The sequence below is a fragment of the Chelonoidis abingdonii genome, chromosome 8 (assembly GCF_003597395.2).
Source record: "Chelonoidis abingdonii isolate Lonesome George chromosome 8, CheloAbing_2.0, whole genome shotgun sequence".
In the NCBI taxonomy this organism is placed as follows: Eukaryota; Metazoa; Chordata; order Testudines; family Testudinidae; genus Chelonoidis; species Chelonoidis abingdonii.
The window spans coordinates 40,647,064-40,790,703 of record NC_133776.1 but is presented as its reverse complement, the minus strand read 5'-3'; the positions used below and the strand labels follow the sequence as shown (position 1 = coordinate 40,790,703).

General features: G+C 41.5%; 1 protein-coding gene across 4 annotated transcripts; it reads left to right on the top strand.

The window, feature by feature from the left end:
* Positions 1–22,793: 22,793 nt before the first annotated feature.
* PXYLP1 (2-phosphoxylose phosphatase 1) lies at positions 22,794–107,982 on the top strand. Of its 4 annotated transcripts, XM_075068548.1 has the most exons (8): positions 22,794–22,965; positions 30,774–30,951; positions 32,575–32,779; positions 45,557–45,688; positions 76,879–77,040; positions 78,129–78,255; positions 101,716–101,855; positions 105,570–107,982. In XM_075068548.1, exons 4-8 carry the CDS (start codon positions 45,610–45,612, stop codon positions 106,499–106,501), a joined length of 1,440 nt encoding a protein of 479 aa, XP_074924649.1. In that variant the 5' UTR covers positions 22,794–22,965; positions 30,774–30,951; positions 32,575–32,779; positions 45,557–45,609; the 3' UTR covers positions 106,502–107,982. The 4 variants fall into 4 exon arrangements, with proteins under 4 accessions (XP_074924649.1, XP_032627616.1, XP_032627614.1 ...); XM_032771725.2 differs by lacking the exons at positions 30,774–30,951; positions 32,575–32,779 and adding an exon at positions 44,033–44,138; XM_032771723.2 differs by lacking the exons at positions 30,774–30,951; positions 32,575–32,779.
* The last annotated feature ends 35,658 nt before the right edge of the window (positions 107,983–143,640 follow it).

Below are 143,640 nucleotides of genomic sequence, written 5' to 3'. Positions count from 1 at the left end.
TCGGACCATGGACGCACAACGCCGAATTACTGTGCCTAGTGTGGCCGCATGAAATCGAATTTATAATATCAGTTTTATAAAACCGATTTTAGCTAATTCGATATTATCCCGTAGTGTAGACGTGGCCTCAGTTTCCCCTTACCTATAACCCTCATTCCAGGGCTTTCAAGACATTTCCTAGCAGACGCTTCTCTCTAGCAAGCTCTTGCACCTTGTAGATCTCTCACCCAGGCCTTTCCTAGGGAATGCTGGACCCCCATCCACACACATCAGCCTTCTTATAACTACTTCCTACACAGGAGCTTTGGAAAGCCTCTGCTTTACAATAGCTCTTTAACACCATTAACTCTTTTCCCCAGAGTACTCAGGATGCCTTTTATAACTTCCAGAAGTCTGGTTCTGAGTCACCTGTCCCATCACGTGACCCCTCCCTCACACCAACTCATTCCTTTCACCTGGAGAAGTGGGCTAAGCCTTGGATAAGTACAGCTGAACCCCAGCACCCTTAAAGATCCAGCTTAATCTGTGACAGCTCTAATTCACGAAAGCATCTCTATTCAGGAAGGACACATAAGCTTAACTTTAAGCACATGCTCAGTGGGTCCCAAGCACATGCTTAAAGTTAAGTGTGCATACAAGTACTTTCCTCAATCAAGGTCTTAGCAGGCAAATTGAATGTCTAGGACCTACTACCAAGCCAGTGGGGAAGATCAGTGCTATCATACAGGAACTAATTCTCCTCTCATTCACACCGGTGCAGATCTTAAGTAACAAGGGCTGTGTCAGATTTATACCAGTGCAAGTGAAATCAGAACCTGGCCCACAGTGTTTTGTGCTCTGCTGAGGTTACAGAATAAACATACACATGGACCTGGATCTGCAAAGGAATGTAGACATTGCCCATGCTCCATGGCATGGTGCCTAGAAAAATCACAGGCACAATACTTCAATCCCCAAAACCTGACTTAGGTGCTTAGTCTCCCTATACAGTAAATGGAGAGAAATAGGCACCTCAGAACGCAATCCACAAATAGCAACATACTTGGTATGGAGCTACCTAAGCTAGCTAGTGGGAGAGACTGACTAGAGTGGTATGTACTAAGCCCCACCCCTCTCTGGTACCTATGTCTGCTTAACAATCCACAAATGGAAACCCCTCTTAGGCTTCACTTGCGGAAAGGAAGGCCACTGGAGAACAAACTGTCCGCAAGCAGGGAAAATCTATTGTAAATATTGTAAGCAGGTAGGACACCTGCTTAAGGATTGCCCCACTCGCCCGCCCAGGCAGTTTCCCGGACCAGGAGGGCTGACTGGCGGGCAGTTGGGCTAAACGGAGATGACGGGTTCGGGTTACTTTGCTTCCCTGCTAGCACTGGAGCACGCCTAGGTCTCTTTTTACTCTCATCCTGCATAGTTCTAATCTGTAGGGCCATCAGTTTCGATTCTGTTTCGTCTCTTTTTCTTTCTAATTGCCGGTAGAAATGTTGTGCTGCGGCTATAATTTCCTCAACATTTTTTCCTTCCCAATCTACTACATTTATCTTTAACTGCTCTCCCACTCTAGGCAAGAGCCCTTGCACAAAGGCAGACACTAATGCCTGTCTTGCCGTTCTTTCTGCATTTTCAATCCCCGAATACCTTTCAAACACTTGCTTAATACGTTCCATATAATCGGCTGGGTTTTCACCCTTATTCTGCTTACAAGAGTTTATTTTTGTCCAATCTGTTTTCTTTGGACAAACATTAAGGATCTCATTAATTAAGGCGTCTCTTCCTAGCTACTAATGCATCGAAATTGCGATCCAAATGTCACCAAAGAGGTGGCCAGTGTGCTCGTTCGCATAAGCGAGTAAGGGTTTCTCGGGGTATTATGGCAGTGTTAAGAGCTGGTTCATGTCAGTCCCATGAGGGATTATAACATCGGACCAACATGCGCAATTGTTCTTGGAATTTGACAGGGTCTTCTCGTATCTTAGGAAATTTCTCTATGAGCTGGTATAAATCGCTTGTGACCAAGGGGCATGCTACAGTGACTAAACCTTCATCATCCCCAGTGCCCGCAGCGGCCGGGCAACTTACGTAGGGCATAAGTTTTGGCAGGTCTGGTGCGTGTCTCGCTGTCTTTGACCGGGTATTTTGGTATATGGCACTTAGGTCGTCTTTCATTTCTGGGATTTTAAGAGCTCTTTTATTCCTGCGAACCTATTTGATAAACGACGCAGGAGGTCGTCTATTGACGGATCGGGTCTTTCACTAGGATCCCCAGGGAGTTTCGCTAAGACAGCCTCGCAGTCCTCTCTAAAGGCCTGCACCTCCTGTAATTGTTGTTCAGGGGTCAACTCAGGGGACGTTCGGGGACTGCTGTTGGGCTCCAGAGGAAACATATGAGGTTCCCGGAGGGGTTTGGCAGTGGGAAGAATCAGTCGGGGCAGTGGAGGCTGTAGGAGCTTCCTGTGAACTGCTTCCCGAATCCAAACTGCCAGATAGCTGAACGATAAGAAGGGGGGCCGGGCGAGGCCATTGCCTGCATTCTAGAAACAAATCAATTAGATCTTCCGGGGGGGCTGATGGGCTGGCTTTTCCCCTGGAAAGGGGGCAGGATGTCGAGGGGCACAAAGGGACTATAGCTGAGACGGGATTTAACATGTCATTGGCGCTTTTAACTTTTCCTGTGTGTCCTTTAACTGAGTTTTTAGTTTTTCCTGGGTATCTTTTAGGCTTCTAACCTTCGATTCCTGGCGTCTTTTCTCTGTTTCATCATGCCATTCCAGGTATGTGTCAAATTGTCCCTGGTGTACGGCATGGGCAAGAAGGGCACCTCGAAGGTGTCCGATTTTAATAGGGTCAAAACTACCTCTCTAAAGGAAATTGTAGCTTCGGATCATTTTTGGTATATTGGTTCCATTTTTGCATATATTTACACGTCGACGGACCGCGGTGCACATACATCATGTAAGCGGCGGGGGTACCTTTTGGTGGGGCAGGAATCCTTTAGATTGTTCTGCCCCCATCATCCAACTTTTCCTTCCGCTATTTTACCAAACACAAGTAGCCACACAGAACACACTGCCCCAGTTTCAGAGCCACTCACCAAGGCTCATCGACAGGGGAAGCATCACAGGTACAGCACAGTTCTGCAACCTCAGCTGTGGGGCTTGCTTTCGAAACACTCCCGGTCACGAGCTTTCGCTTCGCAGGAGGTTCGGGGCGTCTTCCCACAGCTGTCACACTCTCCGGCCGCCCGGCCTTATACATTCACACAGGCGCCACCAAACTTTAACCACTAATCCTGGGTTTTTACACCCATTCCAAACCGGAAGGGTCGTTTCCCAGGGAGCCGGCTATCGGGACGGGATCGGGATCGGGTTCGGGCAGCGGGACACCTTTGCACTCCAGAGATTTCGGATTCTTAGAAGGGCGTCTGGCTTGTCTGATTACACAAACGTGTTCGATCTCAGCTTGTGACTTACCCAGACCAGAGCCTACGGACCTCACCTCCACCAAAACCCCATAGAGATTTCAAAAGGTCTCTTACCTCTTAGTGGGCCGGGGTTGGGGAGGGGTCGTCCGCGGTCCTCCGGTCCAGGTAGCCCCACCTGTGAGATCCGAGTCACGGCACCAAATTGTTGGGGAAAAGAAGACCACCTCTGTACTTTGATCAGACAGCCTGAGGCACCTTTATTGAGTATACACCTGTGCACAAGTGGAGGTCAGCGTTCTCCCATGCAAGGGATGGGCTGGCCTCCTGAACAGCATGCTTCTGCTCCAGCTTATATAGCTACAAACCGCAAATTAGCATATTTCATTAAATCATTTGTTATACCTTTTTATGGTTCTATATTTCATAAACAATTAGGTAATTGCCTTATTTGATACATAAACTCCTATAACTCTTAAAATGCAAGCGTACTGTGTTTCATTTCCGTATAGACAGTCCCTGACAGTCAGGCGGCCTTGACTGTTCAGATACCCTACTTGCGGTTTTTGTTTGGCAGCTACGCAGGCCTATTTGGGGTCCTTGTGACCTGTGTCTAGTTCCCCAATTCCGGCCAGATGGCTTATATGCTGATAAATCGTCTTCTCTATCTTTATTAATATGTCGTTAGTACATGCATCTATTTTTATCAAATAATGATTGAAGCAGGCTGTCTGGATTTTAGTTGGGTTGTTAGGAAACTTCCATTAGGCCTCCTGTTAATTCTAGTAGTTGTTAGTAGTAATAAGAGACTAGGGGCCTTTTTCCCTGACACACCTAAGCTTTTTTTGAGACGAGGGGTTGGGGGGGGAATGAATTAGGCACCTACGTTACTCCACGCAAAAACAGTTGGAGGAGAAGGAGCTGAAGTTGACCTTATACAACTTTTAGCCCACTGTTTAGAGGACTCACCTGGGAAGTAAGAGACCCCTCTTCAAATCCTTTCTCCCCAACAGACAGAGACGGGAATTGAACTATTTAAGTATTTGTCCATAGTAGAACAGTAATTGGACAAGAAAGAAAGCAAGTGAGTGGGGATGATTCTCCAGTCATTAGGGCACCCACATGGGATGTGAGAGGCCCAGGGTCTAGTTCTCCTCCTTCCATTTTTCCATTATTTATCCACAGCTTCACCATGAGGATAGCTCAGTGGTTAAATCTCCATATGTGGCCAAGGGGGGAATTGAACTTTAGTTTACCTGTATGTTAGGTGAGTGCTGAAACCACTTAGCTAACAGTTATAAACTGAGCTAGGATACTACCTGCTGCCACATTTTGCATGAGACCTGACTTGGTAGACAGCCTCAGAGGCCATCTTCCAGATCAGGCCCTACATATCTTGGAAGTAGATGAACGCCTATCTTCCTGTGGTTCATGAATTGCTCAGAGGCTTAAGTGGGTGTCCAGACACCTAGGGTGAGGCACAGTGCACATGCCTAAAGGCAGAAACATAGGTGCCAAGGGAACTGTTACCCTGAAAACTTAGGTGCTACCCAAGTTTAGGTGCCTACAGGGTTACACAGGCATGGATTGAATTCAGCCAAAAACTGGTTCTTAGACATCTAAATCTGAGGTGTTGGCCCCACAGTACCTTTGTGTTACCCACCGTTGCTGCTTCCAAAGCTCTGCTGACTTCAGTGGAAATGGCATTGCAAACATAAATGCTATTTTAATTTCAAATCTCATTTTAAGCCAGGGGGAGGATCAAGGCATAGTAAAATTGAGACAAAAGATTCTGAATGGGATATCAAAAACAGTGGAAGTGGGGGAAGGGAGTAAGGCTCAAAGTATTTAGCTGTGTCCTCCTGGAGGCTGAGAGATAAATAGCTGCGTGGTTGCCTAGAGTGATTATTGTGATGACTGCTTGCTTTAATTAATGTCAAGGAAAATAGTTCCATTTTCTGCACATTGGGGCAGCTGCACACAACATGCAGTGCTTGGTGCTAGGATACAGATTCAAATTTAATTCTTCCACAGTACAGATATGTGGAAGAGATTCCAAATTAACTAGGGAGTGTTTGTAGTCTATGTGAATGACACTTACTATGTGAAGAGCAAACATGCTTTGTGCATTAGAATGTAATGATATATATGTACGTTTGTGGGTTGTTTGCAGAGCTGCACAAACCTGAGCAGTTCCATGGATTTTACTTGGAACTATTCTGTGGTCCCTTCTGCACTGGCCAGATTAGCCTCAGGCTAATATACCCTTTATTCTCATATACCTGGGCCTGAGGCTTTGGTCCTATGGCAGGAAAGAAATTCTCCTTTTCCCCCACTTCCACACATGAGAACACACATCAAAAGGTCCTACAGCTAGATCACTCTTCTTTGGGGGATAGAGTGGGATTAATGAATTTCATATTGACAGGTTCATCCATTTCAATGTGTTTGCTTTCAGATGTGGCATTTGGAGATCAGTTTGGATTTAAGTGCTTGAGCGTTGCTTGAGGACTCCTTTTCATAATGAATACTATGGTATGTCTGTTATGTATCCTGTGACAGATGGGAGACCTTGGAAGCCTAGAAACTTCAAAAGAGATGTGCCAGAGGCTATAGACACATGGGATATTCATAAACTATTGTATCAATAAGTGGTGTATGTACCATGTTCCTGGCTTGCTGGATTGGTTTCGTGGGGAATCTGGAATCACTGGGGAGATAGGGTGGGAGAGAAATAATTGCAAGTTTTCAGTTCTGGCTATGAAGATACCCAGCCCTTTGAAATTCACCCCCTGGGGGCAGTAGCCTTGACTGGCATTACCTGGGTCAGGAGGCCTGGGAGACAAAGTTCCCATACTGTAAAAAAGTCAGACTGATCTGGCTCAGCAGACTCACTCTAGAATAAAGAACTGAGATGTTGTGTATGGACCTACCAGGGTCTCAGGGAGAGGATGAGTGACATCTAGTAAGCTTAGCGTGCATGTAGACTATTGTTTTATGATGCTTTCTCTGTATTGCTTTTGCCCTAAATACATCTATGATGCTTTGATTAACGCTGACTGGTCATTGATTAACACTGTCATTGTCCCGGAGACAGCAGAACTGCAGGCGTTGAACTAAAATCAGATATACTGGGGTAGGTATAGTGAATGACAAGGGGAGGGCAGTCCTAAGACTCTGATCTGGAAGGAGAGGAACACAGGTTCCAATCTGGTCACAGAGTGCACAATCCAACCCTTTCCATTCTAGACTCGAGCCCCTCCGTCCTACCTCTATCCTGAATTTCCCTGCCCTTGAGACATGATAATAAGCTGTATGCAAAAAAATGAGCATCATCATTATATTTGAAGGAACAGTTGGAAATGGATATGTACAGGGAATATTGCCTGGTGTCTGTGTCAAGAAAAAAATATACAGTGGAAATGTAGAAGCAAACTCATTTTCTTTATAAAATGAAAATCTAAGGGAAAGTATGCATTAAACAAATGATGTAATCCCAAATACTAAAGGATTCGTGACTCCTGGACTTCAAAAGGTTATGGCTTCTGGGCCTTATTCTGATTTAAATCAGGAATAACTACTGTAGACAATAGAGCGATGTCCTTGTAAAATTAGCATGCCAAACCCTGGTTTTTGTTTTGTTTTTGTCAGAAAAGAGTCCATGTAGGAGTTCTGTGACATCACAATGGAGACATCAAACTGGTGGAAAAGCAGCAACTTTAGGCTGCATGACAAGATAAATTTTTGCCACATATGGACCCAGGTAACATATTGCCAGAACCTTGGATCTCTCTGATCTGTGAATGGTGCAGGACTTCAGGCAAAGGTGGCTTCAAGCCACCTTTCCAACAACAGATCTTAGGACCACCCAGCGCCTCAGGGCTACTTTCTGTTATGCAGTCAGTAAGTTTCTTAGGGACTGTTCTGCTGGCCAGGGTACGTTCCCTGTGCCAGGAAAGGGGAGTTGGGAGTGGGCTTTACAGCGCTGAGGGATTCTCTTATGCCAGGAGACTCCTCAGCTGCCCCACCAGTTTTCCAGTTTTGTTTTGGTGCCCGAACAGTGCAAATCAGCTAGATGAACAGTTCAGGCTCTGGCCCAGATCCTCTAGTTTGTAACTAAGCTCAATGCCAATCTAGAAATGCTTTCTCTATGGTGTTTATTTTTAGCTCTTTTATATATATATATTTTTTTATTCTACACAACTAAAATTAAAGATTTATTCTGATGAAGACCAGGCCTGGATAGCCGAAGTGTTAATGAAAGACACACTTGGAGAAATTAAGTATTCTGGCCTCTCCAGGGCAATGAGGAAAGAAGTAGGTAACTGATGGTACAAAGTCACAGCTGTAAAGGAGACTGAAGATCTTTCCCCAAAAGTGCCACACATGTACTTGTAAGAGCCATCATGAATACAGGGAGACTTGTCTGATCTGAAAGTAGTAAGACATTGTTATAATCGCCTTTTCCCAATTTGGACCTTTCCAGTGTATTAACCCACTCCTGCTGGTTGCAGCTGTTCACAGTAAACTCAGCTAGATTTGATGGGATGATTGTTTATTTTTATACTGTCTCATTTGAAATTAAGTTTGGATAGGTCTGGAACGAATGCTCAGTTTTGACTGTATTTGTATGGAATCTGGTCACTGGGCAAATATTCACTCATACAAAAGCGACAAAGAATCCTGTGGCACTTTGTAGACTAACAGAAGTATTGGAGCATAAGCTTTTGTGAGTGAATAAATACCCACTTTGTCAGACATTAGTGGCGTCTGATGAAGTGGGTATTCACCCATGAAAGCTTATGCTCCAATACTTCTGTTAGTCTATAAGGTGCCACAGGACTCTTTGTTGCTTTTTCCAGATCCAGACTAACACGGCTACCCCTCTGATACCTGTCACTAATACAAGTTTCACTCAAAAATAAAGATCAGGCAATGAATAATTAAAAGTGGTGGTGGAAGCCACTGCAAAGGTAGCCCAGCCCCATTGTCAGCTCTTCCTGTCTTCCCTTTGCAGCCTCAGAAAGCTGTGTCTATTCCCTGCCTGTTCTCTGCCAACAAACACCCCCTCACCAGCCCACTCTCTATGACATCCCTCACCAACCCACCATCTACTACATTGACTACCTTAAAGGGTTCTGTGATTCTTTTTGCTTCCTGGTACCTAATGGCTCTGTTGTGTTACCCTTCCTCTGGGGCACTATTTGTGATAATGAGCACTATTCACTATGAGCAGGTTGCAGAAAGAAAGATACATTCCCAAGCCTGTCCCTGAGCACAATTAAAGCAGTAAGATAAAGTCAGAGTGTTTGAGTTAAGATGCTGTTTAGATGCACAGTACTTTAATGTTCTATATAGAGAGAACTGGGATGAGTGTATATTGCAGATTCTGCAGAACCAGACAATGTGTATTGGGCAGAGACCCTGACTGATTTACAGTATCCCTCAGCGGGTGTTAATTTTAAGCAGGGATAAGACATTGGAGGTGAGTGTCCCAATGATATGCATCTTCACTTAGGTATGACACAGCTCCAGCTTTTATACATCTTACATTCTAGTCACAGAAACGGGGAACAAAGTGGCTCTGGTGTCACAACTAATAAGTCATATTAGTGTTTCCCCAAGTAAGCAAACCATACTAGTTTATACACATTTCCACCACCACAAATCATAATGTGTTTATTTCCTTCATTAAATGGAACAGCAGGTTGGGATGCTAAAGGATCTCCATTGCAAAGGTAATTGTACTTGCCTGCTCTAATATATACCAGTATTACCAAGTTAGGAAGAAAGATTTTAGTAACTTGTATTGTCTTTGGGTTTATTTTCTTTTTACAGTACCAGATCTTATTAGAGAGTGAATTATGCCTGTGTTAACCTGAGCTCATCTGTGTCTCCAACTAATGTTTTTAAGGTGCTTATTACCTTTTTAAGTGGTAATAGGTGCAATGATATATGAAATGTAAATACACTTATTAAATGTTGGTAGCAATTTTAATGGTGAGGGGAGGCCAAGGATTTTAAAGGTATTTTCATACTCTCTTACATGCAGAGGTGGTCCTGCCTGGACAGGATTGAGGCATAGTAACTGAAGGGGCAGTAAGAAAGATGGCAATGCCACTGCCCAAATTGTATCTCTTCTGTAAAATAGGGGATTTCCATGTTCACTATTATCAAGCTAGCACTTCTCATGAACACTAAATGCTTTAGAAAAATGTAAACACAAAATATATTTAAAATTCAGAAGTTTCTTAGGTAGATCCTCAGCTTATCCAACTACTGAGCAGTAAAAGAAGCTTCCCTGACATGCCATCTGCATATGGTGACCAGACAGCAAGTGTGAAAAATCAGGATGGGGTTGGGGGTAATAGAAGCCTATATAAGAAAAGACCCTAAAATCAGGACATCTGATTACCCAACATCTACAGATTCCTCTGGCATAAGAGAATCCACAGATTGTTTAAAGCTAGCACTATGGGCTCCTTATCCTATCCCACTCTCTGTGGAGGGGCACATCAGGGGCAGGAGTAGCTGCCACTTTTCACAAAACCACTGCCCAGGCAACATGGCTCCTGTATGGGTCTGAATTTACCTAAATCCCCACAAAAAATAATACACACTATTTATGACAGAAACATCATGATCTGAAAACCCTTCCTCCCTCTCAACTGTCCTACTGAAACAACCCCTCAATTACCATGTAAATACTGCAGTAATGCGTTCAGGCCACCAGCGGTTGCCTAGGAAGCCAATTGCTGTTCCTAGGGGATCTGTTTGAAATTCCAATCCAGATTCTAGTCAGGCTCAAGACTATGGGAGTAGAAAGCCTGAAGAGTAGGTAGGAGTTTCTCCCTCCCCAGCTTGTCTGAGCTAACAGAAAGCAGCTGTGCCAGACAGAACAGGTGGACCCTGTTACCCTTATAAGCAATTAAGGTTACATAAGTAGCCTTTCTCAGCAGTATGACAGGAGGAGCTGCTGAGAGAATATAGGATTTAGGAGGGTAGCTTTGTACAGATGGGATAGAGGCAGCCCACGCTGACTGTTTTATGCTGTTGCTTGTTTTGTGTCTGCTGACCTGGGATAGTGATACTTAATCTGAATCACTCAAAATGCAAGCCATAGCAAAGAGCATTTCACTTGTACAAGAAAAAAAATCCAAGATCTGGATCATTCAGTGGGGCTAATCCTAGCCCTGTTCCAAGTTAATGATCACTGTCTGAAAAAATATTGACTATGAGAGCAAGGATGGGTAAATAGACAAATTTGCCAACTAGTATAAATATTAGCAGCTACTGTAAAATGGAGATATATTCACTGGTAGGTTGGAGAGTAGTTATACTTTGCTGGCCACCGTTGAGGAGTCTGAATGGGTGTGGCAGAACATCTAGTTATTCCCCTTCAGAGACTGCCTTACAAGGTCATTGGTGATTTAATTGAGCGGCAGGGGGCATGAGGAAGGAACAATGGGTGCTGTTCAAAATGGAGGATGGTGGTCTAACAGCATTAGGATACCTGAATATGAATTAGCCATAACTAATTATCAGCCTATTCACCCATCATGACAGCAGATTTTAGAACAAAAGCTAAGCAAGAATGAGTCATTTGCTTATGCTGTTAAATTGAGTGTATAAAATTATCCAAAGCTACCTTTAGTTACAAGATATTAACAGCAGGACTGTATTAGGAATTGCAAGTGAGATCTGAGAAAAGCACAAGTCACCATTCCTGACAACAAATGGTAAACATTGCTTCTTAGCACTTCAAAAAATTCAAAAGCACTTCAAAAAATTACATCACAAAGTGCCATTCAAGCTCCTCTTCCAGTGGCATTGAGCAATGTGATATCTGTTGATAAAATACTGTACTAGACCTGATGTAAACATGTTTATGCTGAATGTAGTTTGGCTACAAAGAATACCGTTTAACCTCTGCAAAGCAGTAGCAGATGTCAGGGCCATGAAAGTTGGTTTTCCCATTGAAAAAATAGTCAGTAGTATGCAGTGTGGGTATTTTCTTAGTTTAATTTGGTATTATATTCACCAGTCCTTAAACAGACAGTCACAAATGGAAGTGCACAGGAAAACCCCTCTTCTGGAATTCTAAGCCCAAAATCCAATGCCTGGTTCTCGGGGAGTAAGGATGCCAACAGCCTTGTATTATAAGGGAATCCATTATTTAACTAAACAAAATTGCTTGTCCTGACTAGATAAGTACTTTTACTCAGTTTTGCTGTAAGGGCAGAATCTGACCCACTCCGGCAACACTACATCCTAGTTGAATTTCAGGATAAGAGGTGTCCCTGTACAGATTTAGAATTCTAGGGGAGGTGGCCAGGTCAAATTTGCATGATGTTGCAACCCCATGTACCAGGTTACAAAACCCCTAAAAGCTGGCCCCACTGGCCCTCCATCATGCTGACAGAGGGATGGCCAGGCCCACGCCATTCAAATTTGGCCTTACTGTTCTTCCATCATACACATCCTTTACTTTTGAAAAATGTTCATAGTCCTACTAGGGAGCAAGTGCACCCCAGCAATTTAAAGCTATTACAGGACAGAGCAACTCCCATAAAGAAACTACATCATAAAACTAACAATACATTTTTTAAAAAACTGTATCTCATTTGCACACTAAGAAAAAGCACTTATAAGACTGTTGTAGCACCACGTGGTGAGTCCCACCATTACATTAAACGTAAGTTGCCCTGCTGTGTAGCTGGAGTAATGTCTACACTGATGTTAAACAAGGGAGGTGCTACACTGACAGCACAGAGGGAAGCTTGCAGTCTCTAAAGAACATTTGCTACCCAAGAGGATGTAATTAGAGTATGTTGATGTGTTTGAATTTTGTGGTGATGAGCACATTTGTATTGCCAGAAATGTTACCCCATTTTCATGAGTGTAAAAAGATACTTTTCGCTTCTCTTGGGAGAAAAACCATTGTTATTTTTGAAGATGCTGGAAATTAAGAGATCTGATGTTTCAGCTGAACAGGTTAGTAGTTTGCTAGCAGGCACATTATTTATACCCCAGAAAGCTAAAACTTAACAATTAGCGCTGTTCTGCACTCACACTAGAGAATACACAAAGGCTGATTTTTACATGAGAGAGAAAGATATTTGCATGTACAGCTGGATGAGCATTTTTTGCTTGTTTAATACCCTGTGGTAACAATACAGATTTTGTAGATTATCATTAGGGATTAAATCAAATAGTGAAATAGTCCAGAAAAAGAATGAAAGTGTTAGTATATTCCTGGACTGTATGTACTGTAATTGCAGATTATTGCTTCAACTGATGAATCTGAGCATGATAACATTATCAGGAAGTTAATGCCAAGAGCAAGAGATGAATATACCACATTTAACACAAACAAGATACAATACAAAATAAAGTTTTTTGAGGATAAATGTGGCGATTCCCAAAGAAAGTAAGCAAAGATCATCATTTAAATATCATAAGTTCATACGTGTTAAAATGGCAGACATCTGAGACTGAGGTAACAAACTCTAAAAGGAAACCGAAAGAGATGCTGAAATGCAGTGGTACACTTATACAGAGGTGGGAAACTGGCCTTGCTGACTAAAACATGGCATAGTCATCAACTGAATGTAATGAAAGATTTTGCAAAGACTCCAGATGGACTAATATTGATAGGTAGTAATATACATATCCCAGGAGGAAGTAGGAATATAAGGTTAGAACAGTTACATGTGCATAAGTCATCAGGGTATCAAAGGGAATAAAACCGGTGCTACTTCAGTCAGGCATTGATCATATATGTAATATAACATTCCAAATGCTCTAGAAACATGCCAAATTTGTACAACATGAACAAAGCAACCCAAAAGAACCTGGGATACCACATTAATTTCCAAGTATGCTGTGGCAAAAAGCAGGCACAAAATTGTGATTTCAAAGTAAATTCTTTTTAGCTGATTATTGCCTGTTTATTTAAATGCTTATACATACTGAGAATGAGTGCTTAAAGCAGTATTTGCTAGGTAGGGGATACTATCAGAAATGGTTAGTGACCTTTGTCTAGATGAGAGATTAAAGATTTAGCAAAGCATTGGGGAACATGTTAGAGAAATACAAGCCCAGGGTATCCATAATCAAAAGGTATAATTGAAAGAATGATTAGGTAGTTAAAATTATGATTTTAAAAAGGAGAAATAGACCCTCAGGTTCTGTTAGATTTAAGAAATAGCCCTGGGACTGGTGTGTTATATTCTTCTGCTCAATTGCTAATTGGTATTTCACACAGAAATAGATTGGCATGTACTTTAGATGTGCCCAGCTTCAGATAAAAGTGGTTGAATCCTTCTTTTAAGTGCAAAACTCAGCTTAATCTTAATTATGGAACAGCAAGTTCTGGCTCTCTGCCTTAGAGAAAACAGGCTGCTTCTTGTTTTTGGATTCTTGTGTGTTATGCTGAATTTTAAGAAATAAAATAATGTTATATTACAACCTTCTAGCAAGAGAAGGTATGTTTTTATTTGACTTCTGTTTGTTTTCAGTGAAACATGAGAGAAATGTTAACCAGGGTGGCTACATACTGTCTGTCAGGATCATAATAAGGTCAGCCAGATCCAAGGATTAGAGCAGCATGAAACCTCAGGCTGGGAGTAACAGAAAAGTTAATAGTCAGGTTTCAGGGTCGGAAGGCAAATTCCAAATCAAGCCTAGGGCACCCATGGCCATAGCAACTACAGGAAATCCACACTGTTACCTGAACTGCCCCTTGTGTTTATATAGAGTGGGGACCCAATCAAGCGCCACGAGCCTGCTGCCTGTCAAACCCCTTCAGGCAGGACTTCCCATAGTCTGTCTCCACAGTGAGTCATGGGCATTGGAGCAAAAGCAGATTACAGCTGTTGCTGGGTAGCAACAGGAGCAATCAGCTACGTAGTAGCTCTGTAGGCCTCCTAGACGCATTACTTCTGGGAGAATTCAGCACCACTGTGCATGTGCAGAATTCATGTCCCTTACAGATTCCATCCCCGCTACCCCCGCAGAAAATACATTCTGCCGGGAAGGGACTGCAGTGTCACCAACCAGGGGCTGCTGTCTTGCCAGAAGAAAGGGCTGCTGGCTCAGCCTGCTGTGGAGAGGGAAGGGGATAGGTTGGCTTCCTCACAGCGACTTGCCTGCACGGTGAGATGAAGAGGCATAGGATATGGGGGCAGGAGGATGGAAAGAGCAGGGCACATGGGGCTGCTGGGGGGTTCACATAGACTGGAGTTCAGAAGGACCAGTGGGGGGACAGACTGGGGCAGGGGCACAGGAGATAGTGGAGTGACAGCACTGAGCCAAGCGCTGAATGAGCGTGGGGGGTGCAGTACCACATGGGGGTAGGAGATGGGGAGTGCAGGGGCACATGTGGACAGGGGCGGAGGGAGTGGCTCTGTGGGGGTACAGGGACACTTGGGGATGGCAGAGGAGGACTGACTGAGTGAATGCAGGAACACATGGGGGCTGGGGTGGCTGAGTGGGAGTATAAGGCCATGGTGGGTGCAGGGACACATGGGGACAGGGAGATTGGGGTGGTTGAATGGGGTGCAAGTTCACCTGGGGATGGGTGGCTGAGTAGGGGTGCAGGGACACATAGGGATGGGGAAAGTGAGGGTGCAGGGACAATGGGAACAGGGGATAGATGTACCTGATTGAATGGGAGAAACTAGGAGTCAGCCAGGGTCTGTCCGGGGAAGGCTCCCCAACTCCCTAACAATCTCCCCACCCCTCAAAAAAAAACCCTCTGTTCATAATTCTCCCACCCACATCCAACAACTCTCTAAGTTCATTCCCAGGTTCCTTTCCAGCAATTATTTCCCTCTCCCTCAGCTCATCCATTACTCCTAAATCTTCCAAGCCTTTGCATTGCTTCTGAGGGGTGTAGGAAATCCATTTCTGTATTGTAGTTTAAATGAATTATTACTCAAAGTTCTGTATTAATATGCCTAGTAAGAAATCTATTTGTCAAAAAACATTTCCTGAATCTTTTTTGTTGTCTGTATTGTTACAGATATATTTGCTGACAGGTATTTTGAAATAAATTATCAAAATAATTGAAATTGGCATGATTATATGGTGTTATTTTGACAAAATATGCAAAATTTTAAAATATTGTGTGCAGGATTTTTAATTTTTTGGCACAGAACTCCCCTAGGAGCACCTGAGGGGTCTTATAGTATTTCATCAAGAATAGGAGCAGAATTCAAATCTTATCACACTGATACCTCAGAATATGGCATCTATTAGAACAGGAATAGGCAACCTATGGTATGTGTGCCGAAAGCGGCACACGAGCTGATTTTCAGTGGCACTCTCACTGTCTGGGTCCTGGCCACCAGTCCAGGGGGCTCTGCATTTTAATTTAATTTTAAATGAAGTTTCTTGAACATTTTTAAAAACTTATTTACTTTACATACAACAATAATTTAGTTATATATTATAGACTTATAGACAGAGATCTTCTAAAAACATTAAAATGTATTACTGGCATGTGAAACCTTAAATTAGAGTTAATAAATGAAGACTCAGTACACCACTTCTGAAAGATTGCCGAACCCTGTATCAGGGCTGGTCTACACTAGGGGAGGAGATCGATCTTAGATATGCAACTTCAGCTACGTGAATAACGTAGCTGAAGTCAAAGTATCTTAGATCGAATTACCTACCGTCCTCACGGCGCAGGATTGAGGTCCGCGGCTCCCCCTGTCAACTCCGCTACCGCCACTCGCTTTGGTGGAGTTCCAGAGTTGACAGGAGTGCGTTCGGGGATTGATATATCACGTCTAGATGAGAAGCGGTATATCAATCTCCAAGAAATCGATTGCTACCCGCCAATACGGCGGGTAGTGAAGACGTAGCCTTAGAGAAACAAGAGCTACCTAAAAAGAAACCTGGCATAGACCTCACACATATATCACTTCTGTAGGGGAGAAAAGACAACCACAGGACACTGCAGATCCTAATAGGATGAATGAAGATAGTGATGGGCTGAAATGCAAGCTAATGATGAACCAGCTACTATATATCTGGATTGGAATCAACATTAAAAGGGTGGAATGTCTGTTTTCCAGGAACAATCAAAGAGTCTGTCATGTTAAAATTGGTAAAGACCAGACTTCAATAGTTAAGTGCCAGTAACTGCTGACCCTATGATGTGATTTCAAGGTAGAACAGCAAGGCCACACACAAGCTAAAACAAGTTGAAGACTGTTAAGGGTATGAACAATGGGACTGAGTTTAAAGTTTGCATCACATGTATTTTAAAAATGTTGGACGGAACAGAAATCTTCAGGAGGAAATGTAATAGATTGTGGTATAAAAGGGAAAGAAAACTTCCTGTTTGTGGGTTTGAGTCAGGGTAGTAGCATGCTTCAAAGTTCTAGTTACTTCTCAGTAAAGTTCCAGTTTGTTTATCTGCTGTTTTCTTTCCAGCATTCAGAAGTGCCTAGATCCCTTGATGCATTTTTAACTCTTGGACATGAGAGGTTCACGAACACATTCTTATCTTATCCAGGAAGGTCAGGCAGTCTACAGGAAGGCAACACAATCTTAATGGATAACATTTAAATGTATGAGGATTCTTACAATTTCCAGTGTAAACAAATGGTCAGAAATTGTATATTGTACCATATATGGCAAGTGACCTTACCTCTGACTTTATGCTAAGGAATCAATTATTACTGAAATTCAGAGACACAGTTGGACCCAGATCCTCAAAGGTATGTAGGCACTTAACTCCCATTTGCTTCAATAACCACTGGACTACTGCATCATTCTCATTCTCTCCCTGCAGTCCAGTTACTGTCCCACTGTGGATAAATACTGAAACAATCTTTAGGCCAGAGACAGAGAGAGAGAGAGACTCTATAATCCAGTGGTTAGGGCACTGGCTGGGAGGTGGGAGACCCAGGGCCCAGTTCCCTGCTCCAATCACTCTTTCATCTATCCATAGTGGAACAGTTTCATCAGAAGAGCTTGAGGGAGTCCATGTCAGAAAATCCCATAGATCAGTTCTGTGCTAAAAGTTATATGGTGAGCATCACCTCCTCCAGCTAGAGTTTGAGTTGACCCAGTTTAGTAGGTGTCCTCTGAGCACACCTACCCGATTGGGTCCTTCAAGTGACTTAGGCGGCCAATCATCTTTCTTCCTTTGGTTCCTGAATTGCTCAGGAGCTTAGGCAGGAGACAGGCATCCAGATGCTTAGAAGGAGGCAGAAGTGTGCATGCCTAGAGGCACCAAGGGAGCTTTTATTTTGAAAATGTAGGTGCCTACAAAGAGTTTGGGTCCATCACAGTGGCCCCCAAAACTGGGATTAGGTACCTAAATCTGATATTTATGTGCCCAAATCTGGGGTTTAGGTGCCTATGTATCTTTGAGGATCTGGACCAAGTTACCCTGCTTCACTGAGGTGGTAATATGAGACCAGTGAAAAGCTAGTCATTCTAAATAGTTTAAGACTGAATGCTTAAAGAATTCTTTTCTTCCTGGGAGACAAAGGGGAAATTTTCCAAATGCCTGAAGTGTTACCCAGAGGCTGTCTTGAGTGAATCATATGGAGTCTCACACTAAGGCAGGTGAGACTTCTTATAGTAATTTGAGTAGATAAAGACTAATGATAGTCTTGATTAAATAAAATGTATTTATTAAGTTTGTTCTTTGTATGTACAAAGTACATTTTCCTTCTGGTTTGTGGGTGTATAATTTAATTCTTTATAATCCCAAATTGCTTTTTTGTAATGAGATCAGAGTATATATGTCACATCTAAGAATACATTTCTCTTGCTATTTTTCCCCTTACCTTGTATCTGCTCTTTAGCTCCCCGGGGAATGATAATAATATAAAGAGAATCTCTGAAAAATCAGAAAGGAGGCAGCCAGATACAAACACAACAAGGGCTACTTGGTGATAATGTACTTTACTCTTTTCTTTTTAAAATAAAATAATATATTCTCTTAATTTGGCCAGCTTTTAGGTTGGCAGAAGCCAGATCTGAGAGTCTCAATTTTGTACCAAGCAGTACCTTGAAATCTAGTTAAACCATGAAACTAGTTTCAACCTTCATCCAGAGAGAGGAGGCTGTGTTAATACCTGATAGGGCTGGGTCTTTCATACACCTATAATTTCTGATTTGCAGGTCTGCCTGTCTAACCTTGAACAGAAGTCAGTTAGGGAAATATCAGACTATTTTAGACTCACAGACTTTAAAACCTGAAGGGACCATTGTGATCAAGTCTCACTCCTGCACATTGCAAGTCACAGAACCAAGTGATCCATGCCCCATGCTGCAGATAAAAGTGACCCCGCCCGAGGGTTTCTGCCAATCTGACATAGGGGAAAATTCCTTCCCACCCCAAATATGGCAACCAGGGCTGGCTCCAGGCACTAGTGCAGCAAGCAGGTGCTTGGGGCGGCCAACGGCAAGGGGCGGCACGTCCAACTCTTCAGTAGCAGGTCCCACAGTCCCTCTTGGAGGGAGGGAGGGACCTGCTGCCGAATTGCCGCAAAAAATGAAGTGGCTTTTTTTTTTCTATCTGCTGCCTGGGGTGGCAAAAATGCTGGAGTCGGCCCCGATGGCAACGAGTTAGACCCCAAGCATGTCAGCAAGAATCACCAGCCAGATACTTGGGAAAGAATTCACTGTAGTAACACAGAGACCTCCCCATCTAGTGTTCCGATACTTGCTACTAGCAGTTGCAGATGGGCCACATGACATTGTAGGCAATTTAATAGTATCCTCTCCATTTTGACCTAATGCATAATGCCTTGCCTCTGCAAGGATTTGGATGCAGTTAATGGGCCTATTGACAGGTTTTGTTTCCAAACACACACTAGTAAGAGACTGCTAAAGTTTTAAGTTACTGCACAAAAACTTTTACAATGATTGAAATTCACACTGATTCACGGATACCTGGTGGTGTTGCTAGCAGACTGGTTTCTGTGTAATGAAAAGAATATTTCTGCTACTCCTACAAAGACCTTTAAGGCCATAGGAGATAGACTGGGAAAAGAGCTGTAGGATCTGCAGGTCTGTAGATCCAGTTGAATAAAAATTCTTTAGATGTGATAAAGTGGGACTGTGGCCACTATTTCAGACTATATGCTGGAGTAGAGTGCTGAGCTGTAGTTCACATGCCATGGATGCAGAATGAGAATGGAGTTTGCCTCCCCACATACTATGGTATAGTGTAAAAAACCTAATGACTTTAACTCCAAGAAAATTACAAATTCTTTTGTGTGTACAGACAAATGTGTTATTCTTCAGAGCAAAAGGATTCTGTGAAGGAAATGAAATCCTTTTAATTAGCTAGAGAACAGATGGGGAGTTTGTGACTGCCAAATCTTTTGTGAATTATATTTAATTCTAGGACCAGATGGGGATGTAAGGGTATGTCTACACTACGAAATTAGGTAGAATTTATAGAAGTCAATTTTTTAGAAATCGATTTTATACAGTCGATTGTGTGTGTCCCCACCTAAGACCATTAACTCAGTGGAGTGGGTCCGCAGTACCAAGGCTAGCGTCGACTTCCGGAGCGCTGCACTGTCAGTAGCTATCCCACAGTTCCAGCAGTCTCCCCCGCTCATTGGAATTCTGGGCTGAGCTCTCAATGCCTGATGGGGCAAAAACATTATCGCTGGTGGTTCTGGGTGCATATCGTCAGGCCCCTCCCCCCCATGAAAGCAATGGCAATAAATCGTTTCTCACCTTTTTTCCTGGGTTACCCGTGCAGATGACATACCACGACAAGCATGGAGCCTGCTCAGCTCACTGTCACCATATGTCTTCTGGGTGCTGTCAGATGTGGTACAGCATTGCTACACAGCAGCAGCTCGTTGCCTTTTGGCAGCAGACGGTGCATTACAATTGGTAACCATCATCGTCGTCTCCTGGGTGCTCTTTTAGCTGACCTCGATGAGGTCAGTTGGGGGCGCCTGGGCAGATATATGTGCTCCTGGCTGGCCTCGGTGAGGTTGGCCAGGGGCACCTGGACATAAATGGGAGATGACGATGGCCAGCAGTCATACTGCACCATCTTCCAGCAAGCAGCCAGGCAATGACAATGGCTAGCAGTTGTACTGCACCATCTGCTGCCAGCCTAAGATGTATAAGAAAGATGGAGTGGATCAAAACAATAAAGAGAGCAGGTTTGTTTTGTATTCATTTGGTTTGAGCATTGGCCTGCTAAACCCAGGGTTGTGAGTTCAATCCTTGAGGGGGCCATTCTGTGTGACAACCCTGTAAGCCAAACCTGTAAGCCATGTTGTCAGTCGCCCCTTCCTCTGTCAGAGCAACAGCAGACAATCGTTTCATGCCTTTTTTCAGCACAAACGCCATAGCATGACAAGCATGGAGCCCATTCAGATCACTGTCGCAATTATGAGCACTGTAAACACCATGTGCATTATCCTGCAGTATATGCAGAACCAGAACCTGCAAAAGCAAAAGCAGGCAAGTAGGTGATGGCAGCATGATGATGAGGACACGGACACAGACACAGACTTCTCTCAAAGTACGGACCCCAGCAATGTGGACATCATGGTGTTAATGGGGCAGGTTCATGCCATGGAACGCTGATTCTCGGCCCTGGAAACAAACACAGACTGGTGGAACAGCATAGTGTTGCATGTCTGGGACGATTCCCAGTGACTGTGAAACTTTCGCATGAGTAAGGGCACTTTCATTGCACTTTGTGACTTGCTTTTCCCTGCCCTAAAGCACAAGAATACCAAGATGAGAGCAGCCCTCACAGTTCACAAGTGAGTGGTGATAGCCCTGTGGAAGCTTGCAACGCCACACAGCTACTGGCCAGTCGGGAATCAATTTGAATGGGCAAATCTACTATGGGGGCTGCTGTGATCCAAGTAGCCAACACAATCAAAGAGCTGCGGATTTCAAGGGTAGTGACTCTGGGAAATGTGCAGGTCATACTAGATGGCTTTGCTACAATGGGATTCCCTAACTGTGGTAGGGCGATAGATGGAACCCATATCCCTATCTTGGCACCAGAGCACCAAGCCAGCAAGTACATAAACCGAAAGCAGTACTTTTCAATGGTGCTGCAAACATTGGTGGATCACAAGGGATGTTTCACCAACATCAATGTGGGATGGCCGGGAATGTATTGTGTTTGCTTTTTCTTTTGATAGTCAACAGTTGGTGTCCAGTCTCTGTTATACAACATGTAACTGTTTAATAGTTCTGCTTAGTGACACCAATTAAATGTAACTTTTGAAATGTAGGTTATATACCTAAACATGAGTCAAAAAAGAGAGTAGGTTTTACACTGATAAACTAAATTATACAGATTTGTGTAAATAGCTTCAGAGATTTAAAACAGGTTTATTCAAAAGAACTGACTTCAGGAGAAAATATGAGACTATGATGGTGTAGAACAATCTTCATGGAAAAAGACTGATTTAATAGCTTTGATAATACATTATCAGTGTTTCCAAGTAGTTCATAGAGATATGAAATAAGGAGTCCAACTCAATTTTATCTTTTATTGGAAATTCCAACAGTGTTCCTCTGTAACTGAAAAGGAGCAATCCTGAAAAGACATGCCAGATCTCAACAGATCTCAGGAAGGCAACTGTGATCTCATTATTTCTGTTAAGTCCTTGTGGAACTTTAGAGACTAACAAATTTATTTGGGCATAAGCTTTCAGGGGCTAAAACCCATTTCATCAGATGCATGCAGTGAAAAATACAGTAAGCAGTATATACACACAGTACATGAAAAGATGGGAGTTGCCTTACCAAGTGTGTGTGTTGGGGGGTCAGTGCTAATGAGGCCAATTCAATTAAGGTTGAAGTGGCCTATTCTCAACTATTGTCAAGAAGGGGTGACTATCAAGAAAGGGAAAATTACTTGTGTAGTGCTAAGGAAGCCAGTGCAATCAAGGTGGACCTTGGCCATTTCAACAGAGAAGTTTCAGATTCTGTATGTTATGCATCATGACACTGATAAAGTCAAAAGCACCCCTGAGCTCATCCTGGGGGTGCCTCACTGCCTGGGGCTCAATCCTGAGCGGGGCCTATGGGTGAGGCTAGAATACAAACCACATCACTTCCTTTGTCTAGACGGGAAACTGAGGCACGGGCAGGGGTTCATTTGCCCAGGGTCACTCACTTGGGGAGGCAGTGGGCGCGCTGGGAGGAGTGCCTAGCCCCGCACCTTTTGAGCGTCTGGGTCCCAGGCGGCGGGCAGGCTCAGCGCGGAACACCGGTTGTGGGCAGCGCGGCTGAGCCGGAGAAGTCACCGCGCCGCTCCCCATTCGGGGGAGGAGGGAGCCCAAGATGCAGCCTCCCGGTTGTGGCTGCAGGTGGCGCTGGCTGCTGTCGCGCTGGGTCCCAGGGAGCCCCGCGTGCGCTAGCGGGGCAGGAGGCGGCGCTCGGCAGAACTTGGTCCGCTCCGCAGAGTCCGAGCTGGAGCTGTCGCTTGGCGGCGGCGGCAGCAGCAGGAGGCGGCGCGTTTCGGCTCTAGCCCAGGGCGGAGGCGCTGAGCGGAGCAGACGGCAGCCGCGGAGGAGGTAGGAACCGCTCGCCACACCTTCCCCCGCGCCGTGCCGCCCCCTTCCCCCGCGCCGGGCACCCCGGGCAGCGCCGCCACGGGGCGTCCTGCTCTGGGTAGCCTCTTCCCCCGCGGGCACTCGCAGCTCCGCGCTCCTCCGGGCACCTGGGCAGCACTGCTGCTGCTGGGCACCCCCGGCTCCCTGCTGCGGGCGGCGCTGTCACCGGGCAGACCCTTCCCCGCACCCGCTCCAGGCGCCGCCGCCGCAGAGCTCCCCTGGCTCCCTTCCTGGCGCGGGGGTTTCTGTGTCTGGGGGGAACCACTGCGGGGTGTGACCCGCTGGGCTCCTGCGCTCCCGTCTCCCGGGGGTCCCGGCCAGAGCAGCCGAGCTTGAGTGCGGGGCGGTCCCTGCTCCTCCTTTCCCGGTTGGCTCGGGCTGCGTCCGGCGCTCCCTCTAGGGGAGTGTCACTTCCCCCAGTGCTGGGCAGCTCGCCCGGCGCCAGCGTGGGGCATCCACGTAGCCCGGTCTCGTTAGGGGCAGTCGAGAGCCGCGTGCCGGCTCCGGCTCGGCTGAGTCTCCACTAGCTGGATTGCGAGCTCCTAGGGCAGGGGCTCGGTTCCATGCGGGCTGGTGCCCTACCTAGAGCAGCGGGGTCTGGTTCCCAGAGGGTCTCTTTGGTGCTGCTGTGTTACCACTAATTAGTAATATCCTGCTGTAACCCCCTCCCCCAAACGACCCTCCAACAAACTCCTCCCTTTTGGCATTGAAGATTAAGCTGTGACAGCCCTTTGAGGTTTGTTGGCCTTGTCTTTACTAGGGAAAATGTGCGTTCTTACCCTGACATAAGGAAGACAAAGCAGTTTGTAGCTTTAACTCATGCCAGCTGATGCAGAGTTTATCTCAACCTGCCAACACATCTAAAAACTACAAACTGCTTTCTCCTTGCTAGAATTTCCCTTTCTGTTACCATGTGTTAACTAACAAAAGGTGAGAAAGCATCTTTTTCTTGTGGACTAGCCAATGAGATTTAGGGCCCGAAGGACATGTCTATACAGCCACCAGCCTTAAAGGCGCTTTTGAAAATTTTACCCTAAATTTTGCTGATTAGATGTTAAGCTTCTAAGCATCTGAATCGGCATTAGGAGCCTGTCACCTAGGTGACTGAAAACTTTACCCCAGCTTGTCGCTTGCCAGTCTGAATTGTCTATTGGTGACAGCATTCCAGGCAAGTAACTTTTTTTAAAAAATGGCTAAATAATAATAAGTAATAATAATAGTAAAATATAGAATAATCCCTCATAATGGCAAAGGCTAGACAGAATCCCCCATGTCCCCCCTTGACACCTGACTTTATTTATAAAAAGAAAGGTGAGAGTTAAAATTGGTTAAAGGAGTCAATTACATACAGTAATGACAAAGTTCTTGGCTCAGGCTTGTAGCAGTGATGGAATAAACTGCTAGTTTAAGTCAAGTCTCTAGAGTACATCCACAGCTTGGATGGGTCATTCAGTTCATTGTTCAGCACTTCAGTTTGTAGCAAAGTTCCTCTAGAGGTAAGAAGCAGGATTGAAGACACAATGGAGGTGATCCCAGGGCCTTTTATAGCTTTTGCCATGTGGAGGGCATCCCATTGTTCTTACAGTGGAAAATTACAGCAACAAGATGGAGTTTGGAGTCACATGTTCATGCCCAGTTTCCCTTAGTCATTGCAGGAAGCCATTACCTACACTCCAGACAGCATGTTTACATGACACTCCACTCAGTGTAGATGGCTGTCTCCCATGGTCCATTGTCAGCCAAGTGTTTCTTGATGAACCACTTAATTTGAATACTCTTTCCAAGATGTGCTGGGTGTTACCTTGTGGGCATTACCTCAGGAACAAGTATAGAGCCAGTACTCATAACTTCACATACAAAATGATATATGCATACAGGTAGCATAATCAGAACCAGCAAGTCATAACCATTTCATAAACACCTCACTCTACAATCTTTGTACAATATTTGCTGCAAATATATAACAGTGGCTGCAATAATGATCTATATAGTCATATTTTAATCAGATAACATCACAACATACCATTAGCTATGATATGTTTTTAAGTGGTATAGTATGTCAGGTGTCAATTTTTTTTTAAATTTAATCTTTGTGAAGTTTGCTGCCTTTAATGTATTTAAGGAAAGTCCACTTTTTTCAGTGTACCGAAACTTCATCTTAAAATTTTTTTTGTTTTGAAAAGACTTTTTGACTTTTATCGAATCTCGCTTGAAATTTCTTGTTTGCATTCATTGGGTCCTTTATAGAACGTATCAGTTTTACATAATGCCCTATCAAATTCGTGGTTCATTTTGGTCAATTTCACAGTCCTAAGATTTAAAAAAATCATGATTTCGGCTATTTAAATTTCACAGTGTTGTAATTTTAGGGGTCCTGACCCAAAAGAGAGTTGTGTGTGTGTGTGGGGGGCGGGGGGTGTTGCATGGTTATTGTAGAGGGTGGGTTGAGATACTGCTACACTTACTCCTGCGCTGATGCTGGTGACAGTGATGTCTTCAGAGTGGGGCAGCTGGGAAGTGGTGGCTGCTGGCCAGGAGCCCAGCTTTGAAGGCAGATACTGCCAGCAGCAGTGCAGAAGGAAGCATGGGATGGTATGGTATTGCCACCCTTACTTATGCACTGCTGTCTGCAGAATGGGACCCTTAGTCAGCAGCTGCTGCTCTTCGGCCACCCAGCTCTGAAGGCAGCAGCGCAGAATTAAGGGTGGCATGGTATAGTATTGCGCTGCTGCTGGCAGGGCGTTGCTTTCAGAGCTGGGCACCCATCCAACAGCAACTGCTCTCTGACCGCCCATCTCTGAAAGCAGCACAGAAGTAACGGTGGCAATACTATGACTCTCCCTAAAATAATCTTGCAACCCCCTGCGACTCTCTTTTGGGTCAGGACCCCCAACTTGAGAAACAGTGGTCTCCCCTGAGAAATCTGTATAGGATAGGGTAAAAACATACAAAAGACCAGATTTCATGGTCCGTGACACGTTCTTCTTGGCCGTGAATTTGGTAGGGCCCTAGTTATACAGAATTTTAGCCTCTTAATTTCCGCAAAGTGTGAGTTCCTTCAAAAAGAGGGAGAAAAGAAAGGATTAAAAGAGATGTTCATAATCATGCCTATCTGAAGACTGAACTTTCTTGGCTGATCACTTTATGTAAGTGCTAGGAAAACAGAACTACCAAGGAGATGATCTTGTTACTGCTGATTAAGGGACAAACATCTATTTTCATCCCGAACTTTGCCTTTTAAGAATATTTATGCTATAATTGTTTATAGGTGGAGAAAAATATCTCTGAAGCAAGTGATCTGGCATTGAGTAGCTGCATGAACTGTTGCATATTATACTAAAGTTGTTGTGCCAGCATTACAATAATAATGGGATGCTAGACTAACAGATTTTGGTAATGAGTAGTTTTAATACTGATGTCCTGTTTTGACATCTGTGGAAGGAGGATTACAGCAGATAGAATTGATAGTGGGTGGGTGTGAGTGGAATGAAAAGGAAAAGCTTCTTATTTTTAATCTCTTCTCAAAAAGGTGACTAAAAGCACAGAGAGATAAATCATATTAACCTTATCTTGGTGATTTTTAATTGTAGTCATTTAAATATTTTATGTAAATTCAGCATTAATAAAACACCACTTTAATTTTTATAACAGACAATATATATGTAGGCACAGCTCCTTGTCTGCTAGAGAGTTTCTGCTAGACCATCTCCTCTCCAGAGAGAGGGATTTTGATTTGCTACGAAGGTGCCTATGGCAATGTCTCCATAATTAGGGTTACATTCTAGAATGGTCTTAAAATGGGCCATAAATTCCTGCTTTTTGTTTTTTTCTTTTTGTAAAAGTAGGCGACCAATTGGTGTAACATTTTAAGCCCTTTGAATTTTCTCTGGAGCTCTTGTCTTGTTGTTATTCTTACATTTTTAATAGGTCTTTGAAATGGGGCTCTGGCTAAAATTTTTCCATGGCAATCTGACTTTTCATTATTGACTTTTTCTTTTTAAAACGAGATTATCTATCTGCATAAAACTTGACAGGAGATGGATGCTCTGAGTAGATATGGTGCAGTGAGTAGGCTTTTTTTATTGGGTTTAGGCTTGTTTTTTAGCAGCTGTTTACATTATTATTGAAATCTTACACAAAAGAGCAAGCAAATCTGAGTGATGGAGGCTGGGCGTGCAAAATCTTCACTGTCAGGAGCTACCTTTCCTGTCACTTTATTGTATGGTAGAGAAGGGTTTCCTGTGAAGTTGTTGACATACAAGGTTTTCTGCACAGCTACTGATGGAGAAGATTTTCTCCATCAGCTGCTACGCTTCTGTCTCCACCACAAGTTTTTCTTAGGTTCCCACCCTGAGTGTAGTGTTACAAAAATCTAAAGACAGTGAACATACAAACTTTGTTAAGAAGCAGTTAGGGTTGATTCACTCACAGCCTACCAGACGCTAAATCACGAAAGCAAAGAAATGAAAAGTTAACCAACCTAATGTTATACATCCTCTACTCTTCCCCAACATACCTTACCACAAACACTGTACATCATAGACCAGGGGTCGGCAACTTCTGGCATGCAGCTTGCCAGGGTAAGCACCCTGGTGGGCCAGACCAGTTTTTTTACCTGCTGCATCAGCAGGTTCGGCAGATCGCGGCTCCCACGGGCTGCGGTTCACCGTCCCAGGCCAATGGGGTGGCAGGAAGCCGCAGCCAGCACATTTCTCGCCCGCGCCGCTTCCTGCTGCCCACATTGGCCTAGAATGGTGAACTGCAACCAATGGGAGCCGCGGTCCGCCGAACCTGCCGACACGGCAGGTAAACAAACTGTCCCGGCCCGCCATGGTGCTGTCCTGGCAAGCTGCATGCCAGAGGTTGCCGACCCCTGTCATAGACCAAGGACTGGAAACATAGTTCTGTCCTGTGGTTCTCTTTGGGGGTCACAAGCAGGTTTCAGGAGGTCTTCTAAGCAGGGCCAGCCTTAGACTAGCTGGGGCCCAGGGAAGGTGGACGAAGCCCAGGACTAGGAGCCCTGCCACCTGGGGCTGAAGCCGAAGCCTGAGCAACTTAGCTTTGTGGGGGCCCTGTGGCATGGGGCTCCAGGCAATTGCCTTGCCTGCTGGCCCTGGCTTTTATATGCAGAAAACCAGTTGTTGTGGCACAGGTGGCCGTGGAATTTTTAGAGCATATTAGGGGGCCCGAGAAAGAAAAAGGTTGAGAACCCCTGCCCTAAGACAATACCTTGCAACACTCCCTTTATCATCGTTCTGCAAACACCAAAACTAGCCTCTCCCACCATAACCGACTACTATTCCAAACATCTGCAACTGGTAGTATTGGGAAGGTGGGGAATCTGACAAAGGGGTGTATGCAGAAAGGTTTGTGGGAGGACAAAATGGATGGAGCCTTTTGTAGGTGATATAGGATGGGTTTGGAAACTAGGGTATAAGAAAAATGGCATGGTGCTCTGCTGAATGGTTTTGAATACATTTGGTTAGAAAGTGTGGATGCGGCTAGACTGTGTTCAACACTGCCTTCAAAGACTCTGCAGTGTCCATTTGAAAGAAAAATCTTAACACACCAGTTTCTTAAATTATCCTTGGAGAGCAGTTCTGATCAGGGTTTGGCAGTGTCTGCATTTGCTGGCTGTGTTCAAAACTTCTCTAGGAGTTTGAATACAGATAGTAATCATGACTAATCATGAATTAGTGATGATGGAGCCAGTAAGACAGCAGTGCTGCATTGATTCACATTGAAAAAGTTATTTATAAAAATACTGTAGCTTGGCTAGAAACCTTCCTTTTTTTTTTTTTTTTTTTTCTTAAAATCTGTCTGAAATTTTAGGAATAACAAAAGTCTATGTGGAGATTTTAAATCATGTAATTTGTACTTTCAGGTATTTTGAGAGAGACCTGGTAATTATACTGAAATACTATAGAGATTATCTACTAAATCTCATTTTACAGTATGGCTTTTTTCTGTGTAGCATCTTTCAGGCATAATATATCCTGAAGTGCCTTAAAGAAGTAAGTATAGGTATAAATTACACAGAGGTGGCAAATATAAATTAAAGCAGTCAATCATAAGGTCAGTAACAGGGTGATAATGACTTAAATTTATATAAAAATGTATATAACCCCTTCTATCCAGAAATATACCAGATGCTCACCAAATTATGAATTACTTCTGTGTGGTGAAACAGTGATTGCTTAAATGAACACTATAACACTACACAACAGTTAAGGGCAGAAAATTATGAATACTTTCTCTTAAAACTGCACAGGGTACTCCAGATAGGCTGAATGTAAGTACCTGGGCCTCAGTTTCATTCAAGTCAGTGAAACTCCATACAGGAACACTCGTGTGATTCTCTTTGCAGTATCAGGATCCTAGTTTGGAATTTGGCAGCACTCAGGAGTTAGCATTATGTTTTTGTGTAAAGTGTCATGTGATCTTTGATCACAGTTGCTCAATACCTTGATTTTTATGTCTCAGGGAAGAAATTGTGGTATATGGAGAGGAGGTGAGACTTGTAGTGATGGAGCTGATATCTTGGTACATGTCTTACATATATCCAATGGTATTTTAATATACTGTATGTATTTTAAATGTAATTGGTTGATCTTAAAGAGCAAAGATATTTTCATTGTGCTGTATAGTTATGAAATATGTGCCAGGCATTCAGATTGAACAGACAGGGAAGGTAGAGGCTTGTTCATGCCTGAAGCAGCATTTGACACTTAGGGCATAAATAGAATTCAGATTCAGAATCAAATTGGTAGAAAGTTGATCATGTTGAATTAAACAAAATAAAATAAAAATTCAGGCAACAAGAAGTAAAATTACTTAAACAAGAAGACATATACAGAGTATGCTTTAAAAGAACTATTTTTGGGGACTGAGATAATGAGGTTTGTTTTCTGAGCCAATCAGAAAAGAAGCTATTCAGTAATGCTGCAGTGAATAAGCATTACTCAGATGACCCATCTGTTAGATAAAGTTTTCATAACGGCATTAATCAGTTGTTATAATAGGAATAAAGTCAGCATTACAGAAATTTGTCATAGGATTACTGTGTCCTGTTTTGAAAATAAACCCTATGGCTTTGTCTCAACGTCTGTTTTGATAAATTGCACAACAAACCAGGAGTATTTATGTGGTGGATCATTACCCTGTGATGTTCTTTTAGAATTGATGTTCTCCTGTGAGTGAAATACAGAGGCTCTATTGTATTGTTTTCTGTATTGTTAATGATTATTTTAAAGGGACAAACGAATACCAACACCGATTTTTACCATACTCACTTCATTTGACTTTCTTCACATTTCTGTTTTGGGCTGGCTTACATTCCCTGTGTGTTTGGACTTCTGTTTCATGTTACTTGAATTTCGACTTAATCTTTTGACAGACATTCCCAGTGATGTCTATTTCGCCTATGATTCCTGAAAGAAATTTGTTAGTAATAAATGGAAAAACCAAAACAAAAACTATTGTGCAAACACTAAGTTTGCATAAGAAAGCATTTAGAAGTCAGTAGAAGTAAAAGTTCATATAGACTATGCAACCATCAGTCTGCCTGCTAGTGCATACGTTGTCTAACAGCCTTTAACTGAAAGATTCCTATGCTATTTCCTCAGCGTTGCTTGTTGTGCTATCATGGGGCTCACGCTGCTTTAAAGTCACATATGCTGTCTGTTGCTGTTCCCCCCAAGGAAATATGTCATTCTCTATAGCTATGGGGTGGAATCATCACTGAAACCTATCCCCACTACATGCTCCAGATAAATCTTCAGTGAAACTCTGGGTTGAAGAAAACAGAAGTCCCTGCCTGCTCCTAATGCACCACTAGCCCAGTATCGGGTGGGAGGAAGCTAAACTTTCTAAACCGAGTGTTAGCTGTGTTTCTGCAGAGCTGAGATGGGAGAGTGGCTTCAGTATATGCTGCTGAGGGAAAGAAGGGTGAGTACGGTCTGCTGGGATGGAAAGCCACACTTGCCCAGCTCTTTTGGGTAGAGGGGGCAGGAAGCAGTTCTAGCACTTAGCTGCCTCACTGTTTTACTTCAGCTCTGTGACAGAGCAGTGTAGATAATCCTGAAGGAAGAAAAGTGATCAGGAGACCCATTGTTCAAGGAGAGGGAACAGCAGCTGTAGTGGGAGTAGGACCACAAAAAAATCTTAGGCCGAGAACCAGAAATCCAACCTGGGAAGTAGAGAGCATAGATAGCTTTTATTTTTCCTGGTTAACACTTTCTGTTCTGTGATACTTCTTACGTTTACCACAGGAAGTACCTCAGTAAAGTTTAAAGTATGGTAAAAAACTTAGTGGCAACTGCTGCAGAAGAAAATTGTTTCATTTCAGGGTTAGTGAGAATCAGGTGAACTCTAATGGTTAGATGCTATAGGATTTTAAGCTAGTTGCCACTGAAGGGAAAGTCAGCTGATGACTGGATGCAAGGTTTGTCTTAAAGTGGTAGGGAAGTTCCAGGCTAATCTGGTGAGTGGACAGAAGAGTTGAGTACTTAATTACTGCTTGACACGTTAAAGGCTCTCCGCAAATGCATAGATTCTGTGATTGAGGAACAATACACCAAAACAAAGTGGTTTTGTGTATCCAGGATAACAATGGATACATCCCCAACCCTAGCTATTAGCTGTGATATTTAGAGGGTGATACTGAACAGGTGGAGAACAGCTAGAGATTCATACAGGATCACATAGGAATTCAAAAAAGCGTAATTGACTTAAGAGCACAAGTCCCATTGACTCTCTGCAAGAAGAGGATAATATGTAACTTTTATTATGAGATTAGTAAGCAGAAATAAATGTATTTCTTCATACTAGTACCAATTCAAGTGTTGGACAAGGTGCTTGCAGAGTGGTCTGCAAAATTTGATTATTCCAGACAACCTAAAGATTCTGTCTCCAAAATTCATGATTGGTCACAGTACTTTGACCTGAACCGGTGGCTTGATCACCAGTTAATTCTGCCTGGATCCCTGCAAGATACATCTCCAAAGATAGTGTTGCGGGGAGGAGAGTGGGGGCAGGGAGAGATATTGTCAATAGAAGAGAATGTAGGGCTATTGGAGTAGTGGAAGGCAGAATAAGCATGCAAAGGATTAGATAATGAAGCCGCCTTCCCTTCCCCCCTGCAGAGGCCTGGGGGCAGCTCCCCCACCCGCTCCCTCCCTGCAGAGGCCTGCCTCCCCCCATGGGGGAGGGGGCTGCGTAGGGCCCCAGAATAGCTAGGGATGACCCTGTGTGTGTATGTGTCTGCTTGTGTATGGGGAGGATAATCATCCACAAAATGAGGCCTGCCTTTCAGCAAGTATTTAAAAATTCAACCTTCCCCTGCCCGACCCTGGCACTTTTTTGAGGTCATAATGTTTTCTGATCATCCACTGTTTGTGAACTGTTTGTTGTCTGTTTACACTCTAAGCCCTTAGAGGGCATGATGGTACATTTCTGAGTGTATGGAGGCCACTTAAGATTTGAACGTATCAGGGCATGTGTACACTGAATTAAGTTACATTGATGTACAGTCAGCGCAGTAATTAAATTGGTTTTGTATGTCCAAACTAGCTTCTTCTGTTGGCGGTGCAGATCCTTACCAGGAGCACTTGAGCCAGCCATCATGTCGGCCATCGTGGGACACTCACAGCCAAAGCCCTGCCGACCAGGACTGACAGCCACCAGGGGCTGACAACTGGAAGAGTCAATACAGAGTCTACACCAGGGGTCGGCAACAGTGGTGTGCCGAATCTTCATTTATTCACTCTGATTTAAGGTTTCTTTTTCCTGTTATATATTTTAATGTTTTTAGAATTTCTCTTTCTATAAGTCTATAATATATAACTAAACTATTGTTGTATGTAAAGTAAATAAGGTTTTTAAAATGTTTAAGAAGCTTCATTTAAAATTAAATTAAAATTCAGAGCCCCCAAGACCGGTGGCCAGGACCCGGGCAGTGTGAGTGCCACTGAAAATCAGCTCGCGTGCTGCAGGTTGCCTATCCTTGGTCTACACTGACATTCTGTCAACTTAACTACACTGATCTAAGTGCTATGCCTCTCATGGAGTTATTAAGTCAGAGCAGTATAGGGTGACCAGAGAGTAAGTGTGAAAAATCGGGACAGGGGTTGAGGGTAATAGGAGCCCATATTTAAAAAAGCCCCAAATATCGGGACTGTCCCTATAAAATCGGGACATCTGGTCACCCTAGTGTAGTGGTCGACTTACATTGGCGAGAGCACCATTGTAATGTAAATGCTTAAAGAGTTAGATTGATGTAAGCTTCCTTACGTCAAGCTAACTCTCTAGTGTAGATCAGACATCAGTCATTCCATATCTACTGGTGGATTATTATAATTTAATTAAATGTGTATGTTCTGGGATGTTTGCAATCAGTCAGTGTTACTGCAGGAGTTGGGAGGCTTATCTCAGAATGGAATTCTGCTGTGCTGCAGAGTGCATGGGGCCATCACTACTTCTCTGCCTCCTTTCAAGTTCCAAATTAATTTTGAAGTAGCTATATTAGGAAAGTGATGCTCAATTTTTTTTTTTTTTTAAAGCAGAAATGTTACTTCCTTCCATATCCAGATGGCTGAAGGGATTTTTTTTCTTTTTTTTTTTCTTTTTAACCTTTAGAAACCTGTCATCTCACTAAATGGGGAAGGGAGCGACAGGAATTGCCCTGAGATTCTAGCCTTTCATTTGATGTGGTTTATAGCATATAAACATACCAGTTCAGGAAGATCATAAAGCCTGTGTCTCGTGTGGCCTGCACAGTGAATCCCTGGACAGTTGGGTTATCAGACAGCAGTGTGGAAGGAGAAGGAAAGAGCAAGAGTGAAGTTAGCCCTGAAGCAGTCAGTGTTAGTTAGGCAGGAAGAGACACTGCAGGCTGCTCATGCTTAGATTTCACAACCAGGCTGAATTACTTGTTAGGAAGGAGTTAAAGGAGCTCTTGGACCACAAGGTGACATCTAGTGTCTCTCTACTTCTGAGGGAAAGTGGGATCCTGGTGTACAAGGTGGTCAAATGAAGCCTGAGCTAACAACACCCACTTGTGATTTGTTCTGTGCGTGTCTGTCTCTCTCCCCTTGTCTCACCAATAAGTATACCGTGTTCACTAACTCAATTACCTTATATTAAGGATTTTCTTTAAAGCAAGACCTTTGAGTCCAGTCAGACCTAAACATGGATAATTTGAGCTCCAAAAAGCAATGTTTCAGCAAGTTAAGAGCATGTGAAAATGGGAGAGGAGGGTTGTTAAGGTTGCAAGACAACTTCTAATATTATAGTAATAGTTTCTGGCATAGCTGTGTAGTACTCTTAATGGGGGCATGCCATAAAGTCTAAAACTAAAGGATTTGTTTATGATCAAAAGTTATTTGAAAACTGTTAAAAGCTTCATAATTTGACAGATTTGATTATAAAGTAATATATTGGGGAGGTTAATGTACAGTGCAATCTGTGGTCCACTATCTTCTGTTCCATTGTAAAATGTATTCTGAAATTCTCATTTTGTCTTAAACTTGAAACCATATAAGTCTTAATAGCAACTTTTCCATTTACAGAAATTTTATAGCAGCAGTTTATAAGTGGTTTTCTGCTGCAGTGATTTAGTTTCTCAGTCTTCATTTTGGTAACCTAAAAATGTGCAGAATCCGTTGAGGTTTTTTTTTTTTTTAAAGGATAGTCATTTGTACAGGTTTCTGACTGGCTTAACATAAAATGAATACTCCCAATAGGCTGAAACGTAAATTTAACAGCACATTGGGAGTGGGCAGAGGAGTATGAAGGGAGTAGCAAAAAGTACTTGGCTTCTTTTAAGTTAAGGTGCTAGAGAAACACAAATGGATACAACATTTCCCAGGGCCGCCCGGGGGGGTGGGAAGGGGAGGAGGGAGGGCGCAAGTGGGACAGTTTGGCCTGGGCCCCACAAGGGGCTCCCACGAGAATATAGTATTCTATAGTATTGCAACTTTTTTTATATTGAAGGGGTCCCCAAAGTTACTTTGCTCCAGGCCCCCTGAATCCTCTGGGCGGCCCTGACATTTCCTTGTACTTAGTAGAGCTTTTGCTATTTTCTTCTTTTCTTTGTTGGTTGCAAGGAGTGTGGATGATGTTTAAATTTTTCATCTGTAGTAGAGGATTGCAACCAGTGGCAAGATATTGTATAATTTTTCCCCAACAGATGTCAAAGAAATAATAGTATGTCTTTGGAAATTCAAAGATTTACAGCAAATACACTGTTTAATTTTGTCGTATGGTATGACAGACACATGCAATACAAGCAGTTTTTTAAAAAAATTCCTCTATAGATAGGTCTGTAGTGATACTAAAGTCTTCCTTTTGTTTAGTAAAGGTGTACTGGTAAGTAACTTACAGTAGTATTACATATTTATCATATTGGCTAAGCTTTTTGTTTGTTCTTCTTAACTAATGGAACTATAACAAATGTTAATTTTTAAACTTGAGTGTCCAAAACTAGAAAGTCTGAAATGGCTGAGAGATATTACATCTGTAGATCATTTGCTGAAGATCATTTGTTCTTAGTCACTGCTGAAAAATGTAATGAAATGGTATCCATTAGTGTATGAAGAGCCAAATTTTACTATTACTTTAGTATAAATTGGGATTAAGTCCATTGAAGCCAAGGAACAAATTTAATTTGGTTGGAAACATCAGAATAAAACTGAAACTAGCTATAAACAGGGCCACAAAACAAGGTACATATGGAATTACTTTTTACCATGCATCTGTAAACTCTAAATTGGAAAAAGTCAATAAATCTACTATATCATGCACCTTTGCGCCTGTATTTTTGTGCACAAGCTTCTGTGCACAGATATAGAAATAAACATAGCATGATAACCCAGATATGTCACATTCCATCACCAATTACTTCTTAGTGATCTTCTCTTCTTGATCAGCTGCTGCAAAAAGAAAATTGCTTTGATCCTGTATAATGCTTGTAATCATAACAAAAACTATAACAAACACAGACTTAGAATAAATGCATAATAGTTCTATTACACACCACAATCTCAAGGCTCTCCCACCATCTTTTTCTGCTTTCATCTGTCCTACCAAAGAACCATGTAAATGGAAAATACTGTAAAAATAAATAAATAAATAAATAAAATACAAAATTGTACTACAGATGGTCTTGATATTGAGATCCATATCCTAGATAGTTGGCTATTTGAAATACAAATTGCATATAAGCATAAAGGCAGAATTCTAAGTTGAATTGGGAAGAGTAGGGGGTCCTGGCTAAGCAGTTGAGTGGAGTTTAAAGTACCTAGAGTTACACAGGCTATGTCTACATGACAGCTGCAATGCTTCAGTGTAGACAGTACAGCGACAGGAGGGGTTCTCCCATTACTATAGTTAATCCACCTCTCCAAGAAGTGGTAGCTATATCGACAGAATAATTCTTTCATTGACCTAGCGCTGTCTATCCTGGGGATTAGGTCAGTTATACTACATTGCTCCAGGTTGTAAATTTTTCACACTCCTGCACAACGTAGCTGGGTCAACCTACCTTTTATTGTAGTCCTGGCCACAGACTCTACAGAAGAGACCAGATTAGAAGGGTGGACCTAAGTTTGGTAACATAAATGACAGAGAACAAGGACCTTGGGGATAGAATTATCTGGCATAAATTAGAGACAAAGGAAATCTATTTGATAGGGTTTTGTTATAGGCCATCTGATGAGAAGGATCATCAGCATGAGTATAAATGGAAATTAAGGCCTTGTGGAAATGGCAAACAAATTCATAATTAGAGAAATCAGTTAGTGAAATACAGACTTATAGCTGCAGTACTCCATTGGAAGAATTGAACATTAGTTCTATGGTTCTGGGTGCATGACAATACCTACCTTCCTTACATCAATGGTAAAGAACAGAATTATGAAGAAGCAATTTTAGATTTGGTTCTGAATGCCGTGGAAGACATGATTGCAGATGTAAATAAAGGAACTAATACAAAGAGTAAATACTTGAACCAGATTGCAGAATACAAGGATTTCAAAGCTGACCTCCACCCTGGCATTTTATCCAAATGTTTTCGAAGAAGCAATTTTAGATTTGGTTCTGAATGCCGTGGAAGACATGATTGCAGATGTAAATAAAGGAATAATACAAAGAGTAAATACTTGAACCAGATTGCAGAATACAAGGATTTCAAAGCTGACCTCCACCCTGGCATTTTATCCAAATGTTTTCAAAGTTTAATGTATTATTTTATGTAAAATAAAAAGGAGCTAACAAGACAGATGTAACAGTAAGTGCAACTCATAATCTCCTCTGTGTGAAATCCTCTTTGTCTTTCTCCCACCCTTTGTTTCTTATTGTGGCTAATTTAGACTTTTGTAAGCTCCTCAGTGCAGGTATCTGTTATTTTTTGTCCTCTCTGATCGATATGTTACAGCTTTTTATAAATATAATACCAAAGGCAGGAGGAGGTAGAACAATTGCAATAAGGATATTGCCAGACTCATAGAAAGGCAGGGTGAGACAGCAAGTTGCTTAACGTTATTCCTCTCAAGTGCAGACAATTCTGGGGAAAAAAAAAAAATCCCCTTCCCCTGAGCTTATTTTAGACTAGTAGCAAGGGAAGGCTTTTGGGGAGGTAGTGCAGAGCCTAGAAAATAAAATCATGGTGCAGTCACCACCACTGAGAATTTTTGTGAAACTCTTGTGGCATATATGCAGTAGTTACAGTAACAGTGTTAAGAATGTGGAGGAGAAACGCTCACTCCAATAGGCGGATCTAGATAAACTACTTGTGTCCTGCCCCTATAATTTCCTGTTACTAAAAATTAGTAGATGTTCATTTTCTTCTCAAATGTCTGTCTTTAGGAATCATTGATTATGCTGAAACAGCTGAATTTATTGATGGTCTCTAATGACTATACTTACCATAAGTAGTAGTGGCTTCTCTGGCCAAAGTAATGTTTCACTATTCAAGCGACTAGCTTGTTTTTGTTTGTTTTTTTTGCTTAAGTAATGTTATATGATGGCATATATCACATTGATATGCCATAATGTTCCAGCAGTGCCCCTCTGCCATGTACATTGGCTAAATTGGACAGTCTCTACGCAAAAGAATAAATAGATACAAATCTGACATCAGAAATTGTAACATTAAAAAACCAATAGGAGAGTACTTCAGTCTCTTTGGTCACGCAATAACAGTTCTAAATGTGGCAATTCTTCAACAAAAAATATTTCAAAAACAGACTCCAACGTGAAACTGCAGAACTGGAATTAATTTGCACACTGGACACTATCATATTTGTCCTGAATAAAGACTGCGTGTGGTTGGGTCATTAGAAAACCTAAACCTAATTTCCCAGTACTACTTTCCCCCTACTGTTACTCACACCTTCTTATCAACTGTCTGAAATGGGTCACTCTCCTACCACTTCAAACGTTATTTTTCCAACTTTGGTATCCTGCTGTTAATTGAATTGTCTTGTTAGATTGACCTCACACTTGGTAAGACAATGCCCATCCTTTCATGTATTTATACCTGCTCCTGTATTTTCCACTCTATGCATCTGGTGAAGTGGGTTTTAGCCCACGAAAGCTTATGCCCAAATAAATTTGTTAGTTATGATGCATCGTGTACAAAATCAACGAGGAGTCCTTGTGGCACCTTAGAAACTATGTTATAACCATATCATAGTGATACCACTGTGATGAATATGGGGTGCAGTATTACATTCAGCTCTGTTCTTATAATTGGTTATCTTTTTTAGGACCTTAAACTGGAGTTATTTTGGGTTTTGGTGCTACGTAAAGATGTCCTGATGAATGTAGATAACACTGATGTTGTCTGCCTAGCCAAAAAGAAGTGGGGAATCAGAAATTTCTTATTGTAGGTATTTTACTAAGTGAAGAAGCATTTATCCTCTCATTTGCTGCAATGTGCAGTGGGATAATGGACACTCACCCAGATAGAATCACATATGCTACTATATAACTTTCTGAATTTGGTTCTGTTTGTGAGACATTAATAAGGATCTATGTTCTGGTATAGAGGGACGCTTACTGTATGCAATTTGATATATTTGCTTTCAAAGATCTTCACTCAGTGTTCTTTCCCTTCTTTAAAATGGACCCTTCAAAAGTATAGTACTTCTAACAATTCAAGTCTGAATGTGGAAACTGAAAATAGAAAAAAAAATTTATAATCCCATCTGCTGCTATCACTTTCAGTTCAGTTACCTTCAAAACAAGGCTTTCTTGTATGCAGGAAGAAAAATCCTTACCGTGCAATGAAAAGATACAAGACAGATCAAAAGCAATTGGAAGCTCTCAAAGAGATAGAACTGTCAGTAGTAGATATGAGACTAGGGGCAGGCTGCCTAAATTCTTCAGTAACTTTCCCCCAATTAATCCATGAACGTCACCCTGTACCAGCCCATAAATTTTTTGTTTCCAGGCGATCTCTCCTCAATTTCCAGACTGGTTTTGCTACTGCAGACCCTGATAGCACAGTATGGTTGTTGTGTCTGTCTCTGGCAATCATTCAGTTATAGGCTTTGAAGCTTTCTTCCTTACAACTGTGACTGTTTCCCTTCTCCATTTCACAGTGACCACATGACCAATGTGATGTTGCTGGATCTGCCATACCAGATAAGCACAGTAATTGTATGGAAGCAGACTTTGAAGAGTAGTATTGATTATTATGGATATATGCTATTTTAATCAAGTAAATTCATTCAGCTGTCATGGTGACTCGGTGAAATAATGAGCTTACACGCTAAGTAAGATCGTAGGTTTGCATCCTAGATGGATGCAGCTAATTTAGAGGTAATGTTATTAGTCAAGTGGCACAGATGTACAGAATGGTAATGATTATTTTGGGGGGTTGGACAAGTCTAATTTCTCAAGAACTTTTAAAGTCCTTGGTAGTATGGATATATTTTCAGTGCACTGTGTGAAATACTAATAAAAAAACCACCTTTCTTACATAAGTCCGAGGAGATCTTGCAGTGATTTCCAAACATTCACAAATTCAGTCAGACATTTCTGTCAAGTAGGTTTCCACATCTGAAGTTGAGAAAACTGAGGCAGAAAGAAGCCATGACTTGTCCAAGATCTCAGAAGAAGTCCAGTAGAGGCAGGAATGGATCCCAGATTTCCTGACTCCCTCTCTACTGTCTGTTAATAACAATACCATTCTTTCAGCTTTGAGTGAATGTGCAAGCAGTTGCACGGCGTACGTTAGTACATACTGACATCTTTGTGCTTGAGTAGGTGGTAATGGGGATACTTTAAACTAGATCAGTAATCTTCTGCCTTTGTGATTTGTTAGAATAAATATTGGACACAATTTGAGAGGGAGGAAAATAAAAAAATCATATAGCAAGGACATATACCGTATTAGGTGTCCAAGTAGCTTTTCTTTTAATTATTAGCTACATTTGGTTATAGGAGGTATCATTACATTATTTTTTTTTAAAGTGTAGGTCGATTTTGTGTGTCTTATGATTAGTAATGTCTGAATGAGGTTTGTGGTTCAGCAGAATTTCTTTATCCAATCTAGCATTATGTCTTGAGCTGAATACCTATATCACTTAGTTATGTGCAATAAATTCTGTGATTTATACCAGTTTATCAACCTACTGATAGAATGCCAGTGCCGAGAACGCTGGGTGTGGACTGCGTTTCTAGCAGTACAGTATTTATTCATCTTTTAGAACAAGAGAGTCAGAGACTAGAGGATCACGAGCCAACAAGTAGAGCCAATGTTATGTCAATTGTTGATGATAAAATTGGCCTTTGGGTACTGAGAGCTTTCAAGTGGAGACAGTGAGGCTAGGACATGACCTGCACTCTGAACCACCCATAAAGTAAATAGATAAAGATCAATGTACTCCAAATGTCATCCAAATAGCAGCTGCTCTGTAATACTGTGATCTTTAATTCTGCAGCAATATTTCTAACTCTGTAATAGTGTATTTCTAAAGATTGGTCTACACCACAGAGTTAGGGACACATAAGGCAGCTTATGTCAACCTCAGTCTGTAAGTATGTACATTACAATGTTGCTCCCGCCAATATAAGTCTCCCACTACATCGATCTAGTAATTCCACCTTGGTGAAAGGCATAGCAGTTAGATCAATGTAGTTAGGATGATGCAGTGTCTGTGTAGACCAGTGGTGGACAACTTGTGGCCCGCTAGGGTAATCTGTTGATGGGCCACGAGACAGTGTTTACATTGACCGTCCGCAGGCACGGCCACCCACAGCTCCCAGTGGCTGTGGTTCACCATTCCCAGCCAATGGGAGCTGGGGGAAGCGGCACCCAGCATGTGCCTGTGGCCTGTGCCACTTCCCACAGCTCCCATTGGCCAGGAATGACGAACCGCAGCGACTGGAAGCTGCTGGCGGCAGTGCCTGCAGACGGTCAATGTAAACATTGTCCCGTGGCCCACCAGCAGATTACCGTGATGGGCCCCAGGTTGCCCACCACTGGTGTAGACTCTGTATTGCCTACATTACCTGTTGGCTGTCAGCCATGTGCAGGGCTCACAGCTGTTGCCTCCCCACCCTGGGGCTCACAGCTGGAGCCCCCCTTGCCCCAGGGTCAACAGCCCCATGTGAGTTGGCAGCTTGGGTTGTTGACCTCATGGTGGAATGGTTCCAGCTGTCAGTGCCCCACACAGTTAAGTCTGTGGAGGTGCTCCTGGTGAGGATGCACGTAACCAATGGGGGCATAGTGTGGACATAAAGCACTGCAGTAATTACTCTGGTGGCTGTACGTCAACTTAACTTAGGTCAACTTAATTTTGTACTGTAGAGAAGGCCTAACATCAAAAGCACGTTGGCTATGTGTTTGCCTCCTCATCTTTTTCTGATCACGTGGAGCGAGTTTTGGTTTTTTGGGGGGAGTTCATTTTCTTGCCCTTAGTTTACGCTTTCTAACCCCCCCTTCTTTTTATGTACTACTCAATTAGAATATACTTCTCAAAGTTCACAGTTGAATGTCCAGCCAGTATAACTAACATATATTCTATTGCTTCTATTTAATGTTTGCAGTCTTAATGCTGTTTTTCTCTTGAATACCACATCTATCAGTATTTTAAACAAGTTGTTTCATTTCATAGTACTGTATCTGTGCATCTGATCCCATGATACTTGATATCAAGTGACAGCTGACAACAAATTTTATTAGCAGACCCTTTATTGAACACAATTACTCTTCAGGAACTGTCCTAAATCAATCATAACATAATGACTATACTTTGTTAGCATGCCAAAACATGTATAATTAAAAAAAAAATCTTGCTTTTGTATTTACAATCTCTGAACTATTTAGTCTAAACATTAAATCTTAATTCCAAGAAGAGTGAAAGTTTATGCTAATTAAATCTCTTCCATAAATATCCTGGCATCTGTTCTCCCCACTTTCTTCAATCTAAGGTCTTCTCTAAGCTTCTCTCTCTTCATTTTTTTTGGCACATTGCATTATATACCAACATTATTAACTAATGATATTGGGATAGGGGAGGTTGGTACTCATTCTTGAGATTTTTCTTCCTCATATATTTTACCTTTTCTTCCCCTCTACGTTTAAATTTGTTTTTCCTGTAGTTTTCCTTCTGTCCTTCCATCTGTTTAACTTAACTGCTTCTTTCTCTCCTGGTGGTTTGTAATCAGTCATCTTTATGTCTCACTTTTTCTCCTTCACAGCTCAGTTTAGCATCAGTCTGTGGGCTGGCACACTTCTCGTTAAGAGATTACACTAGTGTATAGTGAGAGTTATTATTCTGAAAAGTTAAAAGGGCCCTTTAAACTACAGGCCTTCCTTCCCATTTATACTCTCTCTTTTTAGCCATGCATTTCTTACTGTGTTCCCATGCCAACTATGGCACTGGTGGCATTTTGGAAAAGTATAGCAACAGGCATCGGTTTCTAGTTTCCCAGAATCCTCAGTTCTTTATAGTCTCTTGGAAATTAGTATAACAAAATGGAAAGACAGTTCTCCCAATATAATCAGTATCCTTTGAGACAGAGAGAGAGACAATCTTGCAAAGACTTATAACTCCTAGCTTTATGGACTGAGAAATCCGATTAATTTTATAACCAGAAAAGCACACATCCCCATTACAATACTTAAAACTCATAATAATCAAAATTACATGAAGCTGCTTAAATCTACTGTTAGATTAAAATTTTAGAGGTAGCTAATTCAGCCCCACAGTCTAATTATACCATGTTAAAAACACCCCATCCAGTTCCTATCCTGTCCTATTCTTAAGGGAGATTATAAGCTTTTCAGTGTGTCTGAAAGTTTAATAAATCAAGGCTCTGCAGGTCTAAGTGGAGAAGGGCATTTCCAAGCTGGTAACCCCTGCCACCAGTCCATCCCCTTTCTTGTTTTATAGCAGTGTTGGTTCAGACTGAGCACATTCACTGACTACTGCTATAGGAATAATGATTTGAGGGAAGAGGTGGTCTCTCCAGAAATGCGGCCCATTTAGGACTTCAAAGGTCAATACCAGCACTTTGAATTCCACCTAGAAGGCCCCAGGTAAACTGTGCAGTTTTCTGTGCACCATTATCATGCATGCCAGCGTAAGTTCTAATTCATAAATGGACTCCTCCATTCTGGACTAGACATCTACTTTCTCTTGACTTATCTCCTCATAAATATATGCTCCATCATGCTGTGTGCTAGCCCCATTGAGTAACTGTGTAATCTTATTGATGTTGCCCTTCTGTTTCTTTCCCTTTGCCAATTGGATTGGTTAAGTTGCCTTTAACACTGTTTGACGCCCAAGAAACAATCCAGAGGGCTACAGCGGTGCTGCTTTAAAAACGATACACAAAGATGAAGAAGCCCATCAGGACAGAACCAGTGCTGCCTTGATATAGATGGTCATCTTTGTCTTATATTGCGTACAGGTCCCTAAATTTGGTCTTGCTAAGCAGATCAAGATAGGAACCAGTAGAAAGAATTTACTAATCTAGTTAATTCACTGTTTCGTGACACCGAAGAGTGTTTTCACAGGTTTTATCCTTAATCTGAGAAAATAATAGTCTGACAATTTTGACATTGGGAACCCCCATGGACTGTAAACAATCAAAAAGACTGAGGTTAGAATTCCAGCAAGAAGGTAAGTATAGCGGTCTCTTCATCTCCAAAACAGGAAAGTATCTGGAGTGGCATTTTCCATACAAAGATCAGGGTACTGGGACAAGAAACATTGGTGAAAAGAAGTTCTTTTCTGTCAACATATTGTGCTGCTGTAAACAGACCTCAAATCAAAGGATATGGGGAATCATAAAATACTTCTTTCAAGACCAACCAAATTCCTGCATCTTGCAGTCAACACCAGAAAAAGGCAACTGTCATTCATAACTAGAATTTCTGTTTTACGCACAACTCGACTCATAACTCCTCCTCTGAATCTTTATTCTCTTACCTAAAAAGTGACAAAGAGTCCTGTGGCACCTTATAGACTAACAGATGTATTGGAGCATAAGCTTTCGTAGGTGAATACCCACTTCATCAGACGCATATAGTGGAAGTTTCCAGAGGCAAGTATAAAGATGCAGGCAAGAATCAGTCTAGAGATAATCAGGGAGGATGAGGCCCTTTTCTAGCAGTTGAGGTGTGAACACCAAGGGAGGAGAAACTGCTTTTGTAGGTGGCTAGCCATTCACAGTCTTCATTTAATCCTGAGCTGATGGTGTGACACCAATCAAACAAACAAAGCCTGTAAGTGGCTAGCCAACTACAAAAGCAGTTTTTCCTCCCTTGGTGTTCACACCTCAGCTGCTAGAAGAGGACTTCATCCTCTCTGATTGAACTAACCTCATTATCTCTAGATTGATTCTTGCCTGCATATTTTTACCTGCCTCTGGAAACTTCCACTACATGCATCTGATGAAGTGGGTATTCACTCACTAAAGCTTGTGCTCCAATGCAGCTCTTAGTCTATAAGGTGCCACAGGACTCTTAGTCTGGATCTGTAAAAAGTGACAAACACGGCTACCCCTCTGATATCTCTTACCTAAGATTCCTATAATTTATTTAACAATAGTGCTGCCCCTAGAGGGAGTATTGTTAACCTGTCTCTTTAATAGTTCAGAAACAGAGTATATGATAGATAGAACATTCCTGGCTTGGTAAATAAGGGTAGCTTTGAGGAACCATGAGGCAAGCATGTTGCTTTTCTGACCTGTATTTTGCAGGAGGGTAGGGAGAGACTGCTTTAGTTAAAGACATTTTAGAGTTGTGAAGATTGGGAACTCGCCCTCAAAATAGCAGAGTGCGGCAAGATAATATTTAGAGACTGGAGAGAAACAATTACTGTGTTGCAAATTTTGTTTAGTTTGATACACTGACCTGAGAGACAAGGAAGAGACTTAAAGCCTTTGTATCTTGATCAAGGTTCTGTGTCTCCAAAACTTGCATATAAGAAATAACCTCATGTCTCTCTTGCACTCCTGCCAAAATTATACTTGGATTTATTTCAAGGTAGCTGAAGCTTTCACTTGTTAAATATTCACTTATCTATTTCATTCACAGGAAGTGTTCATATACAGAGATGAAACCATGAAGAGAAAGCAGAACCACTAATAATGCTTTTCCGAAATCGTTTTCTGATCTTGCTGGCTTTGGCAGCCTTATTGGCCTTTCTGAGCCTCAGCCTACAATTCTGTAAGTAAAACCTCCTTTTGTTTTGCCTACAATATGCCCATAGTGTAACCAAATGTGTTAGGTTTTTTCCTTTAAAAAAAAGCCTTTTGTGTCCTTTCTTAAGCATGTGTGTGTTTTATATAAATGTACATAATTTTTTCTTTTAAATTTCCTTTTAGAAGGTAAAATAGTTTAAAAATAAAAAGAGTAACATGTCACATTGCGCAAATATAAAATCAGGACAGTTTGACAAAAGATCATTTATTTTGTGAAAACAATTATCCTTACTAAGAATTTGGTTGATAAAATTGAGTCAGTGTAGTTATGCAAAGCTCATGTAGGTAAAAATACTGATTTGTTTTATATTGGAACAAACAAGATGGAAACGAGTGAATTGCTCTGACAGTATTGAGCACTGAGACTTTTCTCTTCTTTGGTCTTATCCGTACAAGGAAATTTAACTGTGTTTTAACAAAACTTTTGACAGTCGAGTTAGCTGACATGAAATTAACCACAAGCAATTGGCTAATGTAGAAAAAGGCAAATCATGTTCCGCGTTGTCTGCTAATCTTGTTTACCCAAAACTAGTAGATACAGTGCTAAGCTTGACTTGCCCTTGTCTCCAGGCAGCACTGTGTCAGCTAACTTAAAAATCAGCTTTATAAATGAAATTTACTAGTGAAGGTGAGGCCGATGTACGGACTTCATCTTTCCACTGTTACAAACAAAAATAAATAGGTGTTGACTGAAGGTAAGAAGAAAAGTATAGATAGAATGTCGGAAAATGTCTTCTCCTACATTGGATGTGTGTAGTTCACTTAAGAAATACTTGAGCTCTTCAGCCCTTGTATTTAATTTTATTAAATTTCATTGTAATTCTCCATTTTTTTCACATCCATGGAATAAAATATGCTCTGTTTAGCAGCCAAAATAACACCTGTAAAGGAATATAGTAGAACCTCAGAGTTACGAACACCTCAGGAATGGAGGTTGTTCATAACTCTGAAATGTTCGGAACGCTGAACAAAACATTATGGTTGTTCTTTCAAAAGTTTACAACTGAACATTGACTTAATACAGCTTTGAAACTTTACTACGCAGAAGAAAAATGCTGCTTTTAACCATCTTAATTTAAATGAAATAAGCACAGAAACAGTTTCCTTACCTTGTCAAATCTTTTTTTTTAAACTTTTTTTCTTGATTTTTTTTTCTTTTAGTGATTTATGTTTAACACAGTACTTACAGTATTTGCTTAGTTTGTGTGTCTTTGCTGCTGCCTGATTGTGTACTTCCAGTTCCAAATGAGGTGTGTGTGGTTGACTAGTCATTTCATAACTCTGAGGCTCTACTGTACCTTGGATTTAAAATGTATCATCCCAAACTATATCTTGAATAATATTTAAATGATTTGTGAAGCACAGGGTTTTCACGTTACATTTTTACATTAAGTACTCTTCTGCAAAATGTAATCCAAAAACCCATGGCTCAGAAAAAGAAAAAATCCTCTTAGAGAATTTGCCCTTCTTAGGTAGGATCTGAGCCAGGCACACTGTAGGCCTTATGACTATACATGCCTCTGCCTTAAATTTCTGTGTGGGAGGTGATAGTCCTAGAGAGAAGCCAGTTAAAATGTGAGACAGAAAAATATTATCTCAAATGTAAAAATGAGTGTGATACCAAAAATAGATACCTCATAAAGAAGAATCCTTACTCAGAGAGGATGTGTGTAGGTAAGTGAGAATCCTGTGAAATAATGCCTTCAAAAAAGCACGTAAGTAATTTTCATTTCTTTAAAAAAACCATTTTCACATGACACCTGGAGAGTAAGAAGACAGAAGGTTGTTTCAAAAGGAAAATAGGCTGCAGCAATCAAGGCTAGCACTGACAGTGAAGTAAAATTGGAGTTTTTACATAAAGAGGACTAAAAGATCATCCAGCAGGTACCAAACAGAGTAAAGTTCAGTCAGATAAGATGGCAATATTGAAACATTTAACAGCTTCAGTTAGCTGAAACGTTTATCCAAAATTAAAATAAAGGACATTTCCAAAACAAACAGGACGTTTTTATAGATGGGAAAGGTGAGCTCCCTTTATCATGGAAATATTCTGGAATACAGAGCAGTTGAATCCAAGCAAGAATTCTTAGTAAGCTTGTGGAAGTGACAGCCTTGCCTTTGATAGAGATGGCCTTTTAACTTCAGGCTAGCCAGATAACAAGAGGAAATGCAGCTGAAGTCTATTTAAACATGGTCGTCTTGGTAACAGCGGTGCCCAGCAAATTAGTGTCAAACAGAAAGTTGGGTGGAGTTCCTAAGATCTTTTATCTGCTCCAGATTCTCTTTCAAGGACCTGTTCACACTGAGTGTGTCAAGAAAGGCCTGGCACGGATGAGCATGCAGCTTGGAAAAAATGTTGTTCTCCTTAAGGTGGAACTCCAAGAAAAGCTTGGAGAGGAATATTAAACGAGTCTGTAATACCAACTTATCTTTTTCAAATTTGATATACTGTCAGTCAGGTACTAGAATCTGAGGGCATGTCTACATGAAACTTAAGTTGACTTAAAACCACTGCAGTGATTATTGCAGTGGTCACACTGCCCTTCTTGTGTGGGTGTTGTGGTAGAAGCACTAGGAGTGCTTCCACCAACTTAAGAGGGGCTGAGAACCTGGGCACCCCTGTAGGAACAGGGCTGCACTCCCCCCTCTGCTGGCTCTTGGCTCTCTGCTGCTGAGAGCCCAGCGGTTCCTCCAGGCTTCCATCGAGGAGCTCTGTGCCCAGAGTATAGGCGACTCCCATTGGGAAGCTGGTAACCTCCAGGCAGCAGCCAGGCTCTAGCTAGAACCCCCCTCCTGCCCCCACCCCCAGTGACAGAATGGCTTTCTTCTCAATTTCACAGCTCCAGAGTAGAGCCTTGAAATTGACTAGAATGACAGCCAACAACTCATGTAAATAACCAGTGTCTACACAGACATTGCATCGCCCTAACTACACTGACATAAGCCCTATGCCTCTTGTACAGGTGCGGTTATGATGTCGACATAGTAGGGCACTTACATCGGGAGGAGCAAAGCTATAGTGTGTATACTGACATAATTAGGTTGATGTAAGCTGACCTTACATTGACCTAACTTCATAGTGTAGACCAAGCCTGAGGCCCACTCACTCTGCAAGCATGTCACTGTCACCAGGAAAATGATTTCCCATGAAAGAAACTTAATTTCACAGGAATCAGATGTTTTGAAAGGAGTGTTTATCATACCCAATATTCCATGACACACGGTAGAAGACTTTTTAATGGGGAGGAGGATTCAGAAGTGCAAAGCCCCCATGAGCCATAACTTATCATGGAGTAGGTAAACCAGTGTATCAGGAAGAGGGATTTTTTTCAGTCATTCTAGTTAGTGTATGTATCCATCTTATCTTTTATTACACACTGAAGTCTCTTTGAAATGTTACTTACATGCTTCATAATAGCCTGACACAGTTCCTTGCGGTTGTTCGGTCTGCAGTCCTGGGATGCTGCTTCATTTTCTTTGGTATTATAGCTTTTCTTAATTGTTTTTTTTGTTACATCCAAATTATTTCTGTTGTATTCAGATCAGATTACTAATATTATGGCACAAAATTTTTTGCATTACTTTGTGTCATTCCCCTTCCCCCCCCCCCTCCCCAAAAGACTTGTGTACATTTTGATGCTTGCTTTTGGTTATTGTCTTGTTGCAATAAATCCTCTTTCAGGCTTCCTCCCTCAAAAATTCATCAGTTATCATAATATTACTTCATACAGTACACTGAAGTAATGAAACACATAGCTCGCCATCACTTTTAGAAGAGAGATGTTCTTCACAGTATCCTTGGTTCCCACTTTTACTCAAAGTGGTGATAATGTAATCTCTTTCAGGTTTGATATATTTTGCATAGAATGCTTTTTCATCTGAATGTAACATGCTCATTTTCTGTTTTATTAGACCACAAAACTTAGTTTCCAAACTTTCAGTTTTTCCAAGCTGACTTAAGCAAATTTAATTTCATTGCCTTATGTTTCAGCTTCAAATAACAGAGTGATAATTACAGTGTTCTGGGACTTAGTATATTTAGACCTGGAAAAATACCCAAACCACGGTAAGTTAGGGGAGCCAGAGATATATTTGAAGCCAGATATCTCATGAAATGTTAGGAGTGGAAATGAATGCTTCGTATTAATGCAAATCTGTGAATCTATTACTAAATGGTGTATTAGAGAGACAAGATAGGTGAGATATTATCTTTTATTGGACCAACTTCTATTTGGTGAGAGAGGCAAGCTTTTGAGCTTACATAGGAGCTCTTCTTCAGGTCTGGGAAACTTCATGTCTCTGCTAAATGTAAGGTGGAACAGATTGTTTATCATAAGTTATTAACACGTTTCAAAGGACCAATCAAGGTGAAGTGGCATTTGTTACTAGTCCCAACAGGCCACCTTAAGGCAGCGTTTTGCTAACTTCATTGCACTGTGACCCTCTTCTGAACATAAGAACGTCCATACTGGGTCAGACCAGTGGTGTTTGTAACTCTGAAGTTTTACTGTATACATACAAAATGATGGGGTCTAAATTAGTTGTTACCACTCAAGGGTGAGCTCTTGGAATCATTGTAGATAGTTCTTTTAAAACATCCGCTCAATGTGCAACAGCAGTCAAAAAAGCTAACAATGTTAGGAATCATTAGGAAAGGGATAGACAATAGATAGAAAATGTCATAGTGCCTCTATGTAAATCCATGGTATGGCCATATCTTGAATACTGTGTGCAGATCTAGTCACTCCATCTCAAAAAATATATAGTAGAAATGGAAAAGGTACAGAGAAGAGCAACAAAAATGATTAGGGTATGAAACAACTTCCGTATGAGGAGAGAGTAAAGAAAACTGGGACATTCAACTTGGAAAAGAGAAGACTAAGAGGTGTTATGACAGAGATTTGTAATGTCTTGCCTGATGTGGAGAAAGTGAATAAGGAAATGTTATTTACTCTTTTATATAACACAAGAACCAGGGGTCACCCTATGAAATTAATAGGCAGCAGGTTTAAAACAAACAAAAGAAAGTACTACTTCACACAACGCACAGTCAACCTGTGGAACTTGTTTCCGAAGGACGTTGTGAAGGCAAAAACTATAATGGGTTTCAAAAAAGATCTAGATAAGTTAAAGGAGGATAAGGCCATCAATGTTATTAGCCAGGATGGTCGGGGATGCAATCCCGTACTCTTAAGTGTCTCTAGCCTCTGTTTGCTAGAAACTGGGAGTGGACAACAGAGAATGGATCACTTGGTGATTGCCTGTTCTGTTCATTCCCTCTGAAGTACCTGGCAATGGCCATTGTTGGAAGACAGGATACTGGACTTGATGGACCATTGGTCTGATCCAGTATGGCCTTTCTATATTCCCAGTAGAGTAGGAGGAGATGGACTCCTGATTTTTCTGCTTCATGTAGATTTTGAAATTGGGGGCAAAGCTTCAGAATATGCTTTCAATCCCTGTCCCAACAACTTCAACTAATTTAGTGCTTAGTGTGGACTTCAACTGCTAAAATGCACGATGACTCTGAAATGAATTGCAGGAGGTGGACAGGCCCCCAATTTGTACAACTAGTAAATATCCCGAGTAATGTTTTCAAGTAATGGGCATCTATTTATGTCCATAACTCCTCTTTCCACTTTTTCCCCCTTGATATATGTGGCAGGGGGTTTGTTCATGGATAACCTTTTCTTTTATTTACTTTTTCTAGTAAGTGCACAGCGTATTTACAGCATTTTGCTGTAGTATTTTGCTTAAGTATGTAATGTTAAACTTTTTAAAGGACTAGTTTCAGAGGGAGTTCTGGACATCTTTTAAGTAATTTACTTTATTGATTGTGTGGTCTGGTGTTTGAAGCAAAGGACTAGGAACCAGATATGTTCTCAATTTCAGTTTGGCTGATCTACTGACAAACCGTACAACATTAAATTTCAAAACAGCTCAGCTATAAAGCAAGGTTTCCTTGAACAGATGGTGCCTCTGAGTTGATGTATGCTTTACATTTTTAAATAGTATAGAAAAGTAAGTGCTGCTTAAAACAAAATTCTAATTGAGCTAATTGTCTCTGACCACTAGATACCACAGCATATTTTCAACTAGCAGAGCTTACAACCCTGAATTATTATGTGGTAGGCTAAATCTCAAACAGTATGCAGCTGCTGACAATTGATGTTTATTGGTAAATGCGAGCTGTTGCCCTGTTGTAAATATAGCTGAGTACAGTAATGTTACATATGTAAATAGTGATTATATATTTATTTCTATATAACATTATGCTTCTAACTTGCCAGGATATCCTTTTTTGCCTCTTTGTATACTGTTTTTGGCTGCCTTATGGCTGCCACAGGCCCAAGCGGCTCCCATCAAACTCGGGGGTGTGCCAGGATGTGCCCCCCAGTTAGAACCTCTCTGCTAAATGGAAGGCAGAAAGCAAGGGGAAGGGGGGGCATGTGACCCTGTGTGCCCCCCTTCACATGTCGCCTCTGGGGTAATTGGTGGAGAATGCTCCAGCTATTCCTGCTGGTGGCTGGCAACCACATGCTGAGCCTAAACGCTTTTCATCTGTAGTCAGCAAGCAGCTACCTGCAGGAGCTGCCTTTTCCAGTTGCTGATCTGGCTCTTTTCCCCAGACTGTTTTAGGCACTTCTACTATCCTTCCTGGCAGGTTCCATGTGCTTTTTAAAAAATTGATTTTGTGAGACCCTTTTGCTTGGGTGCCTCGGCACTCTGGGAAGTGCTTCAGACCTGTTTTGCTGTGGGAGGCTTTGGCATCTGCCCCTGCATTTTACTGCTTTTATGCTGTATTGGCAGAGTGCTTGTTTCTTTGTGTTTAATGTGGGCCTTGATTGTCCCACCTAGTTTTTGTGGTCCTTCAGTGCCTGTGTTAGCAATTGAGTAATGGGTTTTTTCTGTTTTTTTTTGTTACTGCTTGGGAACTTGCATCTGTGCTTCAGTGCCCGTGTGTGTGGCACCATAGTCCTTCTGGTTGTGTTTTGGAGCACGTCCTTTGACACCACTTTGGTACTTTTGCCTTCCTGTATTGCATTTTCTGCTTCTGGTTTTCTGAAGTGGTGCTAAAGAGCCATACAAGAGTCTCCTGTAGTGACGCACTGGACTCCCACATTAATGAGTTTATTGTTCTGCCTGTATCCTTTCCATTCTCACATGGTCCCTCTTCCTCATATGTTCAATGTAGAGACACACTTCACAGATCTATTAAGTGAACTAATGCCCTTGAAAGACCACCCAACTTCTGGCTTCATTTAACGTCCGTTTGCTGGGCTGTTACCCAAAGGACCATCCCTAAATAGCTTTCTGATTTGTTACTATTACAGCTTGGTTGGCCTAATACTAGAAGGCCATGTAAAGCCTTGCTTGATCCAAAGCAACAAGCCTTGCAGTTACATTTCAGAGAGGCAGAATTTCAGGTTGGTAATTTTCTCTATCAACACCATGTAGGTTTATGTAGGAAACTGAAAAGCAATTTTAAGTAACAGTTAACAAATTTTTAGAGACTGTGTTATCTAAGTTGTGTCACTGTTTTATTTTGGTTGAGATAACTGACTTCCCTGAAACCCACCACATCCATCCTTTCCAGAGCTGCCTATTTAGTTCTGTTAATAGACTCTTATTTTCAAGGTGAAATAGTTGCATTTTAAATGCTCTGAAATAATTGGATGCAGAACAACATCCATACAGTAATAGAATAATCTATTAAATGATAACTAGTTTTATGGTTTTCAATGAGAATAAACCTTCAATAATTAAGAGAATTCCTTGCTGCTGCATAATAAACATGCAACTCCTTAAATTTACAATTTCAAGGAAAATTACTTTATGCTTTTAGTGAGAAAGGGAAATCAAGTACAAAAGCGCACTTTGACATTCACCAAGTTAACTATATTGAGACTATAACAACTTAGATTTTAGATTTACTTTAGCATTATCTTCTCAGGTGCAAATACATTTGTTTTGTTTGTCATGGTTGTCATCTGTATCCAAAGAAAATCAAATTAAAACAAAAACAGAATTTTTTTTCTCTCTCAATTTGCCATCAAATCAATACAAATTAGTAACCTAATCCTTGTCATAGTGAAGGTCTCTGATTGTTAATCTTAGTACCATAATAGCAAAGAAAAAGCACAAAACAAAACATCCAGACCTTTGTATGTTGAATCAAGAAAATGAACAATAGTAATGATTCTTCATGTGTGCTTTATATATTAAAATGCCATATGTTTTTAAATCACACCACCTAAAGTTCATGGTACAATATATTATCCATTAAACAGAGGCAGAGGTAGGTAGGGGTGTGTGTGTGTGACAAAATGTCTGTCACATTTTCAAGAAATGATTCTTTGAGAGAAAAAGGCACAATGCTATGCATAGGGATGGATGGCTAGGGAAGCTCCTGCTTCCTTCCACAAAGACCACAGTTGACTATATTAGAGGAACCATTTTAAAAACTCTGCTTTAACATGGCTCAGGCTTACTTGGTTTAAACCGGATTTGGTCAGTTAATATGGAAGAGTGTGAAAAAAGTATTTTCTAGGCCACAGAACTGTTTGTAAACTCAGTTTAATCCTATGTTTTGACCCAGTCTGTGATGGTTTGCTGAGCTCTAAACACAGATTGTGTGAGTCAGGTTAAAACATGATTAAAAATGAGTGTATATATATAGAGAGAGAGCTTAATATTTGGCAAAAACTAATTCTAAATCAATAGCTAGGTTTCTAAAAATCGTAACACATCACTCAGACCAAATTATAGTGGGAAGGAAATGAGAATGGGAAATCAAGAGTGTTGGTAACGAATAGCAATCTCATACAAGCAGGCTTGAATCTGGTGACTGAATGTGCAAAAAGTGTGATGTAATTAACAACTATATTTAAGCCTTGTAATTGCAATAGTCATCCTTATTAATATAATTCCTACTTTAAATATTCATCAAAATGAAAAAGGAATTCCTGCTTCTAAATTAAAAAAGGTGGAACCCAAATAAATGCATCCTAATTCCAGTTTAATTCTTGGTTTGAGTTTTGGATAAATAGTAAAAGAAGTTCAAACTACTGTGATTCAACCACAGGCAAATGGTCTTGGATAAAACTGGAACCAAACTATATTTAGTAGGAGTTCCCACCTTTATAAGTCTTTCCATATCCTAGGTCCCATTGTATATTTATCCTGGTATCTAATTCTCAGTTTTGTTTCTAATAACTGAGCTATCAAAGTGGAGTTTTGTATAATACCTGCATGGTTGGTTAGTAAACTGTCGCTTTGCTTGTGAAGTTGTATCCTGTCAAATCTATTCTTCTTAGACAAGTTTTCTCTCTGAAGTGGAGCTTAAGGTCTGTTTTGCAAAGTTTAAAAGAATATTATTGGACACGCTTGCTATTTCTCACCTGTATATGAGGTCACATTGATTAGATCTTCGTTATTGTGGAGGCCAAGTAACTTTGGTATACCTCTCTACGAAAGACTCTGAATAAAATCCTCTGCCCATTGAAGTTGAAGGCAGTTTAACTTCAGGGGGGCAGGATTTCTCTCTCTGAAATTAGCTTTTTTTTTTATGAGATGTACCTATTAATTTTATATTCTGCATATGTACTTGATTTTAAATTCTGCTTACCTTTGAATGTATAAACTAGATTTCTTCACTTTGAAAATGTTACTCCTTTCTTTCCTAATATATCCCTACCAACATAGATAATTCAGCAGTTATTCAGCCAGCCAGCCACCTACAAAAACTCCTTTTCATCCGTTGATTGGCTGTTGTTCTGAGTCATACTGCTTTTCAGGTAATTAAAGGTGCATTTCTGATTCCAATATCTTTTTGTCTTCTACGCTACATGACTCAATATCTTGGGGAAGTTGGTTCCAGAGTTTAATAATGTATTGTGTAAAACAGGGATTTTGCATATCAGTATATCCATTTTAAATTATCGCCTTTTCATTCCAAAGACCATCTTGTTTTTGTTTACAAGGAAGACTAAATAGGCAGGGCTTGATTGGCATCCATTCATTATCATCTGTCTATCTATCATATCTTTCTTTCCAAACTATGTAGCCCTAGGATTAAATTTAGTTTGCTGCTTTCAGGGAGATGCAAACTTCACCTACGTGAGCCAGCCGGCCCCTTATGTCCCATGGCAGATATGTCTCTTAGTGCAGCATTTGTATTGTGATTCTGCCTTGGGATTTCCATGGTAGTGCAGCTTTTAAGTTATATCTGTGGCTGAACAGGAGCCACACCTTTGAGGGTTACCCAGAGGGATGTATTTTAGGGCTGCCAGTCTTTCTGGGTTGTGCTGTCTGCTTGTGGGCCACTCAGTGGTGCGGAGTTTGGGTGCTTTAATTCCACCAACCCCCTCCTGACAGGCTTTCTGCTGCTGTGGTGGTGCACCGAGACTTGAATTTAGCCCCTAGTAGCTTCCTAGTAGCTTCTTAAATCATTGTCAGATGAAAGTTCTCCTATCACCCCCGCCCAGACTCTATTTGTTGCCTTCTTGTAGACTCTTCTTTTTATGCTGGATTTTATTGAGATGCTGTGATCAAAACTAATACCTTTTGGCTTTCATAGTGACATTCTACATCTCTGTTGTACTCTGCCTCCTTTTAATACAGCCTGTTGTTTTTCAGACTGATGCTTTGTTGGAGCTGTTCAGTCACGCGTGATCATTTTCCTGAGTGCTCACAATTAATTCAGAATGCATTAGTCTAGCCCATTTCATTTTAGTTTCTTCAGAGCTTTCAAAATGAATTCCATGTAGTCCCAATTATGAATTGCAATCTAATTTCTCATAATAGTTTATCGGTTTTCTGCTTGGAACTTTTTGTCTCTGGATGTGCCTTACCCTTCAGTGAAGAATAACTCTGGCATAAGTATCTCTTAATCTTTTTCTGTGAGAAGAATGTAAATAGGTCATCCTGTATCTTTCCTGAATTTTTCTTTATTCTTCTCAATTGCCCACGTGTTACAACCTGGCACTCTTGTAGATGTACAGGTCGTCCTGCAGGCTTTTATTTCTGATACACTTAAAATTCCTTTTTCTTTGGCTAGCTGTTCAGGTTTCTTCTTAGCCCTCTTAATCTTCATCTTACATTTTACCTGTCAGAGTCTGCTCTGTTCCTTTATCCTCAGTTATGCTGGTTTCCATTTTTTGAAAAGAGATAACAGTTTATTCAGGGCTAAAGTATTTTGTCATTTAATAATGCAGGAGTTTTTCCTAACCCTTTCTTGTATTCAAGGTTTACATATCTTCTCTGACTAATGAGGTTTCTTAAGTTGCTTCCATGCTGATTTTGTGGATTTTAATGCTTTCCCTTCAGGCATGTTTTGATCACTTACTTTTTAACGGAATCCCTTCTCCTGAAGTTACTTAAAAAAAAAAAAAAGTTCATTCACTGAGAGAAAAGCAGTGATTTACATGTATTAGGTGGCACTGTGGTTCTGGTTGCAATAAAATGGAGTCTAAACCTGAATAATGCATGTTCCAATCCTACAGCAGGACTCATGCTCACACCCATTGCTGATATTGCAGTGAAATACTAACACAGGTCAAGTGGAAATTAGTTCCCATCACCATTTATGATGAGGGAATTGTAACTGTTTGGGGACAACTGCAGCTGTATTCCCTCTCTTTAATCCACCAAGGACACCTACTTTAAAGGCTTCCAGCTCCCAGCCATCACCTCTCTTGGGCAGAGACTCATGTCTCACTCCCTTCTGACTTGTTTTTCCAGGCTCTACAATTCCCTGCCTATCCTGTGTTATTCTCAGCAAGCCAGACTGTCTAAACAGGCTAGCTTCTGTGTTTTGCTCTCTTTCCAAAGGCTATGAACAGTGTAATTGTCCACAGATGCAAGTTACCACACAGCTCTTTCTAAGCAAGCAAATTTATTCTTAAGGTAAAAGTATTACAGAGAAAATATTTAAAAACAATAACAGAATGTACATGCATGATAAAAATCTTAGCAGAGATCATACCTACTCCAACTTCAAGCCCTGGTAGGTGTCAGTCCCTCAAAACCCACATGTGGATTTTCCCCATGGCTACAAGTTCATATCTGTTTCAGATTCAGAACCAGAACTCAGGCTGGGAAGTTCAGTCATTTTGTTCAGTCATACTGCTCAGACTTGTGATCTCAAGTCTTTGGGAATCGGTAATCAGCAGTCAACTCTCTTCAGGGCATGCACCTCTACCCCGATATAATGTGACCCGCTATAACACGAGTCCTCATACAACACGGTAAAGCTCTGACACGCTGCTCTGAGCAGTGTGTTAAGGGTGCCGGGCCAGGCTGGGGCCAAGGGGTTGGATAAGGGGCAGAGGGTCTTGGGGGTGGTCAGGGGCTCTCCCCCCAGCCCCAGGGTCTGGGAGGCAGGAGCTGTGGGAGGGCACTCTTGTGGGCCCCGCAGTCCCAGAGTGGCCCAGGGGATTAGCGGGGGACCAGGACCAGCCCGCTCTGCTTCCCTTGCCCCAGCCCTAGCCGTGTCGCTCGGATCCCCCCTGCACTCACCAGCGGCGGCGGAAATGGAGCAGCCCAGCCCCAGCCTGCTCCACTCCACCAGCTCCCAGTCGCAGCGCTCTGCTTCCTGCTGCAGGTCCTTTCCCCAACCATCCCGCACTCACCTGTGGTGGGAAGCGGAGCGCCGCGGCTGGGAGCTGGCAGAGTGGAGCTGGCTGGGGCTGGGCTGCTCTGCTTCCCGCCACTGCCGGTGAGTGCCTGTCAGGGGGCGGGGGATGTTGATAGGGGTCAGAGCAGTCAGGGGACGGGGGGTAGGGTAGGGGGTGGGATCCTGGGGGTGATTAGGGACGGGGGTCTCTGGAGGGGGCTGTCAGGGAACAAGGAACGGGGAGGCCAAAGCAAGTTCGATATAACACAGTCTTATCTATAATATAGTGAGATTTTTTGTCTCCTGAGGACAGCATTATATCGGGGTAGAGGTTTAGCTTCAAAAAGCTGGATTTTTGCATAACTTAAGATACTTAAACTTTATTCAGTAGAGTCTTCCAAGGATGTGGCAGGATATTGCTATATCTGTCACAGCGTTAAAATTAGTGTTTGGAAAACATTCCCATTTTCATTTGGAGGAATTCAGTGTGCCAACTGTTGTTTTGGCCCCCACCATGCACAATGCACATAACCTTTGCCATCTTTCTCTGTGCCAGTCTCTGCTACTTCAGTGCCAGTGTAGGTGCACATATTTGTATAAAAGTCCCAGTGGAGCAAACTCGTCTCCCACAGTGCACTGGTCACTGCATAGATGCCTATCTGGTGGAGTTTTTGAGCTCTACTGCTCTAAAGTCCAAAAGACACTCACCTGTACATTTAACATTGTGTGTTTCCTCAGCATAAACTTCACCATAGTAATGTGGCTGTAAGATGACTTTTCAGCAATGTCCTCTTGGACATGTGCTCCTTGCTAGTCTGAGGCAAACATCCATGTCCTGGTGGCCATTATAGCGAACTGTGAGATAGGTGCAGCTAAGCCCTGTAATTTGGAGTGACCGGTTTTGTGAATACTTTTCCAAGCAGGGCATCACTCAGTATGGATGGCAGTGCAAGGATAAAATAAAAGGGATGAAAGATTAGTTCAGGATAGCAGATGGTCAAGCACAAGAGGGAAAATTTGCCAATTTTATGTAGCAATATATATTTTGGAAGAAAATGTAGGTTTATATCCTTAGCATTTTGTATCTTGTAAGAAGGCTTTGGAATTAAAAAATGAACAAAAAATGTTACCTTTACCACATTCCAAGGATTAACTATCATTAATATGCTTGCGAACCCTCTCATTTCAATGACCACTGCTGAATTACGAGCATTGAAAAGTAGAAGAACCAGATATCTGGTATCATAATTCGCCAATCACTTGACCAATTTGAAGGGAATGAAAAAGAGAAAAATTGTTTCTGGAGATGCAGAGGGAAATGAAAAAGGTTTTGAGTTTTTTTGAAAGAAAAAGAACAATTCAGGGACAAGGACAAGGACCTGCTGTACACTTCCACCTGTGCCACAGATGAAGACAAAGAAAACTAGAACGCAGAGCACCTACATTTCATGTCTCTGTTTTTAAAGCCATGCTTCTTTCCCAGTTTTCTTCTTTTACGTTGGATACTTACAGCAATTGGTGTCCATGTTTGTGTGTTTTGTTACAGGTAACTTGTACTGGTTTCTTTTGTCAAGAATCTATCAAGCATACTTTGTTTTACTATCAGTACATCATTCAGTCTTTATATCTTTCATCTTGAGTTTTGTTTGGCAGACTTTAGGGTACTGACTGGGTTTGGTCCTAATTAGCTCACAGCCTGATGTGCTATGACAGCATTCTAGATAAACTGGTAAGAATTATACAATTTACAAGATTATATGGCACTCTGTCAATCTTCCTTTTGTCTCTTGGTCACAGAAGGTTAAAGAAAAAGAGTAGGCAACCCTCAAGTGTGCCTCGTATAGCTGCACTTTCACGTGAGGGACATACGTGTGTGTTCTGTTTTGGAAGTCATGGTAATCAAAATGCTGCTTCTGCAGAAGGGGAGAGAAGCCCCTGTGCAGGACACACACACTCTTCAAAGCAGCAAAGTCACTTGCTAAGGTTGTCCCTCAGGCTGGAAAAGACAAAATCAAAATCAGTCCACTCACCTCTTCAGACTCCTTGGTCTTTATCCATAGTCTCTCAAGAATATCTTCCCAGGTGCAGGATAGTGATCTCTCTTCCCTTTTTTTCAGAATAGCAGAGACTTTTGTCAGCAAATTGCCCCACACCTGTGGGGTTTGGGGACTGTGTTCTTGGTTCTGGGTGAACAGATTTTTAGCAGGGCAAGTTATACCCAGACTCTCTGGAGACTGATCCTCATTTGGTCTGATAATGCAAATGAAGAGGGAAACGACCATCTTCTGTCTCAACCAAGGCACAGAAAGCAATTTAACCAGTAAATGGGAATGTAATTTTGTCATTTTGAAAAGCAAACTTTCCTATGCTTCCAAGGCTACAAATACAGCAATAAAGAGGCCAAGGAAATTTTAAAAAATGTTTGTAAGTGTCTAATATTATCCAGTCTGATCTTGAACTAGACTCTCCAAAGGTCAGTGAACAAAATGAAAACTCAGTTAGTGAATTTTAGTGATTGCTGCTGGGGGCCTAATGTGTATATTTAAAAGTTCAGAAAACAATATTCCCTTTGAAATGCCTGCTGCTATATTGATCATTGCCATCCTACAGTCATGGATTTATTTCTCTTTGGTAGGAAAGGAGGTTTGCACTCAATAGCGTTAAGAGAACTATTCAAGTAGGCTTTTGATAATGTTTTTGTTCTCTTGTCAAAATACATTTGTGCTGAAGGTTTGCTGCAGAAATCTATGGTTAAGGTGAACTGCAGTATAAAGTGCTGCCACAGCAAGTATTTGTTCAGTTCTGTTGAAAAGCATTGGCCTGACAAGAATGTTTATTCAATGATATCTACTCCTTGGTCACTGTGCTTTTAAATATTTTGCTTAAATATTTGCAGTATGAACTTTTTGGCCCTCAGATCTACTTCCCAGTTTATAAGTTACTAGCATACAGATAAATGAGGAATAGTAGTAGATGCTATAATCAAGCGGCGCGCGCACACACATTCGCGTGCGCGCACGCACACGCACCCCTCAGCCCCAGATTCACTCTGTGTAATAAGCTAGGATGCTGGAGCATTCTCTGTGAGGCATAGGAGAAGGAATCCTCCTCTTCCTTCCCCCAATTCTGACCACTGAGCTGCTGTGTGGCTGGTACTGTGACCTCAGGGCTACAGTTTGCCCCATCCATAGGCACCAACTTTTCCCAGCGCCAGTGGATACTTGACTTTTCCTCTCCCGCCCCCGTCCCCACCCTGACTCCACCCCTGCCCCGTCTCCTCCCATCCCTGCCCAGCCCCCATTCTAACCCCTTCCCCAAAGTCCCAGCCCAACTCCGCTCCCGCCCTGCCCCTATTGGACTCCTTCCCCAAATCCCTGCCCCGGTCCCACCTCTTCCCCGAGCACGCTGCGTTCCCCCTCCTCCCCGCTCCCTCCCAGTGTTTGCTGCAGCAAAACAGCAAGCGCTGGGAACTAGGGGGAGAAGTGGGGAAGGCGCGCTCAGGAGAGGAGGCAGAGGTGAGCTGGGGCAGGGCAGAGAGCTGCCGGTGGGTACAAAGCATCCACCAGTTTTTCCCTGTGGCTGCTCCAGCCCCGAAGCACCCATGGAGTCAGCGCCTATGGCCTCATCTAGCTCTTGTGTCTGTGGTCAGGACAAAGAACTGCACAACAGTGGATCATCCACTGGCCTGTTTCCAGACTTTCCCCCATGTGTATGGGAGCAAAAAGAGGATTGAATTGTTGATATGCAGCACAACCCCTGCACACGGTAAGTTTATGTGAGGATGGCTCTATGCAGTTCAAAGGTGGGGCTGGGAAGCGGGAAGATTTGACCCATAGTTCTAAACTAACTTATTTTAATGATATAGTTGGGCCCTACAATACATTTTTAATTGAAAGTTTGCAAATATGTATAAAAGACACTACATGTAGCTTGATGAGTTGTTTTACACTGTTTTTACACTATGTTCTTAAACTTGTCCAGAAACTAAGATTTCTTATTTTAAATCAACTTTATGAAACATGTTTTATAAATGGGTTGCTTTTTCTCCACTAATCCAGAATTAAAGTAGTAACTTTGTTATGTCAACAATCTACCACCCTTTTAAATGCAATCATGGCGGTCTATGAATTGCAAACACAATAAAAGCTGTAGAGTAACAGGAGTCAAAAGTGGAACTACTGACAGGTGGGTAATGGGTTTTTATTTATTTATTTTAAACTATTGTGTAATCTCAGGAGTAAAGATTAGTGTATGGAAACAGAGTTCCTAAACATACATTTCCATTTAGTAGTTAATCATTGGTTTAAAAAAAAAAAAAGTACAAAGGACACTAGAAAATGTAGATCTGTTTTAAATAATGTATACAATTTGATAAGCTAATAATATCTGTATATAGTTTACCAGTTGGTTAAAAAAACCAAATGTGTAAAGGGCTTTAGGTACAGACTTGGCAATTTACATAGCTCACTGTTTCCACCTAAGCTTTTTGTTAAAAGGAAAAAATATCCAGTAAATTTTGTATTATGATATAATGCTCTTTATGTCTGCTTTTATGGCACAAACAAATACAGATAGGTGGATGATTTTTCAGTGCTTAGTATTAAATGCTTATTCTGAGTCTCCTGTTTTCTGACAGTATATGTAAGTCTGTGAGTTCAGAGGAATGGGTGACAGTCCCCTTGAAGTTAGAGGAGATTTTAAGGTCTGTGTATTTGGCCTTGAAAACAGTTCTGCTACTAGACCAGAGGTCGGCAACCTTTAAGAAGTGGCGTGCTGAGTCTTCATTTATTCACTCTGATTTAAGGTTTTGCGTTCCAGTGTTACATTTTAATGTTTAACATCTCTTTTTGTAAGTCTATAATATATAACTAAATTGTTGTTGTAAATAAGTAAAGTAAATAAAATTTTTAAAATGTTTAAGAAGCTTCATCTAAAATTCAATTAAAATGCAGAGCCCCCCCCGGACCAGTGGCCAGGACCTAGGCAGTGTGAGTGGCACTGACAGTCAGCTCGCGTGCCTCCTTTGGCATGCGTGCCATAGGTTGCCTACCCCTGTACTAGACTAAACTAACACTTGTTTTGGAGAAGAGCTATACTCCGACCAGTCCTCCTATGGTTTGCCAGAGAGCTTCGCTCCAATGTAAACTGTAGGAAGTTTGTCAGAGTGGAGCTACTTCCCGTATTCCCCCAGTTAAATCTCTTTATCCATGCTGTTGCTCCTCCTCTTCCGCTACCCCACATGACCCCCCCCTTCCCCACATTCCCCTTGTTTTTCGGTATGTCGCAGAGCCAAGACAGCAGCACTGTGGGAAGCCCTTGACGCGCTGAGCCATTGTACAGGTGCATCAGGCAAAAAGTATCCATTGCTGAGGTATCTGTGCTTCAGAGGCTCCCAACAGCACTTCTGCTGAATGGGAAGAAGAGCCAAGGGGGAGTGCGTGAGTGAGTGGGAGGGGTAGGAGGAGGGTGTATTGTACCAGGATGGGTGAAGCAGGGTTTTAGAGTGGGGTGGAGAATGTGGAATGATGGCAGGCATTGTGAACAGCCAAGGTGTGGGGAGGGAGCATAAGAATGTCCCTACTGGGTCAGACCAAAAGTCCATCTAGCCTAGTATCCTGTCTTCTGACAGTGGCCAGTGCCAGGTGCCTCAGAAGGAATGAACAAAACAGGTAATTATCAAGTGATCTATTCCCTGTGGCCCATTCCCTGCTTATGGCAAACAGAGGCTAGGGACACCATCTCTGCCCATCCTGGCTAATAGCTGTTTATGGACCTTTCCTCCATGAATTTATCTAGTTCTTTTTAGAACCCTGTTATAGTCTTGGCCTTCGCAAGATCTTCTGGCAAGGAGTTCCACAGGTTGACTGTGCGTTGTGTGAAAAAATACTTCGTTTGTTTTAAACCTGCAGCCTATTAATTTCATTTGGTGACCCCTAGTTCTTGTGTTTTGAGAAGGAGTAAATAACATTTCCTTATTTACTGTCTTCATACCAGTCATGATTTTATAGACCTCTATAATATCTCCCTTCCTTAGTCATCTCTTTCCAAATGGAAAAGTCCCAGTCTTATTTTGTTCCATACCCCTCTTCATTTTTGTTTCCCTTTTTCAATTCCAATATATCTTTTTTGAGATGAGGGTGACCACATCTGCAAGCAGTATTCAAGATGTGGGCTTACCATGGATTTATATAGAGGCAATACGATATTTTCTGTCTTAGTATTTATCCCTTTCTTAATGATTCCCAACATTCTGTTTGCTTTTTTGGCTGCTGCTGCTGCACATTGAGTGAATGTTTTTAGAGAACAATCCACAGTGAAGCCAAGAGCTCTCTTTTGAGTGGTAACAGCTAATTTAGACCCCATCATTTTGTATGTCTAGTTTGGATTATGTTTTCCAATGTGCATTACTTTGCATTTATCAAGATTGAATTTCATCTGCCATTTTGTTGCCCAATCATTCATTTTTTGAGATCCCTTTATAGCTGTTCCCAGTCTGCTTTGGACTTAACTATCTTGCATAGTTTTGTATCATCTGCAGATTTTCCCATCTCACTCTTCACCTCGTTTTCCAGGTCATTTATGAATATGTTGAATAGTACTGGTCCTAGTACAGACCCTTTGTGAACATCACTAGTTATGCTTCTCTATTCTGAAAACTGACCATTTATTCCTACTCTTTGTTTCCTATATTTTAACAGTTACCAATCCATGAGAGGATCTTCCCTCTTATCCCATGACAGTTTACTTTGCTTAAAATCCTTTGGTGAAGGACCTTGTCAAAAGCTTTCTGAAAATCTAAGTACACTATATCCTCTCACCCTCCTTGTCCACATGCTTGTTGACCGCCTCAAAGAATTCTAGTAGATTGGTGAGGCATGATTTTCCTTTACTAAAACCATGTTGGCTCTTGCCCAATAAATTATGTTCACCGGTGTATCTGACAATTCTGTTCTTTACTATACTTTCAACCAGTTTGCCTGGTATTTAAGTCAGGCTTATTGGCCTGTAATTGTCGGGATCACCTGTGACGTCACATTAGCTATCCTCCAGTCATTTGGTACAGAAGCTTATTTAAATGTTAGGTTACAAACCACAGTTGTTAGTTCTGTAATTTCACATTTGAGTTCCTTCAGAACTCTTGTGTGAATACAATCTGGTCCAGGAGACTCATTGCTGTTTAATTTATCAATTTGTTCCAAAACCTGCTCTAATGACCTCAATCTGGGACAGTTCCTCGACTTGTCATCTAAAAAGAATGGCTCAGGTTTGGGAATTTTCCTAACATCCTCAGCTGTGAAGACCGAAGCAAAGAATTTATTTAGTTTCTCCACAATGACCTTATTGCCCTTGAGTGCTCCTTTAGCATCTCTATCATCCAGAGGCCCCACTGTTTGTTTGGCAGGCTTCCTGCTTCTGATGTTCCTAACAATTTTTTTTGCTATTACATTTTGAGTTTTTGGCTAGTTGTTCTTAAAATTCTTTTTTGGACTTCACAATTATATTTTTACACATCACTTGCCAAAGTTTATGCTCCTTTCTATTTTCCTCACTAGGATTTAACTTCCACTTTTTAAAGGATGCCTTTTTGCCTCTCACTGCTTCTTTTACTTTGTTTAGTGGTGGCACTTTTTTGGTTCTCTTACTATGGCTTTTTAATTTGGGGTATACATTTAAGTTGAGCCTCTATTATGGTGTTTTTAAAAAGTTTCCATGCAGCTTGCAGGGATTTCACTTTAGGCACTGTACCTTTTAATTTCTGTTTAATTAACCTTCTCATTTGTTTGTAGTTCCCCTTTCTGAAATTATATGCTACTGTGTTGGGATGCTGTAGTGTTTTCCCTGCCACAGGGATGTTACATTTAATTAAATTATGGTCACTATTACCAAGCGGTCCAGCTATATTCACCTCTTGGACCAGATTCTGTGCTTCATTTAGGACTGAATCAAGGATTGCCTCTTGTTGGTTCCAGAACTAGCTGCTCCAAAAAGCAGTCATTTAAGGTGTCAAGAAACTTTATCTCTCCATCCCGTCCTCAGGTGACATACAGCCAGTCAATATGGGGATAGTTGAAATCCCCCATTATTATTGAGTTATTTATTTTATAGTCTCTCTAACCTCCCTCAGCGTTTCACTATCACCATCCTGGTCAGGTGGTCGGTAATATATCCCTACTGCTATATTCTTATTATTTGAGCATGGAATTACTATCCATTGAGATTCTATGGTATAGTTTACTTCACGTAAGATTTTTACTTCATTTGATTCTATGCTTTCATTCACACATAGTGCTACTCCCCCTCCAGAATGACCTGTTGTGTCCTTCCAATATATTTTGTACTCTGGTAGTACTGTGTCCCATTGATTATCCTCGTTCACCAAGTTTCTCTGATGCCTATTTTATCAATATCCTCATTCCAGTTAACCCATCTTTTTATTTAGACTTCTAATATTTGTATATAAGCAGTTTTAAAAACTTGACACTTTTTATCTGTCTGCCGTTACATGGTGTAATTGAATGGGACTCTTTTTCATTTGGCTGTTTCTCATCTGATCCTACCCGTATTTTATCATCGTCTATCCTCTCCTCCTCACTAAGATATAGGGAAGGATCTATTAAAGGAGAGTCTCTAAGAGATGTCTCTGTCTAAACCATGTGCTCCTCCGCACCTGTTGGCTTTCGTCAGCCCTTAGTTTAAAAACTGCTCTACGACCTTCTTAATTTTAAGTGCCAGCAATCTGGTTCCATTTTGGTTTAGGTGGAGCCCATCCGGATAAATCTAAACCCCTCCTCTCTACACCATTGCCTCACACACACTGAGACCCTGCAGTTCTGCTTGTTTAACTGGCCCTGCATGTGGAACTGGATGCATTTCAGAGAATGCTACCATGGAGGTCCTGAACTTCAGTCTCTTGCCTAGCAGCCTAAATTTGGCCTCCAGGACCTCTCTCCTATCCTTCCCTGTGTCACTGGTATCTATATGCAGTATGACTGCTGGCTCCTCCCCAGCACTACGCATAGGTCTATCTAGATGTCTCAGGAGTTCCACAGTCTTCGCACCAGGCAGGCAAGTCACCATGCAGTTCTCCCGGTCATCGCCATCCCAGCTATGTATGTTTCTAATGACTGAATATTATGTTTCTATCCCAGCTGTGTATGTTTCTAATGATTGAGCATAACTATTACCTGTCTCTTCCTAATAACTGGAGAGGTATCCTCTGTGCGAGAGGATACCACGACATCGTCTGGAAGGAGGTCCCACCTATGGGATCATTTCCCTCTGCTCCTATTGGATGTTCTCTTTCCCTGAGACTTTCATCCTCCTCAACAGCATGTAGGCTGTCAGACCAGGGGTGGGACTGTTCTGCTGTGTCCTGGAAAGTCTCATATGTGTATCTCTCCGTCTTCCTTAGCTCCTCCACTTCAGCCACTCTGGTCTCCAAAGCCCATACACAGTCTCTGAGGGCCAGGAGCTGCTTGCACCAAATGCACACATATGCTACCTGCCCATGAGGCAGGTAATCATACATGCTGCACTGAGTGCAATAAACTGGATAGCCCCACTCTGCTGCTGGACTTCTGTCTGCATTCTCCTTTTACTTCTGCAGCTCGTTTGTTTGTTGTTGCTGTTTTGTTTTTATTAGGGGAGGGGTTTGGCCTTAAGTTTAAAGAATGTTAAGTGTATCTAACCCCCACTTTCCCACTAACCTCCCTCGCAAAACTCCCTTGTTCTCCATTCCTATTTGCTAGCTCCTTTGGTCGTTTGAGTGGGCTTGTTAAAGCCCTGGTCTTCCTGAGTAGCCCCTCCCCCTGGCTAAGGGTTGATGGGTGCTAAAGGGCTTAGGGATTAAAGCCTTGTTAAGAAGCTCTCAGCTTTGCCTAGCAGGCCATTAGGCTCAGCACATGGTCCCCCAAACCATAGGTGCCGAGTTTGTAATCTGCGGGGGGTGGTCCCAGGGGTCTGCCCAGGCTCCACCCCCACTCCACTAATTCCCCCAATGCATCACGCCTTCCCACCCAGTTCCACCCCCCCGAATATGCTGCGCCCTCCCTCCTTCCCCCTCCTCCCAGTGCCTCCTGATGCTGCGAAACAGCTGATCTACGGTAGGCTCTGGGAGGGATGGGGAGGCGCTGATCAGCGGGGCCTGCTGGCAGGCAGGAGGTGCTGGGGGTAGGAGAAGGTTCTGGTGGGGGGCTAGAGCACCGTTTTTTTTCCTATGGGTGCTCCAGGCCAAGAGCAGGCAAGCAGCAAGCACATCACAAACACACACTACAGACAACAAACTTACCCCAAGGATCACGTAATCGCTATTCCTTCACTTGAGCACGAGGAAGAATTTGGATTCAGCTATGGATGGACTGGAGGGACATGTCTCCAGAAATAGCTCTGCAATGACAAGTCTCCTCTTCCAATGTCAGATATTGCCAAAGTCTAGTCTCTTTTCCCCTACCTGCATTAATTTACTAGCTTTTAAATGTCTTTTTTAAAACATCCTTTTACTCATAATGGCTGTGAATATGACATCTACTGAGTGAGAGTTGTTTGTCCAGCACTGGCCAAACCAACTTCTCTCTAACACGGTAGTAGTTAAATGGAACAATTACTTGTATAGCTGTACATGCACTTAAGGTCAGAGTGCTCAGCTGCAGTGAGACATTCTTACATTACAAAATTGCAAAACGTATGTACAGCTATCAGAAAGATTCAGACTGGACAGGTGGATTCTATTCTGTCACACATCAGCATATTTGAATGTCACCGGTGTTCAAATATGCATTTGTATAAAAAGCAAAGCTCTAGAAATGGCCCTGTGGAGTGGATGCAGGATGGCAGGAATCATAAACTGTTATGACAGGGTCCTGAGTTGAGTGCACTTCTCACTTTTAAATTGACAGCATTATAGGTGGTTTTACGCTAGCAGCTCTCCAGTTCAAACCTTATCTGTCTTTTCCAGACTGCTTTTAATGCTGTATATCTGCCAGAAGAGTCTTCCTTCCCCATTCCATGTTTCGTTTCAACACCCCTCTACCTTTTCTTATTGTTCTTTCCTTACCCAGTCCTCTGCTTTACTCTTCCATTTTCTTCCCATTTTAAACAAAATAAAACAAAAATACCCCCTGTGGCTATCATGAAGATTTCAGAAACTTGTCTGGTCTGCAGTGTACCATGTGACCCTCGGAATGACCTGTTAATACCAAAAAATCTTTACCTTGGAGGGAGGGATAAGTAACTTTTTGTATTTCCTGACATACTTGTTTGCTTTTACAGGCTAGCATAAAATTACTGGATAGTCTTTTTGCGTTTTTGCTGTGTGGCTTAATTCCATGTCAGTGCTTTAAATAGTTTGCTTACATGGAACTGAAAGAACCTTCTGTCTTATAAATGTAGAAAATTTTACATCACTCTGTGGCAAGAAAAAAAAATGCAAGTGGCCATTTTAGCCTTGCTCCATACTTTCTTCTCAGACCCATTGCAGGAAAAAAAGTTTGAGACATGGCTTTGTTGTCTACCTTTATGCTTCTAGGTAAATGTTGATTATTTTTTTTTTGAAACTGTATTTCTTCTGTATAAATTGCTGCAGCACCATTATGTGTGTTTTTAATATTCAAAACCATACCAGAGGGAATGGAAAGAATTTGTAATTCAATGGTTTGATAGTTTAATGTTATACAACATAAGCTTTGTTCTGTGGAGACTGAAGTTTGTAATAATTTCATTTTCTGCAGTGTGTTGTTTTTTTGTTCCTGTCAATCTCATCTGTATTCTTTTTATATACTCAAAATCTGTATAGAACTGCCTTCCTGCAGTTATTCATCTAAGTATAATATTTGATTTTTTAAATTATATTTTCTTTCCAAGAGGACTACTTCTCATGTAGTCATGAATACAATTATTTTAAAGTGCCTGTTGTAATGACTGCATCTGTTGCTTAGAAACTATATGTCTAGTATTTATGTTCTGTGAGCTCAGTTTCTGGAGTTCATAAATTGTTCTGCAAAAACAAAAGAACAAATTAATTCGACCCTTTTTAGATTTAATGGGTCATATTTAAAATACAGTGAAGATAAAGCTATTCAAAGGAATCTTAAAATGTTTAAAAAGTAGCTATTTTTTATTCATACACAAGATTTTCTCTATTTGCTTAGCCCAAACTGTTTACATATTTTAAAATGTTTCCTCAACTTCTGTAAAAGATCAACTTTTTTGTAATAACTTTTATATAAAAAGTCTAATTTTTGTTTAAATATTCTGTAATGTGCAATTCAGATGTTTACATTGCTAGTAAATTGAAAAATACGAAAACCTTGGGACAGATAGCTGGTACAAATTGTTTTAGCTCCATTGTCTTCAACGGAGTTACCCTGATTTACATTAGCTGAGAGTTTGGACCCTTTTCTCCCATTAAAATTTTTGTTAATACAAAACACATTAGAATTCAGACATAAAGATTCCTAGATCATTGATTATGGTGGTGTTTTTTCTTCAACCATGTGGCCAGACTCCTGCAATTCTCTTGGAGTAAACTGTGCAGATTGCCAATTTTTGGCATTTTTTATTTTTGACTGCTATTTACCCACATGTTCCTTTTTTCATGTTTCAGACATATTTTGGCTTGGTAGGACAACAGTCAGGGCTTCCTTGCTGTTGTAGTTGGATGTTAATATAAAAATCGTATATTGTATCTTGTTTCTATTAGTCCTGACTTTTAAAAATATCCTTTTAAAATAATTTTATATTATTGCTCCTCTAGTTTTAAACATTTTCTACAAGTTATGATCTTTCTAAGCTACTTAAATTTCATCTCTGTTGTCAAGGTGTTATAACAATGATATACATAGGTAGTCTTTATAGCATAGTTTCAGTGTAGGTGAGGTTTCCAAACCTCCAAAACTATACTTTAAATCTACCTTTTATCAATTGCACTGACTTCTGGAAATGCTCAGACAGCAAATTAATTAAATATGTTGAAATTTTCATCTTACACTTTTGGGTTCCTCTCCTGACAAGAAAAATGCTCAAATCCTGGCATGATAAGGGCCTTATTCTAAAATACTGTTAATTGGGGCTCTAGATTTGAAAATGTGAGCACTGACAGAGAACTGACTGTGTTCCACAGAGATACATTTAGCTCAGTTTCATTTGATCCTGTACACCATGCATTATACTGATAGCACTAAAGGCTGAATTCACATAGTGTAAAAATAACTATAATATGTCATAACCATTTATTGTAATGTAAAATACATTGTACAATAGAGATTTAACCTTATATCAGTTTACATCAGAAAAATCAGCAAGAGATGGGACAACACTAGATGGCCATCTCCATGAGTTACTTGCTGTAGCGATTCCTGTGACTCCATATTGCCATGGGCTTAGTGGTCAATAACTCTCCTTGGGCAGAGACAGGGTTGGCACTGAGGAGTAGGAGTTCCAGTAAGGAGTACTGACAGTGAAAACTGCTGCTCTTCTAAGAGCTTTTAATAGCTGCTGCTTGTGGAGCAGAGATGAGGTGGCACAGTTGGAGAAATGAAATGTGTGTGCCAAGTAGTGGGGAATGGGGAGGAGCAAGGCAGTGGGAGGAGGAGAGGGATGCATGCAAAGAAGGATTAGACAGCTAGGGGCGAGTACAAACAATTGAATCAAAAGGAAAAAAAGGCACAATAATAAAGACATCAGACTGAAAGGATGACAGAGAAAAGGCAGAACGGGAGGGGAAAAAAGAGAAGTTGAGAACAATTAAGAGAAATTATGAGATTGCACAGGGCAAAGTGGGAGTGGATATTAATCATTGGGGGTGGGAGAAAGGACAAGGAGGAAAAGATATAGAATTGAAACTTTAAAAAAAGCCACAAATAAATATTTAAATTACAGTATTTTTTATTCATTTCTGACATTGGGTAAGTAGAAATAATCTTATTGTATACAGCCTCTAGGAGTATAGAAATTGCTGTACCAGATCAAACCCGTATATGAATTGAACAGAACATAATATCCCAACTGAGGGCTTATATAATAGACTGATATAATGGAACTATAATATTTTCAGTGTTATTTTCCTATCCCATTCCTTACACCTTCAGGAAAAAAGTTTGCTTTTTTTGATCACTGCTACACATTGAGCAGACACTTAAATTAAAGTGTGTCCATATTAGTGTCCGGGGTGATGCCTGGGTCTTTTTAACCTGAGTGCTTACAGTTAATTTAGACACCTCAATTGTGTGAGTAGTTCAGATCATTCCTTCCAATGTGCATTATTATCTTGTATTTATCAAAACTGAATTCCATTTGCGGTCGGGCTGCTCATTCGACTTATTTTGCTGGGTCCATCCAAAGTTCTTAACAGTTTTCTCTATCTTGACTAACCTAAATAATTTTGTATCATCTGGAAATTTTGCCACTCAGCTGTTCACCCATTTCCATATAATTGGTAAATGTATTAAGCAATACTAGTCCTTGTACAGAAACTTGGGACAACCCATTGTCAACTGGTCTGTAAGTAAAACATTTGCTACCATCCAATCATGCAGAGTTGCAGCTGATTTTCAGAGAAAGCATATTAGTTTTAGCAGTTTAGCCACTTGATTTTTAAATTCCCTCCAAACTCTTGGGTGCATACTATGTGATCCTGGTGACTTGTTGCTCTTTAATTTTAGTATGAAAAAACTGATATTCTTTTGATACTTCAATCTTTGGTAGTACCTCATTTTTATTAACTGGATAGTGGTTAGGACTGATGTAAAGAAATAATTTTGTTTCTCTGCAATGACTTTATTATCCTCTTTGTTGCTCTCTTTTCTCCCTGATTCTGGCTTACTGTTTCTAGTATACTTCAGTAATTTTTTTTTCTGCTTGAAGGGGTTACACATCATCTTTGTTATCTTATACTTAATAGTTTCAGAGCTAAGTCTAATGATTTTGATTTTTTATATTTTTTTTTTTTACTTTAGCTATAGTGTCACTGTGTTAGTTGTTGGTATCATTTTCCCTCAACTACCCATCAATGGATGTTGAACTTAATTACATTGTGTTCCCTACTAATTACACAAACCCTGTACATTCCTTAGGGCTAAATTGATCAGAGTGTCTCCTGTTGTGTGCTCTGGAACTTGCTGTTCCAAAAAGCACCTAACTGCTTATAGCATTTGAAAGTTGTCTGTCTCAATGTCTCCTTGGGACATTGCAATTGAAGTCCTCCAATAACTGTTCTTTAGGCATAGGAACTACTTTGATCTCCTTCAACAATGTGTATTTACAGAGGCTGGTAGTATAATCTTACTAGTATAATTAAGTGTATTCTTCTGATTTGAGATTTATAGCCATACAAATCCTACTGTAAATTCCTTTCCACTCAGTCAGTAGTCCAAGAGACGTTGTCTAGACTAATGATAACTTATTAAAATATTTAAAAATATTGTATTAAAATATTTTTAAAGTCTCAGTGTGCAATAATCTTAATATGGGAGGACCTGAAAAAATGGATGTAGTGAGTAGGGAACTTCTGGAGGTGGCAATTGAGCCTTGAGAGTAGAATACCAACAGTTCCCCTTTCCTACCCCCCAAAGTCCAAAGGTTCCATATTCGTAGATTATGCCAACCCTAATTCTGTGGGTTTTCTTCCTTATAAATAAATTTAAAAACACGAGTAGGTGAAATTCAGGGCCAGTCACCATCGATGTTGCCATGTCAGTAGCTGGAGCAGGAGGAGCACAGAATCTGAAAGACTTGAACTTTGGCTTTGGTGGATGAAGAGAAACCAATTTTAAACATTCTTAATGTGTGTAGACTATAGTACCTTAAATATTTAAATCTATGTGTATATTCTGTTAATTTCTTTGACTTGGACTCTTAAACATTTTCTGTATTGGTTGCATTTTAGTACATCTTTTAAATACTTGGTTTTGTTTCTCCCCACTTCTGCACCCAACACACCAGCCAACCCACAGAACAAATGTGCCTCTAAAATCAGTGCCCGTCACAGTCAAGATGTGATTTGAGGAAAATCAATAAACCTTCAGTTTTGAAATTAGTCTTCCCTCTTTGCAGTTGAAGACTAATAGGGAAAGTAGTTCATATTGTTCCCATCATTTTCAATAAGAAAATCTTACCTGCTTTGAAAGGAATGTATTGGCAGGGGCAAAGTCTTGAGAGTTCATTATTATGGCTGCAGTCTTTGAGGGCTACTACAGAAAATAGTCTTCAAACCTAGGCAATCTGAAGAGACTTTGTCAACTCAACTTTGTCCAAAATTTGGATTTTGTAGAAATAAGCTTTTGCAGATCCAAAGAGCTATGAGAAATATTTCCATTTATTTTTTGTTTCACAATATGAGTTTGAGTTGACTTGTGGCTCTTTCAGTTTAGTGTGATACTGCCAAGGGCATTTTCACAACAACATTAATATTCACTTTTGTTGACTTTTTGTTTTTGTTTTAGTTGGGTAAATTAAATAATTTTTTCTGTATATTTCTGAAATCCATATTTCTTACATTCTTGTGAAAGAGACACTGAGATGTTCTGGGCACCAGGCATGTTTTAATGTAATTTTAGCTTTTTCTCATATATTTTAATGGCTTTTTCCAATTTAAAAAGTCTGTGCTATCATCCAACATGAGTGAATTCTATTTTTAGACTTCATTTGTGTACAGCATTTTAGTTTCAAGTTCAATGATTATAAAGTGAATAAAAATTATTAGATATATTTTAACAATGAGTCCTGTGGCACCTTAAACAGTAACTGATGTATTGGAGCATAAGCTTTCGTGGGTGAACACGCATGCATCAGACGAAGTGGGTATTCACCCACAAAAGCTTATACTCCAATACATCTGTTAGTCTTTAAAGTGCCACAGGACTCGTTGCTTTTTACAGACCGAAACTAACACGGCTACCGCTCTGATACTAGATATACTTTGACATGCTTATGAATATTTTATTGCACAAGTAAACAAAAAGTCTGGATGGGGGCAAGGGGTGATATCTGAACATTGTAAAATCAAAGTTTACTAAAAACATGTTACTTAAGTTTAACTATGAATTTTCGATAGGAGCCCTCCCAGGGCTGCAGAGGGACCCTGACTAGCACGAGACTGGCTGCAGAGACAGCTTTCAAAGGGAAATGTCTAGGAATATGTGAGCCCACTGCAGCTAGCTTCACATGTAAAACACTGCAGCTTTAGACTGCCAGTTGGACAGCAGTCATTGGTCCTCCAGCGAAAATGCGTCCATGCAGATAGCTGATTGGTAAGAATCATGATCCTGCATGACAAGTAGTGGTTAGGCCACGCTAGATACGTGGGCTGAGAAATACTCTGTGATATAAAAAATTACTTCAGCTAAATTTTTCTTATCACCTAACCATTCTGGACTAATGTGATTTTCCTATGTTATTTTTGCCATTCTCACTGTTTACTAGATCATAAATTAGGTAGATAGAACAATCAAAACTAAAATGTACTACTTTCTCCATAAATTGTACTTCCCCAGTCATCACTACATACCTTAAATTGATGACCATTTGTACTGAAAATTTTCAGTGGGTTAAATTGTCATATATGTAAAACAAGATTGTCTGCCACTCACAAAAAGATGACATGTTGGAAGTGTAGTAAGGGTACTTTAGACCTGTTCACTGGGTGTTCTTTCTGTATTACTGGCAGTCAAGACTTCTGATGTTTCCAAGGAGATGATGTAATATAAAGCCAACAATCTGTTGTTGTCTCCCTGTCTGAAGTAGTCTCCAGGCAGGCAACCAAAGCAACATTTCTGACTGAGATACTCGGTAGAGTCAAGTTTCTGAACTAAGTGCTTGTGATATTTACTGTTAAGAGGGCCTAACACAGTTAAAACTATCCTGAGCTATTAAACCTGACTTCAGAATAAGAAGAGTTGGGGAAATTCAGTCATTCCCATCCCCATGAAGAACAGACCAAAATCTGTTTTCCCTCTTTATATGGTGAAGTTCCTTTTCTAAGTATTAGATTCCCTAAACTGTTTTCTCAAGTGCGTTTTACCAAGAAAAGTCCCAATAGTCCCATGGCTACAAGTTCCTTTACCAAGATGTGTGTCTCTTTTCTTCAGCAACTCCTGCCCGACCTCTCAGGGTCTATGCTGAAGAGTCAGGATATTAGCCATGATGGGAGATAATGACTCATATAGGTTTTTAAATTCCTTGTTCTGCTGCTGCTCTTGTCACCCCATGGGAAAATCCAACATAAGAAGCAGTTTCAAGGAAAAGAGTGCAAATGACAAAAAACAGTGACTCTTATGTCCAGATAGATTTCAGTGTTTTACTCCAAGGACTGCCTACACAAGAGAGCTCTTTAGGGTCTTCCTAATTTCATTATGTAACGGCATCAAAAATTGACAGGATGAACACAGAGCCCAGTGGTCTAGTGTGACTGATTTTCATGGAAGTCCATTTCCTGATAAAATAACCAATTTTTACAACTGAATATTTTGCACATTATAAAAATAATAATATGGATGTAATGACCAGTATTAATTTACTACAAATGTTACTAATTTTATGTCTTTTAGTGCACTTAATTCCAGTCAACCCAGTCAAGGAAGATGGGCTGAACTCTAAGAGCCGAAAAAGAATAATGCCTGATCCTCTGACCGAACCCCCTGCAATTGATCCTATTTATGAAGCTCGTGTCTACTGTAACGTTCCTAGCATAACTGAACGCAGCATGGAAGGTAGGCCGTGAGACGTGGTGTAGGCAATTGACAGGGTTTATTTCATTATTAGGTCTTACATGTTGGCACTGGAAATGGTGATTTAAGTATGCATTGTAAATGCTTTAGAACTTGGAGCCAGCCACAAAAATCTTGATTGGCTGCTGAAATATATTCAGTTGCCAGAAACGCTCAATTCCTTCTTCCTCTCATTGTGTATTTTGATTTTGGAGTTGGTCGTTAAAGGAGATCTACAAAGGTTCTTCTGGCAGTTAAATTGTTTGTAAGCTCCACAGAGGGATGGGGGTACAGGGAGAGAAAATATAGATTGTAGCTGTTGTTTAAAAATATTTAGCATTTTGTTGGAAACAGTGTAATCACTTCCTAGTGGTGTGAAATTGAACATGTTAATGCTGAAGTCTCAAACTGAGACACAAGCAATTGGGGTGCTTCCCCAGAAATGACAGGTTAGGTTGGTGGGAACCATGGAAAGAGATAATGATGGGAGGGGAAAGCAGCCTCGATCTTTTGTTGAGGAAGACACTTTTTGGACTGCTCACCCCATAGTATGGCACAAAGCATCTTATCACTATACCTTTGTATCGTCCACTAATGTCAATTAAGTGCTTATATCAGTCAGTCCTCTTAGAAAGTAAACCTAAGGTAAAGATAAAAAAACAATACTTTGATCCAAAGTAGTCCACATTTGGTGATTTTCTAGGCGTGCTGGAAAAGTCATCTGCTGAATTGGGTTTTTGGAGAGGGCTGTGGATATGCTTTCCAGAATGATTAAAGAAGGGGAGGAAAGGAGCCTTATGATAGCAGAGTTTCTTTTTGAATAATTATTCTAACATTTCTCGGGTTCTGTTGTAGTATTATGTGTTGGACACCAAGAGCCTTTATAGGTGTTTTTTTATTATTTAAATTGAAATAAATACTTCAGGACAAAGGACTGTCTCTCCTCCATATTCTCTAAGCACTAAATACAATGTTGAAAAACAACAAATAATTAACAATAATGCATGCTTTTTTACTTGGAATAGAAGAATTGGAAAACATACGGAGAGGATTAAGATTGATGTTTAATTTTACTTCTTCCTTCCACATAGGTCATGCACCCCATTATTTTAAGCTTGTGTCTGTCCATGTGTTGATTCGCCATGGGGATAGATACCCACTTTATGCCATTCCCAAAACAAAAAGACCAGAGATTGACTGTACATTGGTGTCTATCAGGTAAAGGTCCTGGATTTTACCATTTCTCTCTCCATGTTGATATTTACTGTAACATTTCCAAATGTGTGAGAGCTGAGGCATGGTGCATGAACAAAATTAGAGAGGGAGAAATGACTTTTGTTGTTGTTATGCATCCAGTGTGTAAAACAGCTTTCTGGGAATGGTTGATTGTCTCTTCACTCAGCCATGAACAGTTGTCCAATTTTTATTATTATTCATGTTGCAGTCTGCTGTTTTGCAGTCTCTTTTGCATGTCTACTGCTTGGATAAAGTTAGAGGGTCATTGAATTATCAAAAAATCCAGTGTGTTAGCTACACTCAAAATAGTTTGTCATTGAAAAGGTGGCTTCTATCATAGCAGGCCCCGTGCATTAAGATGCTATTTAATCTCTTCATTTAGTCCTTATAAATGTAAAAATCAAATGATATAATAGTGTACAGATGCATATGAATATTCTTCACACAGATTATATTAATGAAGCATTTTGGTTGGGATTAATTGGACAAAAGTGTACAAATTCCAAGTTATGGTTCTTACAACTGTAATCCAGCTCACTCATCCATGTATAGGTTTTGTATTAACATATATTAATATTAAGATAAATGCCTTAGTTTTAATGGCCAATTTGTTGTCATTTTGTGTGATATTCATAGTTTCAATTTCTTGAAAGTTGGAGCAATTTTAAATTTTAACCCTAATATATTAAAAGACAATTCAGATGATTTTTCAAAGTGACAGAATCATAGCCTTCTTCAAAAAACTCTATTTTAAAAATTAAGATATTTAGATATTGTCTTCACTTTCAAGGCCCTTCACAATTTACCTCCATCCTACTTCTCATCTACCATTCACAGTTGAGATGTCACTGCCCATCTCCAGTTGGCCCACTATGCCAGCCTCCATCATGCACTGCTTAAATTTTCAAACAATCACCTATCTATTTCTCCCATTCTGCCTCTCAGTTTTGGGAGGAGCTCCCTGTAAACATCCACGAAACTACTTAATTATCCTCCTTAAAACGTTCTCCTTTTCCATGATGCCTACAAAAAACTTGACAGTGGTTAGAGACCACTACCTGTCATGTTGACTAGTATTGTACATGCTGACTTGTATTCCTCATCTATCTGTATCCATCTGGGGGTCTCTTGACTTATACTGTAAATTTGGGGTAGGGACCATGTTTTTATTCTGTGTCAGTACAGCGCCTAACACAGTGGGGTCTTGGTGTATGATTAAGGCTATGAGGCATTACAGTAATACAGATAATAATTCTTATGATTAGCATGTTTTGTTTAAATAAAAATATCCTATTCTGTTACCAGTTCAGAGCAACTCATATTCTTAGGGATTATCTGTCTTCATCTGCAAATCCTGGGCTACATCTGCTTATAAAGAACCAAAACCAATTTAATTGAATATCTACACTGCATACAGTGCCTGTTTCAAATTTTAAAAACCTCTTGTCCCTTATCTAAATGAAGCATTAGAGATTGACTGCTTTTTCCACATCAATAGGAAAGAATTTCCATCTCAGTTAATCAAATCTCCTTCCCTGCATGATGATAATAAATTGCAATCTCTGTTCAGTGAGTTCAGATCTAGCCTCTGCTATAGAAATTTTGAAACTTCTAAAAATATTTATATGCCACATGTATAAGGTACCATTGAGTTTCATTTCTTAACATATATCCTTAGTGTCGAAGAGATAAATAATACTTTTTCTTCAGTTTAGTTTCTTTTTGCATTGAATATCTTTTTTGGGCGGGGGGAGTGGGGGGAGATTGCACATCTGTCTTTTTAATTTGAACTTTTTGAGGAAAACAGATACAATGCCACTATTCAAAAATTACTATTTACCAACAGTTACCCCGCAGTGCTATTTGAGATGCCAAGGTCAAAGCCAAAGTAAAAAAGGAAAAATACAGTATGTCAGTTACCTCTGTGTAGTAAATATTTTAATGACAACCACTTAATTTGAATGCGTGGTGCTTTTATTTCACATTATAAGGCTGTCTACAGCCTAGCACTTCCACTAGTAGCAGGCCCAATTCCAGTTGCAGACATTCTCTGAGTGTTGCTGCTACTTTTGTCGGCAACATTTTTTCTTTTTTACTTTAGGTAGTGCTCAGTGATATGAGAGGTGCAATATGGAACAATCAAAAGTGGACATTAGAAACATACAATATAAAAAGACTTCACCCTAGTTTGTTGGTTTTTACTTATACTGTACTTGAGTTATTGGTGGCGACTGAGTTCCCAAAAGACGCAGTTTTCCCCAGTGAGCATTCTGAGGTTACATCTACACTCAAAACCCACAGGAGCAAGTCTCAGAGCCTGGGTCTACAGACTTGGGCCCACGCTACAGTGCTAACAACAGCTGTGTAGGTGTTCCGGCTCAATCTCTGAAACCCACCCTTTCCCAGGACTTCAGAGCCCGAGTCTGAATATCCACACAACTGTTCTTAACACTGTAGCCTGAGCCAGGCTCTGAGACTCGCGGCCACAAGTTTTGAAATGTAGTATAGACGTACCCTCAAAATTTTGAAAACTGAAAGTAAAACCAAAAAAGGAATGCCCAACATAAATATCCTTTTCTATCAGTCTGTAGTTTGCTATGCATATTGATTACCTGAAACAGAATGAATAGCTGCAATATATTTTTGTTAATTATTTCTTCAGCTATATTTGTCCTTCTGTAAAGCTGGGACTACCTGACTCTTTCCATGATACTCACAGTCCATGGTGAGGGGTGTTGAGGTCAGTGTATCCAAAGCAACGTACGAGAGCTAAGTGTTGTTAAGTAATGTCTTGCAAAACTTCTTTGTCTTTCTCTTTCTTTCTTCACTGTGACAGGTTTGTGGGCCAGAGTAGCAGAGAATTTGACTACAAATCCCATTTGGACCAGGGCTGGGTTTTTGTAAGGTTTCCAGTACTTCCTAGCAATTACTAGAGTTCCACATATCCTCGTGAAACTGCCAAATGCAATGAAAATTAAACCTCTCCTAACCTGAAAATAGATGCAGTTTAATGTAAGGAGTAGGAGAAGTTAGTTCATTATTTGACATAGTTCTCACATCCTGGTTATATGTGTAAAAATATTTCTTGTAAAACAATTTTTCCATGATATCATATGTCACCATTGAGGGCAACTCCACCTGTGTTTTCTCTCAGTGGTCCAGCAAACGCGTCTAGTCTCGGGCTTCCAGCTCCCCAGCCATTGCCTTTTTTTGGGTGGAGACCACATCTCACTCCCTTCTGACTGGAATATGTCCCAGCCCCACAGTTCCCTGCCTACACTGTATTGATACTAGCAAAGACAGCCTGCCTAAACAGACCTGTCTGCTCTCTCAGTGGTTACAGGTGTAATTGCTACAGTTATAAGGTACCACACAGTACTTCTTTTTTCAGCCTACTTTAGTCTTAAGGTAAAAAAGGATTCGAGAAAACATAGTAAAAACACCAAAAGAACCTACAGCTTGCTAATAAGCTTACCAGACATCACCTTAGTTTTAACATAGGTTCTGTCAGGATAAATCCTTCAACACCCCACCCTAGGGGAGTCCTTGTGATTACCAGTCCATCACAGCTTCAGCTCAGAATAAAGCACACTCATGACATGTTTAGTTTTCCCTTTGTACAGTTCAGGCATCTTTGATCTGGAATTACCAGAAGCAGGTAGTTGGTATGCAGTGGATCTCTCTCTCTCCACAGGTGCTGGTTCCATGGGTGGTCCAGGGCTGGAGCATGTATGGGGAAAAAATAGTGGGTGCTCTGCACCCACCAGCAGCCAAGCTTCCGGCCTCTCCCCACCCCACCTCATCTCCTCCCCCAAGCATGATGCATCCCCACTCCTCCACCTACCTCCTAGCGCTTGCAGCCACCAAACAGCTGTAGCAAGCTCCGGGAGGGAGGGACAGGAGGGGGTGGGGCCGGGGCAGGGATTTGGGGAAGGGGTTGGAATGGGGGCGGAGTTGAGTGGGGACTTTGGGGAAGGGGGCAGGATGGATGGGGCGGAGGTGGAGTTGGGCGGGGCCGAGACAGAGGGAGGTCGATCACCCACTGGTGCCAGAAGTCAGTGCCTATGTCTCTCCTCAGGGCGTATCTTCAAATGGTTGGCTTTAAAGTGGCTCATTTGCATTTCCCACGTATTTCCTAGAAAATTCACTTCACAGGTACTATTCCAAAAAAGTCCACTGAAGTTTCTAATACCTTCCAGAGATTGCATTAGTTAGTCTCCTAGAGAAGGTTCATACATGCAATCCCACAATAACATACATAATTGCAATTTTAATACAGTGGACCCCAGATATGTTAAACTTTATTTAGTGAAGTTTAACCTAATTCAATAAAGTTCATTAATGATATTTCAAGATGTTGTCAGTGTCACACTATTGATTTTTAAAGAAAAAAATCTTTTAAATTAAGTTTGAGCATTTTGTACTTAAAGAAGCCTGATCATACTGCATTTTGAAAACCTGTTATGTTAGTATATTTTAGAATTTGATCTAGTGCTGGCTGCAATTCAGCAAAAACCAGAAGCTTCATTGTTACAGTCCACTCAGCAGTGCAAGTGTCAAGAGCAGAGGTGTCAGCAGGATTGTCTGAATTGCAGTGTTTTCTTGTAGGCTCTGGAATCCAGTGCCAACAGTATAGATACATGGGTGTTGCTTCCTCCACATGTCACTCAGGCAAGAACTGACCAGCAGATGAGCAAGCATTAAGTTACTCCTTCAAGCAGCACACAGGATCTCCATTTTCCTTCCCAGCCAGTTCTTCCTGCTCCTGCATTGTATAATCAGGCAGAGAGGTGGTTGTTCTGTGGTACTTTTTAAGGGTAGTAGAGCAGGAATTTGGATGGATTTAATTTGGTTTTTAGGTTTGTCATTCTAACATGTAAGCTCCTGGTCTCAGGAAATATATAAGATGTCTTCCTGCATGTCCCCCATGCCTCCAGCATAAGCTGCACATGTGGTTTTGTCTTTGGAGCCAGACTGCCTCACCCCTTCAGTGTCTAAATGGTTTTTATGTAACTAATGTCTGGACAGTGGGTCTTGTGATATTCCTTGTCTCTCTGACTGGATAGTTTTGAGTAGTCAATTTAGGAAACTATTAGCCGAGTCCCAGACCTTGTCCTGTTTCAATTCTTTGCCCTTCTGATTATATTAAAATCAGTGACTTTAATAGCCTTGCATGATGGGAATGTTGCTAACATATATGTAGGATTTCTTCAGGCCCATCCTGTCCAGCTGAGCCTCATATCTAATTAGTCCTTGCCCCCTGGCTGCTCCTCCAGTTACATTGTAGGTGGTTAACTAGTCTACCCAGCCACCTTAACCCCTTCAGGCCTTGTGTGGGATGGACACCCTATCACAACTAGATTACCTTTTTTTTAGTCAGGTAGGATATCTGACTGCATAAGAAAAACAACCTGGAAGTAGGTATATGTCCTGAAATTGGCAATATTTAAGATATTACCTTCAGTAGCAGGCAGTGCTATAACCAAGTGTGAATAATTAAACAGTAACCATATAGCTGACTAAGCTAGTACTCTGGATGACTCCACAAAGAGTTGCGCATGCACAATCTGTTTTGCTCCATCAGTGCATTTGCTGTAGCAGCAGGAGGAAAATGTACTTCAAAAGGCCCTTCAGATTTTATTGAGGTTATCATTCTTCTATTCTGTAATACAGCACAAATTATTTATGGGAAAAAAATGGAAATAAGATCCTCTTCCATAACCATGTCGAGATAATCTCAGCATTGTCTCCATTTTGGTGGTCGTGTAGTTATGCGTTATTAAAGATTTTTTTTAACGTTATTTCATTTAACGTTTTAAAAGAGAAACAGAAAATGTTAAGGCCTTTTCCCCTCCTGTTGTATAAATCAGCCCCACTTCTAAAGCATTTATTCCTTCTTAGGCATGGAAAATTCAGGGTAGAACAGAAGAAAACAAAACATTAGTCAATACCAGGACTCCATGTGGTATGTATAATATTGTATTAAGAAGCAGAAGATTCAAATAATCATTTTCACTGTCTTATAGCAAAGAAACAGTTATAGAAAAGATCATGGGCAGAAATTTTGGGAAAACAAATTACTTGCACACCCTCACTTTGAAAGGGAACATGAGATGAGTATTAATCTCTTTGGCTTTGATTTATCGCTGGTATAGTCAAGGGAGAGGTGCAATGCCTGAGTGGTTAAAGCGCTCAACTGCAGTCCTGAAGGTTGTGGATTTGAGTGTCACTCTGTCACGCAGAAAGACCATCTCCAGTTCACCTAACTGCAAAATGGGTACCTGATCCATCGGGTTAGGACAGTCAGATGTGATGCTGGCCACATCACTCCCTTGTGTACCGTTGGCTGTGAAAGTGATGTGCTTTAACTGCATCAGTCCTATGAGTCACTGGCTTGTGGGTAGTTCGACTTCGATAGTCAAGGGTCAATTTAGTTTAATACACACACATTTTTTCAGGAATTTTAACTTTTATCTTGTTAAAACATGGAATATTGTATGAAAGGTGCATGCTATTGTGTGAGAAATGTCTGATATAGTGTTCAGAAAAATATTTGACTGTGTACAGGTTCAAATATGTACTGTTACTCTGTTTAGAGAGTTAGATACAGTTTAAAATTGCATGGTATTATTTACCCCTAATATGTTACATTTTTTAAACATGTCACAATGAATTATTACAACTAAACTTAAAGGGCCCGTGGATACTGTATTGAATCCACAAAAAATCAGAGACCTGTCTTGACCAATAGTTCTGTTAATTTGCTCCATCCAGTTATGAGATGTTAAAGTGTAAAACTTAGGTAAAAGGACTGATTAATCAATCAGGATTCTAATCACTTATCTACATGGGCAAAGTTAGGTAAGTATGGATTGATCCATTCTAAAAAATTTTCATGTGGTTAGACAGTCAGTTTCCAATATCTCAAACATTATCCCCTAAGGATTTATTTATTTATTTTAGTCAGATAATTTATAGTGTAAAAAAAACAAACTTGTTGTTTGAGGATATGTTATGGCCATAAACCACATATTATAACAGCAATTAAAAAAAAATCTGTTTCCTGGTTGTGGCTTCCATAGTAATGAACATGAAAAGGCTAACCCTCCAAATGTGATGGTCAGTGACCTTTTACAATTTCTGAAAACTTTCTTGTTACCACCCCTGTCATTTGTCTTATCCTCTCACACTGCTTCTGTCACTGAAGCACTTATTTGGTCAAACAACTAATAATCTACAGCATCCTGCCTAGAGGGGTCTTCATTCAGTGGGCAGTATGGACACTAATAGAGTACATTGGTCCGCACTCTCCAAAAATCAAACTTACTGTGTGAATTAGGTCATGTAAAGTTGAGATTGCTCCCAGTCTTTGGTCTTTTGCATGCCACCAAATAACTCTATCACTGGGCTGAGTAGGCAATTAATTTCTTTAACAAGATGAACTGGGAGCAAATTGCTAATTGCTAAGATAGGATTTTTAATTATCTGTCTCTAGGGAGTGAGATAATATTTCCTTTGGAAAATAAGGAGACATAATTCAAATCTACTTAGAGCTCGTAAAGGGTCTGATCTTTACATCTCAGAGAATGTCAGCTATGTTATAATATATACAAGAAAGCACCTTTGCAAAGATAACTGGAAATTATGATGTTGGGTGACTAAATTTATTTCTCTGGATTACAGGGGGATATGAGATTTCAGTTTGATATTTTAAAGAGAAGTCAAGGTTGCTGGATGGCTAAAAAAGGCATCTGCAGTTCCTTGTCTTTACTTTAAAATACTGTGCAAAAGTCACAGCTTTTTTTAAAAACTGTTTACTCCCTCTTAGGGAGACTGCTCAGTGGAATTGCTTAAATAAAAGAGAGCGAGCTTTTCACCTGAAGGCTACTAGCTCAATCTACCCAGGGACCTGAACCTGCAGTCTGATCTATGCAGGCAGACTCCTGCACTCCTGTGGAGCCTGAACTGAATTAAAATTAAAAAAAAAACTATTTAAAATTGTAATCTGTATTAAGACGAAGACTAATTATAATCTATTAAAATCATGCAAATTAAATAAAAAGTAAAACTAATTGGTACATGTTAGCTGCCAGGTTTTAAAGAAATTTCCCACCAGTTCTGTGGTTTGAGTCACTGGCTAAGCACCTGGAATCAGAGTTAGCTGAAGTGAAACCAGGTTTGCCACCAGTAGTCTCTTCTGCAGGTATATAGAGAATATTTTCCTCATTTCAGTTTATTCTACTGGTTCAGTTCATTGACTAGTTCATTCAAAATTAAGAAATCAGTTAGGCATTGAAAAGGCAGGAAAGCTTGTTTTTCATTTTCAGTCTCTGAATAGAAATTAAGTGTCAGAGGATGAGATCTACTAGTTCCAAAATCCTGAAGGACAAGGGGACCAGAAACAATCAGTTCAATTAACCAACTACACATAATACTTCATTTGTGTAATAAATCAGTTTTAAATGCAAAACATGGCTTGATAAACATTTTAGTGTAAATTTTAATTTAGTTTTATTTAGTAAAAATATATTAAATGATGTTTTTGTGCATTTTAATTGCATTTGTATTTCCATCCAAATGAAGCTTGACACAAATCACAAGTAAAAAATTAATAATCTTGTAAATAAGACGTACTGTTCACCATTTTCTAACATAAAAATTAAAAATCTGTGTAAAGATAAGTTAAGCTTATATATTTACTTAAATAAATGAGTGTAGATGTAGTATATATCTTCCTGATTAGCAAAAAGAAATACCAAATTTAGTGTAAAGGTTATGATTAGTTGTGAATCAATGTGTTTTAATGGTTACCAAGCAATGCAAATAAAGCTTTCTTCAGAAAGATAAAAAGTACAAAAACAAAACATGATTAAAATTAATTAGATAAATCAAGGTTTTCTGCATGCTAATTTAATTCAGTGATTTAAATCAGTCCACTCGGTGGAGCCCCTTTGTGTTAGCAGGATTCTGTATGGATGTAAGGGTTCTTTACTATGGGTGAGATTGTAGGAAAAGGGTGTAGGTCCGTAATGACTGAAAATAATTACTGTTTGATGGCTATTTGATTCTGCCTGTGATCTCAATCTGTATTGTAATAGAAAGGAGTTTGTATCATGAAAACTACCCATAAAATTTAACTGACTGGTAACTCTGCTGGCATTCTCAGCAGAATGTCTAGGTCAGAGAGTTAATGGCTTTATAATTCAAGAGTCCTCTTACCTCTGGTCCCTCTAAGACAAGGTGGAAGGCATGGCAGTCTGAGGAAGCTTGCTCATGCCTGTTATTAATTTGTGGATTAATAGAATGTCAATCTTCAGATCTGTGTATCCACCACCTTCCATAGCCGCTAAAAATGAGAACTTATCTAAAATTGAAACACTGTCTCTTGTGGGAACAATCCTCTTGTAAATTAAAACCCTGCCTGCGAAAAGAGTGCAGCAGTCAGTGAAAGGGGACAGCTTTAGGCGCATATGCCATAGTTTCAAGTCTTGGCAGAGGTGGATCCCTTAGGTAAAAACACTGGCATTTTTAATTTTGCTGCCATCATTTTGGATGGTATATTGTTTTAATGTCAGGAGGATTTTAGTGTTTTTTGCCTGTCAGCTTTGAGTTCCTTTATGACTTTATATTGGCTTTTAATTGCAAATGCGTAATCAGAATATTAAAAGATATATAATTGGCACATTTTTGAACTGTAGCTTTGTTGCTATTGAGTAATTAATCTGAGGTGTCTAATTAATATTTCAATTTGTTTAAACTGCTTGGACTTTACTTTCTGATAAGTATACCATTCAGTTTCAGTCCATTCATTGTTTGATTTAGTATTCTGCTGATGAAATTCATTAATTACACAGATTATGCCACAGCCTGATGGTCTTTTAATAGATATGTAAAACAGCTTTGCGAATTACAGATTGTGGCATGTACATAAAATGTGGGATGAATAGAAGAAAAATGGATAAAATGCTTTGGAGATTTCTTCTGTCTATAACTTCAGTTAACATTTTTACTGTTTTCAACATTCAGAGTGCAAATTCCCAGAGGGAACTTAAAAACACATTTTTCTCTATAAGAAGAATTATTTTTTATGCTTTTGATCCAAATTTTTCCATAGTAGTAGTTATTTTTTAGGAACAAAGTAACTATTTTGTCATGTTTTTCTCCCTCTGTAACAAATACTTTATTATAGTGATTTTGATCATACAAAATAGAGAACATCAGTTTACTAAAATAAGTTGTATTTAGAAAAATGTAATCAGAAGAGATTAAAACCATTACAGAAGAATGTTCCAGTTTAATAGCATGCTGGTTTAATTGGCAAGTGCTTGTGAGGTATTGATGTGACTAAGTTAAGTAACAATATTTGAGCTTTAGGTATGTCTCCTACACAAGTGAGTGCAACTCCACTTACTTCAGAAGGCCTGTATCTGCTTACTGTAGCAGGGAATTTGGTCTATGGTCTTTGAGACTTCTGTGTTCCCACCAGTGCTAGAAGGCCTGGCTATAATGGTATACTCATGCTGTCACCAGTGTAGCTTTCCAAGGGTAGTAGTGTTGGGAGAATTTAACAAAAGAAATAACAGCAGATTCCTCTCAAAATAAGGTGCAGAGGCTGTCAAGAATTAGGCTAAATCTTATTTAGAGGCTGACCCACTTATAATCCTGTAAACCACATGGCAGAAGCATATGGCAAGGCTAGAAAGCGGGAGTACTTCTACAAAAACAGTTAAAGGCTGAAAAGTACTAATTTTGGAGGAGTCCTGCCCAGTGACATGGGAGTTTGTCCTAAGAAAGTGAAAGTTGCTGCATTTTAGTGAGTAAATAAGGCTAAACTGTACTGTGTTTCTATTCAAAGCTCTTTATGCAGATTAGGATAATTTATTAATCCTATATCTCTGGCCATTCATTTGTCTTCCAAACAGGGAAATAATCCATTCCCTCAATCCATAGCTATTTGACTGCTCAGAAGTTGACATCAGGTTTGCATAAAAATATATATGATTCCCTTGTGGAGTAAACTCAATAAGTATAAGAAAAACTGAACTTAGTTTCAGTATAACTGTGAGCCAGAATATATTAAAATACAAGTACAATGAGATGCAAGTACAATAAGCAGCGGTTCTCAAACTGTGGGTCTGGACCCCAAAGTGGGACCCCTCCCCCTGCACCAGGGCCTCAGGCTGGCTCAGGCTTTGGTGTACCCTCCTGAGGGTGTATAGTAATTTTTGTTGTTCAAAGCGAGATGTGGTGCAATGATGTTTGAGAACCCCTGGTGTAAAGGGATATTCCTGGGGGAATTCAGCAACAAAAAATTATGTGCATAATATTTTCAAATTGTGTTATTTTGTCAAATAAAATATGCAGAATATTCACACCAGTTTAAATTATTTTTGATCATTTATTTCAAAATTCTTGTCAGCAAGTAGGTCTGTAACAATACAGACAACAAAAAAGATTCAGGAAATGTGTTTTTGACAAATAGATTCCTTACTAGTCATATTAATACAGAACTCTGATGATAATTCATTTAAACTACAGTACAGAACTATATTTCCTGACCTCTCAGAAGCAGTGCAAAAGGCTTAGGGGAGTCATGGGGTAACGGAGGAGCTGAGGGAGAGGGCAGTAGTTGCTGGGAAGGACCCTGGGTGTGAATTTGGATGGTTGTTGGGTATAGGTGGCAAAAGTATGAAACAGGTTTTTTTGAAGGGTGGGGAGGGATTGTTAGGGAGCTTCCCCCATGAAGATCCTGTGTGACCCCTAACCTCTCCCATTTAGTCAGGCACATCTGCCCCTGTGTCCATGTGTCCCTGCACCAACATGTGTTCTTGGACCCCCTGTCCACATGTGTCCTTTCACCCCCCCACTCAGACAATCACTCCCCCAATCCGCGTGTGTCCCTGCACCCTTTCCCCCTGTTTCCACTCAGTAACCTCGTCCCTATGTGACCCCGCACTCCCTCCCACTGTCCCCATCTGTCTCTGTGCTCCCACTCAGCCACCTCCTGTCCCTATGTGACCCTCCACCCATCACCATGTTGCCCTGCACCTCCTTCCCCCTGTGGCCCTGCACCTCCGCTCCCATTCAGCTCCATCCCCAGTCTGTCCTCCCCAACTAGCCCTTATGAGCCCCTGTCTGACCCCCCAGCAGCACCACGCTGTCTGTCTCCCGACTTGGTGCCACATGCACTGTAAAAAAGGCAGGTTCTTTCTTTTCCCTAGCTGGCTGGGAGTTTCTGCTCTGTTTTGTTGCCACAGGACCCTCTGGTGGGCAAAAGGGAAAACTGCAGCAACTTTCCAGCCAAAGTTATTTTCTGCTGAGGCTGCTCTGTTCTACCTCCACAGAACCCTCTGCTGAGCAAAAGGCAGAACTGCAATAAATTTCCCGCAGAAGCTTTTTTCTGTGCAAAATATTAAAAATATCCACAGCTCATTAATTATGGCACAGAATTCCCCCCCAGGAGTGAGAGGGAGAAGGATCTGAGTCATGTGTGACCAAAAGCTTGACAGATCAGTAGGAGTTGTTGAGGGAGATCTCAGATATAAACCAGACAGCAGACACTGTCTCACTTCAGTAAACCAGTGGTGTGATCTGGGTTCTGATGCTCAGTGTTCATAGGATGAAAGAGTCTGTCCACTTCTCATCTTCTGGAGCACGTCTGTCTGGTTCTAGCCCAACTTCAGTAACTCCAGTCAGTACACAGAATGGGAAATTTGCTCATATTCCTTCAGCAAGTTTTCCACTTTCTTGTGGACATGTGGAGATGAGGCATCCCTTTTCCTGGGTATCCTCACATACTTCCACAGATTGTCTCCTGAGGCGTGCAGATGTCTTTCAGAGCACAGATTCCTGTGCTGTGAACACAGCACCTTGCCAGAGAAAGATTTAACAGAATGTGTGCACCCCACTGCATTTTAGTGTACATCTTTAATCTGTCAAATTGGCAGCTTCCTATTTGATTAACTATTCATTTAACTTTTTCTTTTTGCTATATTTGAGGCACATTTTTAAACATGTGACTGAGTAATTGGACACGATGATTAAAATATCATATTATAGCACAGTTTTCCTTTAATCATAGTCTGACAGCTTGTCTTCCGTTTGTCTTTAGCATCTTGCATTATTTATTCTATTTATGAATATTTACAAATATTTAAATTATTAAAAAATAAACATGTATTTTCTTGTCAAGATACGATTTTAATGTCAGTTTCACTAATAAATGCTGTACTCCATCATTTTATTACTCAGTTTGACCCTGTAGTTTTCATGAAAGTTTAATCTGAAATGACTTGTGGATTCCAATATCTATCTTTTCTTGTAACCTCACTAAAACAGACATATGGAGCATAGTGGTTTGCCAAATGTCATAAGTAGTCACGTTTATTAGAAAGAAAACAAAACAAAAAGAACTTTCTACTCAGTTTAGTCCACATTATGTGGTAAAAGAATTGTTTAAAATATGCAGCCTACTTATAGCAAGAATACAATTGTGCCACAGAATGTGATTTGAATTATTAATCAAAAAAGGTTCTCCCGACGATGGGTGAAAAGAAGAAAATCTTCCAGATGTAAATTGGGTGCATTGACAGTGTTGTTTTCCTGAGTCAGCCTCAAACAGTAGGTCTGAGGTGCATGAACTCTCCATATCCATCTCCCCGTTTTAACTCTGAAGTCTTGAGTTGATGTTCTGTTTTTATGCTCAACATTTGAATGAACATATCCAGCTTAATGAATTTACTGTATGATCCTGAATGGCCTCCCAGGCCTTTTGTTGTACCAAGAGCGATACCTTTCTCAGTGGCAAAAGCTGCAGCTAATTCCCTGACAATTTCCTTGTACTGATTTGAGTTCCCAGAGTCAGTAAAAACCTCCATTTTTAAAACTTTAAATAAGTGCAGCAGAATTTCCAAGCTGCTGTCCAGAGTGTCAGAGAAGCAAGGGGTCTTGTTGCAGAATGTATGTCCAGCTTGTTGAGGACTTAACATGACCGTTTGTGCATAAATCACATTTCATGCATGTGGGAAAAACATCTATGTACCTAAACCCCCTGTGTTCATGTGTGTCATACACATACAAACACCACTATGTACTCCATGGAAAACTGGACCCAAATTCTACAGCATGGCTCCTCTTGGTTCTGTATGTGTTGCAGCTTAGGGTTTGGGGGTTGTTTTTTTTTAACAAAGATAACCAAAAATAGGGATTTCCCAGTGTGCTATACACGTTCAGAGGCATCTAATTAGTTAACAGTTTAAACCACAAAATGGAAGTCAGGGTTCATTTCTCATCAAACCAGCTAAAATATCTCCTGATTTTTAGACCTACAATAACTCCTCACTTAACGTTGTAGTTATGTTCCTGAAAAATGCAACTTTAAGTGAAACAAGTGCTGGGAGGGAGGGCGTGGAGCAGAGAAGCTCCGTGGCTCCACTCCTTCCCCTCCCTCCCAGAAAATCCTAAGCACTACTAAATAGCTGTTCAGAGACATGGTGCTTCCCCGCTCCTGCCCCTCCCTCCTAGAAAGTCGTAAGTGCCACCAAACAGGTGTTTAAAGGTGGCGGAAGCGCTGAGAGGGATGGGGAGCAGGCGGAGAAGTGGAACTTGTGCAATACTCCCTTGTAAAGTCGCTGCTGTGCCACAGAATCTTACAAGCAGGCAGCCAAATGACGTTATAAGAGAGCATTGCACAACTTTAAACCATCATGTTACCTAATTGAGCAGGGACGTAACAACGTTAAATGTGGAGTTACTGTAATTCAACAGAAACAAGGACAATTTCATGTCAGGATGAGTCAGCTAAGTTTTTGGCATTGGTGCATATATGGTTCCTTTTCATGTAGTTCCACAAAATACTTTTCTTAGTGCATAGCAATGTAACATGAACAGAACACTGTCATAGTTTTGGCATACATTTATTTTTTTCTAACGTGGATTCTAGAAGATCTAATATAAGTGCTTTTAAAGCCTTTAAAAAAAAAGAATGTTTGGATTTAAAAATTCTTCCACATTTGTGCTAATAATGCATGAAAGCCAGAAAATGAAACTGGCAGACGGTTTTTGTTATCCCAATATAGAACTGTATGTAACCCTAGTGTAGTATAGTGCATTGATATCAGGAAGTCACATGAAAAAAGCAAGCACGTGTTATTGTTAAAGGGAAATAAATTCTTGTATTTTGTTACAGGTAATCATCATTTTATTTTACAGAAATAAAAACTTAAATTAAACATCATTCAACTAATAACCAGAAAATAGATGTCTATGATCAGATAAAGTTAGATGGTAACAGCTGATGAATCTCACAATGTACTGGCTGACTATTTAAAAACAAATTTTGGACTGAATTGATTTGAAATAGATGCTATATTAACTCCAGATTCCCCAACTGCTGTTTGTAATGCTGCTGCTATAATAATAAAGAAGTCAGTCAGATTACACAATGAATCCCTTTTATTGCACTTTGAGTCTTTTGTGATGTTATGGAAATTAAATTTTACAAATTTCTCTGAGGGCTTAATCTTTTCAGCTACACAATTGAGTCATTTTCTTTGCTTCCTGCTCAGAAGCAGTCCCAGCAGTCTTAGCAGTGTTGCCTAGATACTCCGTCTCCTGCAGCATCTGTAAATTGGCAGATTCAACAGTAAGACTGGTAATCTAAATAAAAAAATCTTTGGGGAAAAAGGAATTTGTCAACTACCAGTGTAAATACTACTGCAAGAATTTCTTTTCAACACCACTTGCAGAATTCTGTTTGCTTTTATGTAGAAACTTGCCACAGTAAAACCACTAGAATACTTTTTTGTTTGTTTGTTTCATACTGGAGTTTTACAATAAGGGCTTGGCTACTCTGGAGAGTTGCAGTGCTGGTGGTGGGTTTACAGCGCTGCAACTTACTCACCGTCCACACTTGCCAGGCACATACAGCATTGCATCTCCCTGGCTACAGCGCTGGCTGTACTCCTGCTCTGCCTGGGGTATAACGATTGCAGCGCTGGTGATGCAGCGATTCTCCGCCAGTGTGGCCACCAAAAGCACTGTAATTGGCCTCCAGATGTATTCGGAGGTATCCCAGAATGCCTGTTCAGCCACTTCCAACAGTGCTGCAAATGTGGTCACACTGCAGCGCTGGTAGCTGTCAGTGTGGCCACACTGCAGCGCTTTCCCTACACAGCTGTACGAAGACAGCTGTAACTCCCAGCGCTGTACAGCTGCAAGTGTAACCATACCCAAAGGCAAGAAGGCAGAAGCACATTTTAGTTTGAAATGTCCCATTTTGGCAAAAAAACTCTAAAATGTCTGGATTGCTTCTCCACTTTTCTGAAATTACTGGAAGCAACCAGAAAGCTTTCCAGGTCTGAAATCCAGCTTTCAGAATAGGGAATCCAATAACATAATCTTCTGTACTGATTTCTGTGGGTGTATGCTTGTACAGATGCCCCTTCTCCGCCCCCCCCCGGGTTACACAAACCCACGCTTACGGAAAAAGTTGTGTAAACTAGAAATAGGAGTTGGTTGGATTTTTTTGTTTTTTTTGTTTTGCATAATTGTCAGGTATATGTTTCTGACTTACACAAAATTCGAGTTATGCAAGGCATTCCAGAATGGAATGCTTGCAGAAGTCGGGAGTCATTTGTATGTTAAAAGAAACTTAGAAATTAAATAATGTATCTGTTTCATGTTTTGTAATTCATTGATATTCAAAGGTTGCTATTAAGTCCTGGATATTAGTTGCTGTGCCCTGGTATTATGTGTATCACTCCCTTCTTCATTGTACCAGTAATGGTGATTTGAGAGAGATCTGCTATGTGGTTTCTATTCCTTTCCCCAAATAATTCCTAACAGTTTCACCAGTGACAGGTTTAGTCCACTAGAACAGGGTTTCTCAAACAGGGGTCGCCGCTTGTGTAGGGAAAGCCCCCGGCGGGCAGGACCAGTGTGTTTACCTGCCTCGTCCACTGGTCCTGCGCAGCTCCCACTGGCTGTGGATTGCTGGTCCGCGCTAATCGGAGCTGTTGGAAGCGGCGCAGGCCAAGGGACTTACTGGCCGCCACTTTCAGCAACTCCCATTGGCCCGGAGCAGCGATCTGCGGCCAGTGAGAGCTGTGATCAGTAAACTCACTGGCCTGGCCCACTAGGGGCTTTCCCTACACAAGCAGTGACCCTTGTTTGAGAAACCCTGCGCTAGAATTACTGGTGATATAACAGAAGCACCAGAGCAAGTAGTAGAGCAGCTCTTGCCATTTGTCTCACTATTGTGTTGTTTGAAGAGCTTAACAAAAGAGCTAGAAATTTCATTAAAGGGGAGCATTGCTGGGAGAAAATTACAAATGGCAGTTTATGCAGGCTAAAGTTTATTAAAAGGCCACAACGTTTTAGGCTTGCTTTTGGTTAGCCAAAAAAAAAAAAAAAAAAAGTCATAATGTTCTACCCTTCAAATTTTCTACAAACCTGTTGGCAGAAAGATTACATACAAAACAATTTTCTTTAAATGTATTTCTTTCATTTTAGATTCTTATTCCTGTGACATGTCAAATTCACTAAACTTTTTGTAGGCTTAGTTAAATTCCATATTTAGAACAGAATTAAGCTTTGTGGTACATGGCCACAAAGTTGCTATAATAGGAAACCTGAAGTGATCTAGAAATAAAGGAAACTTTTTGTGGCGTGTACTTTCCTAACACTGCATTTCATTTGACCTACATAAAAATTCCCAAAATCTGGAAACAGTGTGGGATTGGCTAAAATCCCATAAATTAATTTGTTTTCCTTCCACACTGTATTAATACTGTAAAACTTAAACTTTTCTTTCTTTATACCCTTTTTCTTTTCTCATGATTTGTCACTGCTCATGATTTTCCACGTACATAGTTACAGTAAAGTACAAACAACTTTTTTCTAATCCCTTTATAAAGAAAAATATAATAAACACTGTGGTTTTGGGAATCTATTTAAGACTGCAGACAAAAAAGACAGGGGCATTTTGATCCCAATTGAGTGAACTGATTTGCCTGAGAGCTAATGCAATTAGTGTATCTTCATGCTAGATACATTCTTATTAGCAAAAGACATCTGCTCCCTTGGAACTATGCATCTAGGAAGATCCCATGTGAGCACTGTTGCCTTTATATTGAGAAAATCTGATGCCAGATTTCTTGTTTCAGAATGCTTTTATTCAGACGGCATTGTGGCACCCTCTAGTGGTTCAGATAACTTTCAGAGAAAAGCATAAAGTTTTTAGACATAAGTTTTCATATCAGTTTTGTATATTACTGTGACAGAAGTCAGTAGGGTGTGGGTGTCTTTTTTTTAAAATAGTTCTATATAAACTTTTCCATAAAAGTACTAGAGACCCTTTAAGAATTTCTCTTTATAAAGTCAAAGTCAGTTCTGCTTAAAACCAAAATCCCAGTCAAATTAATTGTTTCTAAGCAATATTAAGAAATAGGTGGATATATCTGATATTGATGGCTAAACGCCATATCAAGGAGATGTCAACAGTCTTGGATTTCCATGGTTAAGTATGCTGTCGAGCTGGAATAGTTGGGATAGGGATGGGGGTAGGAGTTGGAGGGAAAGGGGGGAAATACAATGACACTGGACTAGATGAAAAAGTAGAACCTTTTAGAAGTGTATCTTGTATGTAATGGAATATGAGAATGCAGACGCACACCATTGTTATGATTTTCAGAGCTTGTGTGTGTTCCATATTTTTCATTTCTGCGTGCGTTAAATATATGACTTAACATGTATATATGTGATATAGTCCTGTCATGAATTTGAACATACACTTTTAAATTCCCACCCGTACACAGAAAAATCAGTCTATTCCTTTGCTTCTCTCCTCATTTTTTCCCCTTATTATTATCTTGCTTAATCTTCAAATACCCGCTTAAGCAGGGCCGGCGCTTCCATTTAGGCGGCCTAGGCAATCGCCTAGGGTGCCAGGATTATTGGGGGGCGGCATTTTGCCGGGGGGGGCGGCAGGCGGCTCCGGTGGACCTGCCGCAGTCGTGCCTGTGGAGGGTCCCCTGGTCCCGCGGCTCCAGTGGACCTGCTGCAGGCATTCCTGTGGACGGTCCGCTGCTCCTGCGGCTCCGGTGGACCTTCCACAGGCACGCCTGTGGCAGCTCCACCGGAGCCATGGATCACCGGACCTTCCGCAGGAATGCCTGCGGCAGGTCCACCGGAGCCGCGGGAGCAGTGCACGGGGTGGCGAAATGGCCGTGCGCCTAGGACACTAAAAACACTAGCGCTGGTCCTGCCCTTAAGTGACCCACCAACAGCAATAATATAAGAGTTCATATTGTGTTATGGAATCACCTTGGTTGAGATTTTCAAAGCAGTGTAGGGGATTTAGACACATCTTCCATTAATTTGAACTCTGTTATTGTGTTAATTTCAGAAACGTTTTGCTTATATCCTTGAGAGTTGTAGCCATGACACTTGTATGATAAGAGAATGTTTGCAGTCAGTTTCTGTTACTGCATGTGTACTTGTTTTAATTTCTTAATATAAACACACTAATTCTCCAGCTGTCTCAGTGAAAGGCCAAAGGAACAGCCGTGGAGTAGCCATCTCTTCCTGATGGGGTGTAACTTTAGGATGGGGTTAGCCCTCTTTCTGTTACAGCCATCTTCACTGATAGGAAGGAAAGGCCAGTATCTATCAACTTCCTTGCTCCATGCTGCTGCCCCTCTGTTTCATTCTCATAGAGCTGTCCATTAGTTACATGCCACAGTGCCAAGGACACCTCAGAAGCTGCAATGCATGAGAGATTTTAGTGCCACTGTGAGTTCCTAGGTGTGCCCTGTATTCCAAGACATTGCAAAAGTTTGAAATGGAGCAACAGCCAAGACATGACTACTTCAGAGGTAGAGCTCTGTTTCTTGTTTGTAGTATCAGGGAAGCCAAATATTTACTTTTCACATAACTGAAATTATTTGTTGAAAGAATGTTATTGGTTGGTGTAATGTTTAAATATTAACCCTTGTCCATGTTATGACTGCATGTCCTGGGGCAACTTACTTAAGCTTTGTGCTGCTCAGTTTTTCTACCTGTAAAGTGAAACTACATGTCTAAGGCCACGTCCACACAACGGGATAAAATCGAATTTGCTAAAATCGGTTTTATAAAACTGATATTATAATTTCGATTTCTTGCGGCCACACTAGGCACAGTAATTCGGCGTTGTGCGTCCATGCTCCGAGGCTAACGTCGATTTCTGAAGCGTTGCATTGTGGGTAGCACTTCCGTAGCTATCCCATAGTTCCCGCAGTCTCCCCCGCCTCTTGGAATTCAGGGTTGAATGTTAATGGTCGCGGGGGGTTCTGGGTAAATGTCGTCAGTCATTCCTTCCTCCGGGAAAACATCCATCACCTAACAACCTTTTGCCGTTTTTCCTGGATTGCCCTGCAGACGCCATAGCACGGCAATCATTGAGCCCGTTCAGCTTTTTTTTTCCGGCACCGTATGTGTACTGGATGCCGTGGGAGAGAGAGGCGATACTCCAGCGTACACAGCAGCATTCACTTGCTTTTGCAAGATACAGAGATGGTTACCTGTCTTCTTTACCGTCTACTGCGGCGAAAACTGCAATGAGATGACGGTTATCTCTCCCCTCTGTACTGTCCGCTGCTATCATGAGTGCCCCTGGCTGAAAATTTTTGAAAGCAAAATTGGGATTGACTCACTGACAATGAGTCAATCCTCCCTTATGGTTTCTAAAAATAGAGTCCGTCCTGCCTAGAATAATAGGCAAGTGTAAAGAGATCCAGTGTATCAGAGAGCACAGCTGCTCCGTGTCAGTATTCACAGGTGTTGCCCTGCAAGAACCGCACCCGTTGCTTCCCTCCTCCCTCAAACTTCCTGGGCTACCGTGGCAGTGCCCCTCCCCATTGTGTCATGAAGTTGTAAGGAATACAAGAATAAGAGCAGAGACTTGTAGTAGATAAAATGAGGTGGGGGAGGCACTTTGAGGCAGCCTCCCCGGGCTATGACAGCAGCAGGACGGACTCTATTTTTAGAAACCATAAGGGAGGACATGACTCATTGCCAAGCGAGTCAATCCCAATTTTGCTTCAAAATTTTCAGCCCCCATTTCGATGATGAAGCTGGTTATTAGCCGTTCTGTCCTATCTACTGGGAGTAACCAGGATAATTGCCTCTCGATATTGAGCAATTATCAGGCATGGTTCTCGCAGGATGGTGGGCAGTCTTTCTGCACTGTCTACCACCAGAGGGGGAGAGGGAGAGGAGCGGATACTGCTCTTACTGCTGTGCATTCCGTCTACCAGCAGCATTCAGTACACATAGGGTGACATTGAAAGTAGTCAAGGAATGATTTCTTTCCCTTTTTTTTCACGTGGTGGGGGGGGAAAGAAACTGAGGAGCTGTATCCTGAACACGCCAGGCACTGTGTTTGAACCTACAGACATTGGGAGCTCCGCCAAGAATGCAAATAATTTTAGAGACTGCTGTGACTGTGGGATGCTGGAGCCTCATACCCCCTCCATCCATGAGCGTCCATTTGAGTCTCTGGCTTCCCGTAACGCTTGTTCCGCAGCGCTGTGTATCCTGGAGTTTTTTATTCAAACGCTTTGGCATTTCATGTTCTGTAACGGAGCTGGATACAACAGATTGTCTCCCCATTCAGCGATAGATCTAGTATCTCTCCGTACGGTCTATGCTGGAGCTCTTTGGATTTGAGAATGCATCGCAGCCGTGCTGATCAGAGCTCACGCTGGCAAGCAGAAATGTAATTCAAAAGTTCGCGGGGCTTTTCCTGTTACCTGCCCGCTGCATTCGAGTTCAAATTGCTGTCCAGAGCGGTCAGTGTTGCACTCTGGGATACCGCCCGGAGGCCAATAACGTCGATTTCCGTCCACACTAACCGTAATCCGAACTGTTAATATCGAATTTAGCGCTACTCCTCTCGTCAGGGTGGAGTACAGAAATCGATTTAAAGAGCCCTTTATTTCGATATAAAGGGCATTGTAGTGTGGACGGCTACAGCGTTAAATCGATTTAACGGCCATTAAATCGATTTAAACGCGTAGTGTAGACCAGGCCTCAGAGGGAAATTGATGAATGTTTCATTAATAGTGGTAAAGCACTTTGAAAGGCTTGGAAGTGCAAAGTTTTATTAGAAGTGAAATACATACTGCATGTATATACATCAGGGTATCTTTGCAGGGATATTTGATCATAAAAAATGACTTTTAGTCACTCTATTAAATTGAAAATATGTAATTTAGATATTGCCACTAACACTCACAATTTATATGAACTAACTCACTCTCAAACTCTGCTGCTAGACAGGGATTAGAGAGAGATTATGGAGAATATTTGATGTTTGCTTTCTGTTTGCCTGCCTCGGTTAAATACTGAGTATTCTGTGAATATTTCCCCTCAATCTTACTATGACACTGCTTGGTTTGTTTTGGCCTCATCCATAATGGTCAGCTCAAGAGTGTTAGGATGCATGTTATCTCATGTGTCTGTACTGTGCCTGACACAAAGGGCTCCTTTCAATTAGGCTTTTTGGGTGCCACTACAATATAAATGAAAATTTAGCTCTAAGGTCATGTAAGTATGTAAGTATGTTTTTTATAAACACTCTTGCAAGTGATTACGAACTAACACTATACTATATGATACAAGGAATATCTTATTCAATTAAAGCTGAATTTGAATTTGCAGGTGGGTAGTTACCCATGAATTATCCATTAATTTGGCCAGGTCATGTGGAATAATTCTCCTACTCTTACAAGAAGGACCATGGTGTTTTTTATGGCCAGAAGAAGTTAGGAAGTTGCTTTTATTTCTCATTTAAAGACAGTCCAGCAATGACACAGTGCCCTTTAAGAAACCGAGTAGAAATGGACTCAGAGAAAAGTATGACTTACTACATTGCCAAGAGCACTTCCTGCACTATAATACCTAAGAATTCCTTGAAGATCTCCCATCTAAATACTGACCCAGTCAGCCCTGTTTAGATTATCAAACCTGACAAAATCACAAACCAAGGTTGTGTGGCTACAGACGATGCTGTTGAAATGGGGTAGTCTTTCTAGTTCTGAAAAAAAATCCCTCCACACAAGGGATTTTTCCCAATATTGTTATAATGAGATTGGTGCAAGTAACCACAAAAGTTACTAAACTGAAGAATGTTAACTTTTATTGAATTTTTGTTATTCTCCTTGGACATTCGGACACATTAAAGTCCTTTATTTTGTCGTCACCACTTCTTTAATATCAGTGCACAGCTATGTGACTGGATTTTTTTAAGGAAAGCCCTGACCAAGAGCAGCTGTTTTCTCAACAGGAAATATTTACCTTGTCATGAGATTACGTGAACTGACCCTAATTAGAACTCTTCACTTTTCTGAGTTATTTTTGCATGCACTTACGGAAGTGTTCATGTTTTGGTTTCCTCTTCAGGAAGCCATCTCACCCTCAGCTTGAAGCTTTTGTTAGGCATATGTCCCAAGGCTCTGAAGCCCAGATGGATGGCACCCTGAGCAGCCTGCCTCGTTACCCCAGTCATTCTTTGTGTGAAATGGGAGAACTTACACAGACAGGTAAGTTCCTACCTTCTTCTCAGTCTCCAACAAAACATAGTCCACTTCCAGGGCTCTATGGCCCTGTTTAGATAGGAATTCAGTGCGTATTAAGTAGAACCATGTTGAAAAATGATTCTGCCAGCTAACTTTGTTTCCAGTCCCAGTGTAGATGGGATATGGCCATGTCAAAACCTGCATATACCACACACAATCATGATAGTGTCATATACCTTGCCTACATTTAGCCTGCTAATGCGTCACTGTTGACACTAGTTTTAACATGTTAAACCTCAGAACGGCAAACCATTGCCATTTAAAAAAAAAATCAACCTTATTTCCTTTTCCCTCCTCTCCCAAACATGGAATTCCATTCTGCACCCCCTAAAAATGTACATTAGTCCAACATCCAGGAAAAATAATTAATGCTGAGTTGGTAGCAGGCTTACAGTTCAGTATCTTATGATCCATCAAATGTAGACATGATTGATAAGATTTAATTGCCAATTTTCCCCTGTGATGAAGTTGCTGCTTCTAGCCCAGGGAGATCCTGAGAGAGCAGATGACAAATTGTGGCACTTGTCGGTATGGAAATGGAAATGCTTTTTTAGATTATATGAGGGGCTTTTAATGTATGAGTTTATTTTTCTTTCTCGCTCTGAGTTCTGTTCAATTGGATTAAGTTGATATGAAGGGAGCCGAATTTTACAGATGATGGGATTAAAAAGAAATTCCAATAAAATGTTTAACAATTCTAAAACATTCCTGAACTAGCTTGGCTCTAAAATATGGCATGCATAGGACACATGATGGCTTTGTTATATGGTGTATAGCTTTCATTGGTAGTAAATGGGAATTATTTGCATATCTCTGTCATGGCTTCACTCCTTGTGAGTAACATTCTGTCCCTCATTCATTCTCATAAAACGTTTATATTACACCATCATGCATTTCCTGTTTGTAAAACGGTGTTACAGTTTAGGTCAACCAGATACATTATCCTCACTATTGTAATAAAAATGAAGTGTATTTATCACATGATATATGAAAACATGTTGGACTCAGGTCCTCAAATGTATTTGTGTATTTTATGTGTATTATCAATTCTGGTCAACGTATAGCACCTGTTGTGTATAAGCTACAATCCCTGTTTGTACATTTATTTTTATTTGCTGTCCAAATATTTTCCTCCAAAATTAACAAAAGCTCTTATAAAACAAACCAAAAAAATCCCTATCTGTAAACCTTCTCAGTCAAAACACAGTTGGGTTGAAATGTGGTTGTGAGCGAGGAATTAGTTTTACTGTTGGCAGATTTCTTACCTCAGTATATGGATTTATTTTGCTTTCTAAAAAACACACTAGCAGCACACACCTCTGTGCTCTGGACTCCCTTTACAATATTTAAAACAATACTGAACCATTCATATCCACTGTTACTCCTGGGGGAATTCGGTGCCTAAAAAGTAAAAATTCTGCGCATTTGTCAAAATAACACTACATAATCGCGCCAGTTTCAATTATTTTGGTAATTTATTTCAAAATACCTCTCAGCAAGTATGTCTGTCACAATACAGACACACAAAAATTCCCCCAGAAGCAGAGTTAAAGAAACCCCTATGTCAACCCAGTTCCTGCTTCTCTGCCCCCTGCCCTCCTAGAGCCCAGCCAGGGGCCCCTTCCAAGTGCAGGTATTCAGACCCCCACTCTCCCCAGAGGCCTAGCTGTTTCCCCTCCCCGCCCCGAAGCCCAGACACTCACAACCCCTAGCCCTACCCCACTCCGCAGTGGCCAGCTGCCTCCCCCCACTCCGGATCAGACACTCACAGACCCTACCCTCCCAGAGCCCAGGGATCCAGAGGAAGAAACAGCCTGATGCTGGGTCCCAGGCTTGCACAGAGTTCCTGTGTGCTGCTGCCTCTTTCCTTCAGGGCATGCTGAAAACTGCAACTGCTGGAAACCCTCCAGTTCCCGCCCACTTCCCCCAGCTATTTGGGAGCTGGGCTCTGCCAGGTCCAGCGGCTTCTAGTGGCAGCCAACATCTCTGCAGCTCATTTCTGTGGGGAAAAAAGGAAATTCTGCACGCACACCGTTAATTTCTTCAAAATTCTACATTGCGCAGTGGCACAAAATTCCCCCAGGAGTACACTCTGGACCACCTGCACATTCTTCATTCCTCCCCCATAACATCATTATACCTTAATTCTATCTCTCTTCCACAAGTACCTATGAATAATGCAGTTCTTTGCAATGTATCTGGAAGGAGAAATCTGGACTCTGGCCAAAGAGAGTGGCAAACACATTGTAGCATTGAGGAGCCTCTGTGGAGAATGCCAGCAGCTGCCTCCTTTCTGTATTCAGGAAGCACCAGTTAGAGTATCTCCACTGATCAGACCTTTGATAATGATCAGTCATACCACAATAAATTCCCTCAACCGTCTGGAGCCTGTCAGATCCCATCGATCACCTTGGAGTGGATCATTGAAACAATAGCTAGTTGGCCTGTCCATGCTGAGAGTGTAATCATAAGGTCTCCAAATCCATTCTTAGTACTAGATCCAGATTGTAGCCAGCTAGATTTGTAAAACCAGCTGGGGTGGTCCTGTGACTGTCAGCCGTAAATTCCAGAGTCAAATAAAAAGAATCCTCCTCCTCATGGGTATCAGTCACTGAGCAACATTGGCCTCAGCCCCTGCAATACCACCTCTCTTGGGGAATCTGCAAAGCTATCCCAGGATTTCTGCCATGTAATGGAGTATCCTGTACATCAATTTTAAATCTAACTTTACCCCATCCCAGGACTCATACATTGTCTGTATGGGTTAGTTAGTTTCTAGAACTGTGACAACATGTAAAGGTGCTCTGGCATGCAAAAGTAACTGAATTCTTGCCTATCACTTGGCTGTGCTGGACAGGGTTGTAAAAGGAAAGGGGAGTCTGTTGCAAAGGAGCCTACTGTAGGGGAAGGGTGGGACTTCTCCCTTCCCAGCCATGTGAAGCTGTAAAGGCCTGTGATGTGGAGGGTGTTATTCTGTAGTATGAGTTGATTTGTGCTGGCTTTGAATTTTGGTTCTGGAAATAAAGCAAGCTCTGAAGAAAGAATGGGAAGAGGCTGGTAGTTGGGACTTGATTTCCTTTCCCTAGTTTGAGAGTCTGTATGCCAGCTTACGCTCCCCTAACCCATTCCAGGTTTGTGGCATGAACTTCTTAAGGGCTGTTTTGAAACTATGGCTGTTTATCTGTGCAAGCAGCACTGTGTTAACAGATTTCTCCCGGAAATTGAGTTAATCTCTGAATGTGGATCCATTTTATAAACCACATAGTATTTTTTATAGATCATCAGACTAGCTTTCTTGTTTAATTATTTTAAAGTTCTATATCCAGTACTACTCATGAATGAGCTGCTTTATTATTAAAGGTAGTACTAGCTGTTTATCTACACTGAAGAGTATACAGAGCTAACCTATATTTCAGATTTAGAAATGTGTGTGTGTGTATGTGTATATATATATATATATATATATATATATACATACACACCCTTTGTGAAATCTTCCTTGATAATAGCCAAGCTTAAGTGAAATTTGATTCCTGGGTAAGATCAACATTTTTTAAACTAATTTGTGCGTATTAGAAAACTGCTAATTGTCATTTCCCAAAAATATCAGAGTTCTAGACATTTCCCATAACCCATTTATCCGAACACTGATAACAGGATTTTTTAAATCTCTCCTAGGTGTTGTACAGCACTTACATAATGGACAGCTATTACGGGAAATTTATATAAAGAAACATAAACTGCTATCAAGTGATTGGACAGCAAAGCATCTCTACTTGGAGACAACAGGAAAAAGTCGAACCCTGCAGAGTGGGCTAGCACTTCTATATACTTTCCTTCCAGATTTTGATTGGAAGAAAATTAACATAAAACATCAGTGGAGCACTATCTTTTGTTCTGGAAGCTGTGATTGCCCAATGAGAAACCATTACCTAGAAGAGGAGCAACGCCGCCAATATAGCTTAAGGGTGAAAAACAGCCATTTGGAGAGAACATATGTGGATATGGCAAAAATAGTAGGCATTCCTACTAGGCAGTTAAGAGCTTCTAACCCAATAGATTCTATGTTGTGCCATTTTTGCCACAATGTCAGTTTCCCTTGTACTAAAAATGGCTGCATTGACATTGAACACTTTAAGGTAATCAAGACACACCAATTAGAGGATGAGAGAGAGAGACAAGAAAAGAAACTTTACTTCTGGTATGCACTACTGGCTATTCATCCTCTCCTTAATCAGACTGTTAACCGGATGCAGCGCATTGCAGAAGGCAAGAAAGAAGAATTATTTGTCCTTTACTCAGCTCACGATGTAACCTTATCACCTGTTCTCAGTGCCTTGGGCATTACAGAAGCCAGGTTTCCAAGATTTGCAGCCAGATTAGTCTTTGAGTTGTGGCAGGATGGGAAAAAACCCAGAGAACACTTTATTCGCATTCTGTATAATGGGTTTGATGTCACATTCCAGACCTTGTTTTGCCGGGAGCATAACATGCATTCCAGCAAGCCCATGTGTCCTCTGGAAAAGTTTGTGCATTTTGTCAAAAGGGGCATGTTTTCAATTTTTAATAGCACTAATTATTATGATGCATGTCGCAGGAGACCATTTTAAAGGGGGGTGTTGAGGAGAAGAAGAAATGTTAATTTATGTAATGACACAAGGTCTCTCTGTATTGGTGGAGACTGGAGTTCACCTTTTGGGTTTTCAAATTCTTGTACATTAAAGTACAAAATATTGCTTGAAACAGATTTTAATACAGTTGTATTTTTATCAGAAGACATTCTAGATGTTCTGGAGTAGAAAATAATTTGCTAGGTTATTTTAGTATGCGTATGAACACATTTGCTAAATTATCTGTAATTAATTGATAAATTAAGTGTGCTACTGTAAACTGGACATTGCTTGAAAAAGTTTGAGAGTATAGGTTTGGTTCCTCTGTATTCCAGGGCAGTATTTGGACACTGCAAGTTACCATTTATAAACAAAATGTTTTTTTTTTCCATCATATTATCACTATAGTTTTAATACAAAAGGAGCACACTGGATCAAAAGTATGTATTAATTCCAACCATCTGTAGTATAGTCTTGCTAAAGAAATCTTGTGACAGGAACATCCTTCCCTTTGCCAGAAATATTAGGGGACAAGTTGGCAGAAATACACACGTGTGTTTTGAGCATGTGCAAATATATGCGTGTTTTTTTTGCACACAGCCCTCTGAAAACTTGTCCCTCAGGTAGATATGCTGGATGAATGGATATAAACTTCTCTTCTTTGATTGCACTTTCAGCACTTTCATAAATAGTTTGAACACAATCCAGAAATGTTAAGGTATGTGACTGTCACTAGAAACAGATAAGTAAATACTAATATTACAGATAAATGTGAGTGGGAAATTAGAATAATAAATCAGTCAGTCTAATGGCAGAATTTTTGGATCTTTCCTATTAGTAACTGTATTCATGCTGATAGACTGTGGTACAAACCGATGTGTTTCAGTCTGATGTAGTGGCTGTTTGAGGCAGAAAGACAGCTTGACTAAATGCTCAGAAATTTTGTAGTCCAACTAGTATTTTTATAGACTAGGAAGATGTTATTTTATAAGACGAGTCTGGTACATACTGTATTGTGTGTATGTATAGCACACTACATTTTTCTTACCTGCTTGGTTTGCAAAGGGCTGTGAAAAACTGATTTTGTACGTGCTTTCCCTTGATCAGGATCAACAGACTTAGGAACAAACTAGCTTTTATGGATGATTTACCTTGAGCCACCATAGTAGGTATGAAAACTCCATTTTTAAACTACTTTCATCTCTTACAAGTAGTTAATGCAGATCCAATTTTTAATATAAATTTTTGAAAAAGATTTTCATTACTAGAGTATTGCATTTTATAATGGTGGAGTTTTTTACGTGTCTAGAAATAATTATGATTTAGTTTGTGGTTTGTGACTTAATGGTGCTAGTTAATCAAAGAAAATGTAACTGAACATCAGATTCTCTAACTTGATCAGCATTCCAGTCTCTCTGTCTCGTTTTTAAATGCTGAATTTGAATAAGTTTCTATAAATAAAGTTTTGGGGAATATTTGTACACTTGTGTGTGCTTTGAGTTCAATATAATTCTTACTTTTCTCTACTATACCCAGCTTTTAAAATTTATCTTGCAAGCTGTTGTTTGCTTCATTGATAATTTTCAGTCACTGCATTATATAATTTTTTTCTGCCTTCTTAAAACTGTTTCTGAGTAGGGGCTAGTAAACACACTGTAAGGTCTTAAAGAGAAATAAAGGTATAAATCTTGGGTCTTTTATGTTGCATTAAGAGTATGTAATCACAGAAAAGGTTCCTGTACCTCTGTATATGGGGCAAATTTAAATTGTTCTTTTGGTGGGTTGGGAAGGGTACAGAATGCGTCAAGTTGAGAGATTTAGCTCACTTTAAACAACCTTTTTTTAAACTTATTGAAAATGATCAGCTTGTCTAAAGTAGGCATTGCACTCTCTAAGTCACTCTACAAAGGGCTGCTGCAATAACTTCTTCAGGCTGATAAGCTGCTGCTGTTTGAGGCCTGTAATGGGGTATATAAACCCCACACTGGAATAGGCGTTAAGGAGAAGTTTCAGGCCCAAGTGGCTCTTCCCCACCATATCTGCTGAGCTTGATAGCCAGCAGCTCAGAAGGGGAGCAGGTAGGGTAGGGGGAGAGACCTATCTTGGCACTCCTTAGCTGGAGTCCTGGCCGTAGGGACGGGGGCTACAAGCAGTTCTACCACAAACCCTAGGGGAGGGACTAGTCTTTCCCTAGGATTAGGGAACCAGTCACTCCATCTTCTGGTGAACTGTTTGTGAGGCATTTGGATTGGGAGGGCTAGTGGTAGGGAGTGGCCCAGAGCCCTGAAGCACTCCTCGGTGTTTGATAATGCTGCCTGTCATAGGCTCCTGGGCCAGAACCCAGTGGAGACGGAAGGCCTAGGCTTCCTTACCAACCCCTTTGCTGTGAAAGGGTACAAACCCGTTCTCCCTGGAGCTAAGGAGGGGATAGAGACATTGTAAATCCTGAGACAAGGGCGTGAAGCCCACAGAGGCCTGGATGTGAGCTGAAGACTTCCTTTTGTGGGAAACCTTAGATATATATTTTGTTGCGTTCTGTTAACTCCCTGGAAGGGGCTGACTCTACAGTCAATGTATCTGGCGGCCAAGTCACATATTACCAGAAAGGAGACCGTCACAGTGCCGGGAGTGACCACCAGCAGTGGATGCTAGAGACAGGACAGAGTTGTGACTCAGCTGCTAAACCCCTGTGCAGCGCCCTCAGTAAGCACTGCCCATCGCAGACCCCTGTCCATTTTCAATCGTGAGATTGGTGCTCCCTGCACATATGCACCCTCTAGCAGCATTGCACCCTTTGCTGTGCCCAGGTGTGCCAGAGAGGTCTGTTCCAGAGGATCATCTTGAGAAAAGTGTCTGTGTTTCTTCCTTTTATTAGGTGTGTCATGGATACCACAGCAGGGTTTACTCTTTCGCTTTCTCTTCACAGGAAGAGTCTGCTCTGAGATGTGATGGCTGTATGATGTGGTGTCATTGCTGTGTGTTGGGGTGGGTACAAAAATGGATTCTTCATGTCAAGAGGTAAAATGATGTCACAGGTGAATGTGGAGGTGGCAGGCCTGTGGGTCTATGGAATTAGTTTTTGGTGCTATTCTCCAGGCCTCTGCGTGAAGTGTAGCCAAGACAGAAGGTTCCATGGGCTTCTTAGTCCTGTTCACAGAGAACAGATATCACAGACCTTTCACGTGAGCCCTGCTTGGAATTGAGTACCCAAGGAGAAGTCGGGCTTGATAGTATAGCCTGTGTGAGTGATTGTGAGTGCTGACAGCAGCTGTTATAGTCCCCTTATGGGTTCCCAGCCCTCTAGAGTCTCAGTCTGTGCCTTTTAGGGATTCGCCAGTCAGAGTGGTCTCAATGTGAGACAAGCCCATGAAGGCTCAAAATTCTGCAATTGACTGGAAATGAGAGAAACATTTTCCTTAAACATAACACCTAAAGTAAATGCAAAACTGGAAGAAAACTGTAAAAGGGGCTTTATGGAAGAGCCTGTGGTGGAGAAGGTAAACAGCTGCACTTCCTTAGATAGACTGAGGCCTGGAACGCTTGCCTCAGTAGAGGGTACAGGTGTGCAGCCTCCACAGACAGTTGTGCAGCCTCCACAGACAAGGCAACGGGGGTGCCACTTCAATGAGTTTCAATGTCCAGACGCAACTTGAACCTCTGTTACTGATGAGTAACGTTTCTTCATTTCCCAACAGCCCTCTTCACCCACAGCCTCCTCTCTGCCCTCAAACTCCATTTTGATACCGCTTTTTCTCTCACTGCTGGCCTTGTATGACTGCACAGGATATTGATGGAAGAAGAAATACTCGCAGCAACTCATTTATCTAAGGCAGAATAGTTTCAGACAAAATAATGGTCACCAACACTTAATAAAATGACCTCTTTAAGAAGGTCAAAGAATGGCGACAGAACAGCACTTAGAGCTCATTGCTTAGAATTGTGCTCTCAAAACACTCAGCCTGGTATCTTTAATTACTACAAAGGCACGAGCTGAACTAATGTTGATTACTCACAATGTGGGTTGAGTGCCAATGGATTTGCAGAGCATCATGAAAAGAACCTGGGGCATTCTATATAACTGGAGGTGTAATTTGACCCTTCAGCTTTATATAAAGGCCAAAAGAAATGCGTAAGAAGAGAATTGCATAACTAGGACATAGCAAAATGCTGAGAAATAATGAAAAGATGGCAAGGGTCTTAATAGTCTGGTTTTTGTTTGCAGCATTTTTGGCATCTCTGTTTCTACCACTGTGGCTATGTGCATGCATTAGGGTAAATAAATAAAGGGTGGGTGAGGTGTTTAACCATTTCCATGTGTTGCTGTTCTAAGATACTTCTGTTATGGTGCTGTATGAATGATTTTTATAGAGAAGTTAAGGTTATGTCAAGATTAAAAGCTAAGTGCTTTTTTTTTTTCTCTCTCTCTCCTTATGGAGAAAACCAGTTCACTGCATCTTTAAAGGTTTCAAGTATTGTAAAGTTACAGGAAATTCATTTAAGGGTTTTGCTACTACTGGAACTTTTCCAGAATTCAGACTAAAACTAGTATCTTTGCAGCATTTTTCATTACTGAAAAAGAGAGAGAATTAGGGCTGTTTGTGGGTGAGGGGAAGAGAAGCAGCGTAAAATTGGGGTTCATGAGAAGAACAGGCTTGACAACTCTGTGTACTGGAGCTTTCTGTTACTAGACACCAGCATTACAAGCTTCCCCACATGGCCCACAAAAATGCCTCAGGGCTAATCTGGAACAGTGGTTTGGTCTCCATATGCATTCTTTCACTAGCCTGTCTCTAAAGACTGCCAGTGAATGTGCCACTCTCACGTTTTCCATTGTTTACTCTGGAAAGCACCTTAGAATCTGGATCTACTGGAGGAACGGTCAGGGCCAGTGCTACCATTTAGGCGGACTAGGCAGTTGCCTGGGGCGCCAAAAAGCAACGCACTCCAATTTTTTTTTTTAAGTGTTTGAGCGGCCGCTGCCCTGGGAGGGAGAGGGAGTCTGAGCTGCCACCGGCAGCCCAGGGGTTCCCCTGAGTCAGCGGTCCACCGCCGGCAGCCAGCAGCTCAGGGATTTCCCGGGGTCAGCGCTTTGCCGCCGGCAGCCGGCATCCCAGGGGTTCCCCTGGGTCAGTGCGCCGCCGGCAGCCCGGGGGTTCCACCGCGCAGTCACTGCTTTGCTTCTCCCGCCTCCCAGGCTTGTGGCATCAATCAGCTGTTTGGCACTGCAAGCCTGGGAGGAGAATTAGAGCAGGACAGCGTGCTTGGAGAGGACGCGGAGCAGAGGTGAGCTAGGGTGGGGAGGTACTGTAGGGCTCCCTGGACCTGGGAGTGGGGAGCTGCCGTGGGGTGCGGGGGGGAGGTCGCCTCAGGGCAGAAGGGAGCTGCTGCAGGGCTGGGGGGGCGCAAAGTGGAAGTTTCACCTAGGGCATGAAACTTCCTTGCACCGGCCCTGGGAACGGCACTCTATAAACCAAGATGGCTAAGTTTCCTTTATGTCAAAAATACAAAGAGAAGCCCAAATGAAACAGATGAACTGAGCCCTCTGAGATTTGAAGTTGATACCCAATTCTGGATCAATACTTCAGGTCTTGTGCCTAACTCTATAATGGGCAAAAATGCGTCACTGAATCTGGATAACCTTGAACTCTGGGGGAATTTGGGTTTGGATAAGATTCTTGATCCACACTTTGACTCAAGTTCATCTCTAGTGGGAAGAGGTGTAACTCTTCTGCTTGTTTTGTAAGGCTATCATTTAAATATTTAAAGGGTTAATCCTCAACCTGGTCTTGATCTTTTAAACTCTGCACACAGACATATCTTATACATCCCAAATTAAATTAGTTTAAAACCTGTTAGTATATATAATAATACTAGTCCTCTGCTTCCTCACAGAGGAGTTGGGAGGCATAATTAATGTTTATATGGTACATTAACCTTAATATATTCCTAGAGAAGTGGGTTCTAGAGCCGTAAAGCTAGCTTTATGTCAGGATAGTCACCTCAGCCATCTGACCTGGACAGAGAGTGAGTGAGCAGAGGCACTAAAATGAAAAAATGCAGCTGATTAGAAAAAAATTGCACAGTTCAAGAAAATCAGTTTGTCACCTTTTTGAAGCCTTAGGCTTTTAGGGTCTGACCCAATTCCCATGGAAGTCATTAGGAGTTAGATCAGGCCTTCTAGTGCGGAAGTAATTGTGATAACTGAACTGTGCAGCAAGTTCAGCAGTCAATATTATTTTAAGGTTTGTAAGTAAAATGAGACTTACCAACCCCAGCACTCACAAAACTCTTTACCGTTGGTAGAATATGCCTATGTCCCAGCATCACTTTCTTCCATTTTGAACATCCATTCAAAAGGATGGGATGTTTGTGCACAAAGGGATATTGTACATCCAGCACTGAAAGACCCACCGCACCTCCCAGCACTTAAGGGGCTAAAACAAAGGCCATTGCATGGCTTAGCTGTGTTCACACCATTGACCCTTCTAAGGAGATGAAATGATGAGCCAGGCAAGCCATTACATTTCGTTCATGACTTTCATGACTAGGTTTAACAGTTTTGCATCATTTATTGTCCAATTGACAGTTGAGAATGGATTTATATTTGGTACACGACCATAATTTTGCTATCTGGATGACTAGATTAGATTAGACATACAAGACGGGAAAGCTTGACTGAATGGCTACTTTAATCAAATGGACAGCATAGAAATAAAAACAGCTGACATTTTACAATGAAGCTTAAAAAAAAATAAATCTTGCTATCCTAAAATCATTCTGTTGGTTTAAATAAAACTTAGGTCCTGGTTCAGAGGTGCTGAGTTCACCTACCATTCCCATTGACTACAGTTGGGGTTTTGAGTGAGTGATTCTCAAACTCATACTCTTCTTGCATTTTCATGGCAGAAACACGGCGGGTTATTTCCCATTCTTCCCTTTTATTTGTGAAATGACTATGGATACTAGAACGGATGAACTTCCTTTCCCATATTTTAAACCCACTGTAGTGCTCAAATGGATTGGCTTGAACCCTAGCATAATTGACTTTGCATTCAGGAGAGCTTGAGGCAAAACCTAATGATGAAATGTGAGGATGAGAAATGGGGCAGCAGGCACAGGGAAGCTGCACTGTGCAAATACAGAGAAGTAAGACTGTGAAAATTGGCACAGATATGGGAAGATGAGAAATCCTAACAGAAAAATAAATACACAATGTTTGTGTATGTACAGATAGGGCACCCCTTTGTGCTGGCTTCCTGTTGTACAAAACTAATTTTTGCGTGATTTGATGTGAAAAACAGCCCATGGAAATTTTAATTTTTCCATGTGAAACTGCATAACTTACATATCTAACTTACATATCTTTTGCATAATGGCTTGGGGGAAAAAAAGTCCTTCCTTTTGCACAGCTCTAGCATTAGTCCCTATGTCTAGGAGATATTGCTCAAAATACATTGGGATGAGTAGGGCAGACACCAAATGGCAGATTCATGATGGTGTCCAATCTTCTGCATCTATTTCTCAGCTATTGCTTTGTGGTGATGGATTAAATGCAGAGGTTGTGTTAGCAGGAGATATGGTGACAGTGTAATAAATGGAAAGGGATGGTTATTTGCCTGTCTTGCAAACCAACTTATTTTTTAGCACACCGTTTGTCTCTCAAACTGAACTACTAATTAACAAACTGGCAGTAATGTACCAATTGCTGTACCATCAAGAGGATTACAGAACACGAGTAATTGAATTTCACACAAGACATGTTCTATCAATACACTCTGTGAAAGAACTGCTGAGGCTGGTGACATCACCAAAGGGGGCAGAGCTTCAGCAGAGGATTGACCAAGGTGATAGTGGGAGAGTGGTTCTCGATAGAGGGAGATCTGGGAATGGTAAGGGAGTTGGAGGGCAGCCAGAAGACCTGGATAGACTTGCCTGGAGTGTGGGGCTAACTGAAAAAGGATTAGTAGAGCTCTGAGGAGGGAAATAGAGGAGGCTGAAGAGAGCTCAGCTTTGTGTCTCTAGCCCCAGCTGCTTGCCCACGTAGGTCATGGTGAACTCTGGAGGAGAAAGAGTTCTCAGGAAAAGTGAGGGACTGCCAAGGCTGTTCCAGTAACCCAGCATCAAGGGCTGATGCTACATAATAACTGCTACAGGCAGCAAAGATACCAGATAAAGAATCACCAAGTGTGTATATGTGTCAGCTGTTTGGGGCAGGGAAGAAAGCAGATTGTCACACTGTACTATTAAAAACTAAGACACAGAGTAGGAAGTGGAGGGCTCAAGGCATTGCTAACAGGAAGTAGTGCGTTTAGCTTTCCATACTGAACCAAGCCCAGGTTGTTGGTATCATACAGCCGTTACCAGCTGATGACTTTTGGTAGCTATGTGAGGTGAATCAGCAGTACCAACAGAGCAGCCAAGAACTGAATGAAGTGAGAATGTGAACCCTCTCTCAGCCAAAAAAGTTGTTCTTTCAGAACAAGATTAAAGCTGCCAGGGTGATGTGAGGAAGCTTGGATTGCCATATTGTCTCTGGGCTGTGGGTAAAGAGACGGATTTGTTTTCCCATGTGCTCAATCCCACTCTTTAACAAGTAGTAAATCACAAAATAAATTAAGTTCTGTGGTATGTGCTAGAACACAAACATTGTCACTCTTGGGGGGCGGGTGCTATTTTTCAGTTGTGATTTGATCTCTTCTCCTTTTCCCCTTCATGCCCATAAAAGGAGCCATCTCACTTTGTGTTTGCTGGGATCACTTTTAAAGTGGCTAAGATATGACACACTGTTGTGTGTTGCATAGCCAGTGTCGAGACACTTCAGCCATTGCCGTGGAAATGGGCCCTCGTCTTGACATTGCTTGGCCTCTCCTATAGTTAACATCCAGAAGTGCACACTCAAAGGTTGTGAGGAATTGCTTAGACTGTCTTTTAAGGTAATGGACACCTAATAATACTTTATCTTTACGGGTCATTCATGTGTTGCTGCTGAGTGCCTTCAGTCCCCATTAAAAACAATGAAGATAGAAGGTAACTTAGTATCATGCTTGACTGGAACCTGCCAAAGCAATTCATGATCCCCCCTCCCCGACCCTGAAGTAGGTGTGCAGTATTGTACCTATTTGACAGTGAGTAAATTGAGACACAGATGTTAAGAGACTTTCCCAATGTAAATGACAGGGCCAGATGTTGAACCAAGAATCCAGTTCCTAGTGACCTGCTCTAACCATTGCATCACTCATTGAAATGCCACCTGGACCTTTTAGATTTTATAGCTTCTAGAGCACTTCCAACAAATCAAAAAGAAATGGCCACCGCTTCTCTATAGTCAGCCTTGGCAATAGATTTTGGAGTAGTGCAATTAAATACAATCTGTTAGGCACGTCTACAGTGAATTAATGCTGTCATTTTAGGGATTGCCTGTTCTGTTAGTGCAGATACTGTCAGTTTTCTGCAGTTAATTCCAGACACTACATTAATATCTCCAGTACATCATTCTTCTGAATCAATGATTATTTCATGTGGTGTTAATATGCATGTGTAGCACAGGCAGCATCCTGCAAACTTCTGCTGAGCGTTTTCAGTTTCGTTTACATTTCATAGAGATGGATAATTATAAATTATGGATAAATAGCATCTTTCATCCTGATGGATCCCTCTAGGCCTTTACATTCTACGGTGTCCTGTCCTTGGGTGACCTACCCAAGGAGATAGCAAAAATCAGTTGTCAAGTAGAAAGTTGGTCTGGATGAAATTGTACAGCACTGGAAACCCCAGGGATATTTTAAAGTGCTTGCGTCTTAAAAGTGGCCCTTATTGTAGGTTTTGCAGGTATATACAGGGAGCATTTTACTTGCCACTCATATTCAGCTATGCTGGAAATTATTGTTCATTCTATAATTACATAAGAACTGGATATTTACATCCTGAAGACCAACTGCCACTGACAATTACTGGAGCTTCACCCAGAAACCCAAACACTCTATGTTGTTCATAGATGTCTGTCCAGTAAGTTTCACGTTATTTGGAGACGAATATAGAGACATAGGGTAACATTTTCAAAAGGGCCTGTAAGACTAATTTTCAGAAGTGACTTAGAATCCTATGTCACTTAGACAATTTGAAAAGTCTACCCATAATAACAATCCTATCTCCCTGGCCCTAGGCATTCACATGGTCATAGTTTTTGAAATTAGAAAGAGCCTCTAAGCATTTAGTAGTATCTGCGCAGCTTTTCTCGGTGAGCAGAATACACTCATGGCTATTTGTGTTTTTAAAATGAAGCCCTTCTGTCAATTTTTGTTATTGATTTCCATTTAATTTTCTTATTTCCCCCTCTTGCATGGAGAGTTATGGTAGTGTAAGGTGGGGGACTCTGCTGATTGAACACACGTTTGTCTCTGTGTCTGACTTAGGGGTCTTCTGCTACCTGAGCAGGGGTAACTTGTCAAAAGGGTCAGATGCTCTGCCACATGGTACTTCTCTGTAATGGAAATGGGGTGGACATAATACTATTGGCAACTACCCTGCAAATTGGGTTAGAGTATAAAAGCTTAATTCAAGCAACAAATTGGTTACCAAATCCAAATTTTGCTTTTCATGCTTCTGACGCGGAAGTGGGAAGGGGTGTGTGTGTGCCAGATGCGGCAATCAATCCAGCATCCAAAATCTGCAGATTTCTTGAGGTTGTCTAGAACTCGTGGTCATCCATGCCAAAGTCTGCCTATTGCACTACTCTGCATTTGACTTCTACAGTGTCCCCTATTCCCCTACTCCAGTTACTAGCAGACAGTCCTTACTGCTGCTACCCCTTCAGGCCTTTTCAAGGAGTGGGACAGATAGTGCAGCAGGGGAAACTGCACAGTTCAGTGCTGAATTGGAGATCTCCTAGAAGAACATCCAAGGACTGAGAGAAAAGAGGGTATGTTATGCCCATTGGGCCTCAATATCTACAGGGGCAGGTTTCACTGTGTGCAGGAGGGATGTGACAGGGAGCATTTAGCTTGACTTTTCATGTCAGACAAGACAATTATCTTCTGTCTCTTGGTGGTGGAAGTAATTATTACATCAGATACAGTTGCATGGGTAAATTCATACTCACTGCATTTATGTTTCTAGTATTATTAGATCCATCATGTAAGGCTCAGGTGTGTGAGTTCAGCTCCCATTTTTAAATGTCCTTCTCCCCTTTTATACATGCAGGTCTCATAGGAACAAAATGGCTAGGGCAGGCTCCACACTGCACAAAGTGCACTTTGCACCATGAATGCATCAGTGCAAGGTGTATTTCTAGCTGCTGGAGATGGCCAGTTCAGTAATAACCCTGTCCTGGGGAGTTCTCAGTTGGCAAAAAGCTGGCAGAGATGGTTGCACTACCTCTGGCACCAGCTACCCCCACCTCCACTCTGGGTGACATGGTGGGAAAAGAGCTCTACTCCACTGGCCTAAGTTAGAGCTACAGAGAAGTAGCTAACTTGCACCTGGGTGGGGCAGCTCAGGATCAGGGAGTACAACTAGCTTCCTATGCAACCTGTCCACTTTGCCCCAGCTTCAGTCCGCCAGGCTGGAGAATCCCAGTGTACATGTGTATGCACACATCACATGGCTGTACTTTGTGCAACCTGAAAAAATTGCTGTCTGAAGTACAGGATGTTTTATGTCATTTTGTCAACTTGGGGAAAGATTCCTTTTTTTAAAGAAGAAGGAGTTAAGATATTACATTCCTCTTCCTCAGACTTCCAAACGCACTTTCTTGTGGAGTGGAGAAAGGTGTAGAGCTCCCTCTTGTGGTCAAGACCAACCACAGTGACTTTGTAAAATAGGCACTGCTCATGCAACATAAGTCAAGTTGCACAAGAAAACAAAGAAATCATGAAGGTTTAATGCATCATGGTAGAGAATTGCAAAATTTACACACTCATCAGTACCTGAGATTAAAAATATTTTGTCCACTGCCAGCAAAGATGTCTATTTCGTGGTCAGAATGTCAGCCTCTGTCATCAGAATGAGAGGAAGCAAGAATTTCAATCTAAACAGACAAGGCATTCTCAAACATCTTCTGACAACTGCACTGTGTATCCATCCTTATGAGAGCATATAACAAGATCCTTTGTCCTGAGCTACAGTAAATTGGTCTAATTTGGGGATATATATGTGGGGAGGAAATGTACCCTTGTAGGAAACATGGAAAGGTTATAAAAGGTGTGCTTTGCTACATGGGATACTGACTACAAAGCCCAGGTTGGGGCAGGATTTAGAAGGTTCACCGGAGGTAGACAGATCTTGGGGAAGTTTCAAGTAAACCCTGAAACATGGGAAACATCTTCCAGTATAATGTAATTTAAGAGAACTGAATGATTGTTCGTATGATTTTTTTCCCAAAGATAATATAGGTCAGAGTCAGAGCAGGATTGAGTCCATCCAAAATGGGAAGCAACAAGAGTAGTTGTAAACAAAGTCCTGCTGTGTCAGAGGGCCCAGAGTTGGCAAGTTCAACCCCAAACCTGAGTAGTGCTTGCTGGGAGATGGATGGGATAGCCAAGCCAGCTGAGTCATGTACCTGATTCAGTGCACTCCCCTGGCAGGCTCCGCCAATGGGATTCTAAACTGAATATTACAGCTGGTTTACTTTGGCAAAACTCTCAAAGAAGTGCAATAGTGTGAACATCACCTGCCCTTCCCTCTTGGTCCAAAGATGACTCCACTGAGATGACTCTCAGTGCATGAGTTCTGTTGAGTAGTGATTTGTGAGCAGTGCATCGTTGAAAAATATCTGTCTTAAACTTAAGATCAAACTAGCCATGATTATAATTAGGTATGAACATATTAGTACAGGGGTGGCCAACCTGAGCCTGAGAAGGAGCCAGAATTTACCAATGTACATTACCGAAGAGCCACAGTAATACATCAGCAGCCCCCCCATCAGCTCTGTCCTCCTCCAGTCCCCAGCGCCTCCCTCTCCCCCCCCCATACCTCCCGCTTGCCGCGATCAGCTGTTTTGCATGCACAGGAGGCTTGGTGGGGGGGGGGAGGGAGAGGGAGGGCACAGCATTTTTGGGGGAAGAGGTGGGGGCTTTGGAGGAAGAGGTGGAGTGGGGGCAGGGCCTGAGGCAGAGCAGGGGGTTGAGCAGTGAGCATCCCCGAGCACATTGGAAAGTTGTCTGTAGCTCCAGCCCTGGAATCAGCACCTATGCAAGGAGCAGCATATTAACCTCTGAAGAGCCACGTGTGGCTCTGGAGCCACAGGTTGGCCACCCCTGTGTTAGTAAAACATTTTAGAGTTCAATTAAAAGATTCTGTCAACATTGAACACTGAACAGATGCCTCTAGTGAAAACTGCAAAAACTATTTGTGACTATTTGTTTGATTAAAAACTGCAAATTTGGGACACCAGAGGGTGGTGCAGATGAGGTGGATTCAGGTTTCTTGAGTCCTAAAGCATCCTATGGAGATTCCCCAAACATCATCGAATGCCAAGAAATATTCCACCTAACTACTGAAGCCCCCAAGGCGACTTGTAGCTCTGCAACTTCCTCTCTAAGTCAGAAAGCACCAAAAACCAAAGGAGATCTTCCTTCCTCTCTTCTACAAACAGAATGGTGCCTGAGCCTGACAGAATGCAGCTGATGTCTGTGCTGAAACAGGTGGGTGCAGCTACTGTTGAAATTATACCTATTGTTTCCACCTTACATACCACCACGACAGAGCATGTAGTGCCCTCTAACTCTCTGTGCAGATGGATGGGTGACGCAGAACATAGAATTTCTGAAGTGGAAGAGGCTTTCAAAGAGAACAACTTACAGTTTCTGAAGAACTATAATAATATCAAGACTATTAAGACCAAGCTAATAGATCTGAAAGCCTCTCAAGACAATGTAACATCCTGAGGGATAAGAAGAAAGATAAACCCTCTGAATTTGTCCTGAAACTGAGAACTAAGTTGTCTTATATGCCAATAGGTTTTTGGTTTGATACCAAACAGGTGCACACTGTGTCCATGACCCCATACCCATTGGCCTAGAGCATTGATTGTGAAGTTCCTGAAGTTTACCACTAAGGATCTTGTATTGCAGAAATTCCAAGGAAACAAGCTATTATGGGGAGAATCAGTCTTTAAAATACTGCTCTTCAAGATTATGTTTGTGGTGTGGTTTCAATGAGCTCAGCTTTTAACAAAGCAAAACAATTTGCCAGGAAGAGGAATTTGAAGTATTTTTTATTAAATACCCAGCAACACTCCATATTAAGAATGGTGAGACAATAATAGCATTCAGTGCCCTCAGGAGGCAGAAAAATACCTCAAAAATCTGCAAACTCCTCCCAGGCAAGAGGAGATAGCTATGGAATGACCTGCCTGTATGGAATTTATAGATGGTCGTTCTAAACAAGTTGATGGGTGCTGATTGATACTGATACATTAATTCCCTTTTTTCTCTCTCATTGGGATTGGAGGGTTATAAACAATTTACTTCCTATTCTCTTAATTCAGTGGTTCTAAAACTTTTTAGAGTACCGTACCCCTTGCAGGAGTCTGATTTGTCTTGCGTAGCACCTCACTTTAAAATTACTTGCTTACAAAATCAGACATAAAAATACAGATGTGTCACAACGCATTATTACTGAAAAATTGCTTATGTTCTCATTTTTACCATGTAATTATAAAATAAATCAATTGGAATATAAATATTGTATTTACATTTCTGTGTATAGTATATAGAGCAGTATAAACAAGTCATTGTATGTGTGAAATTTTGGTTTGTACTGACTTTGGTAGTGCTTTTTATGTAGCCTGTTGTAAAACTAGGCAAATATCTAGAGTTGATGTAACCCCTGGAAGATCACCAAGTACCCCCAGGGTACTCCTGGTTGAGAACCACTGCCTTAACTCATGGGGAAGGAGCATCAATGTAAAATCTATCATTTGATTAGTAATTATATATTATCATTGCTGTATTAGATGGTGCTTTCTTATGAACTAATATATGAAGGTTCTGTTGGTAAAAGGTGATTACTGTAATTGTATTGTTCGGGGCCTCAGATGCTGTGAAGATATTTAAGTTTCACTTGATTCGGCTGCCCCCTCTAGGTGTCAAATATGTGGTTTTGGACTGTTTTAAACAGATTCTTCCCTTAGATTATATGGTACTAATAAGTATTTCTCTCTTTTCTGTTTTGTATTTTCAGTTATTTAATTTCTCTTTCTGCCCTCCTCCTGTTACCCTCCCATGCTGGGAATTTCCTTCCCATTCCTGCAGCATATGTACTGGGAAGCATGGATTATATAACTTTGCTGCATAGTTATGCATGAACTGTATGCTGCTCTGGAAAATTTGCAACTTCTCATTTATTCACAAATAGACTTTATATTTTATCCAGTATATTTTAACAATGATGGCTCTGAAATTAAATGTGTCTCCTGGAATATAAAGGGTTTTAATAACCCTATTTAAAGAAAAAAATATTCAATGCTTAAAAAAAAAAAAGTGTGGATATTGCCATATTCCAGGAGGAACCTCTGACACAACTTGAAGCTAGTAAACTGAATAGGCGTTGGGTAGGCCTCTTAGTTTCTAGTTGCTTTAATTCTAAAGTGAGGGTCATTACTATACTAATATATAAAAAGTTAAATACTAATATTCTGAGCACAAGGTCTGACAGAGTGGATTTACTGTCCTCAAGGCTGTAATTGGCAGTTCTATAATCATCATTTCCAATTGCACTGCGCAAACTAGGATGATCCCATGATTCATGACATGGGCAATCATCCTGTTGTTATCGCTGGAGACTTGAATGAAACTCCAGACCCAGTCCTTGATAAATTATCTCCATCTCGAAACATGAATACTCATCAGGTACTTCATACATAGGTGGGTGATTTAGGTTTATGAAATGTGTGGTAACTACAAAATATGTGGTGACTACAGCCAGAGACTATAGATTATATTTTTTTTTCCTGCAGTTCATTCAACGTATTCAAGATCGGACTATTTTTTTGTGTCACAAGGATTGATCAGCTCTGTCACTGATTGTGGCATTAGTGCTATTGTTGTATTTGACCATGCTCCTATACAGACGTCTTTTAGACCCCCAAAGCATGCGCCCCCCCCCACAAAAATGTAGAGATTAAATACCTCTCTGATATTTGAAACATAATTTGTTAACTCTATCCAGCAGGAGTTAGAACTTTTATTAAAGAACAAATGGCCTCACTACTTCACCAGCTGCCACAGTTCGGGAAGCTTTTCAAGCCTTCCCCATAGGCCATATAATCTCTTATGGCACCTTTAAAAAAGAAATGGAGAGACCATGGAATTGATACCTTTGTGAAGGAAATTAAGGCCTTGAATGTAGACTATGCTTCTGCCCCCTTCCCCAGAGAAACTCTGAAGCCTCATTAATATAAGGTCTGACATCAACAGTCTTCTGTCCCAAAAGGCTCTTAGATATGACACCGCAGACTCTACCTTGGATTCAGATTGAATGAGAATTGGTACAGCCTCTCCTTCTTTCAGGCACTGTAGGATCAAATTATTATAGAGTTGATAGCTCCAGAGAGCTCTTGTCCCACAATAATGGCTGTGAGGCAAGCTTGATCAAACTTGCCTAAAAAGTTCTGCTTCCCTCTATTCTTCCATGTAGAGGTGGTCCCGTGGAGCTATACTACCCTTAAAATCAGTGGCAGAAGTTGATGTTGAGGGATTGGATGGACAGAGGAATTGTGACTGTGTCGTAGCTTATTGACCATAATATATTTAAACTTCAGCAACAATTTGGCTAGCCTTGCTCTGGAGCATGAAAATATCTCCAGTTTAAGCATTTACTTATGAATGCATTTGTACTCTATGCATTGGGAGCTCCAGAACCTCCAGAACTTTTATTATTTTGGAGGAAATATCCTGGATTTTCTTGGCCAGTGGTATCCTTTTATGGTTCTCTGGCCCAAAGAAATCTGCCAAAGATTGATAATTTGAGAGTTGCGTGGAATCTCTGACCTAATGGAATACAACTGTGTCTAATGTTTAAAAAGCAGCTACAGACCTGAGACTAAAGACACTTTTTCAAGTATACTGGTCCCCATATTGGCTAAGGCTAATTGGCCTCATAAATGCTGACCACTGTTGGAAATATAACTCCATTGGTGCTACATTAGCTCATATGTTTTGGGAGTATCCCTGTATCAAGCATTTCTGGTATGAAGTGTGTCAAAGGACTAATTTGGTATTGAAACCTAAGGTGGACCCCTTCTCCTTAAGTTTCATTCAGACTACCTGGTAACAAGGTGGCATGGCTCCAACATGCAGCTTTGGTTGCTAAAAAATTAATCCTTCAAAAATGGCAAAGTTGATCCCCACCAAATATTAATGTCTTGCTCGGTGATATGGGTGACCTAACAGCTAACGAATGCCTGGCATTTCGCGGAAAGGGAAGGCCCAAAAAATGCAAAGAAATTTGGGCTGACTTTTTAGAGGTCTGTGATTAACGTAGGCCCTGAAGATAGATATGTTGCTTCTCCTCCCCTCACTTTATCCTACCCCTATCTATTTACTTGTGCATTCTGATTAATCTTGCAGTTTGGTATATTGGTTGCATTTGGAAAAATTAATAACAAATTATAAATATCCCCCCTTCATGCAAATTCACTTCAGCAGGATTTGTAATCCTGTTTATTTGCTTTGTCATAAATATTGGATGAGCAAACTTCGGTTGACTGAAATGGACAATTTCACAAGTACCTTTACAGTATATGTGTGTTTGTCTGTGAATGCTCATATGCATACACATTTGCACAACTTTGTCTACTGAAAGTGTTCATGTGGCCTTTGGTTTTGAAAATGTCACAAATCAGGGCCTGTGGCGGAGCTAGTCTCCAGGCTGCCTTATCAGTACAGGTGGCCTGCAGTACATGCTGGCTTCTCAATGCACCTGCCCACCACTGTGTGTGCTTCTGCATTACCTGGTTCTTGTTGCTCCTGCCTTGTCTCTGTGCTCCTGCCTTAAGCTCTTTCTTGCCTGATACCCTTCTTGCTCTAGTTGCTGACTTCTGGCTTGAGCCTTGGCCTGGTGTCAAGTTCTTGCCCTCCGGTCCAACCCTGGCTCCAGTTTCTGACTTACTGTCTCTGGTTCTGATCCTAGTCCTTGGGTCTTGATGTCCATGCTGCCCACTAAGCTAGACTGACCTCATCCTGGTTGGCTAACAGGAAGTCATCCAGTCAGGGAGCAGAAGGAATGTCAGTACCATGTAACTTAGGTGACCCGATACTAAGTTAGGGATAGGGAAGACTCTAAGCAAGAGGCACAAGGAGGGAATAGGCTGCATGGAACCCATAGGTAAAAAATATCACACATTCTATTAATTGAATACTTTCAGATACTTCCTTTGTGAACAGGAAGAGAGCGATAGATTCATTGGATAAATGGTTCATTGTGAATAGTTCACCCGGCTCTAAAAATGTTGATAAATGACTGCCCTAGAATATTTTTAAGGAAAATACAGTGTAGCTGTGGTGGCAGCAGCCCTTTAAAAATCACATTACTAATCCTACTCTATCAGCCTAGAATCCAAGTCATATTTTCTTAGCCCTGAATGCTTTTAACTAATATGTAAAGAAAAATTCCCCTCTCACCCCTATGGGTGGTATGTGTCTTCCTCAACCTCGGGTCCTCTACCAGAGGCCTGGGAGTCTGAGGGTTCTGCGCAGTATCTTAGCTGTTCCTAGCACTGCACTCTTCTGGACAGAGAGCTCTGATGTTGTTCCTGGGTTCTGTTGGAGCCACTCACCCAGCTTAGGAGTCACAGCCCCGAGTGCTCCTACCACCACTGGGACCACTTTGGCCTTCACTTTCCACATTCTCTCTAGTTCCTCTTTCAAGCCCTGGTGCTTCTCCAGCTTCTCATATTCCTTCTTCCTGATGTTGCTGTCACTTGGCACTGCTATATCTATCACCACCGCTGTCTTCTGGTCCTTGTCTATTACCACGATGTCTGGTTGATTGGTCAGTACCTGCCTGTCCGTCTGGATCTGGAAGTCCCACAGAATCTTAGCCCTGCTATTCTCCACAACCTTCTGTGGAATCTCCCATCTGGTCTTGGGAGGCTCTAGCCCATACGCTGTGCAGATGTTCCTGTACACAATGCCAGCCACTTGGTTGTGCCGTTCAGTGTATGCTGTTCCTGCCTGCATCTTACATCCTGCCACTATGTGTTGGACTGTCTCTGAGGCCTCTCTGCACAGTCTGTACCTTGGGTCCTCTCTAGTGTGGTAGACCCCTGCTTCAATGGATCTGGTGCTCAGTGCCTGTTCCTGTGCTGCTATGATCAGTGCCTCAGTGCTGTCTTTTAGTCCAGCCCTTTTCCAGCCACTGGTAGGATTTCCCAATGTCAGCCACCTCAGCTATCTGTCGATGGTACATCCCATGCAGGGTCTTGTCTTGCCATGGCACTTCTTCTGCTTGGTCTTTCCTCCCATGTCTGCTGCTGCCTCAGGCATTCTCTCAGCAGCTCATCTTTGGGGGCCATCTTACTGATGTACTCCTGGATGTTCGGGTTTCATCCAGGACAGTGGCTTTGACGCTCACCAAGCCCCACCCGCCTTCTTTCCGGCTGGTATACAGTCTCTGGGTGTTGGACTTGGGGTGGAAACCTCCGTGCATTGTGAGGAGCTTCCGGGTCTTCACATCGGCCAGCCTCCATGTCCTTCTTTGGCCAGCTCACTATACCGGCAGGGTATCTGATTGACCAGCCAGGGCGTATCTGTTGATGGCATGGATCTTGTTTCTTCCCACTGAGCTGGCTCTTCAGGACCTGTCTTATCCTTTGGTGATACTTGGATGTTGCTGTCTTCCTTGCCTCCTCATCGTGGTTTCCATGTGACTGTGGGGACTCTGGGACGCCAAGGTACTTGTAGCTGGTCTGTATGTCTGCTATGTGGCTCGCTGGTAGTTCCACCCCATCAGTCTTGACTACCTTCCCTCTCTTCACTACCATCCATAGCCACACTTTCTCCAGTCCGAATGACATCCCGATATCCTCACTGTAGATCCGCGTCAGGTGGATTAGCGAGTCGATGTCTCGTTCATTCTTAGCATACAGCTTGATGTCATCCATGTAGAGGAGGTGGCTGGATGGTAGTTCCACTCCTGAACCTGTACCTGTATCCAGTCCCTTGTGATTATCTGGCTGAGGGGGTTTAAGCCTATGCAGAACAGCAGCGGGGACAGTGCACCACCTTGGTATATTGCCGCACTTGATGGCCACTTGCCGCACTTGATGGCCACTTGTGCAAGCTGCCTTGAGTTGACTTCCAGTGTTGTCTTCCATAGTCCCATTGAGTTCTTGAGGAAGGTCCTTAGTGTCCTGTTGACTTTGTATAGCGCTAGACATTCACAGATCCATATAAAGAGAGGAGAGAGATGGATCATTTTCTTAAAATCTCTCATTCACTTTTATGCTTTTCATTTACCACTGAAATGCTCGCTGCTACTTCTTCACTCTTCAAACTCCTGAAGACATTTAAATATATTGTTTTAATAGTACAGCATTGAAAGAGGAAATCAATATAATTTATGGAGCCTTTGAGGCTTCCCTTCTCCTGCCTCTTTGTATTTAGTGAAATTAATTGTAAGGATAATATAAATGAGTGTTATGCAAATGAACCAATTAATGCAAAATGCCTTGATTTAGGAAATAAATTTGCTTTCTATTTACATCAGCATCAATTCAGAATAACTCCACTGAAGTCTGTGAGCCAGATCCTCAGCTAGTGCAAATAATCCTAGCTCCTTTTGCCAATATACATGCTGGCAATCTGGTCCAGTGAACTTATTCTAAATTTACAGTAAACCAGGGTAGCTGAGAGCAGAATGTGGCCCAATATCTTATTTTAAATCAACAGTTTAGTTCATTCTCTTCTTCCTGAAGTGGAGTAACTGCCAGAAATATAATTATTCCATGGATGCACTAGCACTGAATGATGAAGTTAGGAAAGACCTCTAGGGAGATCCAGTCCAACATGGCCATCAGACAAGGTTTTCCTCTACCAGTGAAAAGTGTGCAAGAGTGTAACAATACTTGTCTTATAAAATTCAGACCAGATTTGCCAAAATGTTCTTCAAAGTTGACACAAGTCTGGGTAGAAGGACAAACAAGACTGGGCAAGCACATTTGAGTTGATTTATTGGGCTAGATCATCGGGGAGGGGGGGGAGGGAAATTTTGTAGTTCCATTTATTTCAGATATTTTAAGGCCAGCAAGCAGCAATATGGTCATCTAGACTAAGCTCCTGCATAGTGAAGATCAAAGCAATTAAATATCAGTGGAACTAGGTTGATTCATACCATCTGAGGAGCTGGCCCGTATCTTTGAGCAGCAAACATTGCTAGTCTTGTTTGTTTTACTTGGAATATTTGAATTTGTTTAAACCCAAATCTTAAAGTGGAGCTCTGTTAACATAAACCCACACAAACCAGGAACTTGTTTGCGTGAAGGCCAGCTGCTTCTTTCACACAGCATTGATACAAATACTATTAACATGTAAGCAAAGGCTGGATGAGCTCTCCCCTGACATCTAGTGGTGAGCTGTGGAAAAAGACTTCAGAAGCTGATCTTATTTGCATGGACATACCCACCGTGCTTGCCCAAGTGATCACTTGTGGCTGGTGTTGGATCCCCAGTCTCCTTATTATTGGGACAGGAGTAATAAAGGGTTGTTATCCTTGTTGTGTGAACCGAGGGCAGCGGAACTGTACCTGGCATACCCCAAATGGAGAGATTCACCCTCAACTGAACAGCACTCTCTAGGCAGGGAACATGGGTTTCAAAGCCCAATAAGTTGAGAGAAGGTGGCCACAGGCACCTGTATTTGGGGGTGTGGCCCATGTTTAAGGGTCCTAGACACCACTTGACCCTTCCTCTCTCCATGGTATAATAAAAGAGGTAATTTAGACTCAATAGAGAGTCTTGTTACATGCTACAGAGCTGAAATCACTGATAGCTGGGTCTAAAGATTAGACCTACTTTGGGACTGTGTCTTTACTGCGAGAGACTGCCCAGTGTGCACCAGCACTGAGGCATCCCCACTAACACCTCAAATCACTGAGAACTGTGTTAAGTGTGTGTGGGGGGGGAGGCCCTGAAGACATCTTGGCAAGCGGGCAGCTGGTGGAGAGGCATGACAAGTGACTAGCAGGGTGGCTGATGGAGAGGCATGCAAGCAGCCAACAGGGCGGCTGACGGAGAGGCTTGGCAAGCGGGCAGCAGAGCAGCTGGCTGAAAGACACAGCAAGCGGCCAGCAGAGAACCTGGTGGAGAGGGCCAGAGCAGAGCCCACAGAGGGGTGTCAATTGGCCGTTGGGACGACAAGCGAGTGGCCGAGCAGTGCAGCATGTAAGGTACCTCCTTACGCCCCCGACTTCCACACAGGGTGGGAGGTGAACTCTGCAGATGAACCTCTGAATTCTGTGGCTGCACTGGCCAAGGACAGCAACTGTGAGTGGGGTACAGAGAAGGGACGGGCACATTAAAGGGACTCTTGAGTTGCTGGACTTAAGACCCTGAGGGGAAAAGGACACTGCCCAACTTACTCGGAGGTAAGTCTTTTGCTCATGGTTTATCTTCATGAACCCTAGTTGTGGTGTTTTCCCAAATTAATGCTGTAATTCAATCAATGTACTGCTTGTGTCACTTGTGTTTTCATATGGAGCCAGAGGTGAAAGTAAGCCGGTACAGTCTGGTACGGGCTACTGGCAAGAGCCAGTACACCGTACTGGACTGCACCGGCTTCTGCGGCAGGGATTTAAAGGGCTCTGGGCTGCGGTCCCCAGCTCGGACGTGGCTCCTTCAGCTGAGCTGGGACGGGGATTTAAAGGGCTCAGAGCTCCCGCAGCTGCGGGCAGCTCAGAGGCCTTTAAATCCCACCCACGGCTCGGGCGGCTGGGATGGGGCCGGGATTTAATGGGCCCGGGGTTCCCCGCAGTGGCAGGAGCTCTGGGTGCTTTAAATCCTGGCCCCAGCCAGGCAAAGCTCAGGTTTCCCCACAGTGGCCGGAGCCCCGGGGCCTTTAATTTGCCCCTGAGCTCCGGGGAGCTTCCAGCCACCTCTGTAGCTGGGAGCCCCTGGTTGATCTAAAGGCTCTGGGGCTCTCAGCCACAGCCAGTGCCCCAGGCCTTTAAATCTTGAGGTGCCCCACCTCTTCCGCTTGAGGCCACTCCTCTTCTAGATAAGGCCACGCCCCCTCTCAGGACTCCGGCAGTACTGGTAAGTCCTGTAAGTTACTTTCACCCCTGTATGGAGCTCTACATCTCCCTTCTGCAAGTTCCCTCCCAATGGAGCTATCCTGCAGGACCTTGATTCCCTAGGGCTGGGTTCCTCCAGCCCCAGAACCAGATGAGCACCCACCCACCCACACATACATTAACAGAGCAAGTCTGAGTGGACAGGGTCAATTAGCACTGTCAAGCTGACCCCTTTTACGTCTTTGGACTCACTGGGCTGGAGGAAGCAGCACGTTCAGCTGCCTCTCCTTATGTGCCTCTGAGCTCCATGGACTGGGTCAAGCAGCACGTTCAAGCTGTTACCCTTGTGTGTCCCAGATTCAGCATGTCCCTATCCCCATTTTCACATCACAATTGTACTGGCAGTAACCTACTTGATGACCCTATTTTGGGCGCTACAGGGATCTTTAGCTTAGGTAAAAGAAGCGTTGCTGTAGAGCAAATGGGGGAAGCTAAAAACACAAAAGAATAAAGTTCAGCAAGAGAGAGAGAAGCAACCAAGTTAACCATAAAATCTATTTATTGAATAATAGCCCTCCTTGTATAGTTATCGCTACACCAACATAACATACATTATTAAAGGTTGATACCTAAGGTAGAAAGGAAAACAGAGAAAGAGAGAGAAAGAAGGGGATCTCACCGCTTCCTGAAGCTTGAACTGGTTGGGGTTCCCAGGATTCTAGGGCAGGAGACAGGCAGAGCCCCCAGCATGATCAGTCAGGAGAAGATGGAGTCCCAATATAACTGATGCATAGTTTGGATCTAAGCATCAGAACCCTGACTAGAGGGTGAGTAGGGATTTTTGTAGAGAAAATATAATTGTTCAAGGGAGAACACTAGATTTGTTTATAGGTAAGCTGGTGACTCAAGAGTTTTCTTTAGGCTAGACAATAGTAGCTGATCACTCTTGGCTATGGGTGGTATTTTCTTCCAGGAGGCTCACCATGCAACAAGGCTGCTTTCAGTATTTTGGATATCAATCAAGGATTCATTACTAGAATTGGACTGATAATTACTGAGCTGTGTGTGTGCAGGTGTAGGTTCATTAGCATCAGGAGCAGAAATTCCCATGATGCAGTACTTCCCTACTTTTTCTGGTCCCAGAGTTCATTGCAGTTCTCTGTTCTCCATTCTGTATGCAAATTGAGATGTCTCCTTGTCCCATCTCTCATGCAGATGAGGCTAGGGGAGTTGTCTCTGCTCTCCACTTTGTATGCTAATGAGATGTCTTAGTCTTATCACCGTTGTCAGGAGAGGTCTAGGTGTGTCTCCCACCACCCTTCATTGCTCTCTGCAAGTCTTTTTTCTGATGGGTTTTGGTTTAAGCAGAGGCTTATGGGTGTGGTGGTGGCTTTCATTAGTCAGAGAGGCTGGATACTGTGCCCTGGTTCCCCAAGAACACAGAGCTGACTGGAATCAACACGCACACACGCACCCTCTCTCTCACTCTCTCCAATTTTCTTTTGGAAATAGAATTTGGATCAAAAATTTTCAAGGAGCCCTCTTATCTATCAATAGCTAAGGGTAAAAAATGTGTATGTAAATACGGATGGTTGTGGCAATTCTGCCAAATTCTTTTGGTTTTCATTCATTTAAAGGGCACTCTAAACAAAGTTTAGATCTCAGTGCCAGTTGTATGTCTATATCATGAGGACTGTATGCAGTTTAATCTGACCTAAAATAAAGAGAAGGCTACATTTCCTGGTACCAGTTTTACAAACTGAGATATTTTTACAATGCAATAAGGGATTCAGGTCCTACATTTCTAATATCTGTTGTGTAAAACACTGCTGGATTATTTTCATAAAAGTCTCCTGGCAAAGCACTTAAGCATTTCAAAAGTGTACAGCTTCTTCTTCAAAGTTTCCGACATGGAAAAGTGTGAGTCAGGTACAACTATAAGATGACTTTTCATTTGTCAAAACTGAGCCACAGAACTTGGCAAGGCTTTGGTTTCTCTGCAACCTCAATACCCAGAGGAGTTTGCAAACATAGGTTTCTTCCCTGGGTTCCTGCCAAAAAATCTCCATAAGGAAAAATATATACTGTCTGGATCTGCTACTTTTCATTTCTTCCTTTCTTTCCCTCCAAAGAGATTGAAATATTTCCTGTTAAGTCAGTGACAGCTCAGGTTGCTTTAGTAAAATGCATACAAGAGGTAATCTCCAGACATAGAATGCAGGTGTGCTTGAAGCATGCTTGAGCAAACCTTACACCTTTCACGACTGATCTATTTGAAAGTGCATTATGTATACTAAGAACATAAATGTATGCTGAAGAGGTGAGGTGTTTTTTAGGAGGTGTAACCATTCCAAAGTCTGGTATTCTCACAAATCCAAACACTGTCTCTGTCTTAGTGTGTGCTTGTGCGAATGCGCACACACAATCACATATTTTGTAACAGTATGCACATAGTTAGAGATGGAGAAACCAAACTATTAAATCATCAACTCTGTTCAGTGTGTGAGCACTGAGAGAGGATCAAGAAAGTGCAACACTCGGCTGTTAATCCTTCCTTCATATATACTGTTCTGTCTCATCAAGCACCTTCTGCAAGCAGACTTTATGAAGTTTCTATACATAATTCAACTGCAGTTGCCCCTATCAGGAAGCTATTTATTGTAATAAAGTCCATTTCTCTTGAAAGGTAGGCTATAATCTCCCCAAAAAAGGATCCACAGATACTAGATAAGGTTTTGAGGTGCTGTCTTAAAAAAAGCTCAAGTTCAGGTAATACTGGTAGTCTTCAATTTATAAAATTTTAAACTTTAGGGCCAACATTTTCAAATTTGGCTGCTTAAAGTTATGCCCCTTAATCCATATTTAGGCACCTTAATAAGTGTCCTGAATTTCAGAACAAGTCAATAGGAACTTGTGGTATTCAGCATCTCTGGCAAACATGCCATTTATTTAGGTGTAGCCAATGACATTTTTAAAATGTTGGTCTAATTTTCCAAGGTTGCATGGGATTTATCAATACAGTTCACATAAAGGTTAATGGTGGTCATGTGACTGTATTGCATGCAAGTTTTTGAAAAGTTAAGGCTCTTTCTCTTCTTGTGTCTCAGAATTTGGCTTTTTTCAGGCTTTGCTATGATACTGAGTATGTCTACCCTGCAAAAATAAATAATCGCAGCAAGTCTCAGGGTACAATGTCTACACTGCAGTTAGACACCCATGGGTGGCCTGTGCCAGTTGACTTGGTCTCACAGGGCTCAGGCTAAGGGGCTCTTTTATTGCAGCATAGGGATTTGGGTTTGGGCTGCAGCCTCAGCCCTGGCATCCTCCCACCTCACAGAGTCCTAAAGCCCAGGCTGCATCCCAAGCTTGAACATCTACACTGCAATCAAACAGCCCTTTAGCCCAAGCCACGTGAACCTGAGTCAGCTGGCATGGACCAGCTGCGGGTTTTTAATTGCATCAAAGACACATCCTCAGAGCCCAGAACAACTGACTCAGGCTCGCACTCCAGGGCTAAGAATAGCAGTTTAGACCTTCAGGTTCAGGCTGGATCCCAGGCTCTGAGATACACCTGCCTCATCAGGTTCCAGAACCTGGGGTCCAGCCTGAGCCCAAATGCCTACACTGCTATTTTTAGCCCTATAGCATGAGCCCGAGTCAGTTGACCTGGTCCCTGAGACTTGCTGCCATATGGCTTCTTTTGCAGTGTAGACATGCTGCCTGTCACTTACTCCAACAGTCCCTGCTCCCCACAGATGATGTCAATGGGACTACATGTGAAGTAAAGTGCTATTCAGCATAAAGGTATCAGAATCTGGCACACGGTTACCATTTTCAGTTCTTACCTTCTGCCATCACTGTGATTAACTTTGCCCTGGAATATGGTGCAGTTAAGTGTTTCCACAATTATACTCATTGCTACTCTAGTCATGATTTAAAGGGAAGCAGACTGTTTAGTCCCAAGTCATTCCAACAACTGGGGCTATGCAACTTGAGGGAATAATAGTACACATAAAGAATCAGCTCTAAAGGAGTCAGGATATTTTCTGGAAACTTTAGTACTGTATCTATACTAGCAAAAATGGGACCCACAATCCATCATGAGTGAGAGCACTGGTGGAAGAAGTAGTGTAGACAGAGCTCAGGCATCATCACCAGTGTGTTGTGTAGCCCCGCTCAGTACAGGGTTAGATTCCATATAGATAGAAGCACCTGGACTCCGTCTACACTATAGTTCTTACCAGTGGGACCATACTGGTGGTGAATTATAGCTCCCATATTTGCCACTGCAGACGCTACCTAGATGTCACTTCAAAATACAAGCCACCCAAGACAAAGTGGTATATTAACTAAAGTTTTTCAGATTTTAGACAAAGCAGTGAAAGGGATGGTAACCCCAGTGTTCTGGCTACATTCCATACTGAATAATTACATTTGTTCTGTCTCAAGTCCCCCTGCAGTTTCAATATAACAAGCTGTTCTCTGCTTCCTGCCCTACTGCTGTGTAGTATTGCGGAGCACTATTAAACAGACGTTAGGGTTCTCCTCAGACATAAATGATGACATAACATGTATAGTTTGTATAGCATTTTGGTGCCTTTGCAAAGCTCTTTTGAGATCCTTCAGAATGAAATGCACACCAAAAATCTAAGATTATAGACTCATAGACTCATAGACTCATAGGTCAGAAGGGACCAATATGATCATCTAGTCTGACCTCCTGCACAAGCAGCCACAACCCTAACCCATGCCACTTATAACAACCGCTAACCCAGACTGAGTTATTGAAATCCTCAGAATTGTGGTTTTGAAGACCTAAGCTGCAAGAGATCCACCAGCAAGCGACCCATGCCCCGCTGCAGAGGAGTGCGAAAAACTCCAGGGCCTCTGCAATCCGCCTGGAGGACTGTCCTCCCGACCCCAATATTGCGATCAGTAACCTGAGCATGTGGGAACAAAGCTCACCAAGCCAGCACCACAGAAGAATTCTCTGCAGTAACTCAGTCCTCATCCCATCCAACACCCCTCACAGACCATTGAGCAGACTTATCTGCGATAATCCAGATCAATTGCCAATTAACTATCCCATCATAACATCCCCTCCATATACTTATCAAGCTTAGTTCTTAAAGCAGATAAGTCTTTTTGCCCCACTACTTCCTCGGAGGCTGTTCCAGAACTTACTCCTAATGGTTAGAAAACCTTCGTCTATTTTCAAGTCTAAACCTCCTAATGTCCGTTTGTCAACCCATTTGCTCTTGTGCTACATTAGTACTAAACTTATAATTCCTCTCCCTAACGTTAATCCCCTGATTATTTATATAGAGCAGCTATCCCCCAGAGCCTTCTTTTGGCCAGGCTAAACAAGCCAAGCTCTTGAGTCTCCTTCATAAGCAGGTTTCCTTCTCGGATATCTGTAGCCCTCTCTGAAACCTGTTCCAGTTTGAATTCATCCTTCTTAGAACAGGACACCAGACTGCCACACAATATTCCAGGTGGGTCTCACCAGCGCCTTATATACGGTACTAACACCTCCTTATCCTTGCTGGAAATACCTCGCCCGATGCATTCCTAAAACCGCATTTGCTTTTTTAACAGCCATATCACATTGGCGGTCATAGTCTCCTGCTATCAACCAATACCCCAAGGTCCTTCTCCTCCCTCTGTCGCTTCCACTGATGCGTCCCACGTATATCTAAAATCTTATTATTCATCCCTAGTGGCATGACTTGCACTTTTCACTATTATATTTCATCCTATTATTATTACTCAGTTTACAGGTGGTCAGATCTTCCTGAATAGTTATCCCGTTCCTTCTCCGTGGTAGCAATACCCCAGCTTTGTGCATCCCGCAACTATTAGCACTTCCCGTTCTTTGTGCCAAGGTCCAGTAATAAAGGTTAAATAAGATTGGTCCCAAAACCGATCCTTGAGGGACTCCGCTAGTAACCTCCTTCCAGGCTGACAGTTACCTCAGTACGACCGCTGGAGTTCCCGCTATATCCAGCTCTCCTTATCTCCTTATCTAATATTCATACTCTCATCTCATTTCAATTTAACTAACAGTTCTCCCATGCGGCCCGTGTCAACGCACTTACTGAAATCGAAGAGAGGTAATATAGATCACCGACAGTTCATATGTCTTAAGATAATCCGTCACTTCCAAAGAGGGAGATCGAGTTGGTTGGCGACGATTCTACTTTAGTAAATCCATGTTGCATTTCGTCCCAATTACCATTGACCTCAATGTCCTTACTACTTTCTTCCTTCAATATTTTTCCAGACCTTACTACTACAGATGTCAAGCTAACAGGCATAATTACCCGGATCACTTTTATTCCCTTTCTTAAAAATAGGAACTACGTTAGCATTTCCAGTCGTCGCGGTACAACCCGAGTTACCGATTGCATTAAAATTTCGCTACGGGCTCGCAATTTCACACGCCCAGTTCCTTTAATATCCTCAGATGGAGATTGTCCGGGCCTCCGATTTATATCCCATTAAGCTGTTTCAAGTTTGCCTCTACTCAGATGCGGTATATCCCCTCATATCCACATTCCGTTTATCATCGCCCCATCATCCTAAATCTCACTAGTCTATTAAAGGACTGAGGCAAAGTACTTATTTAGTATTGCATGCCTAGGTTTCCTTAACCTCGTTCCATCCTCAGTGTTAGCGGCCCACTTCTTCTTTCTTTGTTTTCTTCTTATTTATGTGGCTGTAGAACTTTTACTATTGGTTTTGATTCCCTTTAGCAAGTCCAGTTCTATGCAGCTTTTAGCCTTCCTCACTTTATCCCTACATGTTCTGACCTCACTAAGGTAGCTTCCTTGCTAATCCTGCCTTTCTTCCACTCCCTGTAAGCTTTCTGCTTTTTCCTAATCCCTCTCTGAGTTGCTTGTTCATCCAGCTTGGCCTACAACTCCTGCCATGGTTTTTTCCCCCTTTCTTGGATGCAGGCTTCCGACGTTCCGCAGCTGCGACTTAAAGTATTCCAGGGCCTCCTCTGCATTTTATCACAAGTTCCTACCGTCCATCCACTTCCCTAACTTAATCCTTAACTCTTTAAAAATGTAGCCCTCGAGAAGTCGAAACCCTAATCTCAGATCTACGTTTGTTTATCCTTCCATCTATTTGAACTGAATCAGCTCATGATCACTCGAACCAGGTTGTACCCTACCACCATTTTCTCTACGAGGTCTCACTGACTCACCAAACAAATCTAAAATGGCATCCCCTCTTGTAGGTAGTTCAACTACTTGATGAAGAAATCCATCGCTATCACTCCAGAAAAATCTGACCCTATTATTCTGCAAGCACTCATCCTCCAGTCTATATCGGGAAGTTGAGTCTCCCTGATCACCACATCCCTTTGTGTTTACTTCATTAAAAGACATTAAAGAGGTCTCATCCATGTCCAATTCAATCCGCAGTCTGTAGCAACCCCCAAGCACTATCTCAGGGAAGCTCTAGTAGCTTTTTTTAACCCAGTGGTGATTTTTGCCCAGACAGACTCTGTCTTATCCATTCCATCACTTCTTATTTCAATTACAGTTAATCTCATATGATGTACAGGCTACTCACCACCTTTGCTTTCTTCCTGTCTTTTCTGAACAGCACATAGCTTCATACCTGTACTCCATCATTGAGTACTATTCCACCAGGTTTCTGTTATCCTATAATATCCGTTTCACTTCCTGCACCAGTAGCTACAGTTCTCCATCTTGTTACCTAGGCTTCCTCGCATTAGTGTACAGAACATTTTAATTTTTGGTGTTTGGCGTCGTGACATTCTTTCCCCCGTCGGTGCACAGACTTCTACCACCAGCTCACCGTTAGTCTAGTTTCTACTCCGCTTTTCTCTTGGGTCAATTCTTCGGTCCACAAGGGTATCCCTCTCACTTCTTTACTTCCCCTGTCCGCGGTTATTCCGGCGTGGAGATCTTCTGAACATCTCCCAACCATCTCCCCCAACTTCTAGTTTTAAAGCTCTCTAATGAGGTCGGCGAGCCTCCATCCTGGAAGTCATTTCCCTCCTTACTTAGGTGAAAGTCCATCCGACGCGAACAGTCATCTGTCCGTAAACGCTTCCCAATGACCGTACATCCCAACGCCTCCTTAGACCACTGCCTGAGCCATCTGTTTAATCGTCAGTAATCTTGTCGCCCTTCGTCGCCCGCTCTAGGAACCGGCAGAATCCCACTAGATCACCTGAAGCCTCGATTCCTTAGCGTCTTCTCAGTTCTGGCATAGTCCTCCTTGATACAGTCCAGCGAGTGACTAGCCGTATATTCGTTCCCCACATGAAGGACAATCAACTGATTCTTTCCGCTCCGCTAGGATCCTTTTCAGCCTCAGGTCCAATCCTGTATCTAGCACCGGCAGACAGCACACCCTTCTGTTCTCCTGATCAGGTCTAGTTACAGGCCTGTTTCTATTCTTCCAGTAAGGAGTTCCAATCACGTAGACTTGGCCTTTTTCCTGGCGACAGTGTGATTCTCCGGTCTATCCCCGCACCAGCTGGCCGCAAGTCCTCTCGATTCGTATTTGCCCTTGCAATCCTCCTAGGGCTCATTACTTTGGTGTTGCCTCCATTGACTCCTCCTTCCTTCTGCAGATAGCTCTCTCTCTCTTCTTTTCCTCGCCTCTCCTCTTCACGAGCACCAACTGAGCTCATCTCTTCATTTCCAACCCAGCAACCTGTTCCTGAGTTCTATTTCCGTCGCTGGCTCGTCTTTTCTCTGCCTGGTTTCTCCTAGTCACTGCTTCCACCGTCCACTTTCCTCACCCAGCAGCTCCTCAGAATTCTTTGGTTCTGCTTCCATCTGCTCGTCTTGAGCTTATCCCTGTGCCTCTCATGTCTGTGTTCCATCATCTGCCTCAAACCCCCTTCTAACTCAGCCAGAGTTTCACCTGCATCCTCCAGTTCCTCTTATCTTTTTCTTCCAGCGAGCTCTATCAGGCGGCACTTCATGCAGACAAAAACTCTTTCAGGATGCCCCTTCCAGGGACCATGTACATGCCAGCTACCGCATCCGGTATCCTCAGTGTTTCTCTACCTGCTGCCTCTGTTTTCAATCATGCCCTTCCAACTCTGTGCCTGGCAGTCCAAGCCTCACACCGCACCACAGGCCACCAACAAGCACTGGGCTGCTGGCAGACCCCTGCCCCTTCCCTTTTCTGGCTTGTTGGTTCCTCTGCCTTGGTCTCCCCTGCAACCTCCCCCTGGAAACTCCCCTGTTAGCAGCTCTGTTTGCTGCCTCCTGTGCCGCTGCAGCTGTCTGTGCCAGTGCCTGAGTGCCTGGCTCCTTATATAGGACCCCTAATCAGGTAAGCCCCGCCCCCAACTCAGGGCTCAGCCTCGCTCCCAGCACACGGCCCCTAAGATGATCCTTCTCCCTGTACGGCCAGCATGGCAACATTAATTGATGTACTGATATATGAATTTACTTTAGAACTTTTGTTTTTTGTATTCAATTGTACTTACTTTATTTAATAATGAAACTTAGGTCACAAGTACACTGTTATATACTATACATTGATCCAGAGTTGATCGCAAAGATAGCCCAATTAATTGCTTGAATGCAGAACCCTAATGCTATTCATTTAGCGATAAATAGTAAGCTCCAGTAGCTGGGACTGGTAAGATGCACAGGAATTGGGAAGGAATTGTCTCCCTTCATCATCATCTTGATGGTGAACTAAGAAACAAATCCTCTTTGCTGGAGCCCCACTAAGAGGAAGTACTCATCAGACTGTTGATCCTCCATTTTGAGAGAAAACACCCCTCTGCAGATGGCTAATATCAGAGGGGTGCAAAGTATTTCAGTGAAATTGGATATGATCAAAAATGCAATAAATTTCACATTTGAAAATCAGTCCCATTTTTGTGACCCCAAGCAGGTCAGGCACTAATCAATATCAGCAAGCTACTGAACAGGAGAGCTGGCTGATGCAGGGCTGGAGTCTTACAAACTCTTCTGCTTTTGAAGAACTTCTCCTTTAAGGATCCGGTTTGTAACTGATGGCACATCTGAACTAGGAGACATGAATTATTTGATTTTTAGGCAAGTGTTCACCATAATATTTACAGCAATTTACAAATATTCTGCTGCTGCTGTGTTAATGTAATACAGCACAGAACTGTCAAGGCCTAAGCTATAGGTTTATGCTCTATATTAGGCACATGGCATTACAGATTGCTTTAAAAATTCCCCCAAATGATTCTTATTTTCTTATCCAAGTATCCTAGACTGACTGTTTCTTACATAGGTACAGAGAACATAATGGCAAAGTCGATGATTGTAGTTCCATTTCTTTTCATATTGTCTTTTTTTTTAAAATTTGGTTGTTGTATTTCATTATCTCCTAGAGGCTTCAAGTGAGATGGGGCACATTTGTGCTAGACAGGGTATGTGTGCACAGTGGGAAGAATCCTTGCCCCGTAGGCAAGACCAACAAAGGCAGGGTGGAAACAGGCATGGAATGACTTGCCCCAGGTCATGACTAGAGCCAAGATTAGACCCCTGGTCACCTGAATCCCAGTCCAATGCCCTGTCCAGGGAACACAGGAACAGCTTTAAAGTGATCAGCCATAATTTGCATTCTGCTGGACTGAAAAGGTGAAAGATGTGATATTTTTGGTGGGGAAGGATGTCAGTAATTTCCATCCTTAACACGATTGACCAAATGGCTCATTAATTTACTAGATTAGCACTTAGGGAAATGCTCATAACCTCCCATTTACATCATTATAAAAATATACTGAAACTACAAAAAGTGTGGCACACTCCCCTGTTCATTCACTTTCTGTTGTCTTCTTCCTTCTCCCTCCATTTGTATGGTGTATCTACCTCCAGGGTAAGTTTCTCAGGGCAGGAACCACCTGACCCATTGCAGGGTGCTAGAACACATAACTATGCTGCTATAAAACTTGTATATTTTCACCTAGAGCCTGATTCAAAGCTCTTTGAAGTCCATGGAAAGCCTCCTCTTGATTTCCATGGACATTGCATCAGCCCTTTAATGTATATGACACTCCATTGTAAATCTCATTCTTCTCTGAGGTCATTCAACATTGTGTGTGTCACATCTCTGTAAAAAACCAGGCTAATCGAATAAGAACGTGGAAATGTTGATTTCAATGGAGCTACCAGCAGTGTAAGGTACTACTCAGTGTGAGGTGGTGCTCTGTCCCAGGTGACTAGCTAATGAACGAATGATGTGGAGCTGGGAATGTGTTCCAATTTGCCTCAGGCAATGAACACCACTGTGTGACACAGCTGTTGAAATTCTCCCAGCAGACTTCCTCAGGGCTAGAGTACCTGTCCGCACTATTTTCTTTCCTGCCCTGAAGGGAACAGTGACTGAATGCTCCTTAAATAGAGAGGAACAAAACCATTTTTGATCAAAGATAGGACTAATCTGTACACCGCTGCTCTAAACCTTTGCTGACTGTTTCTAAATTAAGTTGCATGCTAAGAGAGTCTCCTTAGGTTTAATCTTTTGTATTGTATTAGAGACATGTCATAGAATATGAAAGCTGTGGTTAGAATAGAAGTTACCAAATATCTGAAATATATTAGCTGTGTCAAATGAAATTGACATCAGTGAGCTGGGACTCTCCCCCACTTCTGCTGTAGCAGCATTAAATTAAAATATTGGTCAGCAATGTCCTAGTGAGAAATTCAGCAGTGAGATTCTCCTGTCATTATTCATGTATGGAAGTAGCAGCCAATTACCTCAGGGTACAGGAAGAATTCCCCAGGTGTTTCCTCAAGACATAGTTGCCAATGGAAACAAAGCTTATTCTAGGTCATCCTGTTAATCAGGGATCCCCGTGCTGGACAGTTCCTTCAGTTTCAAATGCTATAACCTTTCAGGTATTTACTGTTCTGTCACAGACTGCCCTGGTCATTGACAGCAGGTAATACATATGGCCTGCTCTTCTTTTCCCTTGAAGGTTTGTCCACTCACAATGTGATATTGATTTTTTCACATCACCTTTTATAGTCATCCCATAAAGAGTTTTCACAGCCGTGACTTGATGAATTTGCACAAATGCAAATGTGATTCATTCATTACAAATGGTCAGAAGACGATAGCCCAAGAAGATACAAAATTTAATTTGCTGAAAGCCCTGGGGAAGAAGAGGCACCACAGGTTTTTAAACAAAGAAATCAGCTGTACATTGTAATCTGGGCTATTTTAATGTTTATTGATGACAAGTCCTGCCTAATAAACAGAGGGGTTGTGCAGACAAGCAAAAAACTCCTGTTTCACTCAGAAATTATTCAAAGTAACATTTGTTTCCAAATTTAAGAGGGCATTCAAATAATGGGATCAGACACCCTCTTTTGTAAGATTTTATTTAGAATTGAGAAAATAATTCACAATTTATTTAATGAATTAAACCTCTTTTGCTCCTGGAATGTCTGTTAGCAAGGCATGATACCCTTAATTTTTTGTTATTTATTTATTGAACAGCTCTTTGAATATTTTTGCATTAGAACCTGATCATGAATACTTGATATTTGAGCTGCGTTAATTGTGACGGTTCTGATAAATCACATGATTTTTTTCGTGTTCACTAATTGAGTGAGCATGGAAACACTTGTAGCGCAAATACATTTAAAATTTCATTTCCATGAATACTTACACATAAGAGGCCTGATTTTTTTTCTCTCACGGTCACCCTCGTACAGCAGTTGTAACTCCACTGGCATCAATCGATGTCAACAAAGTGACCCTAGGTTTGCACTGGTGTAAGATCCAAATCAAACACTCATTAGAAATTTGCTATGTATCAATATTCTTGCCAGTAAAATTTGATTGATTAAAATATTTGAATGAAAATTCACAGGGGTTAGGAGTGAGGGATATTTTGTTTGGTTGTTTTTTTAAAGTGGTTTTTCATGAATTGGTTGCATGATTTGCCCTGCTGTCCTTTTACCTGGGCTCAATTATTAAGTTAGAATGAATACTGCATACAACTGTTTATTATGCTCACTACGGGCTCTGTTCTGATACCCCTCCTTATGCTGACTCATACCTTACTCCCTAAGTAGTTCTATTGAAATCAGTCGAGATATCGCATGAGTAAGAGACTATTCACGAACAGTAAAATACATTGAATCTGACCCTAACGTGTAGCCTAGTGACTAGTGCTTCTGAGTGCTTTGGTTTTTGGATGCTTAACTGGAGACATCGCAAAATGGGCTGACTTTCTGAAAGGGCTGAACCCACTCCCCTCTGAAAATCAAAGCTCTTTAAGGAGTCTCAAATTGGCTCTCAGAAAATGGACACATCCAAAATCTCTAGTTACTTTTTATAAACTCGGCCTTATGTGCTGTAGTGAACACATTGCAATTCTAACTTCTGCATGGATGGTCTTGTTTGTACGCATAGAAAACACACATTCAATTTTCATATCTGTTGCTAGTGTTCTAAAGCTGCTGACATTTATGTTCAGCTTAGAGTACATAAAACCACCAGCTGCCCTGGCTAAAAGCTGTCCTATGAAGTGATAGGTTAACGAGTTATTTATGCAGCGGGAAGAGCTGTGGTGGTGATGTGAGGATGCAGTGACATGCAGAAGGGAGTATAAACAGCTGACTGTAAACTTGGATAAAATCTTATATCGTTTATATATACATCTTATTTTTATCACCTTAAGTCATCTTGAAGTGACTGATAACTATTCATAATATTGAGGATCCAGGAGGGAGCTACAGTAGGTAGACATTGGCAATACAGATTGGTAGGCATCATGACTTTTCTCCATTGTACTTCGTGGCATTTCTTCAATAACTTGGGTAACTTGGAAGTTACCCTGTGTTATCTGGCCCACCAAAAATGGCACATATCATAATATAGAATCAAAAAACTCAGAAGGCTCTTCAGACGGATATTAT

Excerpts from the sequence above, each read along its gene's own strand:
- PXYLP1 (XM_032771723.2), top strand. The coding sequence starts at position 45,610 with ATGCTTTTCCGAAATCGTTTTCTGATCTTGCTGGCTTTGGCAGCCTTA. Across the intron at positions 45,689-76,878 it reads GAGCCTCAGCCTACAATTCT|TGCACTTAATTCCAGTCAAC; the intron begins GTAAGTAAAACC and ends TATGTCTTTTAG. Across the intron at positions 101,856-105,569 it reads GGGAGAACTTACACAGACAG|GTGTTGTACAGCACTTACAT; the intron begins GTAAGTTCCTAC and ends AATCTCTCCTAG.